General features: G+C 42.3%; 3 protein-coding genes and 1 long non-coding RNA gene across 7 annotated transcripts; 2 read left to right on the top strand and 2 right to left on the bottom strand.

The window, feature by feature from the left end:
- Positions 1–5,755: 5,755 nt before the first annotated feature.
- Positions 5,756–26,166, top strand: RIOK3 (RIO kinase 3). Of its 2 annotated transcripts, XM_077810367.1 has the most exons (13): positions 5,756–5,981; positions 9,980–10,101; positions 12,063–12,208; positions 12,347–12,454; positions 13,558–13,667; positions 15,661–15,804; positions 17,099–17,226; positions 18,987–19,175; positions 19,736–19,895; positions 22,134–22,214; positions 22,310–22,399; positions 22,829–22,936; positions 24,735–26,166. In XM_077810367.1, the coding sequence occupies exons 1-13, from the start codon at positions 5,913–5,915 to the stop codon at positions 24,837–24,839; spliced, it is 1,560 nt and encodes a 519-aa protein (XP_077666493.1). In that variant the 5' UTR covers positions 5,756–5,912; the 3' UTR covers positions 24,840–26,166. The 2 variants fall into 2 exon arrangements, with proteins under 2 accessions (XP_077666493.1, XP_077666494.1); XM_077810368.1 differs by lacking the exon at positions 9,980–10,101 and having other exon boundaries at positions 5,761–5,981.
- A 338-nt stretch (positions 26,167–26,504) lies between these two features.
- Positions 26,505–32,263, bottom strand: LOC144261147 (uncharacterized). The gene is made up of 3 exons (XR_013345161.1): positions 32,187–32,263; positions 29,368–29,954; positions 26,505–28,310 (listed from the first exon to the last, which is right to left on the bottom strand). It is a non-coding gene; the product is annotated as an uncharacterized LOC144261147 (long non-coding RNA).
- Positions 32,264–34,250: 1,987 nt separating this feature from the next.
- Positions 34,251–63,065, top strand: RMC1 (regulator of MON1-CCZ1). 3 transcript variants are annotated; one of them, XM_077810366.1, is made up of 20 exons: positions 34,251–34,409; positions 39,064–39,140; positions 41,677–41,761; positions 42,331–42,387; positions 44,517–44,603; positions 47,819–47,959; positions 49,635–49,738; positions 50,294–50,383; positions 50,469–50,574; positions 53,332–53,443; positions 55,101–55,145; positions 55,782–55,835; positions 57,210–57,338; positions 58,108–58,214; positions 58,829–58,948; positions 59,280–59,357; positions 59,951–60,055; positions 60,143–60,211; positions 60,568–60,793; positions 62,861–63,065. In XM_077810366.1, the coding sequence occupies exons 1-20, from the start codon at positions 34,311–34,313 to the stop codon at positions 62,938–62,940; spliced, it is 1,971 nt and encodes a 656-aa protein (XP_077666492.1). In that variant the 5' UTR covers positions 34,251–34,310; the 3' UTR covers positions 62,941–63,065. The 3 variants fall into 3 exon arrangements, 2 of the variants coding, with proteins under 2 accessions (XP_077666492.1, XP_077666491.1); XM_077810365.1 differs by lacking the exon at positions 34,251–34,409 and adding an exon at positions 35,857–36,475; XR_013345160.1 differs by lacking the exons at positions 34,251–34,409; positions 60,568–60,793; positions 62,861–63,065 and adding an exon at positions 35,847–36,475 and having other exon boundaries at positions 59,851–60,055.
- Positions 62,201–114,556, bottom strand: NPC1 (NPC intracellular cholesterol transporter 1). Its single transcript, XM_077810364.1, has 25 exons — positions 114,306–114,556; positions 100,711–100,833; positions 99,368–99,474; positions 98,403–98,578; positions 96,859–97,026; positions 94,666–94,915; positions 88,773–88,849; positions 87,581–87,951; positions 86,829–87,055; positions 85,994–86,094; positions 83,755–83,857; positions 82,221–82,410; positions 81,398–81,580; positions 80,435–80,549; positions 79,164–79,291; positions 78,925–79,065; positions 76,568–76,657; positions 76,179–76,369; positions 73,266–73,381; positions 72,305–72,434; positions 71,622–71,822; positions 69,386–69,617; positions 66,740–66,853; positions 64,393–64,555; positions 62,201–63,563 (listed from the first exon to the last, which is right to left on the bottom strand). Exons 1-25 carry the CDS (start codon positions 114,387–114,389, stop codon positions 63,481–63,483), a joined length of 3,864 nt encoding a protein of 1,287 aa, XP_077666490.1. The 5' UTR covers positions 114,390–114,556; the 3' UTR covers positions 62,201–63,480.
- Positions 114,557–114,994: the final 438 nt, after the last annotated feature.

Genomic DNA, 114,994 nt, shown 5'->3' with positions numbered 1-114,994 from the left:
CAGAACCCTATTTTGTGGGGGCTGTGTACAGGTGCACAATAGGGTTGCCAACTTTCTAATGGCACAAACCCAAACACCTTGCCCTGCCCCCTGCTCCACCACCGCCCTGAGGCCCCACCCCTGCCCTGAGGCTCCGCCCCCACTTGCTGCATCCTTCCTCCCTCTGTCGCTCTCTCTCCCCGACCCTCACTCACTTCCACCAGACTGGGACGGGCGTTGGGGTGCGGGAGGGGGCTGAGGGCTCTGGCTGGGAGTGTGGGCTCTGGGGTGCGGCCAGGGATGAGGAGTTTCAGGTTAAGGACGGGGCTCCGGGCTGGGACAGGGGGTTGTGGTGTGGGGGTGGGTGAGGGCTCCAGCTGGGGGTATGGGCTCTGAGGTGGGACTGGAGGTGAGGGGTTTGAGTTGCAGGAGGGGGCTCAAGGACTAGAACTGGTGCAGGGGGTTGGTGTGTTGGGGGGCATATGGGGTGTGGGCTCCAAGAGGGAGTTTGGGTGCAGGAGGGGACCCCAGGCTGGGGCAGGGGTTTGGGGGACGGGGTCCCAGCAGCACTTACCGTGGCTCCCAGGAAGGGGCCACCAGGTCCTTGCAGCCCATAGGTGCACGGGTGGCCAGGGAGGCTCTGCACGCTGCCCTCGCGCCTGCAGTTCCTGGCTCCCGACCAATGGGAGCTGCGGAGCTGACCGTTGGGGTGGGGTCAGTGCACGGCGCCCCCCTGGCTGCCCAAGCACCTAGGGGCTGCAAGGACCTGGCAGCCGTTTCCAGGAGCCACATGGAGCTAGGGCAGGCACAGAGCCTGCGTTAGCCCTGGGGCCCCGCTGCACCGCCAACTGGACTTTAACAGCTCAGTTGGCAATGCCAACTGGAGCCACCAGGGTCCCTTTCAACCAGGCTTTCTGGTCAAAAACTGGACGCCTGGCAACCCTAGTTGACAGGTCCACCCATGCATATAAGCTTGCAGCACTGGAGCCCTAGTTTCATAGCACAGGACAAACAAAGTAGCACAAACACAGGAATAGTAAATATAGCCTAGATATGGACACCTGCATGCCACAGTGACAGATGCATGAGAGATGCCTAGCTAGATTACACTGCAGATCAGCTATGCAACATATGGAAATATTGATTTAAAGGGGTCAAAATATTGTTTTAAGGAGGTCAAATCTGTTTACTGAAGACAAAATGTCCTTTTTATTAGGCCATTGATTCAACATGAATGACTTTTAATGTACCAAGAAAGATTAAGATAATTTTACACTGGTATCTATGAAAACAGTATAGTGAGTAAGTGATTAAAATATATTTGATTGCTGATATAATGATGTATCTTTAGCTCATGTAAGGTGAATTCGGAGTCTCTCTTTCTGCAATAATTTGTTAAGCTCCAATCCTTCAAACCCTTATGCTCAAGGTTAATTTTATTACCATGAGTAGACGTGGGATGGTTGTAAAGTTAAGCATGTGCATAAATGTTTTGAAGGTTCAGGGCTTTAGTGGTATGTTGTAATATAAAAACTAGAAATGACAGATCAAAATCAGATCCTCCTCTCTGTCTTTGCATTTTATATTATTTTATTTTCTGTAGTTACAGTTGTACAGAGAATTTGCATGTTTCAATTTTTTTTGCATCCTTATCTAACGGTGACCATGATGACATCTCACATCTTCTACAATATGCTGTGTCTTTTGTCAAGGACCTGATGCAATGACATATTAAACTGAAAGATTAAAAAAACAAATTGAACAAAGTTTTCAATAAGTACCTGAGAAATATCAATATCAAAAGGAATACCACTTGTATGTCATCTTTCCACAGGATGTCACAATAAATAAAAAATAACAATTAAAACATTGTACATTTATATAGCAGAACTTTTCATCACAAAGGATTCTGAAGTTTTGCACAAACTAGACATGTAAACCAACTGCATTTACTTTGGGGATGAAAACTACCTGCCAAATAGTGCATAGTATACTGCACAAAAAGGGATGAAAGAATACTTTTTTTGGCCAAGAACAGCAATATCTTACTTATGAAAAGTGCCTCTGTCGAATGACTGAACTGACCCTGCAGAATTGAAACCTGAGGCTAGGGTGACCAGATGTCCCGATTTTATAGGGACAGTCCCGATATTTGGGGATTTTTCTTATATAGGCTCCTATTACCCCCCCGCGCTCTGTCCCGATTTTTCACACTTGCTATCTGGTCATCCAACCTGAGGCTTCAAGGAGTCTATATATTCCAGATATATCAATCTAAGCCATGAAAACTTTATTCCAACAGAGCCTGAGTCTTGGATAATCCACCTAGTGCTCAGGCATGTGTTAAGAATGAGGATGGGAACTTGCATAAATGCTGTTCATAATGACTATGTTAAATAATAGGTTCCATCTCTTTACATCTATTGCTAAATGTCACGAGAAATACTAGTGGAAGTCTTCTTAAGATATTTTAAAATTTATTATTATTAGGAAATGTTAATGTGCGGCAAGTTCCTCCATTTACTTCTCATTTTACAGAACATCACCTCTTGTTAACACAACTAAGAGGTCAAAGGCCATCTATGTCAATGGAATTCTCTCCATTGGGCCAAAGAGAGCATGTATGAGACTGACTCTGTAGCCTGGTGGTTTGGGCAACCATGTGGGAGGTGAGAAACCCGGGATCAAGTTCCCCTGTGCTAATCACTCTTTAATTATTGCTACACAGTGGAACAGCTTCAACAGGAGAAGTTGAAGAAATCCCGCACCAGACTATCTTGTAGCTAAGTGGTTGGGGCTACCTCCTTAGAGGTAGGAGACAATTGTTCAGATTCATTCTTCCCACGTCTAGCAGAGGCGGGGAATTGAACCTGGACCTGCCACATCCTGGGTGAGTGCTCTAACTACTGAGCTAAAAGTTACGAAGTGGAAGGGGTAGCATCTCCTCTGACAGCCATTTTGTGTGACATGAGGCAGCCCCTTAACTCATTCTTACAAGAAATGATTTGGGCACCTAAGCTGCCTGACTCCAAGAGAGGGGTTCCCAGTTGTGGAGTGCCAGCAGAGATGAACATCTTCCTGCAACCTGGGCGTAGGCATCTATCTCTGAGAGAGGGACAGCACTTTAGGACACATCCTTTTCCTCAAAAAGAAAAGGAGTACTTGTGGCACCTTAGAGACTAACCAATTTATTTGAGCATGAGCTCTCACGAAAGCTCATGCTCAAATAAATTGGTTAGTCTCTAAGGTGCCACAAGTACTCCTTTTCTTTTTGCGAATACAGACTAACACGGCTGTTACTCTGAAACCTATCCTTCTCCTCAGCATCTCTGTTGGTTAGCTTAGGCGGCTCTCCTAAGGCACATTCTAAGGCACCTATCTCTCCCCATTCATTGTGATAGGAGCCATAAATTGAAAAGAAGCTTCTCCGCTCTTGTTCACCACAGCTGTTGCCAAATAAGTCAAGATGTTAAATAAGTTAGAGTAGATTTTCATTTTGTTAAACTATAAAAATCAATTGCATTATTTCTGCCAGCCTTGGAGGAAAGCCACGTTTTGTGATAGGAACACTTTTAATGTTTTACTTGTAAACATCATGGAAAGAAAGATGTCACATTGTCAAGCCAGTTTCTCCTATTAATTCATTTAAGCAATGACAGTTTATGGGTAATTGATCCAAAGGAAGTGTGATGCTTTAAAACAGCGGTCCCAAACTTTTGACGGTAACACCCCCCTCCCACCCCCCACCCCCAGGACCTGGGGCCGGAAGCAGGGCCATGGCTCCGAGGTGTGGGGGGGAGGGGAGAGACACAGAGAGGGGCAAAGGGGCCAGGCTGGGGCTGCAGGGGCTGGTGGGACTGAGGCTGGGAGTGGGGTTGTGGCCAGGGGCCACAGCTGGGGGCGGGGGCGGGAGCAGGAGCAGAGTGACAGCCAGGCTGCAGTGGAGGCCAGCAGCCGGGCCAGCGGCTAGGTGCGGCTCTGCTCTCAGCCTTGCCCTCAGCCTCAGCCTTGGGCCGGGAATGGAGCCGTGTCCAGAGGCTGAGGCTAGGGGCAGGAGCAGAGCAGAGCTGGGAGCAGGGAGGGACTGGGTGGTGCTCCCTCTCTGCTCCCATGGGGGCTGGCCTAGGCCCCACCGCACCCCCCAGGATGTTCCTACATGCCCCCCTACGGGGCGCGCCCCACGCTTTGGGGACCTTTGCTTCGAAAGGATCTATAAGCATGGTAGTCTGTCTTTCAGAGGACAACTTTCTGTTCCCATCCTCTCGCAAATACTTGCTTTATATTATATATTTATTACTTTATACCAGGGATGGGCAACCTGCTGCCCACACGCAGCCCATCAGGGTAATCTGCTGTCGGGCCACAGGCACGGCCGCCCATAGCTGCCAGTGGCCGCGGTTTGCCGTTCCTGGCCAACAGGAGCTGCTTTATACACTAATGTCAACCAACATTTTCCAATCTGTATTTCCCTAAACAGAAACAGTCTCATTTTTCAAAAGTGCTGAGCACCTGCAGCTCCTATTGAATTAATTGGCATTTTGTGGGTGCCCAGCACCTCTGAAAATCAAGCTATTTTAATGTTGGTGATAACTAAGGATTTAGGATCCTAACTTTAGTCTTACAGCCATTCTTACATTCTGTCATCAGCAAGGCACCTCACATCTATGCCAGCAACTGGAAGGGAAATGGCATAGGAGCCACTTTAATGGGAAACTGCCAAAGGCTGAGGAAGCTGGCTTTAGAGTGCATAGTGCCATAAAGTTGTCACAGTGTACCTGAGAATCAATCCCTTTTTGATTGATAACTATTCCCAGGAAAAGGAGTTTTTATTTAAATATTTTCCTTCTGAGTCTACATCTACCAAATGGCTATTTTTAATTTGTGATTCCTGGTGAGTTTGATTTATGGGGTCAGTGAGAAGTGAGTTATTTTGTGTTCTTGGTCTTATCTCTTTTTCTTCTCTGGGTCATTTCCCTTTCCTTTAGTTAGAAAGCTGATATTCCTATTTTTGCTTATTAGCAAAGCTCTCCTCTTGTGTTTTTGTACCTTTATAAGCATATTGTTATCTGTTTTCCCAATTACTTTTATCTGTTCATTTCTTTGGATTAGGGTTCCTGATCTGTGATATTTAGTTCAGATAAACAATTTTTTTGCTCATTCTCTCAATGTTAGAGTTGTTTTGTGTGTGTGGTGAGCTGTAGCTCACAAAAGCTTATGCTCAAATACATTTGTTAGTCTCTAAGGTGCCACAAGTACTCCTTTTCTTCTAACTTGCTGAATAACCTTTCCTAAATTCTATTAATTCCAAATCCTTTCTAGCCCTTGCAGTTGTGAAGGAAGTCTAAAACATGACCTGGAAGGCTCAAAAACTGGAAGACAAAAAGAACCCAAAAGTATTCTCTTTTTTAAAAAAAAATCTCATGAATTTTTAAGCCGATCCCATCCTTGAGGCCTGACTCATGATTTTTGAATTCTGAGCGTTGTTTCAGTCTTCCACTGGGTGATGAGAGTAGCTCTTGCAGACTTTTTGACATATAGGGACAAGGCAAGGGCATGGAGAGACGATAACTGTCCCCCGCCCAGTACTGAGGGTTAGATTTCCACGGCAGGCTCTGGGGGAAGGGCAGGGAGAGGGGCACAGGGCGGTGCTGATCAGTGGGAAGTGGAACGTCGGTGACATCACCCTCAGTAGGCGCGTCAGAACAACGGAAGTACTTTCCCCCGACCAATGGGAAGTCTGATCTGAAGGTCACGGGGAGAGGGAAGTGGGGAGAAGCCGGAAGTGCTGGTTTCATTGTGTGTCTGACGCTGGTGACAGCTGCCCGGATTTCAGCCCCGCTGCCGCCGCCGCCGCGCCTCGTTCTCTGTCGCCGCCGCTTTCCTCGCGCGCCGTGTCTGTCTCCCGCCCGCCGCCCCGCTCTCTGGATGTGCAGATGGATCCGGTAGGAGTCGCCGCCGCCGCCGCCCCCGAGACCGGCCCAGGCCCCGCCTGGCAGAGCAAGGTGAGGGGAGGTACCGTGAGGGGCTCCTGCGGCCGGCGAAGGTCCCGTTCTGAGTCCCCGTCCCTGCGGGAGGCGCTGCCCCAGGGGTTTCTGCTGCGTGCCGGGGGGAGGAGCCGCAGATGAGTCACCGCAGGCGGCGGCTCCGGGCTCCGCTTCCCGCACCCAGCTGGCGCGGCCGGTTTGGCCGACCGCCCCCAGCCCAGGGCTGACCCAGACCCTGCGGGGGAGGGGGACCCAGCCTCCTTCTAGGGCGCGCGGAGGGCAGCAGAGACTGCTCCGGGCCTCAGGCAGTTTCTAGTGCTGGTGTTTCCAGTGTCCCTCCCTGAGCTGCGCCAAAGCTGCTCTTCCTCTCCAGGGACGAGTGAGATTTTAGGCTCACAGACTGTAGGGGCAGACGGGACTATCACGGCGTTGGACTAGATGACCTCCTGAGGCCCCTTCCAACCCTGATATTCTATGATTCTGTGATCATTTAGTCTGGCCTCCTGCACATCACAGGCCACAGAATCTCACCCCTTCCTGTAATAGACCCATAACCTCTGGCTGGGTCACTTAAGTCTTCAAATCTGTTGCCTAGGGAGGTGGTGGAATCTCCTTCCTTAGAAGTTTTTAAGGTCAGGCTGGACAAAGCCCTGGCTGGGATGATTTAATTGGGGATGGGTCCTGCTTTTGAGCAGGGGGTTGGACTAGATGACCTCCTGACGTCCCTTCCAACCCTGATATTCTATGATTCTATGAAATCTTCATTTAAAGACTTCAAGTTATAGAGAATCCACCATATCCTCTAGTTCAGACCAGTGAGTGACCTGTGCCCTACTTTACAGAGGAAGGTAAAAAACCTCCAGGGTTTCTGTCAATCTGACCTGGGGGAAATTCCTTCCTGCCCCCAAATATGGTGAGCTGTTAGACCCTGAGTATGTAAGCAGGACCCACGAGCCAGATGTGGGAAAGAATTTTCTATAGTAACTTGAAGCCCTCCCGTTCTGTAGCCATTGGAGATATTTATTGATAGCAGTCATGGGTAGGCCACATACTATTGTAGGCAATGTCATCATACTATTTCCTCCAAAAATTTATCAAGGTCAGTCTTGAAACAGGTGAGGGTTTTTTTACCTCCACTGCTTCCCTTGGATAACTGTTCCAGAACTTCACTGTTTTGGTGGTTAGAAATTTTCATCTGACTTCGAGCATAAACTTACTGATGGCTAGGTTATGTCCATTTGTTCTTATGCCAACATTGGTCCTTTACTTAAATAACTCATCTCGTTCCTTTGTGTTTACTCATCTAATGTATTTATAGAGAGAAATCGTATCTCTCCTGAGCTTTTGTTATGTTAGACTAAATAAGCCAAACTTTTTAAGACTACTCTCGTAAGGTAGGTGGTTCTTGTCTCTGATCATTCTAGTAGCCCTTCTCTCCATCTGTTCCAGTTTAAATTAATCTTTCTTAAATGTGGGAACTAGGAAGGAAACACCACAACAAAGTTAAACAATAGGCTGTTGCTAGGCTTGCCTTCAGTCTGTGTGGGGAGAAGCGGGGAGGGTATTAGAGGTTGCATTTGTGAGTTTGTATCTGGGAAGCTCAGAACAAAGACCGTCATGACAGGTAGCAAAAGACACCACGGTCCTGGGGAAAGGTCTGAGAACCAGGAGCTTCTGTGTCCTAACTGTTGCAAGTCACTTTTCACTTCTCTTCTCATGTCTAATGCAGTAGGGTTCAAACTGGATTCATGTTTGCATGGTGCTTTGAATGTGCTAAGTGCCATGTAAGTACTAAGCATGACCACATCTACCAATAGATCCATTTGGTACTTGAGTTAAAATTTGGCATGCCAATGGTAGAGTCCATTTTAGATGAACATATGCTATACCTTGCCATTACTGTGTATCTGCTCTGATGGAATTATTAAACTGTTCCCTCACAGAAGTGGTGAAATTTAGCATTGGGATCCACTTTCAGGTGCCAGGAGAGAACTAGAACTTGGCTCGAACCTGCTGGTGTAGCCTAAAGTAGGACATCTAACTGTGACAGACATGTAGAAATCAGTTTTTGTCTGTGGCTTGAAACCTCTTCCAGAATGTAATTTGGGTACAATGTGTCCTAACCAGTCTTGACCTGTTGTATTAAACTCTGAAAGATGGTGATCTACTCTGGCCTTTACTAACTTTGTCCTCGCTGTAATGACATGTGCTTGTAGACTAAAAAAGACTTAAGTGTGCCCGCAGAAGGACATGTTGAGGCATATTCAGCTCTAACTCAGCAGACTTTGTGCAAGGCAATGAGAAATGCACATAGATGAAATAAACATCTTTTAACATTTTCAGTAGTCAAATACTTTACTCTAAATTGCTTGAAGAAATTAAGAGTACACACAAATCTTTTCAGCAAAAAAAGGGGCTCAGAGTTGGTTGCCAAAACTGATGAGCAGACCTTTGTCTATTCCACTGCAGCCTGAAGTCAGCAGTGAACTGAAATTGATAAGTTTCTGTTCAGCTACTGCTTGCTGACCAAAGTTCCAGTTGGACCCTTCACAGGTGGATCAGTGCACTCAGACCTTGATTCTGAGCAAAACTGTAGCTCCGTTAAGTCAGTGACAAAACTCACATGGGATCCAGAATTTAGACCTATGAAATCTTCTTTTGGTTACATCTCAGAGATGTCTCCTTTAGTTTTGAAGGAATGTGTTGTCTGTTATCGTTTCCAGAGTCTGGAAAGGAAACCTTTAGTTGTACTTGTGATTATTTGGTGATCACCACTATTCCACAGGGGATTTTATCCTGGTGCCTAAAAGCTGCTAATATATTTTTCCTCTCTATTCTCTTACCATTTGGCAAACAGATCTTTCCTTCTCCTTGATGCTTCAGAGGGCACTGAAACAAACAAGTCTGTTCTCTAGTTTTCATTTTGTTTCAGTCTAAAAAATGTTGCTGAGAAATGTATAACACATTCTACTGGATTTTTTTTAAATCAATATCAACTTTAATGTGTTTTTCCTTAGAGTAAGTTACTTTTTAAGATGAATTTTGCTTTGTTTATACAGTGCGTGGCAGGATGTGGATCTGACTTGATCAAGATCTGTAGGTGCTGTGCTATGGCAATACTATCTCTAATAAAACCTCTAGAGTGAGTTGGTGGCCAGTTTAAAAATTGTTCTCTCCCTGTTGACGATATAGATGAAACACAATTCTTGAAAATAACAGGTTTCTTTACTGGGACACACTATCTTGGTTGTAAAAGTGCCTGAAACTTAGGGCCAGATATTCTGAAATTGCATCCACATGGGAATACTTCAGTTAGACTGCATTCAGGTGCAAAGTTTATCCTGCATGGCTGTATTTGGTGCCTGAAGTCTACAGAGTATTTAAACTTGTGAGCTAAGTTCTGCCTCCTTAGAGGTAGCCCAGCCCTGTGGACTTCATTACCAATCAATATGTAAATTTTCATAATTACTGTTTCACTATGATCTTTCAAGCAGTTTTAACTTGGAGACTTGGCTGAACCAGTGCATTTTGCACATTTATAACTCGGTATTCAAAGATATTTAACTTTTGTCATTCAAATGTTTGAACAGATAATTTTTCCAAATTTTTTTTTGGGGGCGGGGGGAGAAAATTCTGAGCTGAGAGAAAATATGGTAAACTTCAGCCCAAAAATGTTTTTCACATACCTTTCTCAAATGGGAGGTTTTACAGAAATTCCCAGTTCTGTCTGTCTGCTATTACCAGATGGCTCTTACAACATACTGTGTGAATATATTTTTTAACAATCCAAACCCTCTGAAGTATTGGCACTGCCCTCTTCCCTACTTACCTTATGGTGGTCACTTAAAGGAGTACTGTTGTACTTTAGTCTAACAGTGTTTGTGAGTCTGTGGAAGAAAGAGAAAATCTGAAGACTACATCAGTTTGCCCTGAACCTATTGGTAGTTTAACTGTATTAACAAACAAAGTAGCCCGTATGTCTAGTTGCCGTATTTCAACAAAATGTTTCTTTGCAGTGTCCATGGGGAGCCCCTAAAAATGTAGTAATATCATGCTCCCTTGCTGATGTGATGAGCGAACAGTTGGCAAAAGAGCTGCAACTGGAAGAAGAAAAAGTTGCTTTTCCTGAGGTGGTTACGTAAGTTAAACACCCTAGAACTTAAATGCTGGGTTAGTAAACTTGATTGCCTAGTCATTGTAGGTCTTCCTACATGGTATCTTAAGTAAACGTGTGTAGTTACAGTACCATAGTAAACATTTTCCTCATTCTGTCACCCTTTCTTGGTCCATTTCTGGTAGCTCTAGAAATGTATTGTTAAAAACACCTATTCTAGTGGTTCTCCAGTGCATGAATCATGTACTGGTACCATATGTACCATAAATGGTAAATTTTCAGAATGGAGTGGGGTAACTAGTGGTGTTCCCCAAGGGTCAATCCTAGGACCAGTCCTATTCAACTTATTCATAAATGATCTGGAGAAAGGGGTAAACAGTGAGGTGGCAAAGTTTGCAGATGATACTAAGCTGCTCAAGATAGTTAAGACCAAAGCAGACTGTGAAGAACTTCAAAAAGATCTCACAAAACTAAGTGATTGGGCAACAAAATGGCAAATGAAATTTAATGTGGATAAATGTAAAGTAATGCACATTGGAAAAAAATAACTCCAACTATACATACAATATGATGGGGGCTAATTTAGCTACAGCTAATCAGGAGAAAGATCTTGGAGTCGTCATGGATAGTTCTCTGAAGACGTCCACGCAGTGTGCAGCGGCAGTCAAAAAAGCAAACGGGATGTTAGGAATTGTTAAAAAAGGGATAGAGAATAAGATGGATAATATCTTATTGCCCTTATATAAATCCACGGTATGTCCACATCTTGAATACTGCGTACAGATGTGGTCCCCTCATCTCAAAAAAAATATATTGGCATTAGAAAAGGTTCAGAAAAGGGCAACTAAAGTGATTAGGGGTTTGGAACGGGTCCCATATGAGGAGAGATTAAAGAGGCTAGGACTTTTCATCTTGGAAAAGAGGAGACTGAGGGGGGATGTGATAGAGATATATAAAATCATGAGTGGTGTGGAGAAAGTGAATAAGGAAAAGTTATTTACTTGTTCCCATAATATAAGAACTAGGAGCCACCAAATGAAATTAATGGGCAGCAGTCAACCTGTGGAACTCCTTGCCTGAGGAGGTTGTGAAAGCTAGGACTATAACAGGGTTTGAAAGAGAACTGGATAAATTCATGGAGGTTAAGTCCATTAATGGCTGTTAGCCAGGATGGATAAGGAATGGTGTCCCTAGCCTCTGTTTGTCAGAGGGTGGAGATGGATGGCAGGAGAGAGATCACTTGATCATTACCTGTTAGGTCCACTCCCTCTGGGGCACCTGGCATTGGCCACTGTCGGTAGACAGGATACTGGTCTGGATGGACCTTTGGTCTGACCCAGTATGGCCATTCTTATGTTCTTATGTGGATCTCTTCATGACAGATCCTCTCATTATCTTGTTCTCTCCCCAGTTCATGCTTCTTTCTTGACTCTTCACTTTCATGAAGAGGGCTCTTTAGATCAACCAGAGGTACACAGAGGTCTTCCAGGGTATATCAACTAATCTAGATATTTGCCTAGTTTTACAAAAACCTACATAAAACGCACTAGCAAAGTCAGTACAAACTAAAATTTCATGTAGACAAAATGAGAAAATAAGCAATGTTTCAGTAATAGTGTGCTGTGACGCTTCTGAATTTTTGTTTGGTTTTGTAAGCAAGCACTTCTAAGTGAGGTGAAACTTGGGGTACGCAAGAAAAATCAGACTCTTAAGAGAGATGCATTATCCCCCCATTATTTTTAGCAAAAGTCACAGGCATGTCACGGGCTTATGTGAATTTTTGTTTCTTGCCCACGACCTATCTGTGACTTTTGCTTAAAATAACCATGACAAAATCTTAATCATAGTTAATTATTGAGAAGTTTTGCATTTAAATGCAGTTTCTCCAAATTCTGTCTTCAGTCTGGGATAAGTCAAGGGGATACAAGACTGTGTGTTTACTATGTTAACAGAACTTTTATTCCCTTTTTTTTTATTGTACTTAGTGTTGCTGAGGGGCCATTCATTACCGGAGAAAACACTGACACTTCCAGTGACCTAATGCTTGCCCAGATGCTGCAAATGGAGTTTGACAGGGAGTATGATGCGCAGCTTAGACGTGAGGAGAAAAAGTTCAATGGAGATAGCAAAGGTACTACCATCAGACATGACGGTCTTGTTAGACAAACAAGTACATTTATTTTGTGACACCTGTTTGAATTGACTGAGCTGCACAGTAGTGGTGAATGCATGTTAATTACAAAATTTCCAATTTGTTTTGTTTCCCAAGTCTCCATATCCTTTGAAAATTACCGAAAGGTGCATCCCTATGAGGATAGTGACAGCTCAGAAGATGAAGTTGACTGGCAGGATACCCGTCATGATCCCTATAGAGCAGGTACTGATTGAATTTACTGTGTGTACAAAATGTACTATATAAGCTGGGGTGGGCAAACTTTTTGGCCCAAGGGCCACATCTGGGTGGGGAAATTGCATGCAGGGCCGTGAATGGGGGGTTGGGGTGTGGGAGGGGGTGCCGTGTGCTGGAAGGGGCTCAGGGCAAGGGGTTGGGGAAAAGGAGGGGTGCAGGGTATACGAGGGGGCTCAGGGAAGGGGGTTGGGGTGCAGGAGGGGGCTTAGGGCAGAGGTGCAGGGAGGAGAGCAGGAGGGGGCTCAGGGAAGGGGGTAAGGGTTCAACGGGGGCTCAGGGCAGGGAGTTGGGGTGAGGGGTGCGGGTTCCAGCCTGGCGCCGCTTACCTGGAGCCGCTCCTGGAAGTGGCCAGCTCCGCTCCTAGAAGTGGCCGGCACCACATCCCTGCAGCCCCGGGGCAGGCAAAGAGCTCCGTGCGCTGCCCTCACCTGTGGGTACCTCCCCCGAAGTGGCACAGGGCCCGTGGCACCACGGAGGTGGCAATCCTGCGGGCCATAGTTTGCCCACCCCTGATTTAGGCCAAGATTCTCAAAAATGAGAGCCTGAAATTAGAAATGAGAGATACTAGGTACTTGGCCGTTTTGGGTACTCATGCTGTTTGTTTGTTTATTTATTTATTCTTTATTATTTAATTTAGGTCCTATTTTTAATATACTGGTCTCTGATTACATGTGCCCTTTGTAAAGTTCTTATTAAAAATTAGGTTGCCTATGGTTGTGTGTGTCGTAAAAGCAGTGCATTGTAATGAAGATTTCAATGCCCAAGATGCAGCACAGAACTCATTGATTAGTCTTAATAGCTGGGTATTTGAGGTTACCTGTTTGGAGGACATATGTGTCTTCATCTGTTCCTTCCTAGAGTATGTGCCAGACTGTGTAACGTAGGATTTATTATTTTAGAAGTCCCCGAAGTGTGCAGGATGCTTCGCAGAAGGGACTTTTGTTTGATCTTTACATTTTTAATTAATTAAATTGCTTTGCTTATTGTGCGCATCATGGAATAGTTCCAAATATATTACACCTATATTTGTGTATACATAAACTTTGACTTGTGTTGTTCATTATCGGCAGATAAACCCACCACTACTCCAAAAAAGGGCTTTATAGGAAAAGGAAAAGAAATTACCACCAAACATGATGAGGTTGTATGTGGAAGAAAGAATACTGCTCGAATGGAAAATGTAAGGTCCACCTTGTATGTACGCAAGCATAATATCTATAAATGCCTTAATTCAATCAGTATTTGGAGGATTTTAGAGAAATGTATGTTTGTGTGCTGTAGTATGTTGTTCTAACCGTCCTTTAAATGAAGATTGTGAAACATTTGGATTAACTTTTTCATAGAGGTAAGTATTGGTGGAAAACTGAATTTTTATTTCTAAACTGTTCAAGTAATACTGTATGTAAGTGATACAAAAATGTTTATGTACAGAAATAAATTACTTTAGCACAAATAAACCAGCAAGTTCAGTAATAAGAGGGGAAAATCATCAAGCATATGCTGGTAAACATCTCAGTCATGTAACCCAAATGATTTAAAAAACAGAATCATAAAATCATAGAATATCAGGGTTGGAAGGGACCTCAGGAGGTCATCTAGTCCAACCCCATGCTCAAAGCAGGACCAATCCCCAATTAAATCATCCCAGCCAGGGCTTTGTCAAGCCTGACCTTAAAAACTTCTAAGGAAGGGGATTCCACCATCTCCCTAGGTAACGCATTCCAGTGTTTCACCACCCTCCTAGTGAAGAAGTTTTTCCTAATATCCAACCTAAACCTCCCCCACTGCAACTTGAGACCATTACTCCTTGTCCTGTCCTCTTCTACCACCGAGAATAGCCTAGAACCATCCTCTGTGGAACCACCTCTCAGGTAGTTGAAAGAAGCTATCAAATCTCCTCTCATTCTTCTCTTCTGCAGACTAAACAATCCCAGTTCCCTCAGCCTCTCCTCATAAGTCATGTGTTCCAGACCCCTAATCATTTTTGTTGCCCTTCGCTGGACTCTCTCCAATTTATCCTCATCCTTCTTGTAGTGCGGGGCCCAAAACTGGACACAGTACTCCAGAGGAGGCCTCACCAATGTTGAATAGAGGGGAACGATCACGTCCCTCGATCTGCTCGCTATGCTCCTACTTATACATCCCAAAATGCCATTGGCCTTCTTGGCAACAAGGGCACGCTGCTGACTCATATCCAGCTTCTCGTCCACTGTCACCCCTAGGTCCTTTTCCGCAGAACTGCTGCCTAGCCATTCGGTCCCTAGTCTGTAGGTGTGCATTGGGTTCTTCCGTCCTAAGTGCAGGGTCCTGCACTTATCTTTATTGAACCTCATCAGATTTCTTTTGGCCCAATCCTCCAGTTTGTCTAGGTCCCTCTGTATCCTATCCCTGCCCTCCAGCATATCAACCACTCCTCCCAGTTTAGTATCATCCGCAAGTTTGCTGAGAGTGCAATCCACACCATCCTCCAGATCGTTTATGAAGATATTGAACAAAACCGGTCCCAGGACCAACCCCTGGGGCACTCCACTTGACACCGGCTGCCAACTAGACATGGAGCCATTGATCACTACCCGTTGAGCCCGACAATCTAGCCAACTTTCTACCCACCTTATAGTGCATTCATCCAGCCCGTACTTCTTTAACTTGCTGACAAGAATACTGTGGGAGACTGTGTCAAAAGTTTTGCTAAAGTCAAGAAACAATACATCCACTGCTTTCCCTTCATCCACAGAACCAGAAAAACCTTGTCTGAGTCAGGGAAACTGAATCTTAATCACTTACTGCAGAATGCTGGCTTATAATCTGTCTATCCACAGCAGTAAATATTTGCAATTTGCATTAACATAGCTGTATCAAAAAATATTGGAAAGAAGGAAATGCATGCCAGTATTATCTTTATAGGATAAGTGATGTGTAATCTACTTAAAGAGTGGGTTAGAGCAATTGCTTAGCTCTTGATTTTAAATTATATTAGAACATTTTGTTAACGCTCTGTAAAACTTGTTTGGTGGAATGCTGTCACAGAAGCCATTTACTGAAGCGTCCACTCTTCCAGTTCTGAAGCTAAGCATTATAAAAGTTAGTTCTTGAATATTTGAATCAAAATCTTGTTCATTTTCTGTATCTTTCTCTGTCTCAAGTAGTAGTAGTTTAAATTGTCTGTTTTGTAGTTTGGGCCTGATTTCCAGGTTGGAGATGGAATTGGAATGGATTTAAAACTATCCAATCAAGTCTTTAATGCCTTAAAGCAACATGCATACTCTGAGGAACGTCGAAGTGCCAGGCTTCATGAGAAGAAAGAGCATTCTACTGCGGTATGTCTTGCTTAGCCATTTTAAATCCCAAACTTTCCATACCAACTTGCATATCATTTTGATATATTTTAGAAAAAATAATCCATTTTGACTAAACCAAACGAGCAATGTTTGACTAGGGGTTTACTGAAGGTTGTATTGTATTAACTCCTACAGTGGGATACTCTTGCCTTCATCTAAGCCACATGTATTGTGCTCAGATACTGTGATCACAGCTGCCGTATAAATGCATGCAATATTTTGATAGGCTTCCCAAAATAAGAGTATTCAAGTTTCATTACCAGTTTGCTTGTGTTTTCTGTATCTTTAATACCTTGGAGCTGATCATCTGCTTCACAACTATTCCTGGAATTTTCTCTAGAACTTGGTTAGAGAAATTCTGAGAAAAGAAGGGATTAATCCTAGATACCTGGAGTATATTACTTTAAATTATCTTCATAACCAGAGCTTCAGGAAGATAGGTCGCTAATTGAAGTCCCTCAACTTGTCATCTAGAAAACCAGTTGGTATTTGTGATTCGATGAACAGTTGATTTTTTTAGGGGGAGGGCGGAGGGAATTCTAGTGCAGTGTTCTTATAGATTCATAGATATTTAGGTCAGAAGGGACAATTATGATCATCTAGTCTGACCTGCACAACGCAGGCCACAGAATTTCACCCACCACTCCTGCAAAAAACCTCACACCTATATCTGTGCTATTGAAATCCTCAAATCATAGTTTAAAGACTTCAAGGAGCAGAGAATCCTCCAGCAAGTGACCCGTGCCCCATGCTACAGAGGAAGGCGAAAAACCTCCAGGGCCTCTTCCAGTCTGCCCTTGATTTTTGCCACTGAGTTATGGTGATTTGGACAGCTCTTAACCTTTCTCTATCTCAGTGTTGTCAGTCACTAAAATGGGTATAATACCTAAGCATCTCTGAGGTACTTAGCCTTAATATTTGTAAAGGTCTTTGAGACTCGGATATGAAATGTGCAATATAAAGTGCTGATAATGCTCTTCTCTGTGCATGACAGAAAAGATGTGGTCCTTGCCCCAAGGAGTTTACAATCTATAAAAAAAAATATTAAGTAAAGTAAGTCTTGGGATAAAAGAGTTGTTCTGCTACAGTGTAAAAACAAGAACAACCTACTTATGCTTTTTCTCCTAGATTGTTCATGAGAACACATTTTGCCAGCTGATTCAAATCAGATGGAAAGGGTATTATCCTCTAAATAATCAGAACCACCATTAGGTTTAAATGAATTTACATAACTCATTCACATGTTTACTTTCTTTCTCCCTTTCTCCTGTAGGAGAAAGCAGTGGATCCTAAAACACGTTTAATTTTGTACAAGATGGTCAATGCTGGGATACTGGAGACCATCACTGGCTGCATTAGCACAGGAAAAGAATCTGTTGTTTTTCATGCTTATGGAGGAAAGTAAGTGTGATTGTCATGCTTTGGGGTGCAATCCAGACTAGTAAGGGGTTGTCACTACTTGTTCTGCAACCCTAGGATGCTTTAGAGTGCTTTGTTGCTGTAGCTCCCAGGCTGGGAGGGCTCTCAGCAAGCCTACAAGTCAAACCCTGAGTGTTTCTGTGCAGTAGACAGCCCTGGTTCAGCAGCCTCTCTACAGCCCCACGCTGGCTTTCACCAACCTGGGTTACAACCAGCAAGGTGACCCCAACACACTCCCAGTACTGAATTTTCCCAAAATTGTGTGCGCTGCAATATCCAGCCCTTTCCTGGTAAGTTGAGAGAGAGATGGTTCATTTGTTCCTTTAAAACAGTGGTTCTCAAACTTTTGTACTGGTGACCCCTTTCATACAACAAGCCTCTGAGTATGACCCCCTGTTATAAATTTAAAAACATCTTTTAAATATATTTAACAGTATTGTAAATGCTGGAGGCAAAGCAAGGTTTGGGGTGGGTGCTGACAGCTCGCAATCTTTATATTTATAAGAAGTTTATATATAAAATGATACATTGTAAAAAGCCAAAAAGTACATTTTAAAAAAAAATCCTTGCTGTTTTCCTTCTCCAAAATAGCCTGGAAAATGAACATAAAACTTAAGTATAAAACTTCATGTGCTTGTACATGTGCCCTGGTTCTGGGCCCCCCTTCGGTGTTAGGCCTCATGCCCTTGCCTGTCTTTTTTTCTTCTTTTTTTTGCCATTATCCCACTCAGGCTGGGATCTGGGTGCAATACTTGCTCTGTCAGTCACTTATTTAACCCAGCAGGTCCAACTAGACATCTGCATTTCTTCCCTTTGGGAGCAAATGGAAGAGTGACCAAACAGTTGTCTTAAAACAATTGTTTTTATTTAGCAATAGAAACGAAGCGTTAGAGGATTTTAAAACTGACATCAACTATTAGGTCTCTTACATAAAGTACTACCATTCCTGATGGTGACCTAGGCAGTCATAGGTTCTTAAAGGTGCTTGAAGTGTCCTTTAATGCTGCCATAGTTCTTTGTTCTCCTGCATCTGGGGTTTGGCCTTTCCTTGTCAAACCAGTTTCATAGGCTGATTGGAGACAGAATCAGCAAAGCTAATCGTTCTGGCATTGTCCTTTAACTCTTAAATATTTTCTGATAAGTAGGTATCTTGAGCCATCCTTCTCTTTCCTCCCTGTATTCCAATATTTTCATATAAGAAACATATTCATATAGAAAACATCATTCCAATAACCAGACCTACAGTATTCATAAATTATTATAGGATAGTTCCATAATTGTCATAAAATGTTAACCTGGGTTTCAACTCTATCCACTGTACAGACAAACATCAACAGAGGGAAGAAAGTAGACTATAAAAAAGGGCTATTGCTTGGTTGGAGACACAATGATTTCCACATTTCACCTTTTACAGAGGTTGCATTTAACCGAGTAATATTTAAACTGTATCAGTTCCATGTCATTCTAGAAATGTATAATAAGCCTACTTGATAAACTTTTGGTCTTCATAATTGAAGTCCATCAGAAGCTATTAATACTATAATTAGTTTAAGAACCAAGTTTAGCCAGGGAACTCTGCAGTCTTTTCATGGACTTAACTTCAACATTATATGCAGTGTTTTGTTTCTGCATGATCTTAACAGCTTTTTTAGAAACAAACAAACTCAATTGATTGTGCTCAGAGACCTAGATGTAGATTAAACATTTAATTTTTGTTCTGTGTTCTTTTTTTCTATCGTAAGAACGGGTGTGGATGATAAAGCTGTACCTCCAGAATGTGCCTTAAAGGTATTTAAAACTACCCTTAATGAATTCAAGAACCGTGACAAATACATTAAGGATGACTACAGGTTTAAAGATCGCTTCAGTAAACTGAATCCACGGAAGGTTATCCGTATGTGGGCAGAGAAAGAAATGCACAATCTAACAAGGTACAAAACAGTATAGGTGGTATTAGTGTCTGACTTTTTTTTTTCCTATTTTTTCAAGGAAGTTTTGCTAGATCACTGTAAAGTCCTACTTTGATGTGGGGGGCCTTAATGCATATGTTTACTCCAACTCTCATATCTTATTATATATTTTAATTCATACAGTTGAGATACTACAAATGTTCAGGCTCTTATTCCCTATATGCTTCAAGTTCAAGATTGTATAACTGAGCACATTTATTTTGTATATTGGGAAATCTTTCAAGTAAAAATGTGTCCATTGGTAATTTGAAATTGTTGCCAGACCTCTATTGTAATCGAGTCTTGAAGCCACTAGCATCTACCTCTGAAAATTACAATCTAAAATGAAACCAAAAGGTTTGTAGCCTTCAAGGCATAATGTTTTTGGAATCTACTATGTGGCTTCCAATGCTTTCATGTATATTCTATGTGAATTACTACATTGATCCAGAATAAGCTTGCAAAAATGTTTTAGCACCAGAGAAGGGCTAGCATGAATTTTTGACTTACTCTTGGAATAATATCTGTCTTCTGATCTACAGAATGCAGAAAGCAGGAATCCCTTGTCCAGAAGTGGTTATGCTTAAGAAACACATCTTGGTGATGTCTTTCATTGGCCTGGATCAAGTTCCAGCTCCTAAACTGAAGGAAGTAAAACTCAATAGTGAAGACATGAAAAAGGCCTACTATCAAATTCTTCATGTAAGATGATGCTGATGTCTTTACTCAACGTTCTGGCAACAATTCCTGGGGGAGTACTATAGATGAGTTGTACATATGTATTCTTCACAATATATAAAACCTCTGGACCTCCATATCAGTAATGTTTTGCAATAGGTATATTTTGTGGCACATGAATAAACAAGGATAAATCAGAAATGATGTGTGAGAGGAAAAATAAGACTTGGGTAGAAAATAAACTTAATGCTGAGTGGTGGCAAACTGGTGCTTGGTAGAAAACAGCTATTCCAGGTTAAAGGTCCCAGATTTAGGAAGAATTACTCCTAGGGGAATTCTGGGCCACTGCGTGCACACAGTTCATGTCCCCTGTAGATTTCTTTGCTTCCCTGCAGAAAAATGACTTTCTGACGGGAAAGCAAAGGGAAGCCGCAAGAGCGGTCACATGCCCCTGCCCAGCAGCGTGAGCACATTGTTTCACGTGCCTGGAGCACCTGGTGGAGAGGTAATCACCACAGGGGAGGGAGGCTATTGACATTCTGGCTGATGGCTCCTACCCTGTGCTGGGCTCAGCTGCTAGTCCTGACTAGGCTGGGAGCAGGGGAGGACAGGACTTGTTCTTCCCCTGCAAGGAGCCAGTGCTGGATCAGACCCATCCCCAGAAACCTCTCCTGGCTACATGAAGGTCTTCCCCTGCCCCGCTTCCTGCCCCCATTGCTCCTCAGTGTGGGGGATGGGATCACTACAGTGAACTGATTTTCCCCATCTGCCCAACCCCTGTGCATTTGGCACCCCACCCTGCTGAGCCTCACCCCCTGCATCCGGACCCCCCACCTCTGGGGCTCAGCAGGATTGTCTGGGTGCAACCACCTTCACGTGGACCCCTGTGCAGAGTCCCATTGCTCCTGCACCCAGAACTCCCCAGCAAGCTCCTGTGCATCCAGGTTGTACCACATAGAGCCCTCTCACCCCACACTTGGATCCTCCCCACACATGCACTAAGCCCCTCCACACTTGAATCTTGCCAGGCTGAGGCTGAGCCTTCCTGCCTACACCATGCTGGAGCTTCCACATTTATTTATTGATAAATAAAATTTGACTAATTTTAAAATATTGTGTGCAGAATTTTTAATTTTTTGGTGCAGAATTCCCTCAGGAGTAAAGAATATTAGTGATCTAGTGAGTGTCTCGTCTGAATTCTTCTTCTGGTCCTATATAAATACTTGTATTATCATTTTTAAACTCTCTAATGTACCTTTGCTAAGTAACCTTTAAATGGCTCCATTAACCAAACTGTCCTGTTGATTTGTTTCAGGGGTGAGAGGGAAGTGTGAGGGTAACTGAGGTGGGATGAAAGTTATTCTGGTTTAAACAAAAACAGTGGAGGACTTTAAAGCCGTTTAACTGTCTCAACAGTCTGATATAAACCCATCAGTGTGAGTGCTAGAGAATAAAATTATAGCCCTTGACCTGCAATTGTAAATACTTAATTGCTTATTCTCCATTTCAGCTGGATCAAATAATATGTTATCAGTTGTGTGTACGTACTCTCAAATTCACTCTTATGACTTGTTTTTCTGTAGTGAGAAAAGCTAAGTAGAAACTAAAGATTCCTTGCAGTTAAACCCTGAGGCTTGTGGAGCTACACACATTGTTTAAACTGAACTTAGTTTGTGTTGGGCACTGTTCAATACATAAAGGAAGTTCAGGTCCTTGCTCAAAGTAACTCAGTTGACATTCTGCCGATATGATGCAGATGCATAAACCCAGAATGAACAATGTAAGATTGAATCTCAGAGGTGTCTTTCTCCTACTTAGCGTTGAAGTATTCGGACTCTCACTATTGAAGTTCAGCTTGATTCATTTTGTGTAATTTCTAATGTATGACTCTGGGTGAAAAGTCATCAGTGAGTGCTTATCTGTTTGATAGGGGGTGAGGTAAAAGAGTTGTCTAAACATGCCTATCTATTGCAGTTGGACTGGTGGACAGAGTTCAGATAAGTTCACTAGTCTTAATGCTTTTCTTTAGCATAACTGTTTTCCTTGAAATTCTGAACATTTAGTTTCTATTTAACAGGAATAAAAGATGTGATGTCACAATTCCTCACATTAACCCAACTGCATGTATACTTGAAATGTGACTACTAGTTGGGTGGAAAACATGCTTTGCTTTACCTTGGTTGTACAAACAGTGCTGATTGATCAATTACTACTCAAACAAGTATTCTTTGCTTAATTAATCATTTGTCTGACCTCTCGCAGATGATGCAACAATTATATAAAGAGTGCTCACTTGTTCATGCTGACCTGAGTGAGTACAACATGCTATGGCACGATGGAAAGGTGAGCATATTCTTAAAGTAGGAAAAAAAAGGTGTATTTAATGTTGAGTGTCCGTATGCTCTATGTGAACCAGAATGTTTCTCTCTTTACTTTAGGTCTGGTTAATTGATGTAAGTCAATCTGTGGAGCCAACCCATCCTCATGGACTTGAGTTTTTGTTCAGAGACTGTAGGAATGTTTCACAGGTAGGGGTTCTGCAGTTAGTGACCTCTGCTTGTGTTTTTTTTTTCCTGTAGTTGAACTCTGATGTAAAAGGCTTTTTCTGGGGGTGGGGAACAGACTTTTTTAAATATATGAAGTTGATAAAATCATCAAATTCAGTTTTGGAAATGATCACTTGTCTATAAAAATTCACTTGTAAATGTTGAGTGGTGTGTTCAGATACAGGAAGACCATATTGGAGTGAGATTGAGCATTAGAGAGGAATAAAATGGTGCTCCTAGAATTGAAATATGCTCTTGGATCATGTTGCTTGGTTGTCTTGGGGGGGAAGGGAGTCAAGCTTAAGTGCTACTTCCATATCTGATTAGTAATTGTAGTTTGTGAAATACACCAGGTACTATTTTATAAAATCTGGTTAAAGACACTGTAATACATTCTTTCATTTTTAACAGTTCTTCCAGAAGGGAGGTGTATCAGAAGCACCTAATGAACGGGAGCTCTTCAATGCTGTCTCAGGTTTAAATATTGCAGCTGACAATGAAGTTGATTTCCTAGCTGAGGTAAGAGTCCCTCTGTGGGTGATATCTAACACTAGTAAATTAAGGTCCGCTAGCTAGCAGCCAGCCACAATCCTATTTCTTCAACATTCTTAGTTGTTATGACTAATCCTGTTAGGATAGCTGGTGAAACTGTAGTAAACCTAAATCTCCAGCTTTTCAAATTCCGATTTTTTTCTACATTGAAATAGCAATAGCAGAAGCTGATACAACTGGTATAATTTGTCTGTATGTTAATAGCTCTTTACATTATCTTACATATAACTGAGGTTGTTTTAATTAAGTCACAATGTTTTTAGACCACTGAATAAAGGGTTTTTTTAAATAAAAATACTAGTGGGGTCACGCAAGGACAAAGAAGCTATTTTAAAAATTATCTAACTTTTATTGCTTATTTTCCATTTTAAATGCAAAAGGTTAGAACCTAAAAATAAAGCTTATGTGCTAGGATTCTCAAAAATTTAAGATCCTAAAATTAGACTTCTAAAGCCACATTTAACTTCCTGATTTTTTTTTTTAATCTTGCCTGTAACTCATTTCTTAAGTGCATCCTGATGTCATTTCAATTACATTCTGACAAATACGGGATGAAGCGGGAGAGGTCTTAAGCAGGAAGAGGGGATGTGTGTTTATATAGAGAAATTTTTAATGTCTTCAAGCATTCTTGAGTTACTAGGTAAAAGGGCTCTTAATAGTAGTAAAGCATTGGAGAGTTGTCCTGATAGGCCCTAGCAGTGCAGACCCATGCTGGTCCCAGCCATAAAACTGTGTATTTCTGTATTAATGCAGAAACATATAGGAGGTGAGAAATTTAGTTCTGTTCAGCTCCTGAGCTGGGTGTACTACCAGTGTGCTCAGCCAAAGGAGGAAAGAAATAAGACACAATGTAACATTCTAGGGAACTGCTAGCTATTTCATCAGTGTTATTTCAGTTTTTCTCCACTCTCAAATGCTGGTAAGTCTCCATGCTTCATTGAGTTGTAAGATGGTTGTGGTGTTCTCCTACGAAATCCTTTGACTATTTTGTTTTATGATTTGCCATAATAGGGAGAGGTGCATTAATGTGTGAATGTTGTTACACAATCTGATCTTTCAAAGCGTAATTTCGATAGCCCCTCTGTAAGCTTCAAACCATAACTTCCAAGCTGTTAGGGACACCAGTGTGAAGCCCCAGTATCTCCCTATTTACATTCCTTCTTTTTTCTTTTTTGTTTTCTCTTCTTTGAGTATTGGAGAAAGTAGTGCCCCAGACTAGCTCTTTATAGGCTGCAGACCAAAACAGAATAGGACTGTACTATTTTAATCATGTAAAGCACTTGAGTGTGACTTTATTTACTGCTCTGCTAGTACCATTGACATCGGGGGTGGGCTGGGCTGTCCCATCATGAGGCTACTCTGGAACTTCCACCACTGTTCAGGGGGGGTTGAGATACAGCAGTGTTGTTTTAGGCTTGACAAAATTGACACTTAAGTGCTTTTGGGGAAATTCTGGACACAGTCTAGACTATGGGGACCTTCCCCCTCGAAAAACCCTGTCCCTGAAAGCATTGTATGTACTTCTGTTCCATTAATTTGCTCAAGGTAGATGCTTCTTAATATCTCCTAAACTTTGCATATCACACCCTTGTTTAAAGCTGAGGTGGCTGAACCACTGAAAGCATTAGATGTTCAGGAAATGGATCATAATATGTGAACTAGTTTACTCCTGTAAACTAGTTGTTTTAACAAACTATTTTGAAGCACATGCTTACAGGCCCAGTTTTTACGAAAGCTTCAGAGTGGATTTATTTCTGTCTTACAGATTGAAGCTTTGGAGAAAATGAATGAAGATCATGTGCAGAAACATGGAAAGAAGACGTCTCCATTTTCAAGTGATGGAGATCCACCAATAATATACAATGAATAGCACCGAATGCATAACTGCTTTAAAAGAAACAAGTTCGCTGCTTCTAACCATGTTAGAGGCGTGGTAAAGTCACCTTCCAAAGATGAGGGAATGTGTGGTTGACTTGGAATACCAAAAAGGAAAACACAATGAGTGTACCTTGGTGCTTGTGTTTTTTATATTGGCCTGCAAGTTAGGCTCTTGGGATTTTAGAATGGCACTGTGAATAGAATGTCACCACATCTAATGTTCTGATGATTTAACCAACCTTTCAGTTACTTTAGATTATTATAGCTGAGTTAATCATATTTGGCATGATTCAGAGTTTAAATGTCTTCAATTTTTTTTAAATTGACAATTCCAGACTAGTAGTGGCTACCATGTAAATGGTAGGGAAGAGCAGTAGTCCCTATCATCCTCCCCTTTGCCACCCCTAAAACCTATCTGGTTTAAGATTCTATATCTATATGTACACAACGTAGGTGTAGCCCATTTTTTCCACATTTAAAACAAACAAAAAAATTAAATTAGACAGTCACAAAAATCTGATTTCTTAATGTAACCATCTTTCACACATTTTAAAATCTTTTTTTTTCTTCACGTAAATGGAATGTGGCTTAATCTGCTTGTCTAAATATAATTGCATGCAACATGGTGGAGAGCAAGCCTGAACTGTCCAGAGGGCTGAGTTGGCAACGTCAGGACCTCCTGCTGGCTGCACTCCGTTTCCATAAAATGGAGCAGATAGCAGTAATCTTTATTTGTACTATAGAAATCCTTCAGTGTACAGGTTGGATCAAAATGGATCCTCTGCATTCAGCCTATATTGAAACTCTGGGTTGTACTTTGGAAACTTCTGATTTGACTAAAGTCAAATTAGAAATCTTAACAGAACCAAAGCTGATTATCACAATTTATTTCTTGCCACAGTTTCATTGTGTAATAAATCAAGATGAACATGTTTTGAGGTTTTTCTCCTACTAAAGTAGAAATTAAGAAAATGCTTGTGTTTTTCATTGACTTTTTGACTAAAAAGTATTTAATCTTTTGTTTCTTATATATTTATATATAACCTTTTAATCCTGTCCAGATCTCACTAGAATTACAGTCTGACAAAAATTTATTTCTGTGAAACAATGCATTTAGAAGATGAGCTGATTTAACGGGATGGTATGAATTAGAAAATTCTGAAGATTAAATCATTTTCTGTATATTTATTTTATTGCCCTTTGTAATGGTACTTGTTACCAGGCAGGATAAATTGTTGCTGTGTGTGACATTCTCTGTGTGCTGTGCAGGTGCTCTTCCTGTTGGAAAATGAATGGTGAAGTAAAACCTTGAGATCTTGTGGCTGTATTCTTGTGTAGTATGTTGTTGAGACATTGCACTGACTTGAGTTAGTCCTAAAAGCCTTGTCAGCAACAGATCACTTGGAACTAGTGTTCCAGATGGGACTAAACTATGTCAGCATCATTACACACAACATCATAACTGGGTGGCTTGAGTAATCTTACCTCTTAAACTTGGATGTTTCCAGCAGTTTAGTAAACATTGCCAGCTGCCTCTTCTTTCATAAGAACCAGAGCATTGATTACTCCTGGGGCAATTCTGCACTGAAAAATTAATTCTGCACACGATCTCAAATTCTGCATATTTTGTCAAAATAACACAATATAATCACACCAGTTTCAATTATTTTGGTAATTTTATTTCAAAATAGCTGTTTGTAATGATACAGACACCAAAAAAGTTTCAGGAAATGTCTTCTGACAAGTAGATTCCTTACTAAGCATATTAATACAGAACTCTGAGTAATTCATTTAAACTACAATACAGAAAAAAGTTACTCACCTTCTCATATCTGTTCTTCGAGATGCGTTGTTCATGTCTTTTCCAATTGGGTGTGTGCACGCATGTGCACAGGAGCCAGAAGATCTTCCCATAGCAACATCTGTCAGGTCAGTCTGGGCGCCCACCTGGAGTCGTGCCTTAGTGGCGCTCAATATAGAGCCCTGCCGACCCGCCACCCCCTCAGTTCCTTCTTGCCGGCTACTCTGACAGAGGGGTTGGAGGGTGGGTATTGGAATGGACATGAACAACACGTCTTGAAGAACAGTTACGAGAAGGTGAGTAACCATTTTTCTTCAAGTGTTTGTTCATGTCCATTCCAATCAGGTGACTCACAAGCCCAAATTCAGGAGGTGGGGTCGGAGTTGTCTATTGATTGGAGCACTGCTCTTCCAAAGGCCACATTGTCTCTGGCCTGCTGGGTGATTGCATAGTGCATGATGAAAGTGTCCCTGCACCCCCACTGCCCATCCAGCCAGGAATAGCAGACCCTGTCCCTGTGTGGCCCCATGCCCCCACTCCCATTCAGCCCCTGCCTCAATGTTGTCACCCCACTAGCTCCTGTGCCCCTGCCTCAGTCTGGTCCTCCACTAGTTCTGAACCCCAGTCTGACACCCCCCAGCAACCCCATGTGCCCCACTCTGTCATCACCCCCCACCCCTATGCCTCCTCACCTGGCCTGGGAGGCAGGGTGCTGTGAAGAAGACAGCCTCAGCCTCCTCTCTCTGACTGTGAGCCAGGTATCCTCCCTTCTTGTGCCACATCAGCCTCTGGTTGGCAAATGGTGTAATTGCAGCTTCCCTTTGCCTCCCTGTCAGAATCAATTATTTTGCAGGGGGTGAAAAGTGTGCAGGGGGTGTTAATTCTGTGCTTGTGCAGTGGTGTGAAATTCCCCCATGAGTATTGATAGGCATTTTAGTTAAAACAAACACAATAGGTCACAAACATGCCAGTACAGAACCTCATGTGTCTGAAAAGACAAGCATGTTTATAATGCTTTTTACTACAGACTGCCTACTGTTGTATTGATTTAGATGGAATAAATGGGCCAAAGGTGTTAACATAACCCATTTGCTGTCCAGTGTTAAACAGAGTCCCTGGCTCCAGAGACCTTAGCGTGCTTAATACCATGGCAAACACACCATTAAAAAAATTCTTTTAACCTTTTAAGGATCCAGAAATGAAGGAAAAACAGTTAAAGCATTTGAAATGGAAATGTAAAGGCTTTACATTTCCAACAATATTTTTGTTTCCTTTCCCTTTAGCTGGAGAGTTTTAAAAAGGAAAAAACCCATGTTTGAGTCTCTTAGATGGTAGCAGAGATGGTAATAACTACCCTTTTGAGTAAAAGAAAGTTCGTTGAAATGGGCTGGAGCTGTTGCTGCTGTTAAAGTTCGATATCATCTCAGATGGTGGTTGGGATTCAGCTGGAGCTTGTAGCAGTGGCTGGTGATGTAATCTGTCTCCCTCTCTGCGGCTAGATCTGGTCATGACATCCATCAGGATTAGGAAAAATGAGATGTGGGGTCATAGGAGATGGTGGGAGTGGCAGCCATGATGGTGAGGCTTGTTCCACTAGCCTCTGTCTATTGCAGGGGTCAGCAACCTTTCAGAAGTGGTGTGCCGAGTCTTCATTTATTCACTCTAATTTCATAGAATAACAGAGTTGGAAGGGACCTCTGGAGGCCATCTAGTCCAATCCCCTGCCCAGAGCAAGACGAATCCCAACTAAATCATCCCAGCCAAGGCTTTGTCAAGCCTGACCTTAAAAACTTCTAAGGAAGGGGATTCCACCACCTCCCTAGGTAATGCATTCCAGTGTTTCACCACCCTCCTAGTGAAAAAGTTTTTCCTAATATCCAACCTAAATCTCCCCCACTGCAACTTGAGACCATTACTCCTTGTCCTGTCATCTGCTATCACTGAGAATAGTCTAGATCCATCCTCTTTGGATCCACCTTTCAGGTAGTTAAAAACAGCTATCAAATCCCCGCTCATTCTTCTCTTCCGTAGACTAAACAATCCCAGTTCCCTCAGCCTCTCCTCATAAGTCATGTGTTCCAGACCCCTAATCATTTTTGTTGCCCTTCGCTGGACTCTCTCCAATTTCTCCACATCCTTGTAGTGTGGGGCCCAAAACTGGACACAGTACTTCAGATGAGGCCTCACCAATGTCGAATAGAGGGGAATGATCACGTCCCTCGATCTGCTGGCAATGCCCCTACTTATACACCCCAAAATGCCATTGGCCTTCTTGGCAAAAAGGGCACACTGTTGACTCATATCCAGCTTCTCATCCACTGTCACCCCTAGGTCCTTTTATGAAGAACTGCTGCCTAGCCATTCGGTCCCTAGTCTGTAGCGGTGCATTGCATTCTTCCATCCTAAGTGCAGGACTCTGCACTTGTCCTTGTTGAACCTCATCAGATTTCTTTTGGCCCAATCCTCCAATTTGTCTAGGTCCCTCTGTATCCTATCCCTACCCTCCAGCGTATCTACCACTCCTCCCAGTTTAGTGTCATCCGCGAACTTGCTGAGGGTGCAATCCACACCATTGTCCAGTTCATTAATGAAGATATTGAACAAAACCGGCCCCAGGACCGACCCTTGGGGCACTCCGCTAGATACCGGCTGCCAACTAGACATGGAGCCATTGATCACTACCCGTTGAGCCCGACAATTTAGCCAACTTTCTACCCACCTTGTAGTGCATCCATCCAGCCCATACTTCTTTAACTTGCTGACAAGAATACTGTGGGAGACCGTGTCAAAAGCTTTGCTTAAGTCGAGGAATAACACGTCCACTGCTTTCCCTTCATCCACAGAACCAGTTATCTCATCATAGAAGGCAATTAGATTAGTCAGGCATGACTTTCCCTTGGTGAATCCATGCTAACTGTTCCTGATCACTTTCCTCTCGTCTAAGTGCTTCAGAATTGATTCCTTGAGGATATGCTCCATGATTTTTCCGGGGACTGAGGTGAGGCTGACCGGCCTGTAGTTCCCAGGATCATCCTTTTTCCCTTTTTTAAAGATGGGCACTACATTAGCCTTTTTCCAATCTTCTGGGACTTCCCCCAATCGCCATGAGTTTTCAAAGATAATGGCCAATGGCTCTGCAATCACATCCGCCAATTCCTTTAGCACTCTCGCATGCAACGCATCCAGCCCTATGGACTTGTGCACCTCCAGTTTTTCTAAATAGTCCCGAACCACTTCTTCCTTCACAGAGGGCTGGCCACCTCCTCCCCATGCTGTGCTGCCCAGTGCAGTAGTCTGGGAGCTGACCTTGTTTGTGAAGACAGAGGCAAAAAAAGCATTGAGTACATTAGGTTTTTCCACATCGTCTGTCACTAGGTTGCCTCCCTCATTTAGTAAGGGGCCCACACTTTCATTGGCTTTCTTCTTATTGCCAACATATCTGAAGAAACCCTTCTTGTTACTCTTAACATCCCTCGCTAGCTGCAATTCCAGGTGTGATTTAGCCTTTCTGAGTCCATTCCTACATGCCCGAGCAATATTTATATACTCATCCCTGGTCATTTGTCCAATCTTCCACTTCTTGTAAGCCTCTTTTTCGTGTTTAAGATCAGCAAGGATTTCACTGGTTTAAGGTTTTGCTTGCCAGTTTTTTAGAAGGTATCTCTCTGTAAGTCTATATATTATATAACTAAACTATTGTTGTATGTAAAGTGAACAAGGTTTTCAAAATGTTTAAGAAGCTTCATTTAAAATTAAATTAAAATGCTGATCTTATGCTGCCGTCCCGCTCAGCCTGCTGCCAGCCTGGCGTTCCGTTCACCTAGGCAGGCAGCAGGCTGAGCCGGGCCTGCGGCCGGGATTCCGGCTGGCAGGGGGCTGGCAGTCAGAACCCCAGACCGGCAGCAGGCTGAGCAGGGCTGGCGGCCAGGACCCCAGACCGGCAGTGGGCTGAGCGGCTCAGCCTGCTGCCACTCAGCCCACTGCCAGTCCAGGGTTCCATCCACCAGCTCCTGCCAGCCAGGGTCCCGGCTGCCGGCCCTGCTCAGCCCGCTGCTGGCCTGGGATCCTGGCCCTGCCCACATAGAGTAGATACCTACCTTCTCCCTGGTTCTAGACCATTCTCTTCCTCTCTCTCTCTCTCTCTGCACTGAGCTGAGGGTGGGAGTGCACTGAGCACAGGGCTGAGGGTGAAGGAGCAGGCTGGGGGTTTGGGTGTAGGGTCTGGTCAGGAGCTAGCATGAGGAAGGGGGCTCAGGGTTGGGGCAGGAGGTTTGGGTGTGTCGTGCTTACCTGGGCAGCTCCCATTTGGTGTGAGGGGTGCTGGCAGGAATGTGGCGGGGGGGATGCAGGAGCTCCCGTTTGGTGCAAGGGGTGGGGGTGAAAATGTGGGGGGTGCAAGAGTCAGGGCATGGGGTGTGGGGGGGCTGGGTATGTGGGGGGGGGGCTGGAGTAAAGGCTGGGGTCGTGGGGGGGTGCAGGGGTCAGGGAGGAGGCTGGGGTGTGTGAGGGGTGCAGAGATCAGGGCAGAGGGCTGGGGGCATGTGAGGGGGCTGCAGGTGTCAGGGTGTGGGGGGTGGTGGAGTTAAGGCTGGGGTTGTGGGGGGGGTGCAGGAGTCAAGGCAGGGGGCTGGGGGTATGCGAGGAGGGTGCAGGAGTCAGGGCAGGGGCAGGTGTGTGTGAGGGGGGCAGGGGGGCCAAGGGGGTCAGGGCAGAGGGCTGGGGGTGTGGGCTAGGGTCAAGGGGTGCTCCCAGCCCCCTGCTCAGAGCGGCTCACGGCAGAGGCTGGAGGGGATATGCCCTGATTCCACCCTCCTTCCCCAAGACCCCATCCCCACCTCTTCTCCGCCTCCTCCCCACAGCAGCAACCGCACTGCGGCTCCCCTTCCCCTCCCTTGCAAGGGCCATCAGCTGATCGGCGGCAGGGAGGGAGAGGAGGAGGAGGAGGGGCAGGAACCCAGCATGCTGAGGGAAGAGGCGGGGGAGGGGGAGCTTGCCTGCCCTGCTAGCAGCAGCCGGCAGGACCAAGCTTCTTCACCTTGCCCCCATGACGGCAGGGGTGGGGGGAGGAGAAGAGCGGGCCAGGGAGGGCAGGATTTTTAATGGCACGCGGCTGCCTGCCGGGGTCCCGGCCTGGATTCGCAGTGGGCTGAGCGGGGCCAGTGGCTGGGATCCGACAGGCAGCAGCGTGCCATTAAAAATCAGCTCATATGCCGTCTTTGGCACGCGTGCCATAGGTTGCCGACCCCTGGTCTATTCTTTCCTATTTCTTCCCCCTGCTCTCCCCACACCCCCCGCAAGTCTCTCTTTAAGGACCCAAAAAGGAAGTGATGGGTAGAATATCCCATCCCCTTGTTTTGTCCACTAATTAGGCCTAGTTTTCAACACACCCATTTTGGTTCATTAATTTCCAGTTCCACAACTTCTGTTTTTACCAAGTATAATTTTCTTTTTTTTTAAGTCTTACTCCTATTGTCGCTCCTACCTGTTACATTTTGGTATTGGGGCCTTGTTCTGCCCCGCTACATAGTTAGACCTTACCTATGTTGCATGAGGCAAAGTTTCAATCTGTTTCCAAACTGATTTAGAAATTTTGCCATCCCATATGGAACAGAACCACTGGAAGAGAAGCATACGATAAGCTCAATGTCATAAATACCAAAAAAAACCCACATAAATGGTGAAAGGTAACCTACATTTATAAAACTTTTGGTTTTTAATAACCAATACTTTAGTACAAAGGAGGTAAGGATTCTTAAGAGGTTAGATGTTTATACAAATGATTTAACATGAATTTCTCTTCCTAAATGGGGTTTTATAATCTGTGATTAAAAATGGTTCAGCTGGAAATCTCAGATGCAAATAATGGTCACAATCCTGAAATGAGCTGTAGGTGGGGTGGACTCCCTTTGAAGTCAGTAAACAGTAGTTCTAACAAGAAGTTCACTTGCATAGCAGTTAGGTGAGGTTTTCTTTTAAATTGAGTTTATTTTTCTGAAACACTACAGCAAGCAGGGAGGAACACATTCCTTCAGTGCTGTGTGCAATGTCTTGACCATAAATATTTTTTGTGTGACAAACTAACAAAGTGACCTCATTTGAAGAGGCCTTTGGGTTATAGGAGAACATTCTTAATTACTACTTTATAATGAAATGTTTGGATTCAAAAACAATTAAAGCTGTCAGTTTGAAATGTATGACATTTTTGTATAGAAAAATTGATTTCCCACATAAGGCTAAGTGTGACAGGTTGCAGACCCTTCCTGTGATAAATGTCATCAACAAATCATGGTCTAGTTGGTTTATTGTACATACGTCTGTTTCAATCTTCAGACAGTTTGTATGTATTGTAATATCTCAGCCTTGCTTTGACTAGGTTCATTTTACTCAAGTGTGAGAAATAAAATTCCATGTTTTCTCCAGATGACGAAAAATGGCATGAGAGAACTGACAGTAACTCCACCTCCAAACAGTACTTGCACACAGGCGTGGCTTTGAGCAGTGGTGAAAGTAACATTCAACACTTACCAGTATGGGGGCCGGGGCCAGGCCTGGGGCGGAGGGCTGGGGGGTCAGTGTCCCCCAGCCAGCCCATCTGCAGTGCCTGGCCCGCACAGCCCGAGGCTCTGGCCGACGCTGCTGCAGTAGCGCTTTAGTGTCGGCTGTGTATGGGCTGCTACGGGGGGCCACTTTTTACCGGTACACTGTACCGGCTTACTTTCAGGCCTGACTTTGAGAGGAAAGCTCTTGCTGGCAAAGGCTGTGTGAACCAGCCTTCCGCTTGCCTTCCACAAGAGAAGTCTGCAGCTCAGACCTCAGTTGCCTGATGTGTAACACCAAAGTTGAGGCTGATGTCTGAAGATACTAGGTGGAGGGAAGAAGATGGACAACTGGGTACATCATGTTTTTAGAAAGTTCATACATTCTGCAGAAGGGCTGGACATAAACGGCTATTCATTCTGTACCATTGACACAGTGTAAACACCCAGGAAGAGATGGTCCCTACCTACCCTCAGTAGTTCTTAATCTATGCATGGACAGAACCAGGGTAGGGAACAGGGAGGAATCAGAAGGATTTTCCGGACAAGTTGGATTCGCTATAAACAGCTGTGGGTTTTAAAGCGGGGCTTAAATGTGGACAGGATGAGCCGGGGCCATCAAACCACGCCGGGGACGAGAGATGGATGCCTCGAAGCAATGAGGTCAGCAGGCTCTAGGGATGGCGAAGGCAAGGGTGGGGGGTGGCCGGGCGGGCGGTAGGGGCTCAGGAGTTTGAAATGGCAGAGCTGGGAGGGGGAGGCAGTGGTGCTGGCATGCGGGGGGGGTGACAAGGCTGGGGAAGGAAAAGGAGTCGCAGCAGCTGGGGAGTGGAGGGGCGCTGACGGGCTGCGCGGCCAGGAAGGACCCTAGGTCGGAGCAGGCGGGGTCGCACGCGGGAGCCTTTGCACCCGGACCCTCCCCACAGGTGCGGTGACAGCGGCGGGGGTGGGACGCCCGGAGGGAGGCGGGGCCCATTCGGCCCCAGACTCCGCCCCGCGCTCTTGGTCTCCCCCCGCCTTTCGGGGGCCAGCGACTCCCGGGTCACGTGCAGGGGGAGGGTGAGCAGGAAGCGGGCGCGCGCGCGCGGCCGGAATCGGATCCGCCGGTCGGGCTCCTCGCGCCGCCATGAGCCGCGGCTGTTACCTGGCGCTGTGCGCGCGGCCCGTGCAATTCGAGAAGGCGAATCCCGTCAACTGCGTCTTCTTCGATGAGGCCAATAAGCAGGTGCGAGGCTGGGGCCCCCCTCCCCCCACCCAGCCGGGGCAAGGACCCGCCTGCGGGACGGGACGGGCATCGGCGGTAGCCCACCTGGCGGTGGGAGCCCCGCGGCCGGCTGGGCCGCTCGTCTGCCCCTGCCAAGGAGGGATGCGCCGCCCTCCCCTCGCACCTCCCCGGGGCGGGACCCGCCGGGGGCATCTCCCCGGCCCTGTGGCCATCCGCCATCGCAGCGAGGGTGGTGCCTGGGCTTGTCCGGTGCGAGGCTGGCCGGGCCACGGGGGGCTTCGCCCGCCACCGCCGCTGTGGAGAGACGGCTTAAAAATCCTGCCCGCCCGCCCGCCCCTGTTCACGGGGTCGGGAAAGCGGCGGCTGCAGCCCCAGCCTTGCTAACCCCGTCAGGGCACGGTCCGAGCCGGCGCAGCTGGTGCCGAGGGGGCTGGTGCTGAAGCGTGGGTTTCCTCCTCCTCCTCCTCCTCCTGGAGCGCTCCCCGGGGTCCTCAGCGAAACGGCGCCCCGGCTTTCTCACCCTGGCGCCCCTGAAGCCGCACAGCGAGAGGCTCGTCGCGAGTAAACGGCCTGCAGCCCCCCCCCCCCCCCCCGAGCGTGTGCGGAGAAGCCGTTCTTGGTGCTAATCGTTCCCTCGCTGTTCTTCGGGAGAGGCTGGAATCGTGCGAGATGGCAAATATAAAGCTGCCTCCTCAGCTGTGGCACTGGAGACCGGACAGCCCGCGGCGGCAGATGCGGTGTCACAGCTGGAAAATCTAACTTTTGCTGTTGCTCTGGGCTCAGAGTTCTGGTGGCTGCTCCTCCTCCTCCTCCTCGTCCTCCTCCAGCACATTCCTTGGTTTCTAATTTGAGGGCTAATTTAAAATAAAGGCTTAGTAACAGTGGCCAGTGCTTGGAAAAGCTCGCTCACCTGTGGTGACTAGGCAGTTTACCCTAACCCTAGTGAATAGGGATGGTGTTAATATAATGCAGTGTAGTTGTAGCCGGGTTGGTTGTAGGATATTGGAGAGACAGGTTTGGTGAGGTAATACCGTAAACTCACTGAACATTAAATCGCCCCAAATGAGGGTAAATCCATCCTCCTCATCGTATCCACTCATTATACTCCACATCTGAACATAGCCATTATATGAACAACATACCCCCATATCTCAATGTCTGTACTTTCACCCATTAAACTTTTACCCCCAATGGGGGAGATTGCAGATTATGTATTCCTTACGTCACCCGTTCCTAAACCAAATTTCACACCCCTTGATAATCTGTACCTTATTCCCTGATAACTAGAAACTTCTATGCTTAAACTCTGTACCGTTTTCTTTTTACTTCAACATCATCGTAATAAAATTATTAAATCTTTTATTGGACCAACTTCTGTTATTGAGAGAGACAAGCTTTTGAAGAAGAGCTCTGTGTTAGCTCGAAAGCTTGTCTCTCTCGCCAACAGAAGTTGGTCCAATAAAAGATACTCCCTTACCAACTTGGTCTCTGTGATGGTCTCAATGATCAGTTTCTATATAATTTAAGCTTTCACTTAAAAGAGAAATTAAATATCTAGCTGTGAACTTCAGTCTCTGCCACTCTTTGTGGTCACTAAATTTTCCATATGCCTCTGACTGCAGCCAGCAGCTTTGTATCTACTTTTTGATACGGATATCCTGTGCCCCACACTCCTTACTTAAAAAAGTCCCAGGTACTTTTTTACCTCACTTCTGACCTCCAGTAAGAAGTTCTTCATCCTCTTCTTTGGTAACAGCCACAAAAGGTTGTCCTAATATCAGCCTGATTTAAAAAAATACATAAATCTTAAAATAGTAGTTTTTGAGAATAAAGAAAAAATCAAAAGTTTAAATGTATTTAATACATGTCATCTAAGGTAACAGTCACGTGCAGGGGGAGGGGGATCAGGAAGCGGGCGGGCGTGCGCGACTGGAATCGGATCCGCCGGTCGGGCTGCTCGCGCCGCCATGAGCCGTGGCTGTTACCTGGCGCTGTGCCCGTGGCCCGTGCTATTCGAGAAGGCGAATCCCGTCAACCGCGTCTTCTTCGATGAGGCCAATAAGCAGGTGCGATACCCAGATAGGGTAAAATATTACAGTAACAGTTAATTGCAACTTAGTCTGTGAATATTATAAGGAACAGGAACTATGTTTTTATATGTGTGGACTGTGCCTAGCTTACTGTTGATGCTACCCAAATAATACCTCTTGGAGATTCTTAGGCCTCATCTCCACTTAAAGTCTTACTAGTATAACTGTGGCTCAGGGATGTGATTTTTTTTTTTTTTAACATGGGTATGCCAGTAGAAAACCTTAGACACAGTTATACTAATAGAAGGCACTATATAGCAGTATAGCTTAGTTTGTTTTGCTGAACCAGAATAAATTATATAGGTCTAAGTGCTTTTATACTGGTATAACTGCATCTACGCTAGGAAGTTTTGTTGCTTTAGTTATGGTGGCTTAGTTAAAGCTACAAAACTTTTAAGTGTGGACAAGGCCTTAGAGATTACATATATGGCCAGGGTTTACACTACCATGTTTGGTCAGCATAATTATGTTGGTCAAGGGGGTGAAAAAACCATGCCCCCAGATGACATAACTATGTCGGCAAAACCCCGAGACCGCATCTACGCTCAAAAGTAAAGTGGACCCTGCTGTGTTGCTCAGGGGTGTAAAAAATCCACCCCTTGAGTGACATAGTTAAGCCAACCTAACCTCTGGTGTAGGCAGTTCTAGGTCAACCTAGCTACCGTGACTCCAGGAGGTTGATTAACTACGCTGATGGGAGAACCCCTCCCCTCACTGTTGCGAGTGCCTACACTGAAGTGCTGCAGTGGCTGCTTTAGTATTTTGAGTATAGATAAGCCTTCAGTGTAAATGCAGCTATGCTGATAAGAGTGCTTCTGTCCAAGTAGCTAATGTCATGGGAGATGGTGGAGTTATACCAACAGAAAAACTCCTCCTATCAGCATAAGCTGCATCTACACTAGTGGGTTCTCTCAGTATAACTATATCAGTAAAGCATTTGTAGTGCAGAAAAGGCCTCAGTTTCTGTTCTATTGCTAACATGCTAACTGTCAGGTTCCTTTTTCTCAGTTGTGACTTTTTTTATTGTTTCAAACCTTGTACTTGAGGTATTAAGCCTTCTTATTGTCTGACTTTAAAAAAAAATTGTACAATAAACTTTGGGACTGATACACAGTTCTCCATTTTGTGCTCCAGTTTGCACAGTATTTGAACTCTGCATTATTACTAAGCCCCATCCTTTTCGGTTTAAACCGATTTCAAAAAAATCCTGGGTTTTACAAAAAGTATTATTTGTTTTTTTTTTCTGATTTTTCACGCTGCTTTTGTGTCATACAAATAATTAAAAAAAACTTGTTTTATTAGCAAAATACAGTACAGTGCATTTTTAATATATAACAATACATTAGTCTGTGTGTGTATATGCAAAGCTGCCTGTTGAATTAAGGCTACTTATTAGTCTAGAAGATATACACAATAAACAAACAGGGGCACACACAAGCCCTGAAGTGCATGCACATCTGAATGTACTGATTAATCTGACACCTAGCATGTACACATTTCAAGCTGCTAGCAGATAACGGTTTAAAGATCTGACATGCTAAAATGGGAAGAACAAAATTTTTTATCAGAATATGTTTCACAAGGAAGTATTTGAAAGTTTAAAAAAAAACAAACAGGTGAAAAGGATGAAGTTGAGTGTATGCACTGCAAATGGTGTGGCCCAATTATTAAATGTAAATATTATAGACAAATAGTTCTATGTCTGTAACAGTAAACTGTTTATTAAAATGAAAAGTTTTATTTGGGCATTAGAGATGTATTGTTTTCTAAACTCAGAGGTAGCATTGTGTTTCGAGTTCTGTTTTAGTTCTGCAGTAAACAACATTGAATTTCATTCATCAGAGCATTAATCTACTGAATACTTCCCCCTCTGTCCATCCATCCACCAAAATAAACCCTAATATTTGCTCAGAAAAAATAAGTTTTTTCCACTGATTTTCACCTGTTTTTGTTGTTGTGGTAATAAACAGCAATAAATTCCTGAGAAAAATTAAAACTGAAAACAAAGGGCCCTAATTATTACTTAATAGGGGCTTATTTGATTTCCTTTCTTTTTGACAGACACAACTTTTCAAGGACTCCTTGGAACCTAGATAGATACTAGGTGACTACATATCCCTGTATACAGATCTTAACAAAATACCTAAATCCCTTGGAGTTCTATGAGTAAATGCCTCTTGTTGCTTAAGGTCACTTTGAATGCTAATTGGTGTCTCTCTTACTCGAGTGTTGAACAAAATATACTTCTCCTTTAGTTGTAATTTTTAAGGTCACTCTTTACTTCCAGATATGACTTCTCTTGGACCTATGCTGTCTTGCTTGCTTGTCATGAATGCATCCGATGAAGTGAGCTGTAGTTCACGAAAGCTTATGCTCAAACAAATTTGTTAGTCTTTAAGGTGCCACAAGTACTCCTTTTCTTTTTTTCTTTTTAGAGCTCATCTCTTATATATGGGTGGTTTTACAGAAATAAGGCTTGTTGAGACCATGATATGACTTTGAGTTAGCTATGAAGCTGTGTCTTAAAATGCCTTTTTTTAAAAATATGCGATTTTAACTCTTAGGTTTTTGCTGTTCGATCTGGTGGAGCCACTGGGGTGGTTGTTAAAGGGTTGGAGGACAAAAATCCCATTTCATTCAGGTATGATCAGCAAGGTATTTTAATCTGTATTCTGTACTGCTCTAGGATACCAATTGTGATCTTGCAGCTGTCTTTTACTGTATATGTCTCTTGGTTGTACTGTAGTTTGTCACCCAGGAGCAATATCCGTAAAGTACTGGAATGTCTTGATCCTATTGCTTGTTTTAAGAACATATTTTCATTCAATAACAACAAATGCAGTAAGTTTTCTTAAAACAAAAAACCCCATTGAAGAAAATTGTTAATATTCCCTTTATGGTTGAAAATTCAAACACACCCAAAACTCAAGAGTTTCAAACAAGCAAACAAACAAAAAATGTGGTTGTACATGAACTGAGACTTAGCATAAGTTGTAATTTAGCATTATTGAACATTAGCAGTCAGATGCACTTAAAACATATGAGGGCCAATTTATGGCAGGTTTGGGAACCATAATTTTGAATTTACCTACTTATGCATTTAAATTCTCAAGCCATAATATTTCCTTAATATAGGTATTGCATTTTAATGTATCTTGTTTAATCTAACTCATATTTCTATAAAATAGATGGCATCTTTTGCTAACATGCTCTAAACTTCCATGAATCTCAAATTTCCATGTGCCTGTATGGTTGCAATACCCCAAAGAAACTACTTATCTGTTCTGTATCTGTGGAAGAACACCTGGAAAAATCTGTGATTAAAAGCTCTGTCCTCTTTCAGCCTCCTATTTCCTAGGAAAAAATGTATATTTTTATTAACACATCATAAATTATTAAGATAATGGCATCGAAAGTAAACTTATAAAGTTTGTGGATGATACCAAGCTGAGAGGGGGTGCAAGTGCTTGGAGGATAGGACTGAAATTTAAAATGATCTGGACAAACTGAAGAAATGGTTTGAAGTAAGTAGGATGAAATTCAATAAAGACAAACGCAAAGTACTCCACTTAGGAAAGAACAATCAGTTATACACATACAAAATGGGAAATGACTGGAAAGAGTACTGTGGAAGGGGATCTGGGGGTTATAGTGGATCATAAGCTAAATATGAGTCAGCAGTCTCACAATGTTGCAAAAAAAGCAAACATCAGCAGGAGTGTTGTAAGCAAGACACAAGAAGTAATTCTTCCACTCTACTCCACACTGATAAGGCCTCATCTGCAGTATTGTGTCCAGTTCTGGGTGGTGCATTTCAAGAAAGATGTGGACAAATTGGAGAAAGTCTAGAGGAGAACACAAAAATGATTAAAGGTCTAGAAAACACGACCCATGAGGAAAGATTGAAAAAATTGGGTTTGTTTAGTGTGGCGAGGAGGAAACTGAGGGGGGACAAACTTTTAAGTATATAAAGGAGGAGGGTGAAAATTTGTTCTCCTCAACATCTGAGGATAGAACAAGAAGTAATGGGCTTTAAATTGCAGCAAGAGAGGTTTACGTTGGTCATTAGGAAAAACTTCTAACTGTCAGAGTAGTTAAGCACTGGAACTAAGTGCCTAGGGAGGTTGTGGAATCTCTTGTCATTGGATGTTTTTTAGGAACAGGTTACACTTGTCAGGAATGGTCTAGTTATTAGTCCCGCCTTGAGTGCAGGGAACTGGACTAGATGACCGATTGAGATCCCTTGCAGTCCTACAGTTCTGTGATAAAATCCTAGTATGGACAAGACAATTGTACATTTAACACGTTAGCAGATCAGGGTAAGCACTAGTACCTGGGGGCCCTATCTAGCAAGGCCATGAGTGCCTTCAATTCTGACATCAGTGGGATTTGAAGGTGTGCAGCAAATTCTCTGAAGTCCTAGTGCCTTGTAGGTTGGAACCACAATCCATCTCTCTCAGCTGACTGTCTTCCCCTAGTGTTTACCTTGACTTGCTGACACATGTTAAAATTACCATGGCTTTGTCCCCACTAAGATTTTACTGCTTGTTAGTTAACATGATAAAAATACCGGTATACCTTTTTTCCCCCCAGTGTGGCTGTGCCCTTTTACACTAATTTCAGGATCCACGGCTATCAATCTGTCTTCCCAATTAGAAAATAGTTTTAGAACACAGAGGCAAAGTTACTAGTCCTGCAATGTCACTGACATTGGTGTGGCTGAGAGTATTCAGCACCTTTGCACAATTAGGCACAAAGCAAACATTCTTTTTTCTACATTACATTAAGCTATAGTTTCCTGTCATGCATTCAGTTAGAATTAGAGTATGAGCAAAGTTCATAATTCTTCCTTGAATTCCATTTCATAGTAGCAATAAAACAGTCAAGGCAGAGCATTTCTTGGAAGCTGTTGAATCTTGTATGTGGCTATAATCGTTTGTAACTCCATAGTAGACTTGATCCATTCAGGAATTCTTCAGGAATATACTGCCTGTTGTATCTCAATGCATCAATATTGGACCTTATATTTGTCTGGCAGTTCTTATAAGTTGTACACAAGAATGTCTGCCTTTCATTTTGCCTATCCATTCTCTTTTTGGAGAAATAACAGTTGTTAAAATTTTCTAACAAATGATAGAAATATACCTGATTGATTTTTATTTTATTTATTGGTGTAGAATGGAAGACAAAGGGGAAGTGAAATGCATCAAGTTTTCTTTGGGGAACAAGATATTGGCTGTTCAGAGAACCTCAAAGAATGTGGTAAGAAAATTTGCTACAAACACAGGAAACTGGAACTAGAATTCTGGCCTCTCAGGTCCCAAAACACTGGTCTCTACCATACAAGCTAAAACAGTTCCTCTGACAACCAAAGTAATAGTTTCCTGATCCATTCTGTGACTGAGCCAGGAGAGGTCACCATTCTCACTCTCTGATGCACGAAAAGCCAGTTTTTTTCTGAAGATCCGATGACATCTGTGGATCCAAATAGTCACTCTTACTATCCACTCTTTGAGGGACGAACCCTTCAGGATGGGTGTCTGATCATTCTGAATTGAAATATATTTCCTAGCTTTTCCAGGACTTTTTTTCTGCAGAAAGAATGATTTGGCCTTAAAAGTGTAAACTCTTAATAAAAACTGATTTCTTCCCATGAAGAATTGGCTAGGAGATAGGATTATTTCTCCAAGTGGAAAAGAAGCATTGTAATGTTTTACACTAGTATATCTAATCCAAAATAGGTAGAGATGGTAAATTTACTCACCTCCTGTTTTGTGCTCATCAGATTCAATGCTTCATAGTTGCTAATATTCTAATATTACTTATTTCAGGACTTTTTGAACTTTATTCCAGACAGCCCTCAACTAGAATATACACAAGAATGCAAGGTATGTTGTGAATTCACTTCTTTAGTTTAAATGAAGTGCTAATACAAAACTAGGTGTTTTGTATAGATTCTCTGAACCACTGATGCACATGAATAGTGACATGAGTGAAGTGTGCTCCAGGCAGCCCGTTGTTCTGTTCTTGGTAGCATCTGAGATTCGGAAGTTAGTTCCCTAGTAAATTTTTTGTGCATATGTAACCAAACCCTGTATGGGCTGCCAGTGGGCATGACTTGGAGACTGTCGGCGCCAAAAGCATGAACCCTCTATTGCTTGATCTAAAAGACTAATGAGAGAGACTCCCATTGACTTTGGTGAACAATGGAGCAGGCCCTAGGTCCCTGCTGCAGGAAGCAGCAACACACCATAAACTTTGTATGTGAACCAGAGGGAGTGAAAGGACTATACTTTCTAGTGTGGGTTACTCTCCACAGGACCATATATCGCAAGGTGGTGGGTGCCCCTTAGCTCTGACAGCAGTGGGAATAGAGGATGCTCAGCACCTTGCAGGGTTGGATCCATATTTCCCATTTGACTGCCCCAAAATACAATTTCTCTTTCCATTTAGTGCTTCCCTCTGCACTTTGATTCTAATGGAAGTATTTGGTAGCTTTTGTTAGCATAGTTAATGGCTGTGAAAATGACTCAAACTGGTAACATTTTAAAATTATTATGGTTGAATATGCTTAGCTCTCACAAGTTGTTTTAGAACTTGCACTGGTTGTCCCCCTGAGTGGTGACATGTGCTGCTTCCACAGTATTTCCAGCCCTTTCTGGAGCCAAGCTCAGGGAACTGGAAACAGGAAATTGCTAGGGTACTGGTAATGCTAAGTCACTAATGAATCCAGACCACTTTAGCACGGTGGTCAAATAACTAATGTGAAATGAAGGGGGAGTTTGGGTGGGTGTCTCTCTCAATCCGGTCCTTTGGGCACTATTATCCATATTACCCAGACCACCACTATGTCTGACTCTAATGGACATGGAAGCTGAATTGCATGCTCGCCAACAGTTTGTCCCCCAGTTAGGGTTGTGAGGATAAGAGGACAGTATACATATGCTTTTTTTCTACCATTGCTGTATCTTTTATGGATTTTTACCAAAAAGAGGATTTTAATACCTTTATAAATGTAAGACTGTCTCTTCACAATAGCTTTCCAATAATAACAATGAAAGAATGGTTTAGCATGATATCTCTGTAGATAATTATTATAATAATAATCCATGTATTACTCTGTGACTGTGCAAGAGGATGAGTGCAAATACCAACAGGCTGAAGAAATATTTCAGGTAGTACTTGTGAAAGGTGCCAGACTGAGGGTCATAAAATAAAGACGTACTATTATGATTTGGTATCCTGCATGACAGTAGTTCCTGCAGTTAGACCAGGGGTCTCAAATACGCGGCCCCTCCCCCCCAGCGCTTACCTAGAGCGTCTCCGGCCCGGCGCACACTGGGGGTAGGGCTGCCTCCCTCCCTGCCCTGCCCCCATGCCGCTCTGGGAAGCGGCCAGAACCTGGGGGAGGGGGGCACAGGGGTCTGTGTATTGCCCTTGCTTCCAGAACCCCTCCTGCAGCCGAGCCCCCTGCTGCACCCCGCACCCCTCCTGCACTCCAACCCCCTGTCCTGAGCCCCCTGCCACACCCCTCCTGGACCCCACACCCCAACTCCCTGCCCTGAGCCCCCTGCAGCACCCTGCATACCTCCTGCACCTCAACTCCCTGCCCTGAGCTCCTGCCATACCCCACACCCCTCCTGCACCCCCTGGGGGCAGGGAGGGGGCGGAGTTGGGGTGGGGATTTCGGAGAAGGGGTCGGAATGAGGGCAGGGAAGGGGTGAAAAGAGGTGGGGCAGGGAAGGAGCCTCATGGAAGGGCGGAGTGGGGGCAGGGCTGGGGGCAGCGGGTGGGAGGGGGTCGTCAGTGATGCGGCCCTTGGACCAACGTACTAGTCCTCATGTGGCCCTCGTGGTCATTTGAGTTTGAGACCCCTGAGTTAGACCAATAATGGGTCTACCAGGCAAACCAAAACTGAAATATACTAGGGTAGATGCAAGTTCCCAGATTCTAAGCTAAAATTTTACTTGTTTATACAGATAGTTAATAATCTGTTTATATCTTCTTTTAATAAAAGACCAAGAATGCCAACATTTTAGGCTTTTGCTGGACAAGTTCTACAGAAATTGTCTTCATAACAGATCAAGGAATTGAATTCTATCAGGTAATCCAAATAATTGTCTGGTAAAAATGTGCATATTTGGAAATTTCAGCATTAAATTTTATTGTTGCTTAGAGGTTAAATGTCTTAATTATCTTGCAGTCCCTGGCTCTGAACTTCTTACCTCTAGCCCTGAACTGTTTAGTATGATTATACAAGGAAACTGAGATAAGGAAAAAGTGAATGTTTTATCCTGGAGAATTTTTTGATGTTTTTGCTTTTAGAGAGTTAAATGCAATTTTTTTTGGACATTGTATATGTTGTAGTTTTACTATCACAACAAGCTATTTATGCTATTATTAGAAAATATACTCGAGTGAGAAGGATTTAATTAATCTATTTAGCAACTCTGGCTTAGTAAATCTCTTTAATTGTAGTAAAATTAATATAAATGTTAACAAATTTGAAATATTTTTTTACTTCATGCAAAGTAAAGCAGCAATATATTTAAGAGTGCACGAATTCAGTGCTAAGCTTAACAGAGTTAATGCCCATTAGCTAAGACCATGTCACACCTGCCCATCCCTGACATGTCCAATATACCATCTTAAACCCATCTCCCTCCCATCTTGTCCTAATTCCTTAACTGCTGAGTTCTCCTCAGACTTTTGTATTTAACTTGTGTGCTGTTGGAGTGATCTACTGGATAAACATTCCTCTTTCTGGTGATTAGGTGAATGTTTTCTGAAAATACTATTGGAGTGTGTTGATCATGTTGAGCAGGCGATAAGGCAGTGGCTGAATTTAAAAAAAAAAAATCAAAAACCCATAGAATAAACTTGTGCACAATGGACTGCAGAGCTAAATCTGTTTCTCACTTGACTTGACATGTACCAGGAGTCTACCCATATGAAGCAAGCTGTGGGATTTGGAGTAGGGACTGTCTTCTGTATGTACCGCACGAGGTGGATTGATTATAATCAGTTATATTAATTATTTAAATCAGCAAGCAGGGAATCTTGATTTTAATAATTGATTTTAATCTTGTTTTGTATTTATACTTCTTAGTTATTTTCCTAAAGAGAGGTTCATTCTCATTGATTTGGTATAACCGTTAAAAGTATCGATTTGCTACTAACGATAGTCTTTCCACTAAATTGGCTGGTACTATTTGGCAACCAGGAGGATATACTATATCTATAGGCATTTATTTAAACAATTATATAGCTTAACATATATTTTATTCTGATTCATACTTTTTACATCTTTTATGTTAAAAAATGGCAAATGACACGCTATTTTTTTACTCATTTGTGTCAAGCTGCATTTGGATGGAAATTGGAATTACATTAAAAATGCACAAAAGCAGTATTGTAAAATTTGCTTTTATTAAATAAACTACCTTAAATGTGCTAATACATAAGCTTATTTTTCTTATCAAAACGTGTTTTGCATTTAAAACTGATTTATTAAACAAATGAAGTATTAACTGTAGTTAGTGAATTGACAGATTTGTTTCTAGTCATCATGGGGCAGATTTTCAAAGGTCTTTAGGAACCTAAAGATACAGATATATGCTTAATGGGTTTTTCCTAAGCACCATGGGAGATAGGCACCTAATCTGCGTAGGCACTTTTGAAAATTCCACTAGGCTCCTAAAGGTGTTTGAACATCTGGCCCCACCCAGGTCCTTAAAAGTGTTTAGAACAGGTATATCTCATCCTCTCCCAACTGTTCTTTTTTTATCCATAGCTTAGATATGGACAAGCTTTTCTGCTTTTTTTAACTCCCAGTCAGTTTCTCAACTTTGAACTAGTCCAAATGAAGAAAATAGACTGCACCTGCAATCTAAACTGAAACCAAAAGAATTTAAGACAAAAGCTTTTTGAACAACAGAAACTGAAAGTATTTGCGTTAGGAAAAATGTAAACATCAGCATTTGCTGCATTTTAAAGACTGAAAATAATATAGATATTTATGTTATACCAATAAAATAAAAACCAGCAGGATCTTAAAGGGAAAAAGGCAAAATACCACATTTATTATGGATACAGAAAGAATCATAGTAAGCAGTTAGTTATAGCTATAACATTCCATTCAGTTTCATATTTATTCACACATTCATACACACACACACACAGGTTCTGCAAGGTAGTTATCATAGTTACCAGCCTTTGAGTTGCTCATGCCAAGCCACTGGCCAGGTGGCCTGGACATGAGGAGGGAGCAGGGCCTTGTCAGATGCTCATCTGATGCTCCTGGAAGTTGGTTTGCAGAATCAGACCCCAAAGTTCTCACTTTCTAGAGTCCATTTTTATAGGAGTTTCTTCCTATGCCAGTCTATGGGAATTGCTTCATCATGCTGTTGCTGAATCAATCAGCAGATAGCACATTCCTGACGGCTCCGTGCTGCTAGACGTTATCTTGTTCTTTGGTTCTCCCATTCTTGAGGCTGTTGGGTGGATTCCAGTCTGCCCTCCAGGGGTCCTTTGGTTATTTCCACTTGACGCCTTCTTCAGCCGATGGACACTGGATTCTTAGGCTGGCACCTCCCCTGATCATTCAGTTATTATCCACACCAAGCATCCATCCACATACATCCTCTATCTCTATTTTAATCACAATTGTTAATACAACAAAAGGGCGGGGAGTCTCTGGGTGCTGTTTCTGTTGTTACAGAGAATTGCTTTGAGTCTCTCTCTGTGTGAATTGCTTTGAGAACAGACTCTGTCTTAGAATGTACTAACACAATTAGCAGCTTGCAAGTTTCACACATAGAGGGAGAGAAACAGTACCAAAAACCAAGAGACCTCTTAATTAGTAATACCCTGGAATTTAAACTATGGGGAATCAAAATCATTTGTGATTTTAATACAGAACTTCTTTAATATGATTCAACACTTAACTTAATGCAGTACGTGACATTGTCAGATTTGTAAATGTTGAGTTGACCTGAAAAGGTTAAGATACTTACCCCCCACCCCGATCCTGTATATAACTGAATAAATATCACTCTTTAACACCTTAAATTTGTGGAGGGTTCATTGATGCTGCATATTTATTTAAATAGATTTCTTAATAGATAATAAGTTTAGGCTTTAACATAGGGCATCATAATTTAAAATTGAACATGATATATTTTCAAAAAGAAAAATGTATTTAAATCTATTTTTATTTAAAAAATAGTCAATATTTATCCATCTTGGTGGGGCACCTAGCACAGTGGGGCCACTAGCCGCTACTGGAATAGTAAAGGTGCTATTACTTTGTGTCTTCAGGTATTACCAGAGAAGCGAAGTTTGAAACTGGTGAAAAATCAGAATATCAATGTAAACTGGTACATGTATTGCCCGGAGAGTTCCGTCATTCTGCTATCGACTACAGTCCTTGGCAATGTCCTCCAGCCATTCTATTTCAAGGTAAGGGACACATTCCCAATCTTGAGTTTTGTTTGATACATTGGGTTTTTCAGGGGACTGTCTCCTCCCCACCTCTCATCCCCCACTCCCCCATGTTGGTCTTTTCTATTTTTAGTTTCCTCCTAGATGTGTAATGGTTCCAGTCCCTCATACAAATAAAAATAAAAAAGCAGACAAAATGAAAACCTACGCGCCAATCTTTCTCTCTGTGAGTAGAGAAGGAAGAGATTTCTATTTGTAAATACTTGGGAGACACTCTAACACTCGATAGATGTGCCTCCGCAGGGAAGTGAGTCAATATGATGCTGGATAGCTGACATTAGAGGAGTAATGCAGCAAAAGCAAAGTCAATGATACATACATTTTGGTGGCCCAGTAACTTTGCAAAAGGATTATATCTTTCCAGAAATTAGCCTTTCAATTAAATACATTTAAACACAACTTGAAAATCCAACCCCAGTAGTAACTACAGTACCCTAAGCCTTCAATTTCTGCAGAATGTGATCTTTCATTTAAAGGAAAAACTAAGTTTCTAGTACTCTTGCTTGTAACTGTAACCTTCTAAACGTGAATGAATACATTGTTCTCTTCTTGAGCCTGTGGAGACAACTGCTAGTTGTTCCCAAGCATCATGACATTGAAAAGATTTGAGTTATTTCTGCAGCTGCTGTTTCAAACCCTTTGGGCAGCATTTCAGTCTGACAAGAAACTTTCATGCTGCTGTGGTTTGAGGAAAGCTATGACTATGAGCTCAGCAGCTGAACACGGAAAATATTCATGGGAGAGAGGGATTCTACGGGGGGGTAGAACTGCACTCCTTTCTTTCCTCCCTCCCCATCTCCAAAGAAGCAGAAGTCTTTGAGTGGGGTGAAGAGAGCACACACCTTTCTTCCAGCAGTCAGAGGGAGGAGGTAAAATGGAGGTTTCCCATGTGTCATGCCTACTGCTCCAGTTTACGTGAAAGGAGGCCCCAAGCAGGATCCTGGGACAGCAGTGTGCCAGGAGTCTTGGCATCTTCCTGGCAGATGATGGGGTGAAGGTATAGGCTTCTGATCAGAGTTTTGCCAAGGACCTTGCTGGCCAGTAGGTACCCAGTGAATTTTTTCAACTTCTCAATTAAAATGTTAATATTGTGATAACTTCCTCAAGAGACCTTTGAAGATACAAAATTTGAAATAAAACTTTCAGGAGAGGTCAGTTGTAAAAAGAAAAGCTTCCATGATCTATGTAAGGCTTCTACCCCCATCCCAAAGAGGCTGAGTGCCTACTGTTCTCATTAGAGAGATGTGGGTGGTCAGCTCCTCTGAAAATCAGGCCATTCTGGTCTAGAATTCCAGATTCAACTATAAATGGGTTTGACTATAGATTCTTATATTAGTTTAATTAAACTGAAACGGAAGCGTAAGACCTCATTCACTGAAACTGGTGCAGTAGAATGTTAAAGTAATAACTCTGCTGTTCATATAGTGCCTACCAAAACAGGGATGGGGCCACATTACAAATAGTAGTAAATAAATGAGTTGATTGCTCTAAAATCTTCTCTTCTTTTTGGAACAGTATCACCACTTCTCACAACTAGTGAGTGCCATTCATATTATCACAGGCCTTCATAGAAAGGAAAGAAGAAACTTTTTCTAGATTAGACCTGACAGACTGAAACTTTTTTTTTAAACAGGGAGGAACAATGTCAAAATTATCAAAGTTTGAAATTGAATTGCCTGCAGTACCCAAGTCCTCCAAACTCAGCCTTTCTGAAAGAGATATTGCTATGGCTACAATGTACGTATCACTGAATAATCAGTCTTTTCCTTCATTTAAAGGGTATTGACAGCTTTTGTAGTGGAGATCCAGAGAGAGGAGGGTACAGTCCAGTCATGGTAAAATGACTTCACTCATTGATTTGGCTTTTTATCTTATTATAGAGTATTGTTAAAGTGCTTGGTACTGGACTGAAAGTAAAGGAGCCTAAAGAACTCTTATAAAAATATAGAACTGATTAGGAAGTGGATTAGTCTCTATCATTTGAGAGAGAGAAAATTAAACATTACAGTAGGCTGGTAAATGTACAAGAGAGACCAATCTTGTATGGACAGAGCTGGCCTGAATGATAGATATGTCACTTAATTTAGATTCTGTAAGCTACTTGACTTATGTATGACTTCATGTGAGTTGTTTTGTGAGGGAGAAGCAATGTGACCATGACAGACTGGTCAGACACTGCAGTAATAGGATAACTTGCTGTCTTCATTGTAGAAAGGGTCTGCTAGGTGCAATTTTTCTGCTAGTATATTCATTTATTTGAAGAATAACATTTTAATCATGTTGTTTTGTTAGATATGGGCAGCTTTATGTTCTCTATCTGAGGCATCATTCAAGGACTTCCAATAGTACCGGAGCAGAAGTAGTCCTTTATCATTTACCAAGGTAAATTGTGTTTTGGTTTTTATTTTTAGATATAAATGACCTTGCTGATCAATGCCTTTTATCTCTGATGTTAATGTTTTCATAGGGAAAGCTCCTGTAAGAAGATGCATATATTAAAGTTGAACAGGACAGGAAAGTTTGCATTGAATGTTGTAGATAACTTGGTGGTAGTTCATCATCAGGACACTGAGGTATGATCTGCCTACAGATTATTTATGTCTTGTCTTTAAAGTTTGTGCTAGATTTTTCTGAAGGCAATGGGCCTGTTCCTTCAAATACTTTTGCATGTACTTAGTCTTTCCAAGTAAAGCTAAGGATGTGTGTAAGTGTTTTCAGGATCAGGGCCGAAATTTGTAATTTACAGGGGAAAAAATTCGTAATTTACAGGGGGGAAAATCCCACTCCTAATTGCAATGCATTGGAATGAAAATCATAATTCAGATCCATCTTCTTTTCAGTTTCTTCTCTCTCTCTGTCTCTCTCTCTCCCCCCCCCATCCCTCCCCCAAAAAAGAAAAAGTTGGGGGGCATAAACCTGTCTGCTTCTCTCAGCCTAAAGGTTTATATGTTTACAGCTGGAGCTGGAGCCATTGAAAGCCCCATGTTCCTCTTATGATTAGAAACTTTGCATTCTAGTAACTCAAATGGTTGCAGCTAGAAACTGATCTTGATTTTTAAATCTCAAACAAATCTTAAAAACCCACATATGGGGAGAAAATAATAGTTCACATGATTTTTAAAGTCATGTGTACAAAAGAACTTTTCCATCTCTCTGTTTTGGGCCAGGGGCATGTGTTTATAGGATGCAACTAAGCCAGTATAACAAATTTTATTTTTTAGTGTAGTGGATGTAGAGTAGTGTCTACTACTATTAAGATTGCAAAACAGTTACCATTCTAGAACCCTGTAATTTTCATGGTCTTGATTCTCCAAAACATTCACCTTTTTGGAGACTGTCTTCCTATCTCTTGCTTCAAAAGTTAAGCTTATTTTTGAGAAAGGATTGAGCAAAATCTTTCTGTATGTTTTTGAGTTTTAGGAGAATGGCAAAACTACTTCCCTATTGTGTGTGTTGTGTTCTAATAAAATACACCTTTTCAATAAAGCTGTAGCAAAAATGCTGAAGTTTAAAACTCACCATGGATGTACAGGAGAAGATCATTAAAGGACAATGAGATGGCCAACTCCCATTGAATAGGAGTTGGTGCCAAGCTGCCCTTTTGTGTCTTGAAAATCTCTCCCACAGTTCTCATTAGACACCCTGCTTGGTTTTGGGAGGAAAAACAATTGGAGATTGCATGTGATGAGAGGCAAAGTGATGTACTTGCCTCAGAGCCTAATAAAATCCTGTCCCTGCTTTCATCATCACTGTACATTCTCACTGACAAGATCTGGAAGCTTGACAAGGCTGCTGCTCTGACAGTTGCTGGAGCAATTTGCATGAGAAGTTGTAAATGTCTCATTGAAACACACTTCATTACTGTTTAGCATAAATATATGCTATAAAATATACAGGATGTGCAATATGCTGAACTAATGTTCCCATTGGAGCCTTAACTACTCCCTGAATTTTTTGAGCATTAGCTGTAATCCTAAAATAAACCAAAAGACATTGATACTAATGTAGGTTTTTTTAATTACTTTATCGTATTTGACTGAAGTAGAGAGAATTAGTCTTTTAAGGCAGTGTTTTTCAAAGTTCAGGTCATGACCCAGTAGTGGGTCGCCTTGCTCAGCACCCAGGGACCCTAGCGGCTCTGGTCAGCACCGCCAACGAGGATGTTAAAAGTCCTGTCGGAAGTGCTGCCCAGCTAAGGCAGGCGGGTGCCTACCTGATCCGACACTGTGCTGTGCCCCGGAAGCAGCCAGCAGCGAGTCCGGCTCCTAGGCAGGGGGGCCACGAGGCTCCGTGCGCTGCCCGAGCACTGGCTCCGCACTCCCGTTGGCCGGTGCTTGCGGGTAAGAGCTGCATGGAGCTGCTTCCATGCCTCCGCCTAGGAGCCAGACTTGCTGCTGGCTGCTTCCGGGGTGCAGCACGGTCCACGGGGCAAGGACAGGCAGGAAGCCTGCCTCTGCACCCCGGCTGTGCCCCTGACTGGGAGCCGCTGGAGATAAGCCCACGCCCCAATCCTCTGCCCCAGCCCTGAGCACCCCCCGACCCAGAATCCCTTCCTGCACCCCAAACCCCTCATCCCCATCCCCACCTCAGAGCCTGCACCCTCAGCCCAGAGCCCTGCCGCATCCCAGAGCCCCCTCCCAGACCCTAAACCCCTCATCCCCAGCTCCGTTGGGTTGTGAGCATCAACAATTTTCTTCAGCTGGGTCCCCAGAAAAAAAGTTTGAAAACCACTGTTCTAAGGCATCTGCAAAAGGGGCCTGAGTTAAGGTTGAGCATTAAATTCTTAACATTGGGAACTTCCTGGCACTTGAGTGTCTGACTTCCCAACCTTAATGTTGCATTCAGGCTAACTTTTAATAATATAGGGCCCCAGTCTTGCAAAAACTCCTAGGCAGATGTGTAATCTTATGCACATAGTAGTACCATTGAAAACAGAGCTCTTGCAAGATTGGAGCCTCAATAGTTAATCTGTCTGTGATGAAGGATTGCGTAGATGGTGGCTAGATCTTTACTTACACAAAAGGCTTTTGTCTCCTAAATGAACTCCTTCCAGGCAGCTTAAAAAGAGTTTGGATAATATGCCCCGTTAGTAGATGTTGCAGAGCAGGGTTTTTAATTGAGTCTGTAATTTGAGGAAAATATACTTCTGGTAATTTTTGGAAAACCTATAAACCAAGTGAAGTAAGTAACATGATTTAATTATTACAAGAGCAGAGGATGAAATAAATGCAAAACCATTTGAACATGAATGACTTGAGATGTGCTCTTATAATTGCTGAATGTCTTCTCATGGGCATGAAAAATGAGGGGCACTTTCTTTTCAATTTTAGACATCTGTAATATTTGATATCAAACTAAAGGGAGAATTTGATGGGACCGTTACCCTTCATCAGCTTGTTCTTCCAGCTCGATCAATACAGCCCTATCAGATCCCTGTGGCAGGTAAAAGGATTACATGGCAATTAAACACAGTGAACATGTTTTTCAATCCTAGGTACATATACAAGCTCCATTAGCATAGTATCTAAGTGCCTCACAGTCTTCAATGTATTTTTCCTCACAACACCTGTGAGGTGGGGAAGTGCTATTATTCCCCATCTTAGGGGGTGGGGTGGGGTACAAGGCACAGAGGGTAAGTGATTTGTCCAGAGTCACTCAGAACATCTATGGAAATGCAAGGACTTGAACCCAGTCTTCTGAGCCCTAGCTGAATGTCCTATTCACTGGATCACCCTTCCTCTCCTCTTGTGCTTAAACTGTGATAAAATGCACAAAAGTAACAATTACTCCTTAAGACAGATACTTATTCACCTACCATCATACCTTGAGATAAAATTTAAGTGGTGTGTGGGAGCTGTGTTCAGTGTCAGTGAACTGTTCACTTTTGTACAATTAAAGTGCTGACTTGTTACTTTAACAGTGTGTCTCTTACTATACAGCTATGGTGGTGTAAAGCACACCTTTGCGCTCCCCCAGTTCTGGAGCTGCTGTGTGTAACAGGGTTGGTCCCATGGCATACATTAGAGCAACCTGAGGGTTTCTGTAATATACTGTAGTTGCTAACAGCCCTAAGGTGCTGAAACCATGGCAGAGGATCAGCACAGCATAACAGTATCCAGGCCCCTTACACTAGCCATGGGTGGAATAGAAACATCTACTTACACAAACTCTGCATCACCTGAGGATCTCTCCTGCACTGGGATGCTCACCCCCAGGTCAGATACAGTAGCCCCACAATTACGATTCTACAAGCAGTGTAGCACACAGTGGCTATGTTAGACTGGACTAGAGGATCTTGTATATATTTTGCCTGAGATGGGATCTTCCACTTTAAAGAATTTAATTCTGACCTATTCTTTTCTCTGAAGTCACAGTGGAAATAGTGATTCTGGAAGATGTGACTTGGCAACTGGTGTATGTGTGTTGTGGGTATATATGTAACTACTTCACAAATTTAATATTATGTAACAAACAGGATTGCTTAATTTCAGTATGCAAAAACCGCTTTCCAGTTTTTTGAGGAACTAAGAAATACAATAATGTGCTTGCATGCAGTATCGAGCAAACTGAGCAGCATTATTTTTATTGTATTAGGATGGGTTATGGCATGTTTTTTCTTTTTAACTGAGTTGTGGAATACTTGTGTGTTGTGTTGAAATCATAACACCCAAACTAATGAATAGCTTTAAATTTGAGAAATAAGTGAGGAGGCAGAAGGAACACAGAGTCTCTCAAGAGGCAACAAGTTCTGCAGTCAGTTAACAGTGATACGTAGCTTCTTGTTCATACAGCTACATCAAAGCAACAAGCTACTTAGGTGTTAGTGTTGCAAAAAGTCTTTTAACCATAAAGTGGCAAGTTATGATTTCAACACAACACAAGGTGACAAAACCAAGTGTGATTCGTGACACATTTTACTAAAAACTGAGATACTACATCTTGAAAGGGAAAACAGATGATAGTTAATTTCTTGCATAAACAAGAATGTGCACGCTAATCAGCTAATAAATCTTACCTACTCATGGCAGCTGGAGAAATCCATCTGTCCTGGGACTTGTTTTTCTTTGTTTCAGATGTTAACTTTTCCCCCCATGTGCAGGTCCAGCCTCCGTGACTAATCAGTCTCCTGTTCCATGTAAACTCTGTATCCTTTGGTTCAATTTTATTCTGGAACTTTGTCCAGATGCAATTGTTTCTCTATGCACCTGCAAATTTAGGATTTCTGCTATTAGAAATAAAGTGAAAAGGGGGAATCAAATATTTGTTCTTCCTTGCCTGTTAGACAAGCCTGTTAGTAGGCTTTTTGGTGAAAGAATGGAGTACTGGAATATTACAACAAAATATTTGAATGTAGTCCTACTATAACTTGACTAAGATAGCATTGTGGGGTTCGTAGTCTCTCATTTCAGATAAGGCTTCTCTGAGAATTAAATGGTGGTATAAAGCTTTTGAAAGCAAAAGTGTGCTATAGCTGCAATACAGAATCAAAATATACTTTAATGTTAAGAGGTCTAGGAATGAAATTCCTTTAATATATTCAGCTGAAACGTCATAAGGAAATGAGGAAATCATCTTGTGACTGGTTCATAAGGGATGATAAACAACAAAGGGGACAATGTTGGAGATCTGAATGAGGCTGCTTGAATTTGGTCCTAATCAGCAACTTCTGGGGGCTTATTTATTTAAGCCAATGCTAATATGAGTGGTTTTATAAACAGATATGCTAGTATCAAAAGTAGGGCTGGTGTTTTATTTCTTAAGAATTTTCTTTAACGTTTAGATTCCTCCTCCTGGATTGTCTTTCAGCCTGATATTATAATCAGCGCAAGTGAAGGTAAATTGGATGTGATAAGTTTCCCATTAATTTTTAGATTGAAGTACAGCACCTCTATCCTATCCTTCTAATTCCAGTCCCATTAGCATAATAGTCTAACTTCCATTTACATCAATGTGAATCTCACTAATGGACATCAGGGTTAATGAAGCATAACTGAAGGTGATTACATGTTTGTCACTTAAGTAATGAAACTATTTTGGATATGTCTTAACAAAAGAGGCAGAATGGGAGAAACTAAGGCCTTGTCTACACTACATAGTTTTGTTGGCAAAAGCTGCTTTTTGCTGACAAAACAGGAGGTGTTCACACAACAAAGCTATTTTTGGCAGCAAAACCATAGCACCTCAAGGAGAAGCATAGAGCTTTTTGCTGCATAGTTAAAGTGACAGTCAGTGTAGACTCTGCTGTTTGTTTTGTTGACATAACTGGCTTCCACTAGTATCCCACAATGTCTGCTGTGATGGCTCTGCTCACTGTTTTGATCTCCCTACAGGCATGCGCCCCTCTCCTTTCAAAGCTCTGGGAAGTATCTAACAGCTGAGCATGCTGCTCTGGGAACTAACTGTTAAGGAGGAATGTTCTGCCCTGCACTAGGAACACAGCTGCAGGCAGACTGCTGCCGCAGAGAGCGGGGAGGAGGGGAAGGGGACAGGACTGCTGCTTTGACATACCTCAGCAGAGAGAGCTCACAGGGCTGCTCAGGATGCTGCTCCTGAGGATGTTGTGGGAGAACTTGGAGGGAATCACAGAACCATAGGCAGAGTGGGCTGCTTTGGGAGAGACTGCTGTGCTGAGCAGAGCTGGGGGCTGATGTGGGTGGGGGGGTGTCCCCCTCCCTCAGGATAGGTCAGTCAGCCTGCTGTCTCCAGCACCCCAGACACACCACTCTCCTTCTCACCCCCCCCCCTTTTCAATTGAAAAGCGGCTGACAATCTACTAGTATTCCCATGGAATGGTAGGATTGAGAAACCTACATCATGTGATGTTGTACCTGCCCCATGAAGCATTGCAAGCCCTTCCCAAAGCACCTTGTGACCAGTAGCACAGTGGGATAGCTACCAGAGTGCACTGCTCTCTGTGTCAATGCAAGAGCTGCTAGTGTGAACGCACTCTGTTGACACAAGGAACTAGTGTGGACATGCAACAGCTATTTTAATTGAAGTGCTTTAATTAAAGCGGCATAACTGTTGCTGACAAAACTTTGTAGTGTAGACAAGGCCTAAGTGTAAAATAACTTGTATGGCTATGGAAGACTGTCATGTACGACTTTTCACGTGTTAAGTCAAAACTGAAGTGGTCCTCACTAGTTGTGTGATTAGTTTTTAGTTAATATTTTTAATAAGGTTTGATGGTTGGCTCTCTTAAACCTAGGTTATCTCTGGAATCTCGAGGTGAAACTTGAGCCTGTGGTTAACCTCTTGCCAGATAAAGGAAAGCTAATGGATTTTCTTCTCCAGAGAAAGGAATGCAAAATGGTTATCCTATCTGTGTGTTCTCAGAGTAAGTCTTGCTCTTACTGGTTGTGTCTCTCCATCTCTTTCGTGGAAGCATTGCAGAGGTGTCTTCCTGTACTGTCCTCATTCAAGGCTAGTTCTCCATTGCCTTGAGCTCAGTATCTTATTTTGTGAACTACCAGGGACTAAATTAGGGAAGCATTTTGTGTACCAGTGACTGAACCACATTCTCAACATAGTTTCTCATCAGTGATGTTGCCTATGCTGCCAACAATATCTAAGCCATGTTGCTTTTGAATCTCTCTCTCAAAATCATTTTCTGATGGCTATTGTGTGCACATGCTTGAAAATGTAAGATGAGTCTGGTTCCTTCTTTGAACCCAATTCTTGATTTCACCAAATGAATCTTCATATCCTGGCAAAAGGCATTTGCATTCCAATTAATCATAGTGCTTATTATAGTCTACACTTAAAATTTATAACTAGCCATGTTGACACACCTGAGCGGTGGATTACCTACATATACAGAAAAACGTCTTGTTGATGTGGGAAGTGTCTATGTTACGGGTGCCTCAGCAGCATTGCTGCAGCGGTACCACCCATAGTGTAGACATACCCTTAGTGCAAAGAGAAATTGGAATTTAGGATGTTCATGGGTCAGTTGACCTACTCTGCTGTGCTTAAGAACATTTCCTGACTGTAACAGTTACCTTTAAAGAGTCTGTGGTAAAAACATTACTGGAGTATATACTCCACTAGCAAGAGGGACAGACTGTTTTATCAGTATCTTGTTTTTAATGGCTATTGTCTTTCAGTGTTAAGTGAACCAGACAGGGGAACGTTGGCTGTGATTGCCACTGTTTTTGATAAACTCAATCATGAGTATAAAAAGTACTTGGAAGCAGAGCAGAGTTATACAATGGTAAGTAATCTGCATCAATGGCTATTTAGACAACGCATTTCAAAAAATACTAACCCTTATGGTTTTCATCACAGAGATGAAAACTGAAGTCAGTTAGCCATAGCAAGTGCACCTTCCCCTTTGCATGTGTACAGAACTTTAACTTTACAGCATAATAGCTCTTCTACTTTTATATATACTGTTGCAGAACCATGAATTTGAATTTTCTGACTTATGTTCTAAATATTTCAACCATATCAGTTTTTTAGGTTGCACCCAACTTGAGTATTTCTGGTGGAACTATTGAGTAACCAGATACCAATGGGAATAACCTACACTGCAATAAAGCACCATTCTACATTGTATTTAATATATATTATGAGCTAGCTTATACAGAACTAAGCCCTACGAAAACTTGACTTACTGAATAAAGCTGAAGATTTTTCATAGTACAATAAGAGTTAGATCAAGAATGTTTGTCAAAGTTAAACAGCATGTTAGCCTTAGATCAGACCACTGATTTTGCTCTAAAGGTAACGCATACTGATTACTTAGCCCTGTGTACATAAAGCCTACTCAGTACAAAATAGCTTCCTGTTAATAAGACTATTCATCTTCCCTCTGCCTTGTTGTAGGTGGTAGAAACAGGCCAGAGCCGAGGCAATCCCCTTCTGAAACGACCAGTCCGTACTCAAGCAGTTATTGACCAGTCTGACATGTACACACATGTTCTGTCAGTGTTTACTGAAAAGAAGGTTAGTAAAGAAACTTAACTTGTACATGTGAATGAATCAAGTGCAAAGAACTGATAGTGCTAGACAGGAAAATTTTCCTAAGAGGAAGGTTGGGTACATGGGACTACGGAAAGACTGGTGATACTCACTACCATTCTTCTGAAGGACACAAGCTGTCTTTGGTAACAGACTCGTTGAATATCATAATTATGTGGAGTGAGTGTTGGGTTAGATAACAGTAACTTCTGCCAGTACCTGACAGGAGAATCTGGTGCTAATCTAAGCCATTAACTAGTATGCAAGTCGCCACTTCAGAATTTTAACTACCATAATTTTTCCTCTTGCTGCATAGGAAGCACCTCACAAGTTCACTATAGCAGTCTTGATGGAATACATTCGCTCTCTTAACCAGTTCCAGATTGCAGTTCAGGTAAAGTTCTGCAAAAAGCAATAAGGGGCAGTGCCTGCTCATACTTTTAAATCCTGTTTCCTGTAGAATGGGAGGAGAGTGGTATGGGCCTTGAGGAGGTTGTTACAGTAGTAGAGGTGGGAGATGAGCAGTGTCTCTGGGTTCTAGAGATCAGTTCAAAATACAGTCCAGGTTTTCAAAAAGCAGCAGAGGAAGAATCGGCAAGCCTTGGCAGCAGCTCGGCCTTAAGGTGAAGGGGTCCAGTCTCTAAATGGCTACCTGAAACTTAATACATCACTGTGCTTCTAAGGCTGCTTTCAGTACAGTTTCAGTGTGCACAGACCAAGGATCTCTATTGGCTACCAAGCTGGCAGCCTCAGTCTAATTATTTGAGCAAGAGAATGAAGTTTCTTCCATTTTTTGAGCCACACTGCTTACATTTAACTGGGAACAGGGAAAAGCTAGTACTCAAACTGGAAGTCTTATGTATGGTTCTAACTAAAATCTTATTCAGTTCCACCTTCTAGAAGATCTTGAAACCCAACAAACAACTGAAGACTTGATATTGAGTCAAACTGCTTTAGAGTTTCTTTCCCTATCTCTTGCATCCTCAGCATTATCTATATGAACTGGTCATTAAAACGCTTGTTCAGCACAACCTGTTCTACATGCTTCATCAGTTCCTGCAGTACCATGTGCTAAGTGACTCAAAGCCATTGGTATGTATGTAACTATGGATTCCATGACACCCCTTTTAGGATTAATTAAGGGTAATACTTCAACAGTACTCTTTGCTACTGTTTCAGGCCTGTCTGCTGTTGTCTCTTGAGAGCATTTATCCCCCTGCACATCAGTTGTCTCTGGACATGTTAAAGGTAAGAATTACTGTGTAAATAAAATATGCTTCAAACATGTCACATGAATGGGGGATTGCAGAAGTCCTAGAATATCAGGGTTGGAAGGGACCTCAGGAGGTCAGCTAGTCCAGCCCCCTGCTCAAAGCAGGACCAATCTCCAATTTTTGCCCCACATCCCTAAATGGCCCCCTCAAGGATTGAACTCTCAACCCTGGGTTTAGCAGGCCAATCCCCCCCCCGCAACTAAAACCCTACGGTATTGTACCTGATCATACAGTTAGTATATATGAGAGGTGACTGTATATTAATACTGTAATACAGCCTTATTTAATCACTTTATGGCTTTAATTTTGTCTTGTTACTTGGCTTTGCAGAGACTTTCTACAGCAAATGATGAAATAGTAGAGGTTCTACTGTCCAAGCACCAGGTGCTGGCTGCCTTGCGATTCATCAGGGGTGTTGGAGGACATGACAGTGTTTCTGCCCGCAAGTTCCTTGATGCAGCGAAGCAGGCAGATGACAACATGCTTTTTTATACCATATTCAGGTTCTTTGAACAAAGAAATCAGAGGCTACGAGGGAACCCTAATTTCACCCCAGGTAAAAGGATGGTATAAAATGGAATTACTGAGTTAGTATCTGCCTTTCTTTAATATAAATGTGTGGTTGAGTTAGCAGTGGCTTCCAGTTCAGCAGGTTGGGGCCTGGTTAGTAAAGATTACCCCCACTGACTCAAGACAGCTAAAATGTTTGTGCTAACATGGGGGTGACCAACCTGTGGCTCTAGAGCCATAGGCACCAACTCCAGGACTGGAGTTACAGGTGCCAACTTTCCAATGTGCTGGGGGGTGCTCAACCTCTAGCAGCCCCGCCCCCAGCCTCCTGCACACCATGAAACAGCTGAACTGCAGAGCTGCCAGTGGGTGGGAGGCAGCTGATGTATTACTGTGGATCTTGGCAATGTACATTAGTAAATTCTGGCTCCTTCTCAGGCTTACCACACCTGTGCTAACATCATCTGGTTTGATTGCGAAGAGGGCTAGAGATGGCATGCCCTCAGAGTCAGCGTTGGCTGTGGAAGTTAGTTGTTAACTCTCCAGGGGGAGAGCTGTAGGGCCATAGTTCTAACTTGTAGTATCTGTATGTGGTCAACCTTATCCCTACAATTCCAGTTATAGATGAAATGTCTAAGCTGTAGTAACAACCACTCTAACCCTGAATATAATTAGTTTCAAAATATGCTGCACTGTCAAAGGCAAACAACTTTACCTTATATTAAAAATTAAAGACTAGTGCTAGAAGAGTAATGTCTTAGTTACGATCAAAGCTGTGTGTTCACTACAGCTCTCAAACACGTTAATTCCTGTAAAGCATTTGGGCTTGACTAGGCTCAGTCTTGTCTACGACAAAGAAAATTTCATTACCTTACTGACAGGGACTTGTTTAGCTTGACCACCAACAGGTGCTCGAACTCCAACTTGCCCTGGCCACAGTAAAGTTATGGTGGGGAGGGGGAAGCTTTCCTACTGTACACATTCCTGTAGCGCTAGTTGGCTTCTAACACTGGCAAGATTTAGGTTACCATGAGACTGAGTCACACCAGCCTTTCATCAGGTGTTTAAAACTCATGACACTTTCCTTGAGGCAAAGAAAGAGGCCTGAATACTTGTAATTTAGCAGATAATTTTGTAACTTGAATGAGTGGCAGGAGTCTAATCATAAATGGGTGTCGAAATGAGTTAATTTATAAAAAGGACAGTGTTTAACATGCTGTTTTACCTACTATGGCTACACTGCAGCTGAGTGTGTGAGTAGAGTACTGAACTAAAAAATAGCAAGGGCCACATCACTCAAGTGCAGACCCAGGGCCTCAGGTGCATTTGTGCTCAAGCTGCAGTACAGACATCCCTTAAGACAGCAGCTACTACTTAGAACTTCAGCAAACATTCTCTGTATCCCATACATGTGTTGCTTTGTCAGTGCACAGAGCCAAGTTACACATCAAGGTATAAACAAACAGCCTTTAAGTTTATTAGAAACATTTAAGTTGTGCCCTTCCCCCAATATCAAGTTTACAAAAGTGTGCATACAGAAGAACCTTTCAAAATAATTAGTTATGTGAACATTCTCAACCAAAAGCTATTTGAAACTTTTAACTGCATAAAAAAAGACTTACACCATCCCTGCTGTCTCATTCCTCTTGTGTGAAGTCACTTGAACATGAGCTAGAATTATGGATTAGTGACCACCACGATTTTGGACTCACAAGGTAACACGTTCAACCTAAACCCAAAGCAAAGGACTATGTTTCCATTTAACTACTTTAATACTTCCCTTCCCAGTTATTAGAAAATTTGTGCTGCATATGCCTCTAGCCTAGAAGAACTATACCCAGATCTTGCAGTCACACCATTAAAAACAGAAGCAGCTAAGGCTATTCAGCTGACAGGCCTTAAAAGGGAAGTTCACTCTAAAAATAGCAGCTGCTTCTAATGAAAAAAGCTAAAAACATAAGCAAGTAAAGCAAAAACCGCTTCCATGGAGGAAAAACCTAAACACCAGTATTGGTGCAGTTGATTTTGTTCTGAATTTTAGTGTCACCACACCCATCATAGGGACAATATAATAGGATTTTGTGCTAACTAAGCCTTTTGTCCTGTCTTATAGGAGAACATTGTGAAGAACATGTCACCTTCTTCAAGCAGATTTTTGGAGAACATGCTCTCATGAAGCCTACCACTTTCTGAAAGTGTACTGTTTTCATACAAAATGTATAATTTATTGCATTTAAGTAATGAGATTTTGAACTACAGATTTTATAATAAAGTATATACAGACCATTGTGGTAAATATTACTAAAAATATTACACAACCTCTGGAGTGATGGCTTGTTTTTCCCCTAAAAATAAAGCCCAAAAATTGCATTGAGTTGCATTTAAAAGTAGCGTCAGTGGTTTGGCAGTCCATTCTCATACACACATCACCTTGAGTTTGCTTTGGAGAAAAAGTTTAACCAGTTATATTTCTCAAAGAAAAAGATGCAGCCTCTTAAAATAGAGATCCTGTTAATACATCTCCTTTTAGTAATACTAGTCCATGAGTCACAAGTAATACTTCCGGAGTTTGGAAGCTTTATATCCAAAGCTGCTGTTCTCCTGTAGTTGGATTGGTGCACAAGTTAAACCCGGGGGCAGTGTGATAGTCATAGAACATTGCTGCAGTTCAGTCTTATGCTGAATGGGGCCTAAGCCACAGTTCATGAAGTCCACTGAACACGGTTAAAAGGGCTAGAAGTAGAGGAGTCTCTCTCGTTCTGTACCTTTGTGTCTTTCTTGTGCAGCACGTGTTTTAGCTTTATTTACTGATGGACCTGAGTAAAAGAAAAGGGAGAGTTATATTCTGAAATCCTCCTTCAGTAATACAGGCAGCTATAAACTAGATGGGCAGTATTGTTAGCTAGAAAGTAGATAATCTATTAGTTCTGCTTTGACTAAGTATTTCCTCTAAAGGAAATACAGCTTTCCTGAAAAGTATTCCCTCTGAGTAGTTAAGATCACCTTACTTAAAATGTTATTGGTTCTTAACACAAACATCTATATGCCAAAATATCAACTTTGAGGATTAGATTATTTTGTATACAGTACAACTGCTAATGACTCACTATCAGGTAATATTTACTTTTATAATACAAGTGATGTAGAAAAGCATAGACTGGAGATTTCCCTTTCTAAATGGGTGAAAAGGGGAAGGAGAATTAAGCATTTTTCATTTAACAGATGTTCTTAACTTATGACATAGCTCTTGCACAGTGAACATTTCTGTACCCACAGCGTAGTGGAAGGAAACTCACTTAAAGATGGAAAGAATACTGTACTGAGGGCTTGAGAAAGGAGACTCAGTAAGACACATTACCGGAACTGGTAGCACTCCAGGAATGCTACCACAAGGTGTGCAACTATATTTATAGACTACTGAAAAGGAATGGAAAGTCCGCTGTAAACAGATCTATTTTAACAGGACCAAATTACTACAAACTAAACTAAGTGGGTCACAGCAGGTGATCTAATGTATTTGAAGCAACTATATCCCTAGCTGTTTATTTAGACATACAGCTGTAGACTCTCTTACTGAATGAGAGGGATAAGTTGAAGACTACACCGATTTTAAAATCCATCTTTAGCAGTCAAGTGTATTCTTACCTATATAACTAAGCATAACAGGAAGAAATATTAATCCATGGATAGCTCCAAGCACCACCATAGCTAGATACATCCTGAAGTAGAAGATCTGAAAGATTTGGGATTTGGAGAAGAACAACACTACAATTCCTCCAAATTTTGTCAGAGTGATACCACTGAAAACCTGGTAATAGAAGAGGTTAAAAATAATTAAGTGATTTCATGCAAAATGACATGGTGTCATGTGACTCGCTTATTCACTAGCGAAACTGTGAGAATGAAGAAATACCCCATTCTGAAAGTTTAAATATTGCAATATTCCTTGAAAGTACAATCATCCCTTATACTGCATAGAGCAGTGGTGGGCAAACTACAGCCCACAGACTGCATCTGGACTGTGACCTTTTAATCCAGCTCTCAAGCTCCTATCAGGAAGGAGGAGCTTGCCCCGCTCCTCCAGCTCCTATGCATAGGGACAGCTGGGGGCTCCACAGTGCCCTGCCCCAAGCTCCGCAGCTCCCATTGGCCAGGAACCGCAGCCAATGGGAGCTGCGAGGGCAGCATGCAGAACCACCTGGCCGCACCTCCACATAGGAGCAAGAGTGGGGACATGGTACTGCTCGAGGTAAGCACTGCCTGGAGTCTGCACCCTTAAGCCCCCCCACATGCCACAACCCCCACCCTGATCCCACTCCTGCCCTCCAAACAACTCTGTCCCAGCCCAGAGCCCCCCCCCACCCTGAACTCATTTCTGGCCCAACCCCAGAGCCCACACCCCTACCCCCAATTTTGTGAGTATTGATAGCCTGCCATACAATTGCCATACCCAGATGTGGCCCTCGGGACAAAAAGTTTGCCCACGCCTGCAATAGAGGAAGGATAATAGGAATATAGCTAAAATAAGTATAATTCAAAAGAGCATGTAATCAAAAAAGGAAAGGAGATCAAGAAAGTTAGTCTACTGGGAGTCCCACTTGATAAAGAATCCCCCTGTAACACTACTACATCTCTCACCCCCTTAGTAATTTCATTTTATATTTAGATGTTACAGAAACAAAAAACTAGAAGAGGGAATTTTGACTTGGCTAAAAGGTTTTCTGACAACCATTTCCCCTTCCAATGTGACATGGTGTGATCACCACAGGAAGGTTCCATTTAATCATGACACAGCCAGCTGATTTTAATCTCATATTGAGAGCATCATCATGTGCTTGAATTATATTTAAGCCTCTACAGGCCCCTGCTCCAATTCAGGGAGCATCTTCCTTAGAAAAAAGCAAGTCAAGGTAAGGCAGAGGGGAATCCTAACAGCTGGAAAAACTGAAAATGGCCTTGCCTTCACTGAGATTTTAGCTTGTGTTATTCTGGGGGGATTACTTCACTGCAGGTTCTTAACTCAGGTTCTTTCTCAGATGCTGTCCCCAACCCAGCTCCCATCCACACACAGACATCTGACCCAACTTCATTGAAGTTTCTAACACAGGCTAGCTGTCTCACTCAAGCCCAAGTGAAGCTTGCAATCAGGCTGGTAAGCTGCCCATTTGTCGTGAGGACACAGGAAAAACCATTCTACCGCGGGGGGGAAGGCACTGGAAAACAATTCCCTTTGCATTCCCAGAAGGACAGAAGATTTCTCACACAATTCATTGGGAAAGTCACAGCAGTTCAGCTTACCGCAGCACTAAGAACCATGCTCCCAGAAGTCCTAGTGACACATATGGGGGAATGCAACACCAGCAAGGACACTAACATGAGTGTGGCTGATCACCCAACTAACTACAGAGACCCCAAAAAAGTATATTTATACCATGTGTTAGCTAACATAACTAGCCTGTGCAACCTTCACTCAGGCTTTAGTCTATACTCCGACTAATTTTGGTTGAAAGCACCGCCAGAGGTTAACTACATGGAAGAGAAGTCAAAGCTGAAACTGTTTGGAGTTCTATAATGCCTGCCGAACACCTGAGCCAATAAACTGACACAAGCATTTTTAAAATTTCAGGCTATGACCTAGCACTGAATAGTCACACTTAAAAATGAATTTTAGAAAGTTTTAGTCAATTTTAAGCATCACAATTTACAATCAAACTAATCAGAAGTTATAAACCTTATTTTCAGGCCTATAACAGAAATCTAGACTCATGTAGGGAATTGTGACTGACACCATTATAACAGAAGGTTAACCATTGCAGAATGACACCCAGTATATGACAGGCAAAGTGGATCCTACAACATAAGCATTTAGTAAGTAACAAGGTATTACTTGATTAAAGTTGCAGTGATGATGGGAAAGCACTGAACTTGAGTTTAAGTCATTTTGTCTGCACACACAAAAGGAACATATTACTACAAAGGAACAGACACTTACAGAACTGCCCATGCAGGAGAGTGCTTCTTCTGCACGCTCTACTCTGCTACCCTTGGCACTAACAGTGAATGCTCTTGTGACATGACTGCAGAACTCCACCGAGATACCACAGCTCTGAAAGTAAGAACAGGTCAGTTAATTTCTTGGCGCCAAGCTATCACTTCAGCCCCCACGTATTGAGGGCCAAAGAGGCTATAAATTACTGTCCAAGATGCCAGTCTAAATATACAAGAGAGTCAAAACATACAATTTGACTTTTCTAAAAAAGCTGGGATCAGAGATTGTAGGGCAAATTTTGAGAGGGGGTTCTGGTGACAAAACCATGAGCACAGAGCTCAGTGACTGGTTTAAATATAATTTATTAAAGCAGTTAATATGTAAAAAGCACCAGTGTATTGACCCTTAGGAAACTGGCTAGTGACTGGATCACTGACTGTATTGGGGGGAGGAAAGACACACACAACTGGTCTTGCTGTAGAAACATTCTCTTATGTAACAAACTTTGACATTTGATCCTGTGTTTTGATACCACTCCAAAAACAGGTTCAATATTTGCAGATAAACACCCATGGCGATAGTATGTGTATCTACACTGCATTATGAAAAAGTCCAACGGAGATTGGTAAGTCTGCATTGAAAGAGTCATTGTACTCCCTCACTAGCACTTTTTCTTCTCAGGGTTCCATTATAAGTGTGTATCTTTTGCTTTTAAAGTCTTTCTTCAACTGTACACCTAATTTACTCCATCAGCAGCATTTTGTAGCATGGACAAGACATGAAGCATCAGAAAATGAGCTGTGTTTACATAGTTTTTGGCTATCTGGTTCTCACTTGCCCATAAGACATTGAATAAAGCCAACAAGTTTTTACTGGGCCTTCACTCATTTGCTATTTATTTCTCTTACAACAGCCACTGTTTGGCGCTAGAGGGCCAACTGCCCTTTTCAAGCCTGCATTAAAGCATCTCCTAAAACAAAAGGAGGACGTGTGGCACCTTAGCAACTAAAAATTTTATTAGAGCATAAGCTTTCATGAGCTACAGCTCACTTCATCGGATGCAAGCTGTAGCTCCCGAAAGCTTATGCTCTAATAAATTTTTTATAGTCTCTAAGGTGCCACAAGTCCTCCTTTTCTTTTTACGGATACAGACTAACAGGGCTGCTACTCTGAAACCTCTCCTAAAACAGTCACCAGAGGGCAAACAAAACATATGACCAGAGTCTTGAAATGGTTCTCCAAGGCCTACAGTAGCTTTTTACTCATTCCCCTTCCATTACACTACACCCTTTCTTAGTGATGTTACTGTATCCCTTAACTTAGATTGGCCACAGGCATTTCTACCCTTGGATCAGCAGCTGTAGTGTTCCCAGTGTGCAGAGATCTATTGTGCAGAGGCATCAGTCGGGTAAAACCTTAATCATGCAGGGATTAATGGTGTGGAGACAGTATGGCATGTGCCTGCACACACAAGACCAGACCTAAATGACATGATATGCAGCCTGCTTTTACTACTGCTACTACAGACAGAAGTTGCATCAGTTGTAGTGGAATGATGGAAAAGTTAGTAAATAGAAAAGGAGTACTTGTGGCACCTTAGAGACTAACAGATGCATCCGATGAAGTGAGCTGTAGCTCACGAAAGCTTATGCTCAAATAAATTGGTTAGTCTCTAAGGTGCCACACGTACTCCTTTTCTTTTTGCGAATACAGACTAACATGGCTGCTACTCGGAAAAGTTAGTGAAGATACAACCAAGCTCTGTTCTTCTCTGTGTATGCACACTGCCTGTAAAAGATGGGTTTTACACACCATCTCACACTGTGCAGTTACCTTTCTAACAGTATCTGTGCAAAGTCCCACACGTATAAATTTTCTAAAGCGCAATATAAGAGATTAACCTCTTCACTCCTGTCAGAATAAGTCTAAGGTTATGTCTACACTGCAGCTTACATCAGCATGATTTATGTTGCTCAAGGGTGTGAATCAATCACCCCAAGCAACATGAGTTACACTGACAGAAGTGCTCACGTGGACAGTGCTGTGTCTCCCGCCGAAGCTTCTGCCACTCACAGGGGCTGGAGTAGTTAAGCCCACAGGCACCAGCTTCAACTTTCCCCAGGGGTGCTCAACTCTCCCACTCAGTTCCAGGCACTCCACTCCTTTCCCAAGGCCCCACCCCCAACCCTCCCAAGTGCACCCCGTCCCTGCTCCTCCTCCCTCCCAGTGCCTCCTGCACACTGCAGAACAGCTGATCCACAGAGGGCAGGAGGTGCTAGGAGGGGGTGGGGGAGGAGTTGATCAGCATGGCCATCAGTGGACAGGAGGTGCTGGGGGAAGGGGGAAGTTGGCTGCCAGTGGGTGCTAAGCACCTGCTAATTTTTTTCCGTGGGTGCTCCAGCCCTGGAGAGCTCTCCTGTCGGCTTAAAGCAGCTACACTAGAGAGTTTACAGTGGTACGCCACCGTAAACACACTAGTGTAGCCATGCCCTTAGCAAGTTTTCTATACAAAACAGATATTAAGTTACAATTGTCAGGTTTTACAAAATAATGCCAGTCACAGATTTCAGGACATGCTATGTACATTGCTTTTGCACTGAGAACATCAAAGCCCCTTTAAACACACACACAAATACACATACCCCTTACCATAACAAGGTTAACCAGTGAAACAGCATTCAGGCTTATGCCCCAAAGCCACATTATTCCAAACATGTTGACTAGTATCATAGCAATAGTAATGGATACCATCACAGCAGCCCACACTTCAAAACCAAGCAGCACAGTCGTCACCAAGAATATCGATCCCAAGGACACGCAGAGGTTAAAGATGGTGTCATGCACAATTGTCAGATATTGTTCATAGAAGACGTAAAACACACTGTGGAAAGAAGAGACAGTCATTAGCCATCCATTTGGTTAGACCTATTTAGGAGATGATTCTTGGTGACATAAGTGTTTGAATCATTGAGGTTTGTAGAAAACACCTATCTATTCTTTTTCTTGACTCAGGGCTGAGCTACATTGAAAAAAATTACATCAGCATAACTACATCTCTCAAGTGCATGAAAATCCACACCCTGAGAGATAGTTAATCTGACCTAACCCTGGGTGTAGACAGAATTCTTCCATCAACCTAGCTACCGCCTCTCAGAGAGTTGGATTAGATATAGCCACAGAAGAATCTCCCATCACTGTACTAAGTGCCTACACCGAAGCACTACAGCTGTGCCACTGTAGCATTAAGTGAATATATAGTGTCAAAGTTTGACTCAGACTCACAATTTATCAGACCACTCTGTTTTATGAGCAAAGCTGCTCTGCTAATACATTTAGAAGTGAGTCCCCCGAGTGGGGCTTGTGTTTTTTAATTTATACAGTTTTTTGGAGAACAAGTTACAGAGAAGTTACAGACAAAAGAAGAAAAAGATTTTAGTCACCACCCTTCGCGATCCCTGAGACCAGTCACGTATCTTCAATTACCTGCCACTCTTAACAATCTCCTTTAACAGCTTCCAGTTAACTTAACTAATTGCACTTCACACCTTCCATTCTGATGCCTGCTTCTTAGACATGCTGGCTCTATCTTAATTGCTTCTCCATTCAAAAGCTAACTGTCCCTATGTGTGCTCCCTCAGATACTTTGTAACATGTTTTGGCATGCCCTCTCATATACAATGTATCCAGCATGTCCCCTTATATAACGTTATACTTATACAATGTTATACTTCCACAATAGCCATAGAGGAACCAGATTTAAAAAAAAAAAAAAAAAAAGAGTTCTTTAATCCTAGAGAACTATTTTCCTAAGTGTTTTTTTATTTGAGAACAGGGCAGTAAAAAGATATCAAATACAGGTAATAGGCTAAACCTTAAAAAAGTGAATTTCATGAAACATTAATATTGTTAAGAACATTCATATTCTTTCAAGTTTTTTTAAGGTGGAGAAAGTCAAAGGAATAAGTTTTACTGCAAGATATTGATTCCAATTTAATTTCATCAGCTGTTTTGAAGAGGTCTGAGGAGCAAGAAATTTCTCTTCTGGGCATTTAAAAGTTGGCTTTTTGTTTATTCTAAAATCCCCGTGTTTATGAGGGAAGAGTCCTCACAGTTTAGAAAAAGCATCAGGGAAGAGGGTCACGAAAAAGTGGATAGCAACAATTAGCAGCAAGAATTTAGAGCACTGAATCACTTGAACTTTTCAAAAGTTCAGTATAACAAGTATAAAAAACCAAGGGGTTTTAAAGGATAGGGAATAGCAGAAGGTAAAATGAAGAAATAGTGGCATCTAAGGAAAATCCCTAAGACCTGCACAAGTTCCTGAATGGCTGGTCAGCCTTCTACAGATTCAGATAGGAAAAAGAAAAAGCAGAGGACATATGGCTCCGAAGAGATGATGGTTCAAAAACTGGAGACACAGGTAACTCCTGCAAACTGGAGAAGACTACCATTGTCTTTATGTCTGATGAAGTGAGCTGTAGCTCACGAAAGCTCATGCTCAAATAAATTGGTTAGTCTCTAAGGTGCCACAAGTACTCCTTTTCTTATTGTCTTTATTGTGGGGTAGATTGGAAGAATCGCTGGCAGGAGTAGGTTGGAAAGCGACTGGCTTCCAACAACAATGTATTTAATTGTCTTGGTAGAACCCTTAACACAGAGGTTCTCAAACTGGGACCTAAAGACGTATGCTGGTGGTCCCATGGTGCTGGCTTTCCTTATTTCCAGCTGCTAAATCATAGTAAAAAAAAACAACTAAAATACTTTAAGATCCTTCCTCAGCCCTTAATACATACATCCAGCCAACATGCACTTTCTCCAGAACCCACGACCTCTTCCCCAAAGTTACTATACACACATTCCTAGAGCGAAAAAATCCACCACATACCTGTAAGGGAACACACGGTAATTCTTTTCTTTGATGCCCATAGTTTCAGTAATGTTATCTGCTATGATCCGTGCTTTTTTCATAGCATCAATGAAGTCAGCTGAAGTTTTGAGCACTGTATGGTAAGTCATAAAGTAAGTAGCTCCAACATCAGAGTTCTTGTTTATGAAGTTGACAGCAGAGCTATATGCAGCATGTCCTCTGTACATGAAGTGCAACTGTATTACTTCATGGTCAAGCAACAACAAGATCAACCACTTTCATTTTGATGCCAAGAATCAGGATTTCTCAATGTAACACAAATAGCAGAGAAATCCAACTATCTGCAAATTCTTATGATACGAGACATGGGTTCTACAGTGTTATCAGAAAATATTCCTAAAGTACTAACTAGCGCCCCCACAAGAGATCATGTATGTTGATCACTTAGGTAGGATGTTCCAGACAAGATAACTAGGACAAAAGAAAATCTGATACTTACAACTTTGCCTCATAGGAGCACAAGAGGATTTTCTGTTTTTAGGTGGTCTGTATTTCAGTATGTTTTTAAAATTAAAATGCAGGTGTGCCCACAGAGGCTTGGATGATGGGTATACATTTCATAAACAAGTGTCACTGTTGGTTCCTATTTCACCTGCTAATTTTCAACAGAGATTAAACTGATTCAGTCTATAGGCACTTACCCTTTTCCACATTTAGGATTAGGGTTATCGGACAAGAACATTGGCAAAAATTTCATGAAGTCTCCACCCTGAGGCCTCTGCTTGCCTTCTTGAGTCAGTGGACGGCAACGCATGCAGGATACATCGACAACTGGAAAAAACAAAAGCAGAAAGAAATAAAAAGCACTCAATGTCAGCCAGACAGCAAGGGTACATCTATAGGACATTGTACAATACTCAGTTTCACTTCAGTGACCTGAAGGGCTCATCCAACCCTAAAAGAACTAATTCTTTCACTGCTGGATAAAGGTAGCTCATATTATATATAATATATATATATACATACATACACACACACACACACACACACACGAGTAAGAAGAGTTATATAAAAATTTTACTCTTCTTACTCTATCCAGAGAGAAAACCCAAAATACAGAGCTAAGTCCTATATTTTCTGCATCAAATACACCCATTTCTTTGTGCTTGGGATTGCTGTTACATTAGATAAGGCTAGTCCAATACAAAGACTAAAATAGTGTTACCGAGCTCTATGTTCTGTATTCAGTACCATACAACAGATCCCAACACGCAAGGCACAGTGCAGGCAATTTTCAAGACACGAGGGCCATAAACTGCTTATTGCATTATCTAGAGCTCATAAGGATCAAAGTGGTCCGTACGCCAATTAGTTATTTTGGGAACATTATTGTCCAAAAGGGCATCTTCTAAGAACGCAGCATTTTAACATTTAAACTGCATTAAATTTAGTCTCCTTCCAGAAATGGCAATAATTCCAGAATGGGAAAGTAAAGTACATCTAGCCAATTAAAAAAAAAAGTTGCACAAAGCAGGTTGAACGCTGTGATATTAAAAGAAGAGGGTAGATTCAAGTCCTTATTTAGAAGAAAATGTATTTGAAAAGCTTTTGTAAATATGATTAAAGCAACACTGGAAACATGAAAAAGAAAACGCAGAGTACCTGAAGCATTGCAGAACTGTCCAGTAGTGTTGTAGACTCTGCAGCAGGATGACTGTGGTTTAACCCAATCAAAATAATCATCAATCCATGAAGAGGGGGGAAAGCCTATCCTTGTGCTGAAACATAACAAAAATAGATACCAATAGATACCAGACAGATGATTCAAGAGACACAACCTTAATTCTGGCATTTCCTTAAAAGCGTTCAAACTTCACAACTTTTAGAGTTCTTTTAACATAGCAAATTACATACAAACTAGGTTTTTAAAAAACCACACTGAAAAAAAATTCCATCATTCTGACATCGACACCCACAGGGTTTAACATCAGGATTGGAACTTTAGATCCACAGCACAGACCTCTGCTACTTAAGCCAATGGGAGTAGTGGGTTATCTTTTATGTGGACCAGCACTAGAGGGGGATGAGAAATTTTGCTGGTGGGTTTCACAGATCTTTGCTGACAGCAGACGAAAGGTGAGACACAGGAATCTTGGGTTCCATTTCAGCTTCTGGAGGGGAATGTGTTTAGGGGTACCTAGTGTGCTCTGCCCCGTCCCCTCTAGCAGTCCCTGTCCCAGTACTATCTATTCTCATTCCCCAACTCTAGCTCCTCATACCAGTCTCCTCACATAGCCAGTCCCTGTCTCACTCACTCCAGACTCTTCATCCCAGTCCCCTGGTTCAAGGCTCCCTGTCCAAACCCCAGTCTCCTCATCCCAGCCTCTCCCCAACCCAGTCCCACTCTTCTGCTCCCCAGTACTAGTTTCTTTGCCCAGCCAGTCCTGTCTCTCCCCTGCCCGCAAGCTCCCAGGCCCAATCAACTCCCTCCACCACACCCCAAATCAGTGATTCTCCACCAGGGGTACATATCCGTATAGGGGTACATATCTTCCAGAGGGTACTTCAACTCATCTAGATCAGTGTTTCTTAACCCAAGGGGGCACAGAACAGGTTTGGGGTGGGGCGGGGAGGGGCACCTGCAAAGCTAAGTTACATGCTTCAGCCCCAGGCAGCAGGGCTCAGGCTTCAGATTCCTGAAAGGGGTACAGTATTCTGGAAAGGTTGATAACCACTGTCCCAGATGTCTCTTGTCCACACTGCATTTGAGTCAGACCACTTCCTCCTCCACACTGCCTAGGCACCGGCGGATGAAGCATCGAGAGCACAGGAGAAAGATTCCTCTCTCTCAGTTCCTGAGCCCAGCACCACATGAATTACAGCAGCAATTACAGAAAAAGTCCTGCTCAGCCCCTGCAATCACAACCTGGAGCATGCTAAGTACAGATGGAATCTTTGGTGAGTTCAAGCGGTCAAGCTCTAACAAGTCTACCTGAGCATGTCTTAACTAAAATTTTTCAAATTCAGTTTTTTCATGGGAACAGCAAGAGGGCACATCCCTGACACCAAAGAAAACTCCTCATAAAATTTCAGGTCCTTGATCCAAAGCATGGAAGCACTATAATTGTAGTGTTTTTTAAAAACACATGTAAAACTAAGTCTTTTCCCCCCAGTCTTGTTCTGGAAAACTGCTGAACCATTTTTGCTAAAGCTTTCCAAAAAGTTCAGTACAAGGCAGAATCCCAGCATGGAAAATTTCAGCCCAAGCATTTGGCAAACTTATAAGCAACTGAAACAGGAAGTGTTCCTTGTAATAAGACACTGTGATGTTGCACTCCATAATGTTTAATGGAAATATGCTTATGAGTGTGACTATAATGTGACTGGAATATGCTTCATGCAAAAGGTCTCTTGTAAAGTATCATTACAAAGCTTATAATCTACTGAGTGTGGTCATCCTATTTGTATAAATGTATCATTCTTGTATCTGAAGCTAGAAATATGAAGTATAACACTGCGGTCCTACTGTAATTAGGCAAAGTGTGGGCCATTAATGGTGATTCAGAATCTTGATGGTTCCCATTGACTAGGACAATTGGTTGTGGATGGTTTATTTATCTGCAAGCCTTCCTGTGTGCCTGTGGGCCAGCCCCTGGGTAATGAAGAATGAGGTCTTACAGTGACATGTGACCCTGTCACCTGGTAATGAGATCCATCTTAAATCTGGTACTTTTCCATTTAGAAGGAGGGGTGGGAACCCAGAGACACAAAAGATTCCCGCCTTGTGCCAAAGCTATAAAAAGGGGGTGGAAGAGAACAAAGGAGGCTGCCAGTCATGAGAACACCCCTGTTTTCCACCTGAGATGCCTGCTGGAACTAACAAGGACTGTACCAGGGGAAAGGATTGGGCCCAGACTAGGAAGGAGTCTAGCGTGTGAAAGAAGCTTATTGGAACATCTGAGGGTGAGATTTTACCTGTAAACAGTTTCTTAAATGTATTAGGCTTAGTCTTGCATGTTTTGCTTTATTTTGCTTGGTGACTTACTTTTTTCTGTCTGTTATTACTTGAAACCACTTAAATCCTACTTTTTATACTTAATAAAATCACTTTTGTTTATTAATTAACCCAGAGTAAATGATTAATACCTGGGGGAGCAAACAACTATGCACATCTCTCTATCAGGAGTTAAAGAGGGTGGACAATTTAGGAGTTTACCCTGTAAAAGCTTTATACAGAGTAAAACAGATTTATTTGGGGTTTGGATCCCATTGGGAGCTGGGTGTCTGGGTGCTGGAAATAGGTGACCTGCTGAGCAGTTTTTGGTTAAAGTCTGCAGCTTTGGGGGCGTGGACCAGACCTGGGTCTGTGTTGCAGCAGGCTAGCATGTCTAGCTCAACAAGGCAGGGTTCTGGAGTCCCAAGCTGGCAGGGAAAACGAGCTCAGAGGTAAATTCAGCATGTAAGGTGACAGTCCCCAGGGGGGGTCTCTGTGACCAAACCTGTCACACATGTGCTGGGCAACTTTAGCTATACTACTTGCTCTAGAGATCAGTAGGAGAAAAATGCTGCACTTACTAGCTGTCAATTTCTGCTGCAGTGAAGACTTGTTGCACAAGTGAATTGTTATTACATCCAACTCCACCACACACCATGTTCTGCCCCTCCAAAGAGGTGTAGTTGTGCCCTTCTTCTAGGACAAAATACACAGGAGGACCTGCATGCAGGTATTTTCTGAGATATTTGAAGTAATCCATTACATAGGAGTCCTTAAAAAAGAAAACTTGAGTTAAATCTCTGAAACAGCTCAGTCTGTCCATGTTTCTCATCTGTACTGTGTTAATGCTGAGGAATTGTAACATGACTTTTGTCTAGTCAGAAATAGGTGACGTGTTTCAATTATTTGGTACTGATTAAATCATTTCCTTCTGCAAAAAAAAAAACAAATTTTTTAAATCAACACTTACATCAGGCATGGAAAGAGACTGATCCAAGCCAATCTCTACTTTGTGACAAACTGCTATACTGAATGACAAAAGGCCCACAAACAAGGATATCTGTAAGAAATTACAAGAACAGCTTATGACACACAAGAATGGTTTTAAATAAAGACTTCAGCCCTACACAGTGACTCCATGCATTAATACTCCTCATTTAGGAAATCAATCATCCATTATATTGCTATCATGTAGTGAAGTTCCAGAATAAGTATACCTGGTTGGATGGTATGGTGATGGCAGTATGGTGATGGCAGAAGCACAAAGAGGAGCTATTTTCACCTCAGAAGGAAGGTACAATCAAAGCCCAAATTAAATACAGAACCATATTACTGACTAAGAATGCCAACTACTGACAGAGTTAACCATATCACAGAACCAATCAGTAGTAAATGAAGTTGGGAACTAAGGGTCTAATCCAACTCCTATTCAGGGAAATGGGAGACTTTCCATTGTGTTTAAATGGAAGTTGGCTCAAGTATCAAATCCAAAAGAAAAATGTTTATTTTACTTCTGCTTACTAAAAATTAGGGCTGTCAAGCGATTAAAAAAAATTAATCGTGATTAATCCCTTGGTTAAACAATGATAGAATATCATTGATATAAATATTGGATGTTTTACACATTTTCAAATATATTGGTTTCAATTACAACATAGACAAGTGTATAGTGCTCACTTTATATTTATTTTTTTATTATAAATATTTGCACTGTAAAAATAAATTATTTTTCCATTCACTTAATACAAGTACTGTAGTGCAATCTCTATTATGAAAGTTGAACTTACAAATATAGAATTATGTATAAAAAATGCCTGCATTAAAAACAAAACAATGTAAAACTTTAGAGCCTACAAGTCCACTCCGTCCTATTTCTTGTTCAGCCAATAGCTCAGACAAACAAGTTTCTTTACATTTTCAGGAAATAATGGTGCCTGCTTCTTGTTTACAATGTCACCGGAAAGTGAGAACAGGTATTTGCATAGCAATGTTGTAGCCGGTGTTGCAAGATATTTACGTGCCAGATATGCTGAAGATTCATATGGCCCTTCATACTTCAACCACCATTCCATAGGACATGTGTCTATGATGATGATGGGCTCTCCTCGATAACAATACAAAGCAGTGCAGACCAACGCATGTTCATTTTCATCATCTGAGTCAGATGCCACCAGCAGAAGGTTGATTTTCTTTTTTGGTGGTTTGGGTTCTGTAGTTTCCGCATCAGAGCGTTGCTCTTTTAAAGACTTCTGAAAGCATGCTCCACACGCCGTCCCGCTCAGATTTTGTAAGGCACTTCAGATTCTTAAACCTTGGGTCGAGTGCTGTAGCTATCTTTACAAATCTCAAATCTTTGAGTTTTGTCAAATCTGAAGTGAAAAAGTGTTCTTAAAAACAACCAACATGCTGGGTCATCATCCAAGGCTGCTATATCATGAAATACATGACAGAATGCAGGTAAAACACAGGGCAGGAGACATACAAATTTAATTAACGCATTATTTTTTTTTAAACGAGCGTCATCAGCATGGAAGCATATCCTCTGGAATGGTGCCCAAAGCATGAAGCATATGAATGTTTAGCATATCTGGCAGATAAATACCTTGCAATGCCAGCTACAAAAGTGTCATGCAAATACCTGTTCTCACTTTCAGGTGACATTGTAAATAAGAAGTGGGCAGCATTATCTCCCATAAATGTAAACAAACTTGTTTCTCATAGCGATTGGCTGAACAAGAAGTAGGACTGAGTGGCTTTACATTGTTCTATAACTGCACTCAAAAAAAAACAAACAAAAAAAATCTACATTTGTAAGTTGCACTTTCACGATAGAGATTGCACTACAGTACTCGTATGAGGTGAACTGAAAAATACTGTTTCTTTTGTTTATCATTTTTACACTGCAAATATTTGTAATAAAAATATAAAGTGAGCACTCTACACTTTATATTATTGTATTTGTGTTATATTTGAATTCAATATATTTGAAAATGTAGAAAAACATCCAAACTACTTAAATGTCAATTGGTATTCTATTGTTTAATAGTGTGTTTGAAACTGCGATTAATCGCAATTAATCTCTGAATTAATGTTTTGAGTTAATAGCAATTAATTGACAGCCCTACTAAAAATGCATCTAATATAAATTACTAAATATTTGAACAAGTAATTTAAGTGCAACAATTATTTTTGGAAAAAGTATGTAATACTGTAGAAATTAAACATTAGTTCTGTCTTTAAGACAGTTCTGAGTATTCTTGGATGATTTGTATTTGGTTCAAAAAGATTTTCTTGGTCAAGTCTCACAAAAAGTGAAGGTGTACACACCACAATTGGTCGCATCCAGTCCTTAAGCAGACATGGAGAATATAAGTCTTTGAAGACCAGCAACAAGATGCTCTCAGAATGCTGGACTCTGCTTTCTTCTTCCCGGCCTTTGATACAACACAGAATATCCATTTGATTTCTCTAGAAAATAAAACCGAGTCATATTAGAATTAATGCAATCACCACCCAATAGTGTGCAGAAGTTGCAGTATATTGAATTGGAATTAGAATGGACTCACCTCTTGTCGCTTAATGTCCAATCCCAAGAGACTTACAAAGCAGGTTATTTGAAGAAGGAAGTCTATGAACACAGCCATTCCAGCAAAAAGGGAGAAAGTGCGGACAGCTGGCATGGTAGACAAAGTCCCTGGGAGGAGGGGGAGAACGAAAGGATGGTCAGGACATTAGGCCTGGCCAAATCCCCAAATGACATGTACAAACATACAGACTGGACCTTCTCCACCAGTATGAGCAGCCCTGGAGCGGAGTTGCCAGTGCAAGGCTACCTAATGCCATTGGATGATTTTCCCAGAATAGGAGGATAAATCAAGTGGCATAGGAACTGCTAAGGCAGCTCTATATGCCACCCCCTCTTTTCCACCCCACATTTGCTATAGGAAGATAAGTGGGGCACAGCTAGCTCTTCTTTGAATCCAACTGATCCCTGGATGCCAGAACACCACTTTGGGGTCTGCATATAAAAGGTGATTTCAAAAACACCTTGTTAAAATCCACTCCAGTACCATACAGGCAGATGTAATTATTCAGCAAGTAACCATGGATTAAAACTAGTTCAGAATACCATCAACATGATTAAGATATTCCTTGTCTCCCCTCTCAGCAGTCAACGCAAGACACTATAGAATGCCTGTTCTAGTCTATTAAAATATTATTTATGCTGATTAAAGCAAAGCACTAGTGGGAATCAGACATATTGCTAGCAGTCACTGGAAACTTCACAATACAATCTTGTGGCTGCACCTAAAATAGGAGCTGAAATATCCCATTATACCAGCCAAGACATTCCTGTTATAGTGCTGGAGAAGGCTATAAAATTGTGCCAGACTCAATGCGGGTTTTGTGATGAGGGGGAATATCTAAGTTCTTTAAGACTGAGATTTCTAGACTCCTTATTCCTATCTTCCCACTTTCCCATCAACTGTACATCTAGCCAGTTTCTCTAATCAGTGGGAGATTTTGTCACTTCTACTTCTAAATCTGCCATGTTTTGTAAGTGCAACCATGGACAAGTCACTTTGAATCATGCACACCGCAGTTTCTCTTTATGGAAATTGGGGCTAATGCCTACCTCACAGAGGTGGAGTTAGATTCATTTCACTGTTAGTAGAGATCTCTTAGTTCCTTGGATGTACTTTTTTAGGCAATACAGTGAACATTCTTATTTGGTTAAGCATTGTACAAAGAGGGTGATGAAAGTGAATAAATAATATACACAGCAATAAGTATAGTACAAAATCTCCAAGCACAGAAAAAAAGACTAAATTTTTACCTAAGAAAAATGCTACCGTCTCTGAAAAAGATGAGAGCAATATACTAGGAGCCACATCTCCTAGGATTCTGCCGATCTGCTTATCCAGAGTTTCACCTGGAAGACGCTCATCTCTCTGTTTTAAGGAAATGTAATTCACTCATTAGGGATTAAAGTAGTATATTTTCAGAGAAACTTCTCAAAAGTATGGAACAAAAGGCATGTCAAGTCAATGTTATGTATTTATAGTAAGTCAGTGCTTCTAGTGTGCTAGAGTGACAGCCATCGAGACAGAAGCTCTCTTTACCCACTGAGTAGCTACAAAGCCTGAGCAGCCACAGCATGAGCTTCACTACACTGCCCTAGCAATGCATTTCAACCCAAACCTAGAAGGCCCATAGGGATGAAAGGGTAATTCAGTCTCCCATTCAAATGCTTGGTCTTTGCTGAGATGCCACAAGGGTGCCAGTTATTTCTGGTGGGTTTTGGAGACAACTGTCAGCTAGAAAATGGATTAACCACCACATTTTATAAAGCATGGTCCTCATGCTCATTATTACATAAAAACAGACACTATTTCAGCCCCATTATCCAGCTCACCTACAGTCTACCAAGGTGATGGTAAAAAGTGTGAGATGATGGTGAAATCTTTCACCACTGATTGCTGTGAGGCCATGAACTGTATCTCTGCCTATAATTCACAGTCTAGAGGCCAAAAATCATTTTAATTCTTCCAAACGTAAAAGAGCTGCATCAGCAACATTCTTTACACTGAGAAACTGCAAGTCACTAAATAAATATCATCCTTACTGTTCTCTCACAAATCAACTCTCAGGACAAACCTCATCCTGCGAGGTGCCAGGCACCTTCAACTTCTACTGCATTCAGTAGAAGGGTATTCAGCACCTCACAGGATGGAGGCCCTAAAGTAGGAGCTAATATAGTACGTACACATTAAAAACACAAAAGAGATCATTATAATACCTGAAATGTCTGAACTATAATGAAGATGTTGTCTACCCCAACAGCCAGCACCAAAAATGGAATGACTTCAATAACAATCAATGTTAATGGGATTCCAAAATAGCTGAAGATACCCAAAGAACATGCTACTGAACTCAATACGATCAGGATGCCTGCAATGCCCAGAGAGATTTTTGAATCCACCTGACAAATGAACAAAAACACACACAATATTAACTGTAATGAAAATACATCCGTCAAAGCCATTCCAACCAGAATATTTTGGAACATATCTCCCAATCTAAGAGTAAACTCTTGACTTGTATGATAAAATAAGTAGCTTTACTAATTACACTGAGGCTGCCTACAGTATGGCCCCTTTTAAACATTCAGGATTATGTTATTTGAAACTGAAGAGCAAAACTGCACCTAATTTGAAAGGCCTTGGTTCAGGAATGACTTAAAATGCCTTTTTTAATGACAAAAAAGTTTTTTTAAAAGGGGGATGTGATGATGGAAGGAAAGGGGATCAAGTGCGACACTGATTTCCCAGTTTCTTCTCTTTCTTCGAAAAAGAGAAGCCGTTTGTAACCCAGAACACTCTGGTAAGACAAACAACAAAAATCTAGGGATGCTTTATAATAATGCTAACACCACTAGCTGATATTAAAATACTGATCATGAAAACTAGTTAAAGTTGAGATTAGACTATTTAACAAAATAAAGGTGTTACAAAGATTAGTGTTCTAACTTATTTTAAATGCTATGTGCTATACACACACACACACACACACACGTAAGAAGTTATGATTATGATATTATTTTCAACATAAACTAAACATACCAGAAATCTTTCGCAGCTTTTGATGTGTCCTAGGGCTATTGAGATGTACAGAAACATGACAGCATAGCTAATTACAACAATCTTGATATCACTGTTACTTTCACGGTTTATCTCATCTTCAACACTCCGTTCAGCAGAGAATGAAATGGTTAGGTTTGGATTCTGGTAGTTTTTCACAAAGCTGATAAACCTGAAAAGAAAAGCAAATGTTTTCTTAAAAACACCAAGCTAAGAAAAAAGAAACCACATCTTTTTCAAAACATACATACGGTACACCTACCCATCAAAAGACAGAGTTGAGATGGTAGGAAAAGGTTTAAAAACATCAAGGTAAGTCTTTAATGTTAAGCAGGCTATAACCCCTTCCGCACAAGAGCACATGGTATTTAAGAACACACTTCTCTAGATCTTCCACTTTTATCATGGTGAACATCTGAAACACTTCCACGTAACTGATGGTGCTGTGGAATGAGTGGGGGCATGACTTAAATAAGTGTATGACAGATCTGCATCCCAAAACTTTGGATCATTTCCTAACACCAAATACCTACCTTTCAGGCAGGTCTACACACAGTTGCATCAATTTAAATAAAACATGTGATGTTAAACCAATTTATCAAAACTGGTACAACTTTGTGTGTGGACATTCATATCACTTTGGTTTAAACCAGGCTTACAGGTGCAAGCCAATGTAAGAGTGCCCTTACACAAAGTTGCACTGGTTTAACATCTCACTTCTACGTAGAGGAGTACAACGTGTTTAGACAAGCCCTTTGCTCTCCTCTCAGCCCAGAAACATGCAGCTGAGTGGAGTTTATGATGCTAAACCATTAGACACCAATTAGAAATGCACTCTACCCCAACCACCGTCTCCATCTCATCTTCCACAAATATAGGAATGCTTTTCTTGTAGCTTATTCTCTCTCAGAGTAAGTTGCAATATAGAACTGATACTTGTTTTCGTAAACCCAATCTCAGTCCCTTGATGTGACAATGACTTATTTACTCAAGGAGAAAGTGAGTCTCTACAAAGAAACAGAAGAGCAATGTTCTCTGGAGTTTGAAAACAAGACTAATTTAATTTCAAATACAGGCAATTGAAAAAAGGTTCACAAGATCGATTGCTACAACTACTGAAGTAAATCTACTTGTGAAACTGAAAGAGTCTGAACTGAGACAGTTATTTCAGTGAGACCTACATAAACGTTTTCACAAGGATTTCTCAGTTGCCGGATAGAACTTTGCTGACAAGAGCACAGAGATACAACTCTTGGTTTATGTGCCAAACAAGGATCTCATCAGAAACAAAAAGTTATACAGAAGTGGAAGTTTATATTTTTGATTCAGCTTTGTACAATCACTGGCACAGTCAATCCTAAATCAATGTCACACTTCAAATTTATACACAGAAGCATTCTGTACTCTCAGTGCATGTTTGGAACATTGTTGTCTTTGCTGTGAAGTCTGCTAAGCTCAGAGAAAAAATGAGGTTACTCCAACTGTCACAGTCTAGTCTTAATTACAAGAAACTTACTCTTTTTCCCAGGCCAGAGCTCTCATCAGCTTGTGTGTATCATTGTAGTAATTGTGGACAGGGAAGGTAATAACGAGGGCTGTAGCATTATTGTAGTTTTCATCTATATGTAAAAAAGGAAGAGGTTGGAAGGAGAAAACACTAAAACCCACTATGAAAACATGACACAGATCTTTCTTTGTGAAGAAGATGGGGGACTTCTTGTAAAGTTCTCTCTTTGATTTTAATGGGATGTTGTTTCAAGCAACTCATTTCCGGTCTCTGGCATCCCACTGAATCCAATCTGCTTAGTCACCTGCAACCACTCCTCAGATTTCAGGAACACCCATAAACTATTACAGAGAAACTGTCTGCAGGGACACATGGGCGGATGAGAATTTTGGAGTTCATCCAAGGAGAAATATTCTTGACTGGCTAAGTGTGATATCATAAAGTATTAAGAAAGGTAATCCTGAAGTCATTCATAACCTAAATAAAGCAATTGATATTGTGCCTATATATCTAGCGCAGGGGCGGGCAAACTACAGTCCAGGGGCTGCATCCGGCCCAAAAGAAGTTTTAATCCAGCCCTCAAACTCCTGCCGGGGAGCAGGATCAGGAGCTTTCCCTGCTCCGGCACTCCAGCTGGGGAACAGCGTCAGGGGCTTGCCCCACTCCATGTGTCTCCGCATGGCTCCTGGAAGTGGTGGCATGTACCCCATGCTGGCTCCTACGTGTAGGGGCAGCCAGGGAGCTTTTCACGCTGCCCCTGCTCCAAGCGTGGCCCCCGCAGCTCCCATTGGTCAGGAACCGTGGCCAATGGGAACTGCAGGAGCAGCGCCTGCGGCTAGGGCAGCGCACAAAGCTGTCTGGCCGCGCCTCCGCTTAGGAGCCAGGGGAGTACATGCCACTTCTTCCGGGAGCTGCTTGAGGTAAGCGCTGTCTGGAGCCTGCACCTCTGACTCCCGCCCGTAACCCAACTCTCTGCCCCAGCCCTGATCCCCCTTCCATCCTCCAAACCCCTTGATCCCAGCCTAGAGCACCATACTGCACCCCCAACCCCTCATCCCCAGCCCCATCCCAGACCCTGCACTCCTAGCCGAAGCCCCTTCCCATATCCTAACTCCTCATATCTGACTCCACTCCAGGGCCTGCACCCCCTCCCACACTCCAACCCCCAATTTCATGAGCATTCATGGCCCTCCATACAATTTCTATACTCAGATGTGGCCCTCAGGCCAAAAAGTTTGCCCATCCCTGATCTAGTGTGTAAGAGATGAGCATTCCTGTTCACACCCCTCTCAAATTATGCCACAATTAAAAAAAAAAAAAAATCAAAGTAACAAGTGAAATTAACTTGTACACAAACTCTGATCCCTTAGCACTGAAGTTCCAATGAGTTACCATTTATTTAAATGGAACAAGACTGGGCAATCAGAGAAAGCATGAAGTTTCTCAGAGTGAACACTGATCACATGTAATATGTTTTTGATTGAAATTACTGTGATTAGATTCACCTTGACCCTACCCGATCACTCACATTAAATATTCAAAAGGGACACTATCAAGGTCAACGAGGCCAAATTTTATTTTGGAGGCCCCATATCGTGTTCATTTTAAAAATAATCCCACTCCTCCCAGTCCTGAGTATCTAAAGACTTCCCTAAAATAATTACTTTTCATCATTGTTACCCCATCTCCTCTGCTCTGTTCTAAGTGATCCAAAAAGCCAGAGCACATCCCACCATCCCTCAAACTCTTGTCTATTTCATTTCTTCCCTCTAAATCTTTTAAATATTTCCAATAAACCAACACACACACATACACAGAGAGCTTTCATAGGGCAGGTGGAACTTGGGGGACACAGAGTATGTTCTGTTCTGAATATTTAGCAGGAACTAATTTTTTTTTTTTAGTAATATGCCACAATATTAATGGTCTTTCTGAAACAGTTTGTTTCCATCCCTCCCAGGTGAAATCTAGGAGAAAGTCATTACATCCTCACATGACTGACTATCTCATCATTCTTGCAAGCAGGCAATTCACCAGACCTCAACTCTCTGGAATACATTTATACAGCACCATAAGATGTCCATGAAACTTTACAAGTAAACAGAAGGCATTCACAAAGGTGAAGAGACAAAAGGGAACAGAGTACAAGTTGTACAAACCTACAAACAAAGACAGTGATCTAATTTAAGAAGTAATCGACCTTAAGTACACGAACAATATTTCCAGCTCTATTTGCAATTACACCTACCATCATATTCTCCCAACACAAGCCATGGAAAGACAGGTCCACCAAATGTTCCTAAACAGGGATCATGAAGCTCACTTGTATCATTTAGAGATGCTGGGGCCCTGCAAAATATATTCACAGTTTATTGATTTTTTTTTAAAAATAATCTGATATTTGGGAGTGCAAAGCAGCAGTGAAAATTTGTACACTTACATATTGTTTACAGTGTTACAGCGATTATGCTGGGTATTGGTGTGACAGAGCAATAACTACATTTGTAAACTGAACACAAAATTTGCTTGCTTTGTGATGTAAACTCAAAGGTGAAAGCTTATCTGTAAATTACTTATTGTGGTTTAAAAAACATTTTAAGCTGAAAAAAAAACTTCAAAAAACAAACTAGATTTCTCAGGTGAAGCCTTTTAAAATTGCTAGTACAAAAATATTTTACTTTAGAAAAACACTTTTCTCTCTTTAATGCCCTGAAGAAATAAGCCAGGAATCCTCATGTTGCTGATTTGAAGCAGAATATCATCTTGCATTTTTTCCAGGTGGTGGGGTTTGCTCAAGCCTCTGTATGAGTCTCTGGTGCTGCATCCATCACTATGACTGTGAAAAACTCCATTGGAGTGCTGGTAGACATGGAAATGCAGGAAAGAGATGCTCTACTACCAATCAAAAGTACACACACAGATGGCATTCTATCAAATAAACCAGGAAAAAAATTCAGAGGCTGCTGGCATTGGATACAGCACGTCAAATGGGAAGAAAAAAAAACCACCAACCCCAAAACAGTTTTTAAGAGTCCATCTGTACACAAATATTTTTAAAGCATGTATTTAGTGGCTCTGCTTACCGGACACAGTACAAGAAGTGAGTGTGGTAATCAGCATAGACAAAGAACTCATCCCCAACTGAATGATTTAGAATGGAGTAACTGTTCTGAAAGTAGTTGAGCACACTCAGGATAGTGCAGTTGTTATTGTAGGGAGTAAGAGGAGCCAGGCAGATATCCTTCAGCATTACAGTCTCATTGTCATAAGCAGCAGTTATGTTTTCAATAGCATTCTGCAAATCTAGCACCTGAAACAAAACACACTATAACTCAAAACAGCACTGTCCGAAGGCATTTGGTGGAGCGGAAAGAGCATTTTTCTTCTCGGTGTAAGATCAAATACTTTTAAAAGTCATGGGGCATTTTTGGCGGTTTCTGAGCTGGGTACCACGCTTCTAATATAAGCACACAGCAAATGATGAAGCAAAATGTGGTTTTCATTCTAAGTACTAGAGGAGTATTTTTCATACATCTTGAGGTTCAAAGCAAGTGGGAATGAAGGTACAGGAGTGGCAAAGTGGGGGAAGGTGATTAGCCCTTTGCTGCAAGGCGGATTGGAAGTTCTTGCAGTCTCTTTGCTAACTCCAGAGGATATTTTAGATATTTATAACAGATTAGTTTTTGGTGGAAATTCACATTATATGCTAACCACATAGGCGAAACAAAACCCAGCTTCATACTGATAATTAATCCCTTTTAGGTCTTACAAGTATTGCAAAACACATTGCATTCACATCTCTTCCACATAGATAGGCCTGCAAAACCCATGTTACCTGATATAGGATATCTTTGTCAAGCGGAGGCCCAAAAGGCACATCAGCTCCTGATGGGTATGGTGAGTAGATGTGTGGCTTACTGTGGGGAGCTTGAATAATAAGTTGTTCAGTACGGAAGAAAGGTCCAAAGTGAGTGTCAAAGTACTGCTTCTCCTTGCGAGCTTGGCTGCTTGGGGCTGACCAAAGGTCTACAGGGTTTGTAGTGATTTTGATATACACCAGGCCTGAACAGCACATGGCAATGAAGACCAGAGAGAAGAGAACAACAGGCCGTGGATTTCGAACACAGAAAGCCCCCCAGGACATGAATGTGAGCCGTAAACAGTTCTCAAACCTCTCACCAAGTCTTTCACCACAGGAAGCCTCACCTGTAGGAAGAGGAGATACAAGATCCAAACTATTAAAATGAACTATTTTCTTATCCAGTAATCTCTTTGGATCAGTCAGATGCTTCCAGGCATTCTTACAGAGAAGATCATTTATTGATTCTACTTTTTTTTTTTTTTTTTTTAAACCACCATAAACCAAAAGATAAAGGTCTTATCAACAAAGGGGCTCAAGCAGGAGAAAAACTGCTAAAACACTCTTCTAGCTACAGTAGTTTCTAACAATGTGGCAAGCCAGTGTGGCACAATTAGATGGAACCATGTTTATAAAAAACATGCTAATAGTAGTCCCACCTACACTTGAGCATACCCATGATTGGCAGGATTAGAGGCATCGGAGCTTTAACACTTATTTGTAGTGTGGATGGGACAGAACATTCGTAGAACATTAAAATCATGTTAGGTCATGACATGATTCTCTAGAATTATGCTGTCCTAATCACAGGAGAAAGTAAAAATTATACCTAAGAATGCCAAACAACTATACATCGGCATGGCTAAATTTTCAAGTGTATATGGACCCACGACTTGGCCCCATCCACAATGATGAGCCAAGTGATGTCAAAAGTAGTTTAGGTGGGACTGTATTTAAATGTTACTCCCAAATTCTATATAAAAAGTCAGCAAGACAATGAAAGTATGAAGAAAGTGCAGAAAAACTGAATTGAGATGAACCAACTAGGGCAGGAATGTTGGACAAGGTGGTCTTTTGGGGTTCCTAAAATGTCTCAGACTCTGTGGTCCACATCTCAGAGAAGGAAATAATATCTAATCAAACCCTATCATTATGATCCCAGACATACCGTTGTCATGGCGAGAATTAACAGAGAAGGCTATATTGCTGTCAATTGGAGTGTACTCTGAGACAAAATGCCTTTTTCTGTAAAAACAAAAAACAGATCATATATTCAGTATGTGGTTCACTTGCAAAAAAATCAAGACAACTGTTTTCCAGCACTGTACTATTGCAATAAATACAGTAATAAAGGTGAATCAGGAGATCCAAAGTCTGGATCAGAATTGGCAAGCATTCCACTTTAGGTCCATCTCTAACCAATATCATCACAAACAACAATATTTCACTATAAGCTTTATGCATCTTAAATTTGTCACATTTTAGAAACGAAGGGAAAATTAGGATGTATCTAAACTCACCTTAAACTTAGATCATTAAGAAACTATTTCTGGAAATTTTGGGTTTAATGTTTTAGGCTAAAAAGTTTGCCAACAGTTTTTTTTTTTTTTTTTTTAAAAATGCAAGTGTAAAGACTGAAAGACCAGAAGCTCCCTCTCACCCTGCCACCACCCCCCCCAAGTCTCTGCATTATTCTTCAACACTACTACTAAGGCCATCCCTGAACAGACCCATATGGTCACACAACTTCTTTAAACCCCCTTTCTGAAGGGCCAACTCTGATGTGACACCTGCAAGAAAACCACCAACCCATAATGGCTAAACTGAGGGACAGCCAGGAAAAGTCTATACATATGAAGCTAAACAAATAGCCAAGTGTACATAATATATAAATACTGTATACATTTCCTTGTGACCTTAGCCATCCACCTTTCATGTTGTTCATCCTGTTAGATAACCTCTGCAGGGCAGGAACCACATCTGCTTCCATGGTCTACAGTTTAAATAATGTATTTAGGTTTGTTTCCACTTGTGACTATCAAAATCATCTTAGCACAGTATGAACGTTAAAAAGCTCTCCCTTGAAAAAAGTCTTCCTAACCCCAGAATGAACTTCACTTATACACACAAACTGGGGAAACATAATATTGCAGCATGTCCCAAAAGTCACAAAATCCAGGCTCACGAAAACTACAGGCAGATATAAATTCCACAGTGAAGGACTGACCCACTACTGAACAGTCACCATCCACATTCAGTTAAATCCATTAGTGAGTTGCTGACTCTCTAATTGCCTTCACTGAGTCAGCAAAACCCACTTAATCCTTTCACAGCTGTCAGTCAGGAGACTTAGAGCTTCATAACCCAGAAATCAACTGGTAGCCAGTGTAGATCCAAGTATTAATGTGTTTTGTGGTCTTGTCTACACTAGATGTGTTGCAAGCACTTACTTCTATTGCAACACACATGTTGTCCAAATACAAAGTTCCTTTAAGATTACTGATCATATTCCATAGATATGTGCCAAGACTTTAGCAGACCTAATGGATCACCACCCCTCTTGGTGACCGGTCTTCTGTTGCAGATGGTTACTCTCACAAGCCCCAGCTTTGCAAAGAGAGCTGCCTGTAAACGTACTTAACAAGTTTACTCTTGTCAGATTGGCTAGCCTGCCCACACCACATTACAAGTTTCAACGATTTGATTGTACTGTTGCAAGATGTTACAGTTCTCTAGGGTAGACAAGCCATTTGTGAGATAATGCTTAGTAAGCAGGCTATGTTTACCATCAGTTCAACAGCTTTTGTTTTTAGTTTTGTTTGGGGTATTTTTTTTTTAGAATTCAATAGGGATGAAATCAACACTCATGACCATTTGTCACAAGGCAGTTATTGTTTATTACATTTCCCACTGTATCACGTTGTTACGGGTCTGTATATTTATACTTCCACAGCTACAACAAGGGCTTTTGTCAAAATTTATACATGGAGTTCTATTATTGCCACTACTGAGCCTTTGGAAAACAAAAGTCTCCCACTGTTGCCACAGCACTGTGTAAACCAACCAGTGGAGACTGGCCTCTCAAGTTTTTCCTCCACTGAGTGTGCCTACACAGCAAGCAAACAACTGCAGATGGCTTGGCTCAGCTAACTTAGGCTTGCAAGCTTCAGGCTGTGGGGGACATTTGGGCTAAGGCTGGAGCCAGGCTCTGGGACCCTCCCCCTTCTGCTGGAGCCAAAGCTCTGGGACCCTGCAAAGTCTGAATTTTATTAAGATGTTAAAATTAAAAAAAAAAAAAGGTACAGAGTTTAAGCATAGAAGTTTCTGGTTATCAGGGAATAAGGTACAGATCATCAAGCGGTGCAAAATTCGGTTTAGGATCGAATGGCATAAGGAATACATAATCTGAAATATCCCCGATGGGGGGTAAAAGATTAACGGGTCAAAAGTACAGACATTGAAATATGAGGGTATGTTGTTCATATAATGGCTATGTTCAGGTGTGGAGTATAATGAGTGGATACGATGAGGAGGATGGATTTACCCTCATTTGGTGACATTTAATGTTCAGTGAGTTTATGGTTCCAGTTCACGTGGTCCAATAGAAAAAAAGTCTCTCGGTCCCTTTCTCATAGTTGATGCACAATGTCATTCTGGCTCACACCTCCTGGTACTGTCGGTGGACAGTGATGTGTTCGATGTAGATGTCCCTGGACCATCGGATGGTGTCCGAGACCATGACGCACCACATGAGCCATGTGTAGCATCGACCAATCCCACAGGTCCGCAGCACACGCTCATTGCAGGGGTCCCAAGCGCCCAGGGCTCAGACAATCAGGGCATCCATCTGCACCTCATAGCCCTTTGCTCTCAGGGTGTCGGCCAGGGGGGTGTATTTTTCCAGCTTACGAGCTCGGGCTTCACAGAAGGCCAGGATTCTGTTCTCAAAGGAGACTGTGACGTTGACGAGGATGATCTTTTTCTGAGCCTCGTCAGTGACTACTATGTCAGGTCGCAACTGGCTGTCAGTACCGGGGATGGCACAGTTCACAGTGACCTCCCCCAGGCGCGGTGCGATGGCTTTCACCAGGTGGTTCTGGATGGCATTGTGGCGCAGCTGCCAGGCTCTGGAGTGGGGCTTGCAGCTGCACAGGACGTGGGACAGGGTCTCGCTGGAGTAGCTGCACTTCCTGCAATGCTCGTCTCAGTTCCCATGGTGGAGGACTCTGAGCGGGATGCAGTTGAGCCAGGCACAGTGGATGAACCGCCAGTCAGCGAAACGGGTGAAGCCGTCCCCGGCGAGGAAGTGGTTGCTAGTGTCCCACTTGCTGGTCAGTTCGAAGGCTTTACCCTGGTCCGGTTTACGCTTCAGGGTTTCCATGTACAGTGAGTGGATGGCTGCCTTCAGGGTTCTCTCCAGCATGCCCCTGGCACTCAGGATGACGATGGTGTTGTCTTTGGACCTGATCTGAGGCACCAGGACTCCCAGCTCCTGGCGCTCCTCGCACCACTTCCAGCGGCAGCCGATGCAGTTCCCCAGGTGACGCGTGGCATTGCGAGCACGGGACCACAGTGAAGCGATGTCACGCCCATCCCGTCCGAATTCACCATCCAGGGAACCACTCAGGAAGGTGGCGATGTCTTGGGTGGAGGGGGCTCTGCCAATCCGCTTCTGTCGCGTCATGGAGGGCGTTTGCCGCAATGTTCCCTACCATGGCGTCGGGACACGTCAGCAGGCTAAAGGTGTGGGTGATCACCGCGATGTCACACAGGTTGCCCATGTGGGGGATGTTGGCACAGCCATACCTGTGGGCAACGTAGAGCAGCTCATTGCTGGCTCTCTGGGGAAGGAATAGCCACTTCTTCACCAGCTGCCAGACGATTTTGTCTGCCTTGTTGAGGGGTACCTTCGCCACGGCGGATACCCTTAGGAAGAACGAGATGCAGGGGATCAGGAAGGTGTTCAGGGCATTTATCTTCAGCCACGGTACTAGCAGGGAGGCGTCAATCTTGGCGGCATCCTGCAAGATCTCCTGGATGGTGTCCTCAGGTGTCTGCCGGACACGGAAACCTGTCGGCATGCCAAGGTGCTGGTACGCCTGCCCCTCTGCCAGGGAGATGACGGGCTCGCCCTGGATCTGGAACTCCGTCGTCTGCACTGAGCCCCTTTTGCTGCCATCGATGTGGAGAGTTGCGCACTTCTTTGCATTGAAGTGGAGTCCCATCCAGTCGGCAGCTCGACTGGTGGCATCTAGCATATGTTGGACGCTCTCTGGGTGATCCACGGTCAGGACCAGGTCATCCACATAAGCCAGGACGCTCACCCTCTCACCGTGGAGGTTGAAGCCATCTGTGCCATTGGAGATCGCTCGCAGCAACGGCTCCATGGCGAGGTTAAAGATGATGTGGCTGAGGGGACAGCCCTGCTTAACTCCGCTCCGGATCGGGATCTCAGCAGTCTCCCCTTCGACCGAGCAAATGGTGGTCCTGCATCCCTCGTACACCTCGCGGATCACACAAAGAAAGTTCTCTGGCATCCCAAACACCTGGAGCGTGGCAAATTTTTAGCCCCACAGCCTAAGCTCCGTGAGCCTGAGTCAGCTGACCAGGCCAGGGATTTTTTTTATTTCACTGTAGATGTACCCACTATGTCATCTAGACTTTCACTTCCACTGTTCGTATACTATAGTTATCAATGGTGGAAGTGCTACTCTATAGTCTAGCTACAACAGTGGGAGTTTTTTTTTTTTTAAAAAAACAAACTCTTGGACACAGGTTTATTTTTACTTGCTTGTAACTTTCTGAAAAGTTCTTTTTTGGGCTTGAAGTTTCCAAAGCTTTGTCTCAGCCCACAGGTGATTTATTTATTTTTGAGGATAGGCACTAGATAGTAGGAGAGGGCTGAGTTTAAGTTTCTTAAGCCATTTTTGTATTATGGGAGAATGAAAAGTATATACACTTTACGCTGAAAGTTGTAAAATTTAAGCTCCCCCAAAAACAAAAGACTGAAGAAAAATACTCTAAAGTTAACATCTTGCTAGTTCTCAATGAGGAAGAGTCTCTGCAAAGAATAAACTGATGGTATAAATAATTTTCAAATTCAAGTTAGTGAGCATGCATAGTAGCTGTCTCATGGGACTTCAGCAGGCCTACCAGAGACCTTTGGGATAAAACATATAGGATTAGATAACTGCACGTTCTCCCTGCCTGGCCTGACCTGGCACAACAGCTGCTGCTACATGCATTAGATTGTAAGACTCCCAATGAAATGCACAACAAGATCTTCCACTTGCCTTTGATCTTTCCCTTGCAGGGACAGGTGAAAAATCAGGAACATGGAAGTAGTTTGTGTAGCCTGCTATTTTCAGCTCTTTTCCACAACTGCATCAGAATTCCACAATTTTCTGAACATTTTACCATACCCCCCAATAATTTAGTTCCCAACTTTTTCCTGTTAGAAGTGTGCACCTATGCCATTGAGAACAGCTGCCTCCAACAAAATCTAGTGTTCTGGTGCTCTGTTAACCCACCCTTGCTGAAAGCTGTCCCCAGCCAAAACAGCAGCAAAGCTCTGAACTCATCTCTCTGCATTCACTTCAGGTTCCAGACTTAATTCAGGTGGACCATTTAAAGTGATAATGAATACAAGGAATGTCCTCTCTCCCCAATGTTCTTACAAATGAAGAAAACAAAATGCAATAGATTATGCTAATGTAAGTTTAAATGCACAAGGTCAGGAAATTAAAAGAGATCAAGGTTATACAAATTAATGTGACTGAAAATATTCAGCTGCATATAAATATACACTGTATATGGCTAAGTTACTGAGCACTCTGACTTTTCCATTTCTAATGTAATTTAAGATTTTTTTTAAACATACCTATATTGGTAATGTTAATTTAATAAGCTACTCCTACACACTGTACATGAAAACAGTACTATTGTTCTTACCACAAAACTGCTTACTTTCCCAGAGTGCAAAATAATTTTTGAACATGTTAACAGAAAAAATTAATGAGTTTATTTGTATCAATATTGAGCATTTTGAATTGCCTGTTTACCTGTAACACCAGACTCCAAAAATGACTGCAAAAAATACAAGTAAAAATCCCATGTAGGAGATCCACATGATGACATACATAGCATCCAAACCAAGCAAAAGCCAAGGTGCAGGAGGTGGAGGGGGCTGAGGCTTGGGACCACAAACAAGGGAACAGTCCTGACAGCTGCATGGTCCTGTAACATCATCCATAGATTCATTACAGCCTTTGGTAGCATTGTTCATAGGACTCATTCCACGGACAGAAATATCTAAGAGCAGAGAAATTAATTATAAATGTGAAACTTCCATTTCATTTCTGTGTTTCTTTATTTTTAAAAAAGTGGTATTGCCATCCCCAAATGTTCAAAATTCACAAGTCAGGCCCCACCAAAATCATTGGATATTTGCCATTTGATTTTCAAGCCTTCAGGATTCACTCATCACATTTTTAGAATTTTCTCCACAACCATGAGGGCTAGAAACTTACTTTTAAAAATATGAAAGCTGAGATCCTCATAAAATCACAGGACCAAAGAAGCTGGAGCTTTAAGAAAAGCCTCTATCATCATAAAACTAGCAATAAAAGATGTGAACTTTGGCAATATAAAGGTGATTCTAAAGCAAGCAGTATGAAGTGTTTTTTAAAAAAAAATATAAATTAAAATCTTTGTTTTCTTCACTTTTAGCACTAAAAAAAAATCACACTTAAAACACATGTAACACTTTACAGCGTGCATATTCAACATATTTGGAAAAATTTGTACTCAGATATAAAAGGGGAAGGACTGTTTACACTACACTAGTGGTTCTCAGCCTGCAGACCACTTGCAACCCAATCAGCACACAGCTCTGGCCCATATTATAGATAGATATATACAGATGCGACCCACATAACACAGAGAGCTGCATATGCAGCTCAGGATGGTAAATAGTTGGCATAAGCCACTGGTTCTCAACCTGCTTCTGATGAACTGGGGGGAAAACCCTCCCCCCTACACACTTTCAGCACTTGTCTACACTAGAGAAAGGGGTCACTGTTAGGTCCAGCTTCACTAAAAATGTTAATTAACTTTGACCACTTTTCTCACGGTATGGCTACACTTGCAGATGTAGAGCGCTGGGAGTTAAACCAGTCTTCGGAGACCGCAGCAGGGAGAACACTGCCATGTGTTTACACTGTCCGATTCAAGCGCACTGGTCTGACCACATTAGCAGCTCTTGCAATGCCACAGTGAGCAATGCATTGTGGTAGCAATCCCAGCGTTCAAGAGGCTGCGAAATGCTTTTCAAATGGGGAGTGTGTTGTGTGTATGTGGGGGGAGAGTTGGTTTTTGGGGTGCTGAGTGTGTCAGCATGCTGTCTTGTAAGTTCAGACAGAAGCAGACCTCCCTCCCCCTTCCTCTCTCTCTCTCTCTCACACACACACACACAGCAAGCAGCATTTCACAGTAATGGTTGCTTTGTCTGGGAGCTGATAAGCATGCCAGCTGTCAGAAACAGAGCTTTAAAAGGGAATATCTACATTCCTACAGCTGAGTTCAAAACAACAAGAGTGGCCACTTGACTTCAGGGGATTATGTGACTGTTCCAGAGGCCAATCACAGCACAGTAATGCAACACCTCATTCACACTGACACCCGGGCGTTTCAGCTGGGGCGCAGCAAGTGTTATGCTTCTCGTGGAGGTGGAACGCTCCAGCTGCAGAGTCTGAGGGCTCTAAGTGCCTTGCCAGTGTGGATGGGTTGGGTTAGGGAGCCTGGGGCTGCTTTAATGAGCTCTAACTTGCAAGTGTAGCCAAGCCCTCAGAAATCTAAACTATTAAGAAATACTGCAGAAATTTTTAAACTGCTTGCCTCTTAAATAGCTCACCTCTTTCATTCAGTAGTAAGGATCCAATTAGAAGATAGTGATTAGAACAGCAAATTCTGACTATCAAAAGAGATAATTATCTACCTTGCTATGTTGTTTCAGTGTAATGAGGTGCTTCTCAACAACACTAACATTCAGCAACAATCACCAAGAAGCCAAGACAATTAAAATCCTCTCTAGTTCAGTATTTTTATAAAAGGTATATAATTTATACTGCTGTAATATACTAGTCTCATGTTATTCTAATACATTATTGGATTTTACTACCACAACAATGCATAGTGTAAACATCCATGTTTAGGACACAGGCCACACACAGAAGAAAAAAAGTTCAATTTCTTACCTGAAAAAATAGGAATGATGCTGAAAGGAGTCTGTCCATTATTCTTACTAAACATGTACTCAATCCAATTGGTAGCATTGCAGTCTTTAGCATCTTTCCCACATAGCAGCCCCAATGCTTTAACATTACTTGATGGTGCTTCCACATCTTTGCAGGCATTATACATGGCTAGAAAAAAAAAAAAAAAAAAAAGCGTTATTAGGAAGTATAAAAAGTCCACGCTATTAAACAAAACAATGTAATTTTTAAAGTTTATTTTGCATGTTGAATTCTGGAAGTAAACAAGCCCAAATTTAGTTCTTTAAATTTACAGAAGATGCCTTAAGCTTTAAACTGCAGGTGCAGCATTTACATCCAGATTTGGGGACGGGGGAAAGAGAGAGAGAGAGAGAGAGAGAACGAACTGATTTTATCAAACCTAATGTACTTAATGGAGGAACTTCTAGGGATACTCAACCCTGAGTACCTAAAAGGAGGAGGATGTTCCAGGAGGCCCTCCTAACTACCACATGAAGTACATTTTTATTATTCAACCTTTCATTCCAAATAATCTCGTACATAGCATGAACATAAGCTGACTGAGAGGCCAAATCTACCTTATAATTACAGCTGACTCAGGAGACCCAGTTACAATAAGGTTCAAATTTGTAATGTCGATTGAATTTAAGTGTTTAACTGGGCTAAAGCCTTGGACAGCTCACACTATAAACTGGAATTACATTAACTCAGTTGCAATTATAACAGACAGGGCACTCCACACAGTTTTCTTTCAGACAAAATGAAGCATTCAAGTACAATTTAGAATTTACACTTCTGTAAGAATAATATTTGTCTTAATTTCTTGTATACTCCTAAATATTGGAAAAACACTAGGACTAATATTTTGTCAATTATTTTTAAAAAGTAGCAGTGTTTTATGAAAACAGGAGCAACTGTACTGCACAGTCTCTAGACTTCATTTGTCACACTGAAACAAAATATAATTTTCTACCACAACTGTCAAAAATGAAAGTCCTACACCAAACCTTGACGCCACTATATGTTCATGCAAGACTTCATGGTTTCTCTCAGACTTGGATGACAATTATTTGTAAGCTTTTCATAAGAGGGCCTATTTCTTATTACAGGTTTTACAGTGTCTAACATAATGGGGACCCAATCTTGATTAGGCTTTTAGGCACTACCATAATATAATAATAATGCAAAACCACTTCAGCAAAACCAGAGGTGGTCACTTCATAATGGAAATTCTACATTCACGTTAATATTTTAAGCAGCTTATTATTATAAAAAACTTTTCTAAGGGGTCCGTTGCTATAGTTTTAGGCACTTGCATGGGTCAAGAAAGAGATTCTAAGGTAAGTTACAAGCAAATGTCAAATGATCAAAAGGATAAATTTCCACTCCCTCTCTCCCAGTTCCTCTACTGACCATAGACTTCTTTCAGAAAGACAATGGCATTTATCTGAAAATCTGGGTGGAGTATGAGGAATTCACAATATACCATACCCAAGTAGCATAGTAACTGAACTGGGTTTGCTTACCATTGGCAAAACTCTCTCCAATATAATACTGTAGCTCTGTGATGCTAGCTTTGCTCTCTTTTGTGACAGGATCATAATAAGGTATCATTTTTGTAACATTCAAAAAGTCAATTTGATGTGGACTGCAGGTCAACTCACAGAACAGGTTAATTAAATTATAAAAACAAGATGGACATCTGCAGAAGAAAAAAAGCCAGTTAAACATTGGCTTTGATTCATACACGTACACACACATGAAATACAAAGAGATCCACTTTGAAGGAAACATTTTACCAGGAAAAGTAAATGTTTCTTACAATTAAAACTACTGAGGACTCAAAATATGAGTCATTCAGTCTTGTAAACTACTCTATCAAGACTTAAGCTTAAGTGGTACATCTACCAATTACATAATAATTCTAGATTTTCCTAATCAAATGTCACTCCTAAGAAGAGTTGTCTCTCCTAACCGCAATTCAGCAGTGTTGTAAGGATGGAAGAAAGGAGTAAAAACCAACACAGAGACAAACTTAGGGAGTTGTTCTGTTACCTCCAAAAACGGCAGGAGCTGTAAAGGTGATGTTTAATCTGACTCAGTGTCACTTGAATGCGGTCTATTGTTAGAACAAAAATACCTGTGATGTTAGGAGTTTTACTAAGGGCGGGATAAGAAACAGGACCTTAAATTAAATAGGGGATAGAATGAAGTCTGGATTCCTCTTTGCATGGGACCCAGACACAACAAAAGGGAGCCCACATTCCCATACTGTGGAACAATAGAAAGAACCACTGTGCCTGAATACAAGTTTCTCCCAACCATTCCCATGAAGTTTTCTTCTTGACAAGATTTCCCCAGTAACACCAACTTCACTAAGTCACAAAAATGCTATTTTCTTTTTGTCAGCTCATAAAAACAGCTAACAGAATGTGCTTTTATTCACAAATGTTACAAAGTGCTAATCATTTCAAACTGATTGTCAGCATACCTGGAGAGAAACTGCAGAGGCAGCTGCAAGTTATTTTTCAAAGTCTGAAGCTGCTGAACATTGCAACAAACGCTAACGTTATCAAAGAGTAAACCCGGGCACAGTTCCTTAAATAAAAAAAGGTCACAAAGCTATTAATTATAATCAAGTGGGGAAAAAAAAAAGTAGGATTAAGGCATTTAACAACTTCATACTTTAGATGTCAGTAGAAGGTAACTTAAGAGAACACTCGTCATTCTGCTTCTGTGACAAAGAATTTATAAAATCATCATCTTAATTAGGAAGTTGTCAGGATACTGAACTTGACTTAACATGGATTTGTTATGGAAGAGGGGAAAAGAGATTTCTTCTTGCCTGCAAGGGACTGTGTGTCTTTTTAGAGCTGCATGGACACTGTCTGGCTCACCAATTCACCAGTATGTAAATACAGTATAAGGGTACTGAAGGAGCAGACAGGATGAAGTATACACTTCCCAACTCGAATGATTTACTCCTTAAGTTTGATAATGTAATTTGATGATAAATCTCAGAAGAGATTCCAAAAGGCAAATTTAGAAACCAACAGTCCCGGGCCTACCCCCATCAGCCACTAAACATGAAATATACATACAAAGCAATTTAGTTCAGACTACCTTGAACACTTGGGTTACATCTACACAGCAAAAATAACCCACAGCAGCAAGTCTCAGAGACCGGGTCAACTGTCTCAGGCTCAGACTGCAGGGCTAAAAATAGCAGTGTAGACACTTGGGCTCAGGCCCTGGGTACTCAGACCCTCCCCCTCAAAAACTAGGCTTCAACCCTAATCTGAGCATCTACATGGATATTTTTAGCCCTGAGAGCCCAAGTCAACTGAACCAGCCTCTGAGACTCGTTGCCATGGGGAGTGGGTTGGGGGTTTTTTGTTTTTGTTTTTGTTTTTTTTTTAAAACACTGTGTAGAGGATTTACCGCTGGAGATCAAAATTTAATCTGAAGATTTGTTACAGAAACTCGGAAGTTTTAGTTCAATGATATACACGGTACTGGCATGGATTTGGCAAGACCTAAAAATCATACAAGGCAGTGACAAGCTTGAAAGTGTGCACCAATTTTTTTAAGGCATAACGCAGAGTGGTAAGTATCAGGTGGCTCACCTAAACACTATTAAACAAAGATGTGAAGTCACTGGTGCCATTGCTTAGGACCAGCATTCAGTTCCCTAATGTGTGCAGCCATTTCATATTTTAAGGCCCAAGAACTTAGATTATTGCAGAAAATTGTATTTAGGTCTTATTACACACATCCCAGCCCATATTCTATTTATCTTCTAGTTTCTAGAAGAACAGTCCAAAAGAAACATACCTGCATTAAGTCATATCCATCCTTTGGTAATGGTATTGGTAGTCCTGTATAGTTGCAGTTATATCTTTTACCTTCAGAAGCTATTCCGCACTCCCCATACCAAACACATGATTGTGAAAGTACCTAAATAGAGGAAGTTGTGTTAGATAGTTGCATGGTAAAGATTTAAAAGCAAGAGACTTTGTATCAAAATGGCAAATGTTTCAAATCACAGACTTTCAGAGAATTTTTAAATATTTATAATGGATGCAGAAAATATAAAATAAGTATGAGAAAGGCCTTCATCTAGACATTTTTCTTTTAATAGTACCAAAAGGAGAGTACTATCAAACTAGAATCATAACGGTTCAGTAGATACTAGACTGTGCAAGTTTTTAAATAGCACACAAAAAAAAGCTAAAACAAGACCAGCAGACAAGATAAAATCAGTTTAATTTCACACACACACACAAAATCACTTTCCTCCTCCAGAAATACATACATATCTTCCTGGCTTGGCTAGTTAAACACACACACATTTGCCCATTTGTATTCCCAAAGAAAGCACATTTACTACCCTGTTGGTAGACAGTGACAGGACAGGTGTGGGAAATCACATTGGCAGTGTTATAATATGAAAGGGTTCTAGAGAACTCCCTATCCCACATGGTAGTACTTTTCAATCAAAGACCCCCCCAGAAATGAATTTTAATGCTGGATAATATGGAAAAGCACCTGCTCACACAAGTTAAAATGCTCACAAGTGACAGAGCAGTTTGTAACCATTACTGTTCTAAACGCTATAGAAAATATTTTGAATCAGTAATGTATTTGTATGCTGCAGAAATGCATCAAATTAATGTGACAAGTTGATTTATTAAGACGGGAAAGCTGAAATACAAGTTTGCCATCAGTAATTTGCTATAATTTCAAATTCAGAGAAGATGCAGTATATAAACATCACAGAAAGATCAAGGATTATGTAATGCAAAAGTTTCTCAAGCATGTCTCATTCATCACATGAGAGTCATCTGGTCATGGCAAAATTCAGGGAGTTATTCTCCATCAGCAGCACTCTCCTCGCCGCTCTTAGCTTAAGCGGATTGTTTGTCACCAACATAAGAGCGGTGCAGTGTTCCCCTATTCTCTGTACTGCTTTTAATTAGCTATAGAAAGGAACTTGAGATCACTGTTAACAATGCACTTAAGAAAGTTGACTTGGTACTAGCTCAAAATTTACACTGTAGTATATCAAGAGTAGAAAAGTTGAAGGGACCTCTTTTTGGAAAGCTTAGCCTGAAATGCTCAGAAGACCACATCTGTATGCCTTTCTTCCTCCCTTTCATTTTTTATTTTTTTTTTTAAACATGAATACATAAAATTTCTTACTAGTCCTTTGGATTCTACCATATGTAACTGAAACTGTAGAATTTCTGGTCTCTTCTATCACCATCAAACTAAATTGACAATTCAAAGTTCATCTACTCTGGCAATTTCAACACATGTATCAATGTACAGTACTGTACACTATCCTGTTATTCCAAAAAAAGCATTTTAAACAGCCTCTAACCCTTTGCAAAAGTACTTGTGCAAATATATAATATAAGCAACACTTGAATGACATCACAAACACGCATTCAGTACATATTATTGCAAGCTTTTCCATTCTGAAAGTTGCATAGGACAGTTTTACAGATAAAGATGGGGCAGAAGTTATCTTCTAAACAACCTTTACTAGTGTTTGTCAAACATCACATGCTTATAGTGCAAGGACAAACTCCTATGCTTTGTGCTTGACCATGAATAACTTTGTTCACTAATCCAAGGGACCTCTGACTGTCTCCAAACATAACATCTAAGAACTACACAGAATTACATTAAATGATTCCACAGCATCCAATACATGAAACATTTCTGTACTGGATGACTGACACAGAAACACACCCAAAAGATGAAGAAAAAAAAATGATAGGACATTTGTCAGGGGGAAGAAACTGTACTTACATTACAGTAACTGTGGTTCTTTGAGATGTGTTGTTCCTATATATATATTTCACTGTTGGCATGCAATCAAGTCTAGATTATTTTGCTCAGCAGTGTCTGTTGGGGCTGCATTTGCACACCAAGCGTCTACAAGTCTCCAGCCGAGGGCATTAAGGGTGAGACAGCCCCCAACTTTCCCTCAGTTCCTTAATATCTGGGTTCTGTATGGCTATCAGACTCCATAATAGCAGGGAATGGGGGTTGGTCATAGAATCTATCTAGATGTCTCAAAGACCCACAGTTACTGTAGGTTAAATATTAAGTTCTTTTTTGAGTTATTGTAGGACAGCCTTACAAAAATTAGGGTCATCATAGAATATTAGGGTTGGAAGGGACCTCAGAAGGTCATCTAGTCCAATCCCCTGCTCAAAGCAGGAGCAATCCCCAACTAAATCATCCCAGCCAGGGCTTTGTCAAGCCTGACCTTAAAAACCTCAAAGGAAGGAGATTCCACCACCTCCCTAGGTAATGCATTCCAGTGCTTTACCACCCTGCTAGTGAAAAAGTTTTTCCTAATATCCAACCTAAACCTCCCCACTGCAACTTGAGACCATTACTCCTTGTTCTGTCAATTACTAGTCAAATCTGGATGCTTCCACAAGAGAGTAGCACTGTACGAACACATGTCCTAACACCACATAGCTACTCTACAAGCATCCAGAATGGGAACGTTTCTGAAAGAAGCGCCAGAGGTCACTTGTGCCCTAGTCAAGTGAGCTGTGACAGTTTGTTTACGCTGACTGCCCGCAGGCACGGCCACCCACAGCTCCCAGTGGCCGCAGTTCACTGGTCCCGGCCAACGGGAGCTGTGGGAAGTGGCGGGCTATATGTCCCTGCGGCCCATGCCACTTCCTGCAGCCCCCATTAGCCGGGAACAGCGAATCACAGCCACTGGGAGCTGCAGGCAGCAGTGCCTGCAGACAGTCAGTGTAAACAAACTGTCTCGCGGCCCGCCAGCTGAGTACACTGATGGGCCGCAGGTTGCCCACCACTGATCTAGGGGATACTCTCATCGGCTTAGTTCTGTTTATACAGAAAGAAAGCACTTTAAGGAAATCTACATGTGGTTTTGAAAGAGAGGTGCATAACCTGATGTAAATGAAAGACTATTTTTGGTAGAAATTTTGGGAAAGGTCTTAATGACATCCTGTCCTTAAAAAAATTATATGCTGGGGCCCTACGATCGAAGTTTGTACCTCCTCTACACTCCTGGCTGATGTTATTTTGACCAAGAAGACTGTTTTAATGGAAAGAAGGAACAGGGAACATGTAGCCAAAGGTTCAAAAGATAGGCCCATTAACCCCTTAAGGGCAATATTCAGATCCCAGGGAGCAAGATTTCTTAACTGTGTGCTGGGGGCGAGGGCTGTAAACTGTCATAAACCCTTTAGGGGTAGATTCATAGAGTTTTAAGGCCAGAAGGCACTATTAGATCATCTTGTCTATATCTGCCCACCTGTGTTGGAAGGTGGAGAACTGCAAGATGTACCCTCAACAAGCTCATGGAGTGTTCAGAGTTCTTTAAATTCAGGAGACAGTCAAGTATGTTTGGAATCTATGCTCAAAATGACAACAACTGGCCTTGTGGCCAGGCCAGACCAGACCATGTGGCAGACAACTGTGTAATGTAGACAAGGCCTTAGAAAATGAATTACAAATGACCTATCTCTTTAATGTGTTCCTCTCCCAGACATGATAAACATCAGGTATGCCCATCATTTAGAGGCATTACAGCTTCACATGAAAGGCAATTTTTTTGAAGACTGGAGATTAATGTTCAGCCTTAAGTGATTGATCCCAGGACTAGTGGTAATTCACAGGCAAACAGAGCAGCAGTTTCCTTACAAAAAAGGAAACACTAGCAAATTACTAACTCTAAACCTAATCGCTAATTAGGTATTCACTAAGTACCTATTTACACAGTAAACAAACAGGTCACACAGTGTGTAAAGAGGCTGATAGACATATGTGGTGAGAAAGAATTGAGGGGTGGTTGGGGTTGTTCCACCCTTGATTGGAGGCAGGAAGACACAGAAGGGGTAAGGCATAGCCCCAACAGACACTACTGATCAAAATAATCTAGACTCGAGAACACTGGGGACATGCACACCAACAGTGGACTATATACATGGACAAACTGAGGCTTTGTCTAGGGCTAGCCACCTGCAGGGCTGGATTTCCAATTAGGCACAGTAGGCACATGCCTAGGAGCGCCAGCATTCTAGGGGCACCTAAAAATTCAAAGTTTGCTGCTCCTAGGTCCTGGCAGGGGACAGGGCCAGCTGAGGGGGAAGACAGCCCCACACAGCCCTGGTGGAGCACTCCTTCCAGCAGGGAAGGCGAAGCAGCCCCCTGTGGCAGGGGAAAGAGCTCAGCAATTCAACTCCGGGGGGCCATGCTGAGCAAGTGGGTCCTGATGGAGCCCGGCCTGGGCAGGCCCCACTCTTGGTCCAGCCTGGGACTGACTGCACCACTCCCAAGGAGCCAGAGCAATCTCCGACCGGCCCCGGCCACACTGCCAGCTCAGCCTGGCAGACACAGTCACCTCCCAGCAGGGCCAGTGAGTCAGCCAGGGGGCAGGGCATGGGAGAGTGGGTCTCTGGGGAGGGTTGGGGGGGGCACTGGGAAGTTTGTTGGGAGTGTTTGTCAGTGTGGAGTAGGGAAGTCTGTGTGGGGCACTGGACAGTTGTAGTGATTGGGCTGTGCAGGGGGCAGTGTGCAGTTGTGGCGGTGGGCCTGTGGAGGGGGTTTCTGGGCAGAGGGGCTCTGAAGATGCGATGCCAAGAGGCATATAAGGTGTAAATCCAGCCCTAGCCACTTGCGTACATACATACCTAGGATCTTGAACAGGATTGTACTATGGTGGCTAGGCCAAGCAACCACCTTACTACCATGGCCACACTATTTCTAGCACATTGCTCAAGCAGAGCTAGTGTGTGTATGTCTATCTGACCTCGGAATTACTCCCCCCAGCTGCACTGTAGACATAGCATTATATGGTAATTATACGAACACTTTGATGCCAGACTATAACTGGGGGGGGGCGGGGCGGGGGCTGTGGCGGGCGGGGGGCGCGCTCCGGTGGATCAAAGCAAGTTTGATATAACACGGTTTCACCTATAAACACGGTAAGATTTTTTGGCTTCCTGAGGACAGCGTTATAGAGTATACCTATAAAGGTGTACAAATAAAATTAAAGCCCTGCTCACTGGATTTGTGGTTGGAGTTTATTGGAAGAATTTGGTCAGCTAGATCATGAACTGGGCTACCCATCCAGATTTCATCCTTCCAAAAGGGAGAAAATTCCCGCAAGCTGAAGAATTTCCATCCTTACAAATCTTTGCATCCTTTATCTGTTGACATAAAGAAAGAAGTTTCCTTCCATGTGTCGCAAGTATTTTTTTGCTGACTTCATATTCCAACATATCATTTAGTTGTAGAGAGCACCTGGAAATCAGTTGTACTTCTTCTATACAAGTATACAGTGAAGAGTACTTAAAGAGTTAAGTACAAAAGATATTTTTTCTTGAATACAAAAGTTAGATTGTGTACAAATATGGTATGTAGGCAGCAACTAATTGAACCAAGCATCCATGTGCATTATGCATCTTCAGCTGGAAAGTTATCTTGGTGACTTCACAAGCCTTAAAACACATAATAGATCATGGAGACTGCAACAGCAGGTCCCAGATTCAAGTATCTGAGTAAAGTAAGTAAAGGCAAGGCCATACTACACAATGTGTGCTCAGTAGAGAGAAGAGTTGAGATTTATGTATGATAAGAGGCCCATTCACTGCATACCAAAAAGCTCCAATTTAATGGGAACTTTGGTGCACAAAGAAGCCAGGATCTGGCCCAAAGAGTTTACAGTTCAGTTCTACCCACTCATATTTTTGCATGATGTTTCTGATAATTTCCAAGTGCACACTGACCATGGCACCAAAACAGGTTTAGCAAACAAAGACAGTAAAGAAAACAAGCCAACTGAGTGGCTTGATAGTTTAAATACCACCAATGTGATTTTTATCATATTAATTTATGCTCATTTTGGAGTTAATTGTGTGACTGGGGGAATCTCAATATTCAGAAAATGGTACAAAGTAACAGGTATTACATATATGTAAAACTTAATATGTAGAATTAGGAAACACACATATTAGTACTTGTATTTTTTCTAGTCAATAAAAACAACTTTTATCTATCATTTAAGTGGTGGATTGTTGTGTTGCTGGAGTCATGTTGATCCAATAAAAGATATTACCTCATCTATTTTGTCTCATGTCCTGGGATCTACATCTATGGGCAAAAGGGACAAACTTTTCAGCTTCACTGAGCTCTCTCAGGTCTAGAGAAAGTAACCAGAGTGTCTTAGCTGGTTACTTTCTCCAGACCTGAGGAAGAGCTCTGTGAGGCTCAACAGCTTGTCTGTTCTACCAACAAAAGTTGGTCCAATAAAAGATATTACCTCACCTACCTTGTCTCTCTTAAATGGTGATTGTCATTACTAAAGAATCAAGCACAAAGACCAGAAAAACCCAGTAACTATTTTCATGACATTAGCGAAAACTGCCTGTTCTCCCACTCCAAGCAAGTTAAATGTTTTGAGTGGAATACAATCTAAGCCATGGTCATGTCTACACCTAAAACACTACGGCGGTGCAACACTACCACTACAGTTGTAGCACTCCTATGTAGACCCTACATATTCCAATGGGAGGGATACTCCCATCAGTATAGGTAATCCACCTCCCCAAGAGGTGGAAGCTAGGTCAGCAGAAGAATTCTTCCATCAACTCAGCACTGGATTTTTCACATCCTTGAGAGATATAGTTATACTGAAGAAAGTTTCCTAGTGTAGACCAGGCCTATGTGTACCCTTAGGGTACTATAGTGGCGCAGCTGTAGCGCCTCAGCATAGACACCCAATACAGAGGTGGAAGGGGTTCTTCTGTCACTGTAATAATCCACCTCCCCGACTGGTGGTATCTTGATTGACAGAAGTAGTCTTCCATTCACCTAGCACAGTCTATGCCAAGGGTTAGGTTGGCTTAACTACATCTCTTGGGGATGAAGCTATGCCAATGAAATTGTCAACCCTTAGAGTGGGTATATTTATACTACAACCTGCATTAGTGAGATCCTAACCAATGAAACTAGAGAGAAAAAACTGTTTAGTCTTGTCAATTCCTGCTATCACAATAAATTTGCAAGACCATTTGAGAGTAAAATCTCAAACCTCTTTGAAGTTAGTAGCCTAAAGCCACTGTTAAAATGTTCACCCATTAACAAATGACTAGCAAACTGATCATATGAGTATTCCATGTAGCTACAATTATGGTAAAGAGGGCTCATCCCCTCCCTACTCTTAATCAATGTTCAAGGGATTTACACAAGTAACTATTTCATTCTCATTGATAAGATGTTGCAGGGAATTTCTCAAGTAAGTTCCCCACATATCAAGGGAGGCTGGATCTTAAAATATTTAAAAAAGAAATAAGTTATAAAAAAAAAAAAAAAAGATAAAATACCTTACTCTGGTCTCTCTTACGGGTATACAAACTAAAGGTCCTATTTAATCCTCTGACATTAGAATTTCTGTATGTGTATAGCAAGGGACGTACACAGCTTTAAAAAAATAAGAATGTGATGATAAAATTCAAATTGTCAAAAGCAGGTGTAGTACCTGAAACTACTTAAAAATTATTTGAAACTGACCACATTGATAGAGCCAGAAGAGTTCCCAGAAGTCACCTACTACACGACAGACCTAAGAAAATAACAGAACGCCACTAGCCGTCACATTCAGCCCCAACTAAAACCCCTCCAACGCATTATTAAGGATCTACAACCTATCCTGAAGGATGACCCAACACTCTCACAAATCCTGGGAGACAGGCTAGTCCTTGCCTACAGACAGCCCCCCAACCTGAAGCAAATACTCACCAGCAACCACATACCACACAACAGAACCACTAATCCAGGAACCTATCCTTGCAACAAAGCCCGTTGCCAACTGTGCCTACATATCTATTCAGGGGACACCATCACAGGGCCTAATAACATCAGCTACACTATCAGAGGCTCGTTCACCTGCACATCCACCAATGTGATATATGCCATCATGTGCCAGCAATGCCCCTCTGCCATGTACATTGGTCAAACTGGACAGTCTCTACGTAAAAGAATAAATGGACACAAATCAGATGTCAAGAATTATAACATTCATAAACCAGTCGGAGAACACTTCAATCTCTCTGGTCACGCGACTACAGACATGAAAGTTGCGATATTACAACAGAAAAACTTCAAAACCAGACTCCAGCGAGAGACTGCTGAATTGAAATTCATTTGCAAATTGGATACTATTAACTTGGGCTTGAATCGAGACTGGGAGTTGCTAAGTTATTATGCAAGGTAACCTATTTCCCTTTGTTTTTTCCTACCCCCCCCTCCCCAAGACGTTCTTGTTAAACCCTGGATTTGTGCTGGAGATGGCCCACCTTGATTATCATACACATTGTAAGGAGAGCGATCACTTTAGATAAGCTATTACGAGCAGGAGAGTGGGGTGGGGGGAGAGAAAACCTTTTGTAGTGGTAAACATCCGTTTTTTCATGGTTTGTGTGTATAAAAAGATCTTCTGTACTTTCCACAGTATGCATCCGATGAAGTGAGCTGTAGCTCACGAAAGCTTATGCTCAAATAAATTGGTTAGTCTCTAAGGTGCCACAAGTACTCCTTTTCTTTTTGCAAATACAGACTAATACGGCTGTTACTCTGAAACATTTCAAGTTGACAGTGTACCTTTAATCCTGGAAAAGTCAGACTCATCCCATTAACTAACGGGGTGGGGGGAGGGTTAAGTGAGCAGAATGCTCTGAAATTAACCAAGTTCAGCTAGAGCACTAGAGGAATTACTTTTAGAAATAGTGCCATCGGACCGTCTGATACTACCACATGGCCAGAACTTCACTTTTATATCTAATCTGAAATAGAACATCCACAAGAAGATTATAGTCTTACACCATGCTGGGGCCTTAGTTGGCTATCACTCAGAGGGAAGCATATCACCTACTAAATCACTACTTCCTTCAGCTGTTTTGGCTGAGAGCGCTGACTGGATCATAGTTCAAGCAAAAAGAAAATCCATTTCATGAATCAGCAACACAACGCACAATATATGCAGTGCAGAAATAGTTACCACAAAAAAAAAAAACCAGGTTAATATTTAGCTCTTGTTGACCTAAACATATTTTTTCTTCTTAATACATGACAGAGTGCTAAAAGAATTCACCACGTAAGGAAACTTGTAGTAATATACACTATCCATGATTCCAAAACAACCACCAGCCCCAACTCCAGCATAAGGTCAGCATTTCTCCCATGAACTAAACGGGTGTCCTATATATCAAACTCAGAGACCAACATCTTTAAATGTCTCAGACAGCCTTGACCACCACAAAACAAAAACTATGATGGATCCCTGAACTCCAAGGCAAACACAGAGAACAATGATTGTGCTGTATGGATAACAATGAGGAACTATTTGTCATCCTGCATCAAACACTGGGTGGTTATCAAAGATCGTATTCAGCTTTCCTTATCCTCCTTACCTTTCATTTCTAATCTAAAACGTTGGAAAGAAATTCAGTGAGAAAGATTACAGCAGCACCAGTGAGACACACCTTTATTTCCCTCCTTCTGCTCTGCCCTCCCCTTTTTCTCCCCCAACACACATACAGACCTGGATATTTACTGTACCTAGCCTCCTGTAATGCACAATCAATACTTCTGTTGGAATTTCCTAATTACACACCCATCCTCCCAATATTCATATTTGCTCCAAAAAAGGGGATTTTTTTTCCAAAGGTAACAGCACATTATTAATAGGTCAAGTTTCCCAACACAGACCACAGGACTGGAAATTACTTCCAAGTGTAACTGATAAGCATAAGTGTCATGGCCTTTCAGGGTTGAATAACAAAGCAGACAAAAGTTGTAAATAAAGTTAGGTTAAGATTACTTTTTTAAAAATAACTTCGGCAGGCTAGCAGATGCACTTGATTACTGTTTGACCAGGGTTTCAGTTTGACTTGGTCACAAGTAAAAATTACTTTAGCTGTGGGAATGCTGCATGCATATCAAGGGCAGTACATAGCTCTTAGCTAAAATTTGTCTACAATCACAAAAGTACCAAACAATTCACTACTAGTGGCAGTCCCTGTTCAGATATCCTGCATTTGAGTAGTAGGGCTATTGCACATCAGGAATGAAGAACACTCTCAGGAAATAAGTAGGAAAGATTGCAGGCAGTTTGCCAGGCGGTAACCATATCTATTAGGCATTCACTTTCCCAAACACAATTTATACATCACCCCTTGTTTATAAAAACTCTTCTCTCCACCTTCCACCAGAACACTGCAAAACCCAGATCAGAACCTTAATATAAAGAAGTAGCCACCTGTTTTTACTGTTTTGTTCTGAAGAAGTTTTTTGTCTCTTCAGTGACTCCGTTTGTTTTTACCTCCATTTTGAACAATATGTTTTGACAAATACTTTAGGAATTACTTTCACATTTATATAGAGCTTTTCATCCAAGCATCTCAAATAACTTTACAAAGAGGGGTATGTAATGTCTCCATTTTACAGATGGAGAAATTGAGGTATAGAGATTAAGTGATTTGTCCAAGGTAGCAAAGCAAGTCTGTGGATGAGCAGGAACTGGAGAACAGGTCTCTTGACCCAGTTTGTGTTCTGAAACACTAAACCAATGGATCCCAAGGTTACAGAAATGTTTATTAAACAATTGTGTTGGGAAGAAATGCAATCTATTCAAAGAGCTAAATGTTTATTTTGACTGCTTCCTTTTCATACTTCCATGTAAGTAAAAACCACATACAATTAACACAGAAAGGACCGTCACCATCCTCAGAAACCATTTCCTGAAAAGCACTAAGTTTATATCTTCATATAGGGATTGCAACTAAAGATAGCTGCAATCCGCTAAAAGAAAAAAATCTGTTTTGCTTTTACAAAGCCAAAGGAAAGCATACAATATTAACAAACAACCTTGATTACGGAGCACATCTATTCATCCGGGTTGTTCATTCTTTGCTAAACAAAACTAAAATCATCTGCACCAGACCTCAGTTACAGTGCAGTGCAGAGTTTTCACTGTAAGCAGCAAGTACTGAGTGAAAGGCCTGCAATTAACATATCTCCTCTTTTATTAGAGCTGGGCAAGGCTTGAAAAAAAGCCTTCCTAATGCCTCCTAGCTTAAGGACTATAGCCACGTCCACACCCCGGGCGACACAGTTATACCGAACTATCCCTCTGTGTAGCCAGCACTGCACCAATGGGAGGGGTTCTCCCCTCAACATAGCTACTACCTCTCATGGAGGTGGCTTAACTTCTCCCTGTCATCAGTGCAGAAACATCTTCACTTAAGTGCCACAATGGTGCAGTTGTGCCACTGCAGCATTTTAAAGACCTACCCTAAGTTAGTTTAGAAGTGAAATAATATATAATGAATCTTAGGTTACAGAGGCCATTAAAATCATTTTGTCTTACATTGTTTAAAGTAACATCTTACAGCATTTGTGCTGAGTTTCATGGACGATCTCTAACCTACATCTGTACCATGACACATTACAAGATGTGAATGATCATATCCGTTTTGGTTATAAAAATGAAAGAGCCCTTAAGTGTAAAACAGTATATTTTTATACATCTTTTACACTGAGATATTATTCTGAACTTAATTATGTTGTACTGCTGCTAAGGTTTGCCTTAGGCTCCCCAAGAGATTGTTCAGTTTAAGAAGTTCACATTGGACCCCCATATAGAAATTTTACAATAGGATTTGGTAGAATGAATTATCAGGAGATAGATATAAACACACACACACACCAAGAGAGAAAAGATGGTCCAGTGATTAGAGCAGTAGCTTAGGACCTAGAAGATCTAGAGGGTCAATACGTTGCTCCACCACATATTTCTTGTGAGACCTCAGGCAAATCGCTTAGCCTCTCTGTGCCTCAGTTCCTCTTCAGTAAAAATTAAGGTACTTCCCTACCTAACAGGGACGTTGAGGATAAATATATAAATAACTGTGAAGCACTTCGAAATTTACTTATGAAAAGTGCTAGGTATTATATATTATTACAGCAGTTCCTGATTCCAAAGTGGGTCATGACCCTGTTTTAATGGGGGTCACCAGGGTTGGCTTCAGCCCGGGGCAGTGTGGCTCAGGTTACAGGCCCCCTGCCTTGGGCTGAAGCCCTTGGGCTTCAGCTTTGAGCCCCCCACCCAGAGTGGTGGGGTCAGGCTTCGGCTTTACCCTCACCCTGCACCTGGGATGGCGGGGCTCAGGCTTCCGTCCCCCGTCCTGGGGCCGTGTAGTAATTTTTGTTGTCAGAAGGCAGTCACGGTGCAATGAAGTTTGAGAACCCCTGAATTATTATATACTAAGTACTAGTATGCCTGATTGGAAGTGATGAGATGTTGAGGGCAAGTTACTAAATCTATCTTCTGTGACAGAAGATATTTACATGGTTCCCAAGAACACTGTAAACTCAGGCCTTGATTTTGCAAATACTTACACATGATTATCTTTATGACAACTCATGGTTGTAAAGTGTTTGCAGAACAAGGGCCCAAAACATTAAAGCTGCAGTCAAGTCCAATTAAATCAATGGGACTAACAGTGCATAAATGTTTGCAATGCAAGCTTGGAGCACAGTCAGTTTCAGTGTTCTTCTAGTATGGAGAGTCAGCCTCTCCTGTTGTGAGACTTCCACAGGGTAACAAGTAAAGGAAACTCTTAGCAAGGGAGGGAAAACGTGACTATAAAACCACAAAAGATTAGCAGGGGAACAAAAGTGTCAACTTTTAACGTTTTAATTTGGCAATACCTTTTAAATAAAAATGATGTTTACAAAAAAAACTAGTTCAGTCATGAGATCTGCGTTTGCAGAGCGGCAGATTTTTGAGGGGCTGGGACTCGGAAAAGAAAAGAAAAGAAGTAATCTGCTCCAACACGAGCTCAGATGAAAGTCATCAGGTCTCTCTCTTCCCCAGTGAAGTCGTGTCTCCTGCCTCCATTCCCTCAATGCGTGGCCCGGCACCACCCCGTGAAGCCGCGGCCGAGCCCGGGCGTTTTCCAAGAAACAAGAAATTACTGCTACTTTTCTACCGCCCAGCGGGGCCGCGCGGATTGCCACAGGGAGAGCCTCTGCCGCACGTGTGGGAGCAGAGAGCCCACCGGAGCCACAGCCGCCGGCTCAGCCCGGTCACAGGATGGGGAAGGAGAAGCCAACACAAGCAGAGGCACAACCGCCAACAGCTCCCAGCGTAACAGCCCCAAGTCCAACCGCTTCCACCCCGGGGGGGCCCTTCCTGCGCCCCGCAGACTGGGGGGGGAGGGGGGCGTGAGGCCGGAGACTCCAGCAGAGGGCGGGACCCAGGGCAGAGGGGAGCCCGGAGCCCTCCGCCGCGCCACCCTTCCGCCCCTGGCCAAGGGGGTCGCCCCGGCCGAAAGGAGCCGCCCTGGCCGGGGAGGCCCCTCGCTCACCTGCGCCAGGGGCAGCACCAGCAGCCAGGCGAGCAGGCTCAGGCTGCAGAGGCCCCGCCTGGGGCTGCGCTGCTCGCTCCTCATGCCGGGGCCGGCGGGGTGTCTCTCTCCTGGGGGGCCGCTGCTGCCTGCCGCTCCCGTGGCTTGTCGGGGCGCCGGCAGTCGGGCCGGGCCGGGCCGGGCCGTTCCCCCCGGTGCTGGGCGGGGCCGGACGCCGCGGGGCTCCCTGCGAGTGGCTGGAGGCGACAGCGTCTCCGCTTCTGCCCGCCTCTGCCACAACCGCCCTGGCGCTGCGGCTCCGCCTCCTCCCCGTCCTGGCCGGGCCGCGCCCCCGCCTTTTCCTGCGCTGGGGGAGGTGCCGCAGCCTGTCACGCCACCGCCGGGCCCGCCCGCCGATCTGCTCCCCTGGGGCCTGTCACGGGCCGCGCGAGCCAGGGGCTGCCAGTCACCCCAGGGAGAGGCCTGGGGGCCGTTGGCGGGCGAGGGAGGGGAGCGTTCGCCACGGCGCGGGGCCTGGCAGTGGCATCCCCTGGGGCTCGGCTGGTGGCAGCTTGTTCAAAAGGGCCCCCTTAGCCCAGCTGCGTACAGGGCCCACCAGGAGCAGAGCTTTTGCGGTAGCAGATGAGGCAGTTTCGCAGGGAGGGCTTGGAACAGAACCACGAACCCAAACAGCCCTGAGATGCGGGTGA

The sequence above is a fragment of the Eretmochelys imbricata genome, chromosome 2 (genome assembly GCF_965152235.1).
Source record: "Eretmochelys imbricata isolate rEreImb1 chromosome 2, rEreImb1.hap1, whole genome shotgun sequence".
NCBI lineage: Eukaryota > Metazoa > Chordata > Testudines > Cheloniidae > Eretmochelys > Eretmochelys imbricata.
This window is presented reverse-complemented; position numbering and strand designations above follow the sequence as displayed.

Bases quoted from the DNA above. Each gene is read 5' to 3' on its own strand.
- RIOK3 (XM_077810367.1), top strand. From the start codon at position 5,913: ATGGATCCGGTAGGAGTCGCCGCCGCCGCCGCCCCCGAGACCGGCCCA. The intron at 5,982-9,979 runs GTGAGGGGAGGT...GTTTCTTTGCAG, and splicing joins GCCCCGCCTGGCAGAGCAAG to TGTCCATGGGGAGCCCCTAA. The intron at 12,455-13,557 runs GTACTGATTGAA...CATTATCGGCAG, and splicing joins TCATGATCCCTATAGAGCAG to ATAAACCCACCACTACTCCA.
- RMC1 (XM_077810366.1), top strand. From the start codon at position 34,311: ATGAGCCGCGGCTGTTACCTGGCGCTGTGCGCGCGGCCCGTGCAATTC. The intron at 49,739-50,293 runs GTACGTATCACT...TTGTTTTGTTAG, and splicing joins GATATTGCTATGGCTACAAT to ATATGGGCAGCTTTATGTTC. The intron at 60,056-60,142 runs GTATGTATGTAA...CTACTGTTTCAG, and splicing joins TAAGTGACTCAAAGCCATTG to GCCTGTCTGCTGTTGTCTCT.
- NPC1 (XM_077810364.1), bottom strand. From the start codon at position 114,389: ATGAGGAGCGAGCAGCGCAGCCCCAGGCGGGGCCTCTGCAGCCTGAGC. The intron at 87,056-87,580 runs GTAACATGGGTT...GTTTTGTTTCAG, and splicing joins ACAAAGATATCCTATATCAG to GTGCTAGATTTGCAGAATGC. The intron at 71,823-72,304 runs GTAAGTGCCTAT...CTTCATGTACAG, and splicing joins AATCCTAAATGTGGAAAAGG to AGGACATGCTGCATATAGCT.